The following is a 144179-nucleotide window of genomic DNA, read 5'->3' on the forward strand; positions in this document are numbered from 1 at the left end:
ATTATCCTATATCACTAGTGATAAAAAGAAAGGAATAAAAAGAAATTAAAAAGACAAAAGTAAAACATCATTTTCATCAGGTTCACATAATAGCCCACCCTGACCCCACACACGATAAAACATTTGGAGATTATGGGTCATCCTAAAATAGGCATGTTCAATTCGAAGCCTAATTCTCACTGCCACTCTCAACATCTCCTCTGGGTCTGTTGCTCCGCCCCCCTGCATTTTATTTCTCCTGGAAAGCCAAGTAGCCAGTTTACTCTGACCTATCAGGAAGTTTAATAGACACAGCTTTTCTTTCCTTGAAGCAAGAGAGAGAGAGAGAGAGAGAGAGAGAAAGAAAGGGAGAGAGAGAGAGAGATTATGTTTAGCTATCTAAACCACAGAGCGTGATGGGATGTGTTTGTGGCTGTGTACTGTAATCAGCATCAGGGCGACCTTGAAAAAACACAGAAGCCACAACACACTGTAAATGGTGAGATGATGATGAGCTGGAGAGGATAAGTTGTATGGTGAAGGAATAAGACAGAGAGAGAGAGAGAGCTGTGGTATCTGGCAGAAAGAAGTTAGCAGTAGATTCTTTAGGTCCTGTAAACTGAGAGATGGCCCCAGCTTGTTTTTCCAGCACATCACACAGATACATAAATAAATCGGAATCTGGGTAATATAGACAGAGAAAACTCATTAAAACAGGTCGGTCAAATTAATGCTTTAATTAATCACAGAAAAGATTAAAAAACGCTGATTATTCACCTTCCTTGGTGCACTTTGACCTGATGCTACAGTTCCAGTGACTGTAATGTTAAGTAGGTTGACTAAGCGGCTCATAACTGAAGACCAGAGTAATGTACAAATATTATACACATATCATATCAAACAGCAGAACTTACCATATCTAACCAGCACAGTTACATCATTCTCAGCTCAAACCTCAGCCATTAATTTATCTCATAAAACAGTTAGCATACAGGCTAATCCTCACTGCTGAGTTCACCTATTAACTAGCATTGAGTCGCTAGCTTCTGGTGTTCTGAGGTAAATAAAGACTCAAGTGAACTATAGACATAATCCACATATCGTCTCATATCATATTACAGTCAACAGTGATCATTTTGTTAAGAAAATTATGACGAAAAACATTAGTGAAAAAAAAAACATGACAAAAATCACTAAACAAAAATACTTAAAAAGACTTAAAAACGAAAGCTATGACGTGATTTATTACACATATATAAATTTATTAGAAGTAAAAATTAAACAAAAAAGCTGGTTGTGCAGCTTCTTAGGTTGTGTCATTTCAGACACTTGGCTCTACTTGTCTCACTGTCTTTAAAGCTCAATTAGTTTTAAAACATTGTATGGTAACTTTGTTACATTTTGTTTTATTTGTTGCAGTAAACATTAGCAATACATAATATCAAAATAATAACACAAATCTAAAATAGTAAAATGAAACAAATATGTACTCTATACTCTATATGAAACTAGACTGAACTAGACTAAAGTAAATATAATGAGACTAAAACTATTATAAATTATAATATATTATCCATACAGATTCCTGTAAAAAAGTAGCCACTATGCTCTCCTCTAATAGCAGGTGCTCATCACAGAAATCTCTGCATTGCTGTATAATTAACACTAAACTACACTCATCTGCCTTAAGCTGGGGTTATGTGGGTGTTGTGGTGTTCACATTACACAAGCCAATAAATACACCACACGCAATCTTTCACCTGAACTGCTTCAATCTGCATCAATGTTATCTAATGCAAATAAATGTGAGAAGAGTCCAGGAGCAGAGAAACCTGCAGTGTTTTGTTTCTAAACATAGCAAATAGTATTCTAGCCAACACCATAAAATGGACGCATCAGTACCAGCTATGGACAAGTTTCAGAGGTTAAAGTCTTCAGTCTGGTTTTTAATACATTTGTTTTCATTTTAGAGTGACAGGGAAAAAAAATCAATTAGTTATTGAATACTAAGCTTAAGTAAAGTAAAGCTTTTAAGATATGCACACCATTTAATTCTTCCTGTTAAAATAGAGTAAGATGTTAAGATGGACTATTTTAGTTAATTACCATTAAAAATGTATTTATATTGCACAGAACACAAACCAACAGCACCAGATATCTTGATTTCCATTTGCAGTTGTAACAAGTCCTCACTCATCACAGCCATCTTACACACTAAGGCCTTTAACACTTAACAGAATTTCTCATTGTAGCAGGCTAAAGAATGTTTTATTTGTGCCATAAATAACTATAGTATAGCTTTTTACAATGTATAAATATAAAAAAATAAATAAGGGGGAAGAAAGGACAGTGTATAACAATAATGATAAACATCTAAATTTTAAACACACGCACTCATAAATGACACATTTTATATGCTTTTTATTTTACTATTGTAAAGTATTTTATGCATTTATAGTACGTATGACACCGTTTTTATAGCGTTTTCTTTTTATAAAAAACTCTGCCTGTTCGAATGTCATGATAATGCTAGAAATATGTTGCATAAAGGAAAGGATTTTGGTTTTTAGTTTTAGTGTTGATATGGGTCGGAAGGGCATTACTGTGGTCCTTCCAGTGTGGGCTAGCTTAGTGGATAACAACACTGCTCTTTCCTATGCAGGCTAGAGTTCAATTCCCTAGCTGGAGAAGCACACTTTCCCACCTGTATAGCTGATAGCATGTTCCTGTTTTTAATGCTAATTTGGTTCATTTGATTTGCTGGTGCTTTATATTTATTAATTTAGCAAGGTGCATTTTTTCACTAATTCATATAATAGGACCGTTACATTGTCTGAAGAACAAAATACAGTTCTGATTGTGACCTAACGTTTGCCTCGTCGATATATTTTTTTTAATCCTTGATTGTGAGTTTTTTCGAGTGCATTCCTTGAAGAGAGAATGTGGAGGTTGGTTTGGTGAGTGGAGGCTAACAATCAAACACTAGATTTGGGAGGAATTGGAAGGAAAGTGTGGGAAGTTCTGCAGAAAAAGAGAGAGAGAGAGTCTAGAGCTTAACTCTGCTAAAAACATTATGCACCAAACCAGATAAAGTCTCACTGTAATTATGCAGTCTGGTCCCGTACGGGCATCCAACACACCGCCTGTGCTGCCTGCACTTCTATAGCGCTGTGTAACACACACACACTGCGGCTGAGTGGGTTTGTTTGTGGTGTCTGACCGTGACGGTAGATGCCAGAGGTGAACCCACAGCTGCTTGCTGCTCTCGATGAACCCTCTTCCGCCTCCCAGCCTCGGTTTTGTCCCTGTTTATCTACTGGCTTTCAGAAACTGGTTTTACCTGATTATTTCAAGGGCTCATATCTGAAGTCCACATACATTACAGTGTTTGCGTGGGTTTTTGGACTAATTCAAACCCTTTTACTTTACCATGTTTGGAATTAAAGTGGCAGTCCGTACTAAAAGCAAAAGCATTTCTGAGTGGAGAAGGGATAAAATATTGTGTTCAATGGTACCAATGTGCTGAAACGACCATCCCTGCTAAACCTAATATATTCATTCTAAAAACTGGGGTGTCGGGTCGCTTTTCGTGGGAGTTCTTCTGGCCACGTCACACGTCTTTACGTACTTACGTCACATGTACAGCCTCTGAAATAGGATCTGGCTCAGTTTTACTAAACATGAGCAGCTGGTGAAACAATGGAGACTTCAGAAGAGGAAACTCTGAGCTCAAGAGCTCATTCACCCATAGTAAAACAAACAAAACAAAAAAACAATGAATGAAGTTTCTGACTGAGCGCTCTCTCTCTCTCTCTCTCTCTCTCTCTCTCTCTCTCTGAACATTATCTGGAATCGGATTTATCCTCTATGAAAGGAGACCGCATCACACTCGCCCAGTTTTAAATTATTTTTTCGCATGCTCAGAGCAATTACCCATTCTCACCAGAGAGGGCCCTAAATCGCAACATTTATGGACATCAGCTCTAAAGGAACCATTCTTCTGATAGTGGAGATGTAAATGAGCTTATCTTTGATTGGTTGTCCTGTGTTGTGCCTCAAAAAAGAACCAATCAGCTTGCTGTTTATGCGGCAAGTCAAGAAGGGTCAGTGCTAGTGGAGAAACCGACTAGTAAGAATATAGGAGATCTGTGCAAGCGCTGCAGCCATGACAAACTAACTAAAATTAATCTTATATACAACATAAGCAGTTTTTTTTATTCTAAGGGATAAACTAAGATTAGACAATAAAAAAGAGCTTTAAGTGGGTCCTTATCAAAACTTTATGACGGTAAGATGGGTATCGATTGAAAGTGCCCTGAGCACAACCAACAGATAATATGGGCAACAGATAACAACAGGGTGTCATCTTCTAGCCTCATCCCATAGAAAGAGCTGTATTTTCTTAAGTGAAAAAGAAGTGCTGCTTTGCCAGTGAAAACTTTAAATATCTTGACTCTGCAATACGGTTGCCACCTATCCGGGTTTCCATGGATTGTCCTGTTTTTTAATTTAATTATTACCTATCTTTTCTGTATGTAAGTTAATTTTATTCTATTTAGATTTTATCTGTATGCCTCTTTTTCATGCTGAGGTGCACCATGGTTTCTCACTGGTACTGTGGGATCATTTAACTTTACTACCCCATCATCCCTGGCTCCTTTAGGCAGAACTAGATAACCGATAACTGTGTCTCTGTTACAGCAGTTCTTTCCAATCTTTCTTCAGTCTGTAAAGTAAATAGCTATAAAGTAGGTATAAATGTGGTAAATATGATGTCACCCCTCCTTTACTTTCCTATATCGCTGAGAATAATGAATGTCAGTACTACACACTTTTAAGAAGTAAGGCATATGTTGCTCATGGTATTGAAACCGAAGGACAGTTCATTCTCTATCAATGAGATAATCATATCCCCTACAAATTACATTACGGAACCTCCTGTAGTAAAGCCACTCTGGCCCCCATAGTGTTTGTGTGGTGAGTCTAATTGCCCTCATTAGGCTGTAGCAGCTGTGGTCCTGTAGGCCTCAAAAGTCACGCTGTTCTCCCAGACGCCCTGAGGACAGTTTTTACACTTTTACTGTGCAGTTCCTCATGTGGCTGTGTAGTGTAGCAGAAAACCAGAAGTTTAACGCTTATAGACTTTATGGAAGTGCTAATTTAAGCCGTCTTTTGCTGTAGTTGTAGTAAAGCTGACCACACATCTGTGTAGACATTTGTGCACACATTTCCCTCAGTCTAAGGCACTTAATTAGCTTACTTGTTAGCACAAAAATACATGAGCTTACCAAGATTTATTGTGAGAAAATGACAATACCTGATACACAGGTCTGCTAAGCTGCTACGATTGGGCCTTGTGTAAGATGCTTACCTATTCTGCGTCAGAAGTCAGATGCTGTTGAATCACTGAAAGAGCTGGGTTATACAAAAAGAGAACAGTTACTTTGCGTAATTTATTACAATAGGAACAAATAAAACAAAACATTTGTCCAATACTTGTTAGCTGTGTTAATTTTGTCTTCAGCCTTTTCAGGGCATTTCAAGGCCAAATACCATAGGCTAAGCCTGAGTTTTATTAAATCCAGTTTAAATCTAGTTCTGATTTTGATCTAAATGCTCAGCTCACATCTCCACCGAGTGCTGCATGTGCCAACACCACGGTTGCTGCATATAATATAGGAATCAGTCCGTGCCACTTTTGCTAACCTTTCGGTTGCAGAGAATAAACCACATTCAGCCCAATTCCACATGGCTGATGCCAGATCTTAGTTGATGCTGCCATACATGTTGCCAAACTCGGGCTGATTCTCTATGCTACTCTTCATGTGCTTGGTCATCAAACATGCCTTGGGTGATCTTGCTTGGTGGTAACAGTTTAAAACTGTGTAAATGTGATTTTTCACCAAACTATTCTTTACACACCAATGCAGTAGAAATCCCTGGCTAAAATGCACTTAAACAAACTTAGACCAATGTTCTCAGAAGAGCCAGATAAAACATTGGACAAAAGGCCTTAATTTCTACACTGATTTCCTTTGCTCTGAAACCAGGACATTTTTACAACTGCTTATTTGACCAAACCTGTGCTTATGGGTCAAATAAAGTTTTCTAGACAGCTGTATCTGGCTCAAAGGCCTTATGTAGAGGCCTTGTATCTATGTTCACTGACATTTACTGGCATCTCAATTTTTGTGTACTTGAGTACCCTTGAAGACCGCACACAATTTGAACTGTGTGAACTGGGTCAGGTTTTTTTTTTTATTTATTCTTTATGAGCTCAATTAAACAACACTAAAACCTTTTATTCTCCTGAACATGGTAACAGAAAGAGTTACAGGAAATCGTAACAGGAATAAAGGAATTTGTAAGGCCCTGGTTTGTAGAATTTGCTTTTTCCAAACAACAAACAACACTCGAATGATCAGGAACTAATTACTTAAGCAAAATGGCACTATGCTTGATGGTAGCTTGATTATGGGAAATGTTAGATCACACCAGGTTCTGGTGGAGACCGTGTGATTGTTCATACTCCACACTCGTTAGTCACCGGTGTTTTGCACTGTGGTAAATGGCTGACTGACAGACAAATGGCCGTTCGCATGAAAAAATAAGAATAACTCATCGCTCAAATTTGAAAATTATAGCATTGACTGGGCAGCACTGGATACAATACAGAGCTGTCACAGTCCTGCCAAGACACAGTGTGGTGATGTTTTCTCCAAACTGTCCGGCTCATCGGGACAAACTCCGCGAAGGGCCGTTGCAGCAGACACCGAAATTACACACAGAGTGGCCAAAACCAATCTAGCCTAACAAGAATAACACACAGAAAGACTCACCAGGAAACAACAGGTCAAACACACAGATACACAGTGTATACATATACATATATATAGTATCCAATATAAACAAAGTTTCCTTTATATTTCTGTGAATATTTTATCATATTTTTTCATGGAACAACACTATAGAAATGAAACATAGATATAACTGAGTAGTCAGTTTTCAGCTTTTATAACAGTATAGATTTACTGTCTTCTGAAAATAATTAAACAAACAGCTATGAATGTCTAAACCGCTGGCAACAAAAGTGAAAATTACCATATTGGGGCCAATATTTTTTGTGATCACCATTATTATAGCATTTTTGTTAACCCTCTTGGGTACGGATTTCCTTAGATTTCCTAGTTTTCATGTACTTACTTAATGAATCAATACTTTGTTTATATAAGTACAATTAACTCCCCAATTCACAAACCCAGACATCATGTCCACATGGGACCTATATGGGTAGCCCATCTGTGTCCCAGAAGGTTTTGTCCACAGGTTCCATGTTAGCCCCACATATGGATGACAGTGATTGGCCCCCTCAGGGACAGTTATGGGACCAGGAGTGGTGAAGCATTGGCCCCATCTGGGTTGTACATGAAATGGGGCCTATTTTAGATTAAGGTGGTCTGGAATGCCTTGGCATGGACTTCTCTCTTGTTGAGATCCTAAAGTGGAGTCTTTAAAGGAAGGCCTTTAGTATGAGACTGAGGCCTAGTGCAGATGCGGGAGTGAGGCCTGAACACGTTCAAGATGGTGCACATTTTTTAATCCCTCTCCTAGCACATTGGAAACTATTGCACATTTTTGCGACCTACCCTGTTGAACATTCTATCTATAAGCTGTAACTGGCCACAAGGTTATAGTTTCGAATTTTAATTATATTGGAACTTGGTTAAAATTGCCACCTATTTGTGAATGAATTTGTCTGTGTATCTGTCTGTGTATTAGGGCTGCACGATATTGGAAAAATTTGACTAAACGCTGCTACTCCACCGCGACCTCCCCGCGGCGCACGCCGGCCCGGCGAGCGACTAAACGCCGCTACTCCACCGCGACCTCCCTGCGGCGCACGCCGGTCTGGCCAGTGACTGAAGCGCGACTACTCCACTGCGACCTTCCCGCGGCGCACGGCGTCCCGGCGAGCGACTAAACGCCACTACTCCACCGCTACCTCCCTGCGGTGCACGTCGGCCCAGCGAGCGACTAAACGCCGCTACTCCACCGCTACCTCCCCGCGGCGCACGCCGGCCCGGCGAGCGACTAAACGCCGCTACTCCATCGCGACCTCCCTGCGGCGAACGCCGTCCCGGCGAGCGACTAAACGCCGCTACTCCATCGCGACCTCCCTGCGGCGAACGCCGTCCCGGCGAGCGACTAAACGCCACTACTCCACCGCTACCTCCCCGCGGTGCACGCTGGCCTGGCGAGCGACTGAAGCACAGCTACTCCACTGCGACCTCAGCGCGGCGCCGGCGAGTGACTGAAAGAACGTGACGGACCGTGAGGATGAATTTCCCACAACACCGCCCGCTGTAAAACTGCTCGAGTGGAAACAGCGTTTTTAAATAAAGTAACAAACACGAAAACGAAAGGCAGTCTATCTGTAATTTCATTTCGTTTTAGTTTTATAAACACACAGTGCAATCCCAGTTAGTTACCATTTATTTTTCTTTTAATTACCGTTTGAATTAGTTTCAGACGGTCTGCCTGCAATTACATCACGTGTTAAGCCATGTGGAGGCCATGCGTTGCCTCGTGTTTACGTCCGCTACCCCAAAGCGGTTGAGGATGAGTGAGTGAGTTTAACTTTATTTAATTTTCCTCCAATTGAGTTAGGATTAATTAGCGTTTAATTTCGTTTTTAAAATGATCAACTCAGAAATAAATTAGGAAAAGGACATCCAGCACTAGATACAGATTCAGTTTTATACCATATCAGTGCAGAACAAATTACACTGTACTTCACATACATAACATCAGAAAGTGAACACAGCTGTCTAAAATACAATTATTTTAGTGTGTGTGAGTGAGAGAGAGAGATTTATCAGTTCATCCTGCCGCTTGGAATGTTCTGGTGTATGAGCTACTCACATGTAAGGTACTCACAGTTATTGCTCTTATGCTGCTTCTCAGATGGATTTATAGCTGTGTGCTGAGTTTATTTCACATACTGTATCACCTGTTTCACTATCTTTATCTCCCTCGCGCTGATATTCTAATCCCATACAGAATTCTGTAGCTTTCTCAATGTTTTCTGTCTTATTTTGCGGCTAGCGTGAGCACTGTAAACAAGAAGTGATGTCACAAACCGCGAGGTGCCGCCCGCTGCAAAACTGCTGGAGTGGAAACAGTGCTTATATATAAATTAACAAACACGAAAACGAAGGGTATTCTATCTGTAATTTCAATTTGTTTTAGTTAGTTTTATAAACTCTCAATATAGGTCCAGTTAGTTACATCTTTTTTTTCTTTTAATAACCGTTTCTATTAGTTTCAGTTAACGATTTTTTTTTTTTACTTAGTTGTCGTTATTTCTAAGTTTTCGTTAATGACCTTGGCTGGCCGACTATAAAGTCTGTGCTTTGGTTCTTTGAGAATCATCAGGTAAGAAGGGTAAATCCTCCTTTCACTCCCTCCCATTCACTCACATTGGCCTCATTCACCTTACTTCCACATTGGGTAACAGAAACACATAGTCATTAGTCCAGGGACCCAGATATATGTATGTCCTTTTGACTGGTGCTGAATTTTCCTGAAGATTTAATGTGCATGTGTATGTGTGTGTGTATTGTAGCGTGTGTTCCCTATACCCACATAAAGCATATCTGTTGGCATGCATGAGCCACTGGCCATGTGCCGTACAGGCCCCAGTAATTAACTCCTGCCATAAATAATCATATCAGTCAAAACAGTCCAGCTCCTGCCCATATATATATCTGTCCTCTCGACATATGGCCACCAAAAATACAAACAAACATGCAAAAATCCTCTAACAAGCATCGCAGTTCGCTGTAAAGTCTGCTGGTTCTGAGAGCGGTTTGAGAGTGAGCAGGACAGACCTCTAATTAAACAAACTCACATTATGAGTTCTGGCTCTCCAGCATGGGTGGATGTCAGTGTTCATGGCTTGTGTAGGAGGGTGACTGCTTCATATGAACAAGGAGTCAAATCAATGGGGGGAACCAGCAGGATCTAATCATATGTTACAGACGACGTGTCCTTCAGTAAGGAATTCCAATGTGACCCACATTCTGTTTACAGGATTTTTATACTGGGCACAGTCTGGTATGTCCAGTTCAAACCCATATATGGTAAATGGATCCTTGTTTCCTAGTTCTGACCATGCATATGAACACAATTGAACTGCATTGGTTGATTCCAAACCTTATACAACCTGTCTGGATCTAATGCACATCTGGTGTTGACCATGCGCTGCTGGTCAAAAGCTTGGTTATATGCGGGCATTAATATCAGGACAGGTGAAGAGGGATGCACCTCCACAATTTGAAAAAAAGTTATCAGGTGATATCACTTAAAATGTTTATTATTGGGTAATAAGCTTTGATCAGGTGGCATGCAGTGATTACAAATTGGAAAGCACAGTTTCCAAGGTTTGCACAGTTCCCTTAAAACCACACCTCTGACTTTGATTCCTACTGAAGAGTTAACAGTGAAGTTCGCACCGCTGGACCTCTGACTGCTATGTCTACTATTGGTCAGAAGAAGAATGATTGGTCAGAATGGTGTCGTGCTGGTACAACTGGATCAGACACAGTGCTGCTGGAGTTTTTAAACATCTCAGTGTCGCTGTTAGACTGAGTACCATATTTTTCACCACATTATTTTCTGGGCTATTTTCATAAATAAGGCACACTGGATTATAAGGCGCATTTTAAGCGAACCTAATAAGGAACAGGGGTGTCGCCATGTTTTCCTTTCAACTCAGCAGGTCTAGCTGCTGGGTGGTGGGGAGGTAGATAGCTAAGTTAAGTGAAGGTAAGCTAAGTAAATGCTGCTGACAGGTACCCTGAGTGTTACGGTAAGCCAGGGTGATATTAGAAATCGGTTCGTCCCACGTAGCTTGTTTTAACACAGTAAACACCCAGGCTACAGTCCGATATACTCATATCTGAATGGCGAAAGATCTAGCGCGGTTAGTGGCTAATGCTAATACTGCTCCAGCAGTGCTAGCTGGGGTTAGCAGCAGTCTAACCTCAGAGTCGCTGCTAGACATCTGTGTCGCTGCTAGACTGAGAATAGTCCACCAACAACAGCGTCCTTTGGGCAGCTTCCTGTAACCACTGATGAAGGACCAGAGGATGACCAACACAAACTGTGCAGCAACAGATTTAGAGCTTCTGTCTCTGACTTTACATCCACAAGGTGGAGCAACTTTAGGTAGGAGTGTGTAATAGAGTGAAAAACAGTGAGTGACAGAGTGTTTAAAAACTCCAGCAGCACTGCTGTGTCTAATTCAATCATACCAACACAACACACAATCCTAACACACCACCATCATGCCAGTGTCACTGCAGTGCTGAGAATGACCCACCACCCAAATAATAGATGCTCTGTGGTGGTCTCTCCTGTGGGGTCCTGACCATCCGAGAACAGGGTAAAAGGAGGATAATTAAGTATACAGAAAAACAGAAGAAATAAAGTCTGTAATTATAGAACTGAAAAGTGCTCCTATATGCTCAGTGGAGCTGAAAAAATTATAATGGGTGTTGAAACAATATGTCATAATTAGATAGGAACAATACTACATTTGTTCACGTTGCTTTTATGAGTACGAGCAGTGAAATTACAAAAACCAAACATGTCATGAACGTGTCCCTGAATGCTGTGAGGAATAGCCTCAACATGAGCTCTACTTCCTGTATAACTGTGTCACCGTATATAGTGCCGTAGTGAAACATTCTGTAATAATGTTATGCTGATGGTGCATGAGGACATTCCTACAACATTTATGAGGACATTAGAAGAGATGTCCTTTATATAATATCTGCGGGACCCTACAGAATTGCATCCTGAGAACATCCTGTGGTCATCTTTTTGTTAGCTAGGACAGTCCTGATACTGAAATCACTCAGAGTGACTGTGTGCTATTTTCAGGCAAGATCAAATTATTTTTTTCCCTTGCTGATATTTGATCCAGCATTTTCTGCCCACTCTAAGCACAACACCACCAGTTTCTGGTCTCATTAGCAGCACCAGCAGCACACAGCTAATTTGAAGGTGTTAAATGTTACTGTTAGTGTTAAATTAACAATATTTGTGTTAGAATTTCAAATTTGCTGTGTAGCATCATTTTAATAAGGCACAATTCCAAATGGTTTTTGAGACTTTTTTTTGTTAGAATGAAGGTAATGAAAAAGGTAAATTGGAAGAATGTTTATAAATGTGAGCAGCCAATGTGTGTATTAATAAATTATTGATTAGGCCATATTAGAATGTAATTAATTTAGGGTTTAAATCAGGTCAAACAACAATGTGCGGATTGATGATGCTTCCATGATGGTCATATTCTGGAGCTATTGCTGCACAGAAGTTCTACCAGAAGCCTTCAGCATACTTAAGAAAAGTTTTAATTTTAAAACATGACAAAATCTAATCAGTGCCTGAAAACAGGAAAGCAGGTGTGAGTAGAGCTTCTTTAAAAGCAGATGGAAGCTTGTGATTGGTCAAGGTAAGATCGGTAGCATTAGAGTCTCCTGGTAGAACTTTCTACACTCTAATAAAATATTTATAATAAGATCTTTTGCAAACAATTAAATAAAATCTTTTTGACTGAAATGCTGCAGAATTAATTTATAATTTATTTATAATAACTATAAATAATAATAATAACACTGCTGGGGAGAGAACAAAATACTCTGAACTGAGAGTCTAATCAACAATTTTTACATCATTGATAAAATATGATGAAACGCTCATGAACAGTTTGTAGCAGTTTGCTCAAAAATGTGCAAAAACTTGATTTTTCAGATTGTTATGGCTACTGCGCCTGCACAGGTCTCCACCTCAGAGGGCTTTCCCACTGGCAGACCGACTCTACTTTTATTTTTGTCAGCACAAGCAATAAACTTTACTTTTTGTAGAAAGGTGGTATGTTATCCATAAACATGATTATCATTATGAGAAATCCCAATCATATAGCAGTCTGGTCTCCTAATAATAAGGTGCCTGGTATTTGTCCATTGTTGCGCTAATGCAAAGTTATTGCGTTCACAAGAATAGAACCATGCATCCCAAAAAGTTTTTTTTATTTGGCTGAACTTACAATTTGATAAATTTAACTAATTTATTTTTTTCATTTTGATATATAATATATTTTAGAGTTTATTGAACCACATAATTCTTAAGGATCACTGTTTATGCTTTTTATTGGTAAAAGCAGATGTGTAAAAAGGGTACTTTTTAAAACTATGTTTCCCCCCTACAGATAAATCGACCATTTAATTACTAAAAACATTCTCAGTACTGCCAGACAGCCACCTCATAATTGCATGTGGTTTAGACTGGATTATATAAAGTTTAGGTGCACGTATGACTGATTTAGAATGTAGTGTTTGGATCGAATATGTGCACAGATGTATGTCTGAGAGAGTGTGTGTGTGTGTGTGTGTGTGAGTGTGTTTGAGTGCACGTGGGTGTATGTGTGTTTTGGAATGCACATCGAGGGCTTGGTGTCATTCGATTCCCGAACCAATCGGAACTTCGACAACAGTTTGTGTGGAGGAGTAGTGAAGTGTATAAAAGTGCTCGGGTAAAAGGAGGGAAAACAACAAGAGCAAGAAGAGAAGAAGAAGAAGAAGAAGAAGAACAGAACCAAACTCAAACCATCGAAGAAAAGATGAAGACCTTCACTCTCCTCGTCCTCTTTGGTGTGCTGGCTGCCTGCATGTCCATGGGAGGTAAGATAAAAAATAAGCTTATGAATAGCTCAAAAACTACAAAGATAAAACGGAGTGCTTCTGTGTTCATCAATCTGATGTATATCTTATTTATCTGAATTTTAATGACTTTTTTCCTGTGTGTGTGTTTGTGTGTATAGTGCTCCCAGACGTGGTTGTTGATCCTGAAGCTGATGCTGCAGCTGCACCTGCTGATCCTGTCGATGCTGACCCCTCAGTTTCCGACTCCTCCTCTGCCTCAGACTCTTCTTCTGCCTCAGACTCTTCCTCTGCCTCAGATTCCTCTTCAGCATCCGATTCCACCTCAGATTCTGCCTCAGATTCTGCATCTGATTCAGCCTCTGATTCCTCCTCTTCTGAGTCCAACTCTGCCAGTGAGGAAGGTGAGACCCTAAAACTGCTTCATTAGTTTATAAGCCCGTCCAGTGCTGCTCTGTCCATCCCACCATGAGTAGACAGAAGTACGGTGATGGAGCAGAGTATGAGGACCCCTGATGTAGATGTAGAACAAGTTTTGAATTTGTGTAACTGAATTGTGTGTTGAATTGCAGCCACACCTGGACCAGAGCATGTGGTGGTGAAGAGATCTGTAGCTGCATCCATGCTGAGGAGACACAGGAGAGCCGGCACACCTGCTGCTGCTCTCACTCCTGTCCAGCTGGAAAGGTACAACTGATCTACTCATCGTCTTCTATTGATTCAGACTGTTCTGGATTCTATTCTTTTTTATTCAAACTATAATAGTCATAATCTTCCTCTACTCCTCTATTCGCTTTTTTCTTAATTGTTCTATTCTATCCATTTTATATATTAATAAGTACATCCCTCTGTCACTGTACCTAATTCTACTCCATTAATTTCAGGTATACTTCCTATACTTCCTGCGCCACTGTATCTGACGCTATTCTATTGAATTCATTACAATAATATTCGTTCCAAGACCTTTCACAATAAGATTTCTTGTAGCTGTTAAATCATCCCAAAAATTAAGCCTATTGCAATAAACTGTACTATTGCCATTTTAATACCATTAAATGCCACTGACATTATGATAATAGACTAGCATAACAAAACAATTCTACTCTTTTAAAGACAACAACATTTAAATTAATCATAGTTTGGACAACTGGAAAAACTTTTTTCCTCACCTACTGCAGTTAACATTGTATGTGTGGAGTCTCAGGAATTGAAGCAGTGGTCACTGCATGACAGGCTAATATGCTGTTCACTGTTATATATGTGAACAAACATACAAATAAACAAAATAGACGATATCGCAATTATCAAGTATTATTGAGGTGATGTCCATTCATTATACGATGAGTCAAAAATGTGAATAACATGACAGGCCTATCCATCCCTCTATTTAGACATTGTTTTGGACTCTATTCTCTATTCTATTTTATTCTATTCTATTCATAAATATTCTAAGCTATTCTGTGACACTGCACTTGAGTCTCTATTGTATTTTACTAATTACAGTAGTATTCTCTGCTTCTGTGACACTGGACTTTGTCTCTTTATTCTATTCTATTCTTTTCTATTCTAGTATTACAATCATTGTAATCCCTCTATTCGTGTTTTTTCTGGATTATTTTCTATTCTATTCCACTCGTTTTAGTAATGTGCTCTTCCTTTTTTCCCCTCTAAGACTGCACTTTATTCTTTATTCTATTCAATTCTATTCATAAATATTCTCAGCTATTCTGTGACACTGCACTTGAGTCTCTATTGTATTTTATTCATTACAGTAGTATTCTCTGCTTCTGTGACACTGCACTTTGTCTTTTTATTCTATTCTATTGTATTCTATTCTATTCTACATTACATTACATTTGGCAGACGCTTTTGTCCAAAGCGACTTACAAAAGTCAAGTACAAAAGTAATAGGAATTAAGATAAACCATTTTAGATAGGGCTTAAAGGAGGTCGAAGGGAAATAAAAGGATAGAGAAGTGAAGGAGGGGAAGAAGGAAATGAGGTTAGAAGTAGTTAGTGTGTTAGAGGTGTTAAGAGAGTAAGTGCTCTTTGAAGAGTTCTGTCTTCAGGAGTCTCTTAAAACAGAACTCTTCAAAGATTATTCTAGCATAATCATTGTAATCCCTCTATTCATACTTTTTTTCTGGATTATTTTCTATTCTATTCCATTCATTTTAGTAATGTGATCTCCCTTTTTTTCTCCTCTAATACTGAACTTTATTCTTTATTCTATTCTATTAATTACAGTTCTATTTTCTCTTGGATTTTTGTAGGAGTATAAGGGATGTATAGATAGGATGTGCAGGTTTTAAAGTAACATTTTGTCTTTCTGTCTCTAATCCAGTCTGAGAGAGGTGTGTGAAGCGAACGTGGCCTGTGATGAAATGGCTGACACAAACGGCATTGTGGCGGCCTACACCACCTACTACGGCCCCGTCCCATTCTAAACCTCAGAGGGAAGCTGCTTCTACCTGGACTCAAATGTAATCCTCATGTACAGGCAATAAATAAGCTTTATACCATTTGAACGGGTTCCACCACTACCCTGCTTTGCATAGAGGGGAAACAGGGAGCTGACCGGGATCTGCTGTGGTGAGAGGCAGTGCCAAGTTTTGCTGCAGTTGTGTGTTTTCACTGAAACCACTACTGAGCCCTGCTTTCTCGTTTTGCGGCGGCAGCCACCATTACAACGACAACTCATTTGTGTAGTAGTCTAAGAATAGTCCTGTAAGGTGTACGTAGCCTGTGGTTTGATCAATCTAACCGACAACTGTATTATAGAACAACACCTGTATGATGTCCACCAATGTAATATAAGCTTGTAAGCTTAGGGATACAGAGCTTTATTTGCACAGATTAACTGAGTATTAGTAGGCAAGCCATACACGTATACAAAGCTTTTTTTGTAATATTATAAATTATTTCTTTTTTGCCGTGTTTAGGTTGTGTTTTTATGAAAGAAGACTGTTATCTTTCTTCACAAAGGTGCTACACCTCCCTATTTTACCACTGTAAAGTAGGGGAGTTACATCATAAACTGTATTTTAATGCAGATAGACTGCCTTAAACTGGCTAGTTGGTGGCCCATGACTGTGCCATTGTCTCGTTGTCAATAGTACATTTTATCATGCGCACATAGTACTTGAACAGTGATGCGATGACAGAAAAGGCTTGTTTAGTGTGTTTTAATAAAGATGTTTTAAATAATTATGTGATTGTGTTCATTTATTATGCAAAGGATAAAAAACATCCACCCACAATCCTGTCCATTTTTAGACATTGAATTAGGACTTAATCATCACTCACCATTACTTTATGTTTGCAGTTACATACACCAGCGCTAATAAACATTAAAACAACTGACAGATGAAGTGAGTAACATTAATGATCTGGTTACAATGGTTCCTATCACAGGGAATAAAACATGTAGTGTAGATGTAGATTGCTAAATAACATTGGGCAGATGTTATAATGATTACAGGGAGATCTGACTAGCTCACTGAAAGTACTTCTGGGTAGTGTACCTCTTGGTGAGAGATTGTTGACTGCCAGACATGGCTCTATGAGGCATTCTAAGACTTTTTGCCCAGTTAAGAGACTTTAAGACAGAATGCATCACTTCACTGAGAGAAACAGAATGGTCATTTCAACGATTAATTTGTATGTCATCCACCGTCACCTTCATTTTCAGTGGTGACCTGAATAAAAAATCTTGACTATTTTGCACTGAGCACTACAATCCTGCCATGTCTGAGTAACAACTCATTGACACAACTGCTGGTGTGATGATCTGGAATGCCATCTTAAACAACAATCACGCACACCCTAAATTGTGATACAAGGGACAGACAATTAACAGCTAAGCGATATATATATATATATATATATATATATATATATATATATATATATATATATATATGCAGGACATTAAGCAAGCACACGTGTTGCTACTCATGGCAGGGCCTTCAACTGGCAATTTTAAGCAGGACAATGCTTGTCCACACACAACAAGGGTTTCCCAGGACTGTCTTTGCTAGACTATAATATGTTCTTGACCTGCCTTGTTACCAAATATTTGGCCAATCAAAGATTTGTGGGACGAGCTGCCAACAAATGTGAGCACATGTGCTTTAGAATGGCATATATCATTATTACATTCACACACATAAAGTGTCATTTGATTCCACAAACTTACTCATTGTAAGTGAGTTGTACTAGGGAGAGTAAATAGTTCTTGCCTGAGAAAACAGGCTAGCATATGAATCTGAGAGACTTTGATGTTTCAGGAAAATCTCCTAAACATCAGGCAGATTTATCAGCATAAGGGATAAGCCTTCTTGGTCCTTGCTCTTTTTGACCCTTTAAGTCTTAAATAAAATGCCAGGTTTGGTAATTAGCTTATTAGCTGAATCAGGTGCATTGGGAGCAAATACTAAAATTTTCAGGGTGTGCCGTCCTCCAGGACCAGGCTTGGGAACCACTGCTCTAAAGGGCACAGTAAAAACAAAGAAGCAGCAACAACACAACACAATGAAGCAACATTAACAAATAACATAAATGACAGGAAGTTGGCTACAGTCCAATTTCAAAATACTGGAGAGAGTTACCTGCCTCCTCCTCAGATGCACAGATAACTGTGTTCTGACCTTCATAACTGAAGACCAAAGTAATGTACATACAGACATCAGATAAAAAGAGCAGAACTTACCAAATCCAGCCAGCACAGTAACATCATTCTACTAACACCCTCCAATCCTTACCGCTGAGTTCGGCTGTGAGCTAGCACTGAGCCACTTGCTGCATTCCGTAGTTCTGAGGTCAATAAATGAAGATTCAAGATTCACAGATCACATCAAACCACAGAACTTACTTATCTATCCAGCACAGTGCTGTTCATCTGATATCAAACATCAGCCATTAATTCAACTCAGAAAACATTTAGCATCACCAGTTAGCTGTTAGCCACTATGGCCAGTCTGCCATTTTGTTAATAATAAAAGCCCCTAGGGCAGATAATATAAATTAAAGATGCATAATAACATTCTATTAATGTTTTGAATCAAATAATAATCGACACAACTTTATTTTATTTTGAGTATTTTATATTATTTAAACTTAAATAAACATTTGATCAAATTACGGTCAAATATTTAAATTTTGTTAATATTTGCATCTTATTTATAAGCTTTTTAAACAGTCCTAGTATATGGTATTATTACAGAGCAACACATTTTAGCACATTTTAGAGTATAAATAAATAAATCCATAAATAAATGCTCACAAATAATTGTACAGATAAATAAATACATTAATAAATATATTTTGTCATGAACAGGTATACATTTAAAATTGCATCAGGAATCTATTTCCATATTTCCATGCATGAACCTTTATTTAGGTTTTTGCATTTCTACATTTATTTATTTATCTAGAAACAGTTGATTCTGTCTGATTCACCAGTTGACCAATCCTGTTTTAGAGCGAGAATAGGACAACCTACCTAATAACATACAAATGCAAAAATACAAAAACACATAAATGAATAAATGTGGAAATAAATGTAGAAATATATAAATAATTAAATGCAGAAATACATAAATAAAAAAATGTATTTAAACAATTTATACAATTACTTATGCATGTATTTTTTTCTATTCATTAATATGTGCACTTATTTATTTATACTTAAATAAATAATGTTATTTATTTAATTTATTTATGCTTAAAATAACCTCTGGCATGTGTGACTGTCTCCTATAACTAGTTTTAGATGTATAAAGGTGTGTCTATAAAAACTGGTCTAGTGTTGTAGGAGATATATAGACTGATGTTCATTACAAGAAGTTTTTAAGTCTATGCCAGTTATTCATTCATTTGCTCCTCAGCTAAAATTCAACTGAACTGATACTCTGTTGATGAATGTGATAAAAATGCTATTAATTAATCACAGCACATAATTAATTAGATCATTTTGTATCGCCTGACACCACTATTAAAAAAATCTAAAATGTGAGACTAATAAAATCCAAAAGACAGAAAAAACTGAATCTGCCAAAAAAAATTAAGCAGATTTCATAGGGCCCTAGAAAGATGAGAAATGCTGCTGTCTCAGGCAGGATTCTAAGACAAGAAGACACCATGTTATGCCTGAATCATAGTTTAGATATCTATATTTTTATTTTATTTGAAAATGCTGATGGTTAATGACAAGAGAGCTAAATATCTGTCAGTGAGCTGTCTATACAGTAACAATCACTACACTGCCTTCTGATGATCAGGTCAGCTGATCAGTTCAGTTTTATGTTGGTGTAGTTAAATGTACACTGAGTCTCAAAATCTATCTACATTTAATTTAAGCACATTAAACTGTGTAAATGTAACTACCCCTGCTGCCTCTGCTGCTCTGTGTGCTGAAACTGCCCTACTTCCTACACTTGCCCCTTCACGTGACCGAGCGTTCAGAGTTCAGTCCTCGTGAACACGCGTTTTAACCGGCGGACAGACTCTCTCTGAGTTTTAGAGACTCATGAATAAGCAGCTTTTCTACACTTTCTGAAGAAACATGGATTTCCTTATCGGGAGCCCTTTCTCCTCTCCGGTCGGCCAGCGGATCCGTGAGTGTCTCAAACCCTTTATCTAACGTTACCTGTCAGTTCAGAAACGAGCAGAATTCAGCTCAAATTCAGCTACAGTCTGTACCAGGCTTCCTCCACACTAGAGAGACAGTGCTGTAGTTCACTGATTTACGATTAACCTGAAAACAGACGACCAACTTCACCAGGAAAACTTCCGTTTTATAGTGTTTAAACCATTTCATTCTAAAAGCTGAACTTTAAAACCTTAATAGAAAACACGAAGTTTCTGTGCGTGTATTAATAATAATGTTATTTATATTAATATTATTATTTTCCAGTCTTTAGTAATAGTAGGGAATGGGCGTGTCCAACTTCAACTGTAGGTTAAATATAAGGAACTGAGCAAAAAAACACAAAAATAACACGTCTCCTGTTTTCTGTAATTGTTATTTTGTGCTGTAACATTGTTCATATGGTTAACCTAACTACAGTCTGATAACCCTGTTAAATTCAAAGCCTGCCTGTTTATCTTTATGGTGATTTATTTCAGATAGTACTGAGGGTAGGATTTGGCAGGCAGACATGACCCAGCCTTTTCCTTATAACCCTGATTCTAAAGGTTATCTTACATCATTGTCACACAACAAACGCATATGTACAAAATGGCAGCTTTACAGCAGGATGAAAAAAGTTTCATAACTTTTTTATTTGAAGTATAATAAGTAGAATATAAGTAGAACATATAACGTTACAGCTCTGGAAAAAAAATAAGAGACCACTTAATAATAATAAGTTTCTTTGATTGTACCAAATTAAAAACCTCTGAAATATAATCAAGAAGAAGATAGATGATCACAGCCATCAAACCAAGCTGAACTGCTTGATTTTTTGCACCAGGATTTGCATAAAGTTATCCAAAAGCAGTGTGTAAGACTTGTGGAGAACATGCCAAGATTAGAAACCAGAGTTACTCCGCCAAATATTGATTTCTGAACTCTTCAAAATTAAGAATATGAACTTGTTTTCTTTGCATTATTTGAGGTCTGAAAGCTCTGAAAGATCTTTTTTGTTATTTTATTTCTCATTTTCTGCAAATAAATGCTCTAAATGACAGTATTTTAATTTGGAATTTAGGAGCAATTTTGTCCATAGTTTATAAAATAATACAACAATGTTTAATTTTACTCAAACATATACCTATAAATGATGTTATGTAATAACAAAAGTTTGGGAGAAGGACCACGCCCTAACGCCTACGTTCTAACTCCACCCCGTATCAATCAACCGTCCTATAAATACCTCCCCTAACTAACTATCTCTCGTGACGAAAGTTCGCAACCCACCTCCTCCCCAACAACCCCCTTTTTCTACTCTTCCACTTCTCATTAAATAAAAAAGGGGGGGATATAACTGCACGCTTCTTCAAGCACGCAGTTCAGAACTCCAGCCCAAATTTCCCTGAGTTCCCTCCCCTTTTTCCTTCTTTCTCTACTTCTTTAGGCGTGGTCCGCACTTAGCAAAATAGCAAAATTAGAGAAACTTATTCAGAAACTGAAGTTTTTTTTAAAGCTATATATATTATTGGTGTCAATCATAGAAAAGAATAGTCACAATATTATTTTGTAATTAATCATGATTAATCACACTTTCTTCATTAAGAGCTTTTAATAATGGGTATTTATATGTGAATAAAATAATCAGTTTTTATATTTTATTGCGGCCAATCCTTAAAAAAAACCCATTGTATTACGGTAATCAGAACAATATTCTGTGACTAAATCATGGATAACAATCCTGATTACAGTTTTTTTAATGCTCGTGCTTTACTTCATTTTTGGAAAAGGGCAAAAATAATGGTGTAGTGTGATGTGCACCTGGAGTAGACTAAATCATCCTTATTTCTTTTACTGTATTGTAATATCTCAGGGCAGAGTATTAAAATGTGCTGAATTACTGAGTTTAACTGAGAGTTTTAATGGAGAAAATATTAATAAACACTAGTGTAGCTCCATATTCCACATTCAACAGCTGAAACATAGGAAACGCAGCATTTGCTTTGTGTGTGTTTGTGTGCACGACCACGCGAGTGTGTGAGAAAGAAACTCAGCAGCAAGTGTTGGTGTGTTATATCGCTAAATAAAAATGCTAATGCTGCACCAGGTTTATCAGTTTTATCACGTGATTATTTTGCATTGAAAAAAATTACATTAACGTTTCTAGACTAACTGCATGCGTTAACACGTTAATGTTGACAGGCCTAATACAAGTCTCCTAAAATAATTTTGTTGACCTAAAATAATAAATATATTTTGAAACATTTCTATTGGCCCATTCATCATTCAATTCTGACACAAAGTTGAGAAACAACTGCCAGGTTTCTTTCTTTAAAAAACGTGAAAAACAGTCAAACTTAAGGACAGTTTTTGCAGGAGAGTTAAAATAAGCATTGCTTTTACACTGATATATACTGTTATCAGTATCCAGGAGAGCTGTACCAATTTTTAGGAAGAAGAGTAAACAAACACAAATGCAGAAGTACAGTATTGCTGATATGCAAATAAGGTCACTGGTTTTGTATGTGTTCTAAACTTTTCAGAATTTCATGATGAATGGACCAACAGAAATGCTTCAGAATGAGTTTCATGATATATAGAATGATGATATATAGAAACTCAGGAGATATGATAAACTTATTGTTGTAATTTTCAGATAACATTATTTTAAAATCTATATACACTACTGGTCAAACATTTTAGAACACTGATATTTTCCCTTTATTTGCCATTTAAGCTTTTCACGGCCAGCCAAAAACTGAAAAGGATAATAAAATCCAGTGTACAAAATGTTGCAATTAACTGCCTGGGCCAATAACACATTAGCATATTTAAAAAGAAACATTGTTAGAAAAAAAATCAGCTAGCAATTCATTGATTAACAGCTTACAGCTGGTAAGTAGCAATGGAAATATAAACTTTTAAAATTAATTAAAAAATGTAAATTTACAAAATCTTTGTATGTAGTAAAGCAGTATTGGAACAGATCATGTTACTGCAGCATTTACACATTTACACACATCACATTCACACTTTCCTCATGATAACTAGAAAAAAAAACACAGAAACACAGAACTCTGTAACTATTTAAAGTATTAGCCTAAAAGTCTTTTCTTTAGAGAAATTACAGATGAAGCCAGAGAGCAGTGAATACTGTTTTCTACACCCTTAAATGTACTGCAATTTAGCCAAATAAACTGCACCAATTATGCTCTCTGTTCACTGTATTTAAATGTACAATTAAGTCAGTTTTCTTTAAGCAAAAAATATGTTTTTAATGCGTTATGGGTCGTTATCAATACATTACAATATACATATACGTTACAATAAAATGATGCTTGCATATTATTATTATTATTATTTTCAATTATAACAGTTAATAACAATTTTTGTTTGGCGTACTTCCTTCCATAACTCCAGGAAAAGTGTGCAAAAGAAATATCCCACCCCGTGTGATCCTAACCAAGCAGAGCTCACATGAGTTCCACCCTGCTGAGACCTCCTTTCTGTGGGGCCTTTTAATTCCCTAATTCCCTCCTTCATGCTCGCCCCCTCTCACTCTCTCTCTCTCTCTCTCTCTCTCTCTCTCTCTCATTCTCCCTTCTTCATGTGACAGTCAGCTGCCTCTGCACACACACACACACTCTGAGAAACTCCAGGCATTTGTGATATTAATGTGAACATTACAGTAAAGGAGAACAAGAGAGAGAGAGAGAGAGAGAGATGGGAGAAAAAAAGAAAGAAAGAAAGCAAGGGACTAAGGGCAATAAATTCCTCTGTAAAAATAACAGTAATAACCTAATGCTTTTTGAAATTTAATATAATTGATGTAATGCCACTTCTTTACCTGTTTACACAATAACAATATAAACTAGGCTTTATCTAAAATTGACCTTTGTCGATGTGACTATCTCAGTATGCAAAACAGACAATAAAAAACCCATGTTCCCATGTTAGGGCATTATCAGGATTTAACACAGTTTAAAAAAAGTTATTCCTTTTTTTATAATTCATCCTTGATTACTAAGTATGATGTCTTGATGATGATAATGTTTTTTTTATTTCCTACTGAGCACACCCACATCTATTTACAGTACCAGTCAAAAGGTTGGACATACCTTAAATTGAATATTTTTTCATTTTTTAAATTGTATGCATTGTAGATTAAGGACTTTAAAAGTATCCTCAAGTGCAGTTGCAAAGACCATCAAAAACATTATGCTAAAACTGGCTCTCATCAGGACTGTTCCAGGAAAGGAAGACCAAGAGTTTCCTCTGTTGCACAGGATAAGTTCATCAGAGTTACCAGCTCCCCAGATGGGAAGCACCTAAATGTTTTACAAAGTATTTTGGTTTGTTTTACACTTAAGTTATCACACGATTCCTTGATCGTCTTAATGACTTTAGTATTAATTTACAATGTAGGAGAAAAATAAAAACATTGAATGAGAAGGTGTGTCCAAACTTTTAACTGGTAGTGTATATTCACTGATACTGAAATAGAGTGTTTTTAAACATATATACACGTTTTCAGTCATTTTAAAAGCACTATAGTAGAATATTAATTCTGAAAAAGAATGGCTTGATTAATTCTAAAAATGTTTGTGAACTTATTAGCTACGTAATTAGCTAGAGTAAATGGTGTTTTAAAAAATCTGTTGTGCCGTTGTAAATAAATAAAATAAATTTGAAATACTGGTCAAATAATTTGTTGGTAAAAAAAAAAAACTATTAACAGCTTGAGTTTAATTTGTAGTGATGTATGGTAAAAATAAGACTTATATGATTATTATTATTATTCTTTTTTTATTAGAGTTAGTCTTGATAGTGAGTCGTGTGCTTAACAAGACACTCACATGGTAAGACTAGCATGTTACAGAGTTGAAAACCGAAATATAATATAAAAACCAGTACACTTCAAAATTACAGTAACTTTTTAAAATGTTTGATTTGTGGACCACTTTGGGCTGAAGTGTTTTGTGTTTTGAGTGAACGTTGATCATAAATTTGATCTTTTATATAAAAGATAATTGACTGGTTAAGTTAATGGATTATGTTTTTTTGTCTGTTTTCTACAGAAAGAGCCACAAGTGCTGCTCTACAGGCTGAGGATTGGGCCATTAACATGGAAATCTGTGACATAATCAACGAGACAGATGAAGGGTTTGTCTGATACATATTTTAGTCCTTCCAATGAATAACCCTATATCAACCATTTCTCCTGTATGGGAAGAGGTCAGTTATTTAAAATGGTTTAAATATATTAATGAATACATAAAAGTTAAATAAAGCATATTTTAGATATTATATATACTATTAAAAAGAGAGATAGAAAAGCTTTTTCCCAAAGTTTCCCAAAGCTGTTTCCATATAGATGTGTTGGAAGGGCCCAAGTATTTTTCCAGTGCAGGATTAATATGGCTTCTGAAGAGTGCAGCCTCTGAGTTAGTTTATTAGCTATGATTTCATGATAAAGCATGGTTTCAGTTTCATTGCAGTAGTAGAAATTAAGTCAGCTGTGCTTAACTGGGGATTTCACATTAATTCAAGGGACTTTTGAGGTTTCAGGTCTAGACAGTTGTCTAGAATTGCGATTACTAGAAATTTGCCAAACTATATCTATTATTGTCAACTATTATCTTGTGTTTACAGACCTAAAGATGCAATAAGAGCCATAAAAAAGAAGATTGTGGGAAATAAGAACTTCAGAGAAGTCATGCTGGCACTGACTGTAAGATGTCACCTTTTTCTTTTGTCTGATTCTCCCAGTTACTTTGTTTGTGTCTATTTTTTTATATAGGGTGCATTCAAATATCCATACTGTACAGTATTTTTTCTCTCATTTGTTTGTGGTTTTGCTTGACACCTGCGCAGATGTGACAGTGTTATCAGGTGACACAGGCCACGTGTGATGTATTTTTTCATTTTCTCTTCGTGATTCCAGGTGCTTGAGACCTGTGTGAAGAACTGTGGTCATCGATTTCACATTTATGTCTGCAGCAGGGAGTTTGTAGAGGGAGTGCTGGTGCGGACCATTCTCCCCAAAAACAATCCCCCCATGATCTTACACGACAGAGTATTAAGCCTTATTCAGGTTTGTTTTGAGTTTCAGCAAAGAAAAGCTTTGAATACAAAGGAGCCTTGTTCTTAAAGTAGGGCTGCTTACGGGCATTTTCGGCTTTAACTCTGGCTCCTTTGGAATAAGCCTTAACTACTGAACCATTTATCTTTCTTCTTCACCTGCTGCTGCTGCTGTAGCAGGTAAAAGACATTGTTTACCAATACCAATACACTTATGCCATCAGACTGGTATATTCAAACTCTTCTAACATTCTGATTAATTTTTGGCTTAATAAGAATAGAAGAAACACACAAATTTCAGCAAAAATATATACTGGAATTTAATGTCTGGCATTACATTTTGATTTGAGAGCAGAGCTTCTGATTTGCTCTTAGGCTACTTAAGGGTTTGATCATGTAGAGAAAATAGTGGGCAGGAATGTCACAGTGCTAATTTAGCACCTCATGGTGCTAGCCTGTCTGGCACTCAGTCACCTACTTCCACTCCCACTCCCCACCCATCCAGTCTAGATCACCCACCAAGCCCCACCCAGCAAACCAGCTTCCATTAATCTCACAATAAACCCCACCCACTGACTCATTCACCCACCCAAAACCTACCCAACAAATCCCCTATGCAGTCCCTTATCCAAACCCCTACATGATCCCTTACCAACTTTGCAAACCCACCCAATGGCCTACCCAGTACCCATCTACCCTCAACCCTCTATACACTTCCCCCTTCCACCCAATCCCACCCACCCAAACTCTTACATGATCCCATTTACACACCCACCCAATGTCCTACCCAATTCTCTAAATATTTTACCTACCCTACACCCTACCCAAACCCCTACGCCCTACTCAAAACCCCTACTCCCTACTCAAAACCCCTACTCCCCACCCAAAACCCCTACTCCTCACCCAAAACCCCTACTCCCCACCCAAAACCCCTACGCCCTACCCAAACCCCTACGCCCTACCCAAACCCCTACTTCCTACCCAAACCCCTGTGCCCTACTCAAACCCCCTACGCCCTACTCAAAACCCCTACTCCCCACCCCAAACCCCTACGCCCTACCCAAACCCCTACGCCCTACCCAAACCCCTACGCCCTACCCAAACCCCTACACTCTCCCCAAACCCCTATGCCCCACTCAAACCCCTATGCCCCACTCAAACCCTTACATGATTCCTCTTACCCTATGGCCTACACAAACTCCTACATGATCCCCTACCCACATGATCCTACCGACTGTACCCACTCACCTCCGATCCCCTACACGGTTTACCCTCCCTGATCTGATCAAATATCCATTTTATCCACCTAACCAATCTCCTATTCACAAGATTGTCCAATCAGTCCCAATTTATTCCCCAACACAGTTCCCCCACTCACATGATCTCCCAACCAATTCCCCACTCACCCAGTCCCCCACCCATTTAAACACCCATCCCTTGTTCATGTTCATATGCCTAAAAAAAGACAATATATTGTTTTTTAATGGTGGTGAACAGGCCAGAAGACTGAAGAGCTAAATGCCTGAATCTTGTTTAACTGTTTGGTTCTCAGATGCTGTGTTTGCTTTTGTTCACAGTCTTGGGCTGATGCCTTCCGGAACGCTCCATCGCTGTCTGGAGTGGTGAGCGTGTATGACGACCTGAAACGGAGGGGCCTGGAGTTTCCCATGACCGATCTAGATGCCCTTTCACCCATACACACCCCTAGCAGGGTAAATCCCCAACACAACTGTGTACATTTCCTCTGAACTTTATCTTCCTACAGAGGCATGATTCTACAGTACATGCTTTTCTACACCAAAATACATCGCTTGCCAGCTTGATCAGACCTGCCTGACCAGCTTAGTTTATTTCTAGCTTTTTTCAGGGTTCATTTTGCTCAGAGAGAGAAAGATAGAGGAGAAAGAGAGTGAGAGAGATAACAGCCTACGCCTAACTGCATACAAAGATTATTTCATTTTGTAAATGTAAATATTGCCAGCAGATGGAATTTGACAACAGGACTGCATCTCCATAGCTACAGTAAACAAATCCCCTCAAGAGCAGGTCACATCTTCCGTGCCTGGTTTATTATGTTTCTTGCTGCTGCAACATTCAGCTGTTTGTTCAGAGCTCTTTTATTTTATACAGCCTTCCAGTTTATTTATATTCAGTTCACACTTTTGTAGATGTTCTGCCCACTTGCAGCAATAGTTTGATAATCAGTTTAGATAGGTTCTGTATTCTGGAGTTTGATTCCTTCCCTGTGTGCACACCACAAGTGATACAATTGCTTGGCATTGCTCGTGCAGCAGGCAATGAGATACTGGCTGGAAAGTCCTCCGCCAGCATAAAGAATGGCTGCATGTTGGACTGAATTGCATTGTCAAACAAGTCACGGTTTTAAAGGAACAGCAACCTTTATAATCTAATAGAGCATTTCAAAGAGTATTCACTAACCATTCACAAACATTTTATAATATTTACAAATACAAATCAGCTATTAAACTGGTACATGTTGATTTACTTCGATCCTGCTGATGTTTATGCTCTCTCTCTCTCTCTCTCTCTCTCTCTCTCACTCTCTCTTTCTCTCTTTCTCTCCTTGTGCAAAACAAACCCCGGAAAAGGCTAGAAATAGACTAAGCTGGTCAGGCAGGTTTGATAAAGCTGGCAAGCAATGTATTCTGGTGTATTAAAAAGCATGTCCTATAAAAATGCTGAATTAAATTATTAGTACTATTATTATTGCACTTTGGATACAGTCTTGCTGACTGTTGGTTTGCTTTTACAACTGGCAAAAATGCTGTTACGTCCATTTAGTAAAAGTAACACATCTTCAGTAGGTGCCAAAGTGAGTGGAGGGGTTTTATAGGAACGTGGGAAGCTGTTTTCTGTGGCTCTTCACAGTTAATCTTAAACGCTTCACTGAATTTGTTTCTGGCTCTTATTGAAACTGTGCTTTATTCTATGTTCATATAAAGAGTATGTCACTTTGATCAAGGTAAATGATTCACAGATGCTACAAGCCTGTTTAACAATATTTTGCCTAAATAAATACAAGCTATTTTTCCTTTCACAAAGAGCTTATGAAAATAATCTCTGCATTTATTGACAGGTTTACATCACCACAACAGCTCAAGAAACCCACACTATCGTTTTCTGAAACATTGCGTTTATTCTTGAGTATTAATAGATGGTGTTGCTGTCCTCTTGCAACAATTTGAAAGCAAGATGCAAATGTAACTCTGTTTTAGTTAAAGCCATAGGAACACAAATACTAAGACAATAAAACAAAACATCTAAGGACAAGCTAGACCACATGGACTTACAAACACTTAAGTCTTACAAACTAACAAAATAAAGATAATAAACTACAACAAACCAGTAACACGGAGAGAACAACAAAGCACAACTGTGGATCAATAACACCACAGAGAACAAAAGAAAACATGGGACATATATGTAAAAAATACTGTTTTTTTTCGCACTATAGGCATACTTAAAATCCTTTAATTTTCCCAAAAATCATTATAATTTAATGTACCTTATGTATGAATTCTACTGGTCAGGTTGTAAGGGGCAGAAAAGCCACTCCATTGAAGTACAGCGCTACACAGGAGTTTGAGTTTAGTTCTCCAGCAGTATTTGCATTAGACACTAACTGCGCTAAGCGGTAGCTCTTTCACCGTCCAGAGGTAAGTATTATCGGCTGTTAGCCTGCTGCTAACCCTGACTAGCACTGCTAGCAGCATTAGCATTACTGGGAGCGGTTAGCTGCTAATGCTAATGCTCCAGCTTTAGTGGAAATCTGTAAATCTAGGCTTCATTTAAATAAACGGAAGCGCATAACTCACCCAAATGAACAATTTTTAGGATAGATATGTGTATATTATCATCCACTGCTCGTTGTCTGACTCATCTTAAATATTATAATTGTTTAAAGAATTACAGTTTTGTTTACTTAACTCAGCTTAGCTTTACAGGTGTCACCACCCAGCATCGAAACCTGCTGAATTAGAAATAAAACATGGAGACAGCCCTGTGCCTTACTAGAGTTGCATAAAACGTGCCTTACGTATGAAAAAAGACCAGAAAAGAGACGTTTATTGATAGTGTGTCATATATATAGTATAGGACACAAGCCATCAAAGTGACAGGTTGACCTTTATTTGACCCCGCCCCCTCCCGCCCCCCCCCTCCCCCCCCCCCCCCCCCAAACACCTGTTCAATAAATCAATCAAAGATAATGATTAATAGTGTTTATGTGTAATAGAATATTTTCCCGCTCTTTTTGAAAATGTATGGCTGATAGTTTCCCATCCTCCCAGCTGTTCAGGCCCCCCATATTCAGATAATCAATCAATCAAGAATAATGATTAATATTGTTTATGTGTAAGAGAATATTTTCCCGCTCTTTTTGAAAATGTATGGCTGATAGTTTCCCATCCTCCCAGCTGTTCAGGCCCACCATATCCTGACAATCAATCAATCAAGAATAATAATTAATAGTGTTTATGTGTAAGAGGATATTTTCCCGCTCTTTTTGAAAATGTATTGCTGATAGTTTCCCATCCTCCCAGCTGTTCAGGCCCACCATATCCTGACAATTAATCAATCAAGAATAATGATTAATAGTGTTTATGTGTAATAGAATATTTTCCCGCTCTTTTTGAAAATGTATGGCTGATAGTTTCCCATCCTCCCAGCTGTTCAGACCCCCATATTCTGATAATCAATCAATCAAGAATAATGATTAATATTGTTTATGTGTAAGAGAATATTTTCCTGCTCTTTTGGAAAATGTATGGCTGATAGTTTCCCATCCTCCCAGCTGTTCAGGCCCACCATATCCAGATAATCAATCAATCAAGAATAATGATTATTAGTGTGTAAAAGAGAATATTTTCCTGCATGAGAATACTTTTACCCACAGCCAAACCTGTTCGGAGGCCCCTCTCTCACACACACACACACACACACACACACACACACACATACAGGCACGTACACGCGCACAGACATACACACACACACACAGTCACGGTCCTGCTCACACACCCGCCAGCCCCCCTTAACCAAACATTCAGTCTCTTGACTTCACACACACACACACACACACACACAGTGAGACATGTTCAGACACAAAATTATTTTATTTATCCGAGCAACCAATAAGGAATAATTACGTGTAGATACGTGTACATACGTAATATAACCACGCCCTTTATTCAATAAAAGCAGAGAGGTTACGGTACTCTACCAAACATTCAACAGGCGGTGGTGTTTCTAACGTTACACGGGTAAGAGTTTATAAGATATTGTTTAATTCAATTTATATATTTTATAAAACTATATCATTAAATAATTATTGTTTTATTTGATTTATTCCTTAGCAAAAGATCGCAAAACATGGATGCTCTTACAAACGCACCAAGAAAGGAAATCGCAGGGTCTGAAAAGAATCATGTATGGCCGCTATCAGACGGTCGATTCTTTGGATTTCGTTTCCACGATGATATGAAATGCGTCACTCTGTGTATCGGTCCAACAGTAAGATTTGAGGATGCGACCGTTTTGATAACTCTTAATGGAGAGGAATGGCATAGCTTCTCAAGACATTGTTCAGTTTTTAACACCTATCTCATTTACAGAAATTGTTACTGTAAACCGGATTACCATGAGAAATTTAATTTAACATGGACACCCTATATACAAACCGGAACAATGTTGCGTTCATTCAATCTATATCCGTATTTAAATGCCAAATCGTACAATGCCAGACTTACAATTGTTCACGAAGTTACAAGTTTATTAAAACAAAACAATTTTTTTGAACAGGAATGTAAAATTGAATTACAAAATGATGACTTCAACGCAATGCAGACGTACTTTGCAATAATAGACCGTATGTTCATTGAGAGCATCGTTGAAAAACATTAAATCTGATACAGAATTTCTGAGCTTCTGAATGCGTTATCATCAGTAAAAACTGAATAGTTTAGAGTGCAGTGTATCTTAGTGTTTGAGTCTGTGTCAGCGGCAAGATTTGTACCACGGCCTGCTGTATTGTGTTTCTGATCTTCCAGGACAGCTGCGTGACCAATTAGTGATTTCTTACTCAAGACTCGCATGTGCCTGTCAATGTATATAAACACGGAGTTTTCTTCATACGGTCACAAACATTTTCAGAGCTCAAGAATCTCTTTCGTTGGAAGATAATGGAGTCTGGTAAGTTTGCTTTTGGTCTGGATTGAATATAAATATTTTTATTATTATTCATACTGATGTTAATATAGTATGGTTATTTAGAATGTTGTAGAACGTAATTAGAATGTCAAATATAATACAATGTTTTTAAACCAAATTATATTATAGTAATGTTTCGTTCTATTCTTTTAAAATAGGTAACATTCAGAAATGTTTTTAATGTGAGTAATTTTTATCATGATGAATTTTTAGAAATAATGTGATAAGTTATGTTTTATACTATTGGTGTAATTTATACTATTGGTGTAATACTGAAAATGATGCTTTTTTTAAAAAAAATATTAATAAATTATTTTATTTAATTATTATTATTATTATTATTATTATTATTTTTATTTATTTATTTATTTATTTTTTGTAGAGTTATGTAATAATTCAACGTTCAGCAACTATCAATGCAACGAAACACCAGGGGTCAATTATATCCAAAAACCTCCAACTCCATACGGTGAGAAAAATATATAGTTTTCTAATTATTGTACACACATTCACACACACATTTTATTTTCTATATTCTCTGTTCTAAGTATGTAATGATTTAATTATTTTAGAACTGACTGCTGAAACAAGAAGCAGAAGTCCCATTTACATCACTGATACTCCGCCCAACAGCTCCACAATTCCAGGTAAGTGAAACATTTTTATCAATATTTAAGTAATACAAAATATATATGTTATTATCTATCATTTATTAAACCTGTGTATTTTCTGTTTGTTTGAACAGGGTGTGATTCTCCTGCGTATGCCAATAACGGTAATCAATCTCCATACAGTGAGCAGAAGATTTTAATTTTTTTCTAAATATTGTACACATACACACACACACCCCTCCCCTACTCAGTCGCCAGCATGATCTGCTCACACACACACATACACACACACACCCCTCCCCTACTCAGTCGCCAGCATGATCTGCTCACACACATACACACACACACCCCTCCCCTACTCAGTCGCCAGCATGATCTGCTCACACACACACATACACACACACACCCCTCCCCTACTCAGTCGCCAGCATGATCTGCTCACACACACACACATACACACACACACCCCTCCCCTACTCAGTCGCCAGCATGATCTGCTCACACACACACACACATACACACACCCCTCCCCTACTCAGTCGCCAGCATGATCTGCTCACACACACACATACACACACCCCTCCCCTACTCAGTCGCCAGCATGATCTGCTCGCACACACACACACACACACACACACACACAGTATTTTAATCAATAATATTATTTATTTTTAGATGTAATCCTGAACTCTCCATCCTACTCCCCAACAATCCCTAGTAAGAAACTTTTTGTCTCATTATTATATTTTGTATATATTGTGTGCGTATATAATATAGCAAATTATCTTATTCAATGTTTCAATGAATAGATCGTGAATCTGATCAACAATCCCCTGCGAAAGGTTATCAGTACAGCCATAATGACACGCTTTCCGGTAAATATGTCTTATAATTAAACTTGCACATACGTGTATGTGAAAACACATTAGTGATGAAACGTAATATATTGTTATCTATGTGTGTTTTAGATTCCGATGTTAACGCCAATGATGATCTGAGGGACGATCTACGCGATCTACGCCACCTTCACAAGTCTGTGTCTTTGACGTTCAAGAAACTCATGCGCGTGAAAACACACGGGTCAAGAGTTCAAAGTAAGCATGTTCATGCATTGTGTAAGAAACGTGTGAGCCTTTATATGAATCAATGTACTACCCTACTCAATAAACACCATGTCTAGGAAAAGGTGTGATAATTGTTTTAATATTGAAGCCAAGAGGTGTAAAATCAGACAGGAATCTGAATATGCCCCCAGCACATCCGATCATTTAACTTGTGAATGTGTATCAGATACAGAACTTACACTCAACTTACAGCATGACCATTTCCATCAGTTAAACCAAAGTTTAGATAGACTACGGAATGAATGTAATCCTTCTGTAATAGAAGCTGTTAATCGGCTTAACGAAAGTTTAGCTTTAACGCCCGATCGCAATAATGTTACGGAACAGTCTGTAACAACGCCTCAAAATGTAACGCAAGAATCAAACATAGATTTGTTTCACAATCTAAACCAAAGTTTAGATAGACTTCGGAATGAATGTAATCCTTCTCTATTAGACGCTGTTAATCGGCTTAACGAAAGTTTAGCTTTAACGCCCGATCGCAATAATGTTACGGAACAGTCTGTAACAACGGCTCAAAATGTAACGCAAGAGCCGATGGTTGATTTGTTTCACAATCTAAACCAAAGTTTAGATAGACTTCGGAATGAAGCGGATAATGAAAATCAACATTCACACACTTTGTCATCTGGGCCTAATCAAGCTTTCAGTGTAACAGTTCACAATAACGAGAATGTACAGGATCAGATAGGATATGGTGTAGAAGGTGAAATACCGCAGGATATACATGTAAACAGGATAGACAGATTCAACACCACAGAAATTAGACGGCCTCTAAACTTTTCCTCATTGGGAAACGTTGAATCTTTCGATGAATTTTACAACTATGTGATGGAAGTTTTTAACCAAACCGTCGAGGTAGCAAATGGTTATATTGGTCCGAAGGATTCAGTATATGTGGAAATTCAAGGAGATTCGCTCAACGTTTCAGCGAGCGTTGAAGTAATCGACGGAGTCATAAACCCTAATGATATTGTAACAATGATTGAACAAAGCATGCAGAGCAAATTTGAAATTCTTTCCGACGAAACTCTACAAATTGTGATTCGAATTGTACACCCGCCGCGCGGAGGCGCGCGCGTTAAGTTCTCACAAATGTTCAATTCAGAAATTGTTCGGAACAAATTGAAACATCTGTTTGATTTTCAAAATAAAGACAACCTCTGTTTCGCCCTATGTGTTTCCAAACTACTGAATCCAGACCTAAACGATTACCAAGTAGAGCACATTGCAAAACGGTTACAAGCCGATGTAGGGATGTCTGAAAATGACGCCGTTAGCTTTGCCGACATTTCATTGTTTGAAAAGTTACTCGATTGTAAAATCGTAGTGATGTACAGGGATGCTGTCAAAAAAGGGTACTCGTTTTTCCAAAACAGTACGATACCTCACGAAAAAACATTGTTCCTATTCCTGCATGAAAACCATTACTACGGTGTTAAAAACCTTAAGGCTGTGCTGGGTACCGGGTACGTTTGTTCTCACTGCTACGCGGGGTATAACGATGAGAATCATCATAAATGCGAGTACAGATGCAACGTTTGTCAGGATAACGATTGTCCCAAGCTTCCTAAAAATACGGTGCAATGTCAAGACTGTTTGAGGTTATGTAGAACACCGTATTGTTACGAAAAGCACAAGGTCAAAGACGACTCTGGTAAAAATTTGTGTGAAACTAGATTCTACTGTGCACAGTGTAACACCGTGCAGCACGGTAGAAAAGGGACCAGCAAACACAGTTGTCGCGCAAACCTATGCCGTCAATGCGGTGCTAAAGTAAACCCTGAATTTGAACACGAATGTTTTATAACGCCTCTAGAAAAGGAAAAGAACAACAAAAAGTACATTTTTTACGATTTTGAAACCAATCAAGAGTCAGGAAATCACATCGCAAATTTTATATGTTGCAGTACTTTTAAGGGTAAAGTTTGGACGGCTGAAGGACCCGATTGTGTTTCAGCGTTTTTTAAACGCTACCGTAGAAAGAAATACAAAGGCTACACGTTCTTGGCGCACAACGCTAGAAGTTACGATTCGTACATTTTATTGAATCATTTGGTCCGAGAGGGGATCAACCCCGACATCATAGCGCAAGGTGGTAAAATATTGTGCTTTGAAGATGTCGAGTTCAGACAGAGATTCATAGACAGTCTCTCTTTTCTCCCTATGAAGCTGAGCGCGATTCCCAAGGCTATGGGATTCAAGAATGAAAAAAAGGGTTATTTTCCTCATTTCTGGAACACTCTTGAAAACCAGAATTACATCGGCCCATACCCGGCAGCCAAATATTACGGTGTAGACACCATGATGGATAAAGAGAGACAAGAGTTTTTTGAATGGTACAATACTCTGTCTGGCAAGGTGTTTGACCTCAGAAAAGAGTTGGCCGATTATTGCGTGAATGACGTTCACATTCTCAGAAAGGGGTGTTTAGCATTCAGGGAGCAGATAATGAGCGGTACGGGTGTAGATCCTTTCAAATGCATCACCATAGCCAGCGTCTGTTTGAAAATCTTTAGAACACATTTTCTGACGGACAATACCTTGGCTATACCACCGCATGATGATTATATCAGCAGACAGAAGTCGTTCTCAAACTCTGCTATTCAATGGCTCGAGTACCTCTCAGACAGAGGGAAAATTCCGATTCGACACGCTCTCAACGAAGGTGAAGTTCAAATGGGTCAATATTTTTTAGACGGTTATTTTACCGACGGCCACACGCAAAATGCTTTCGAGTTCTTAGGATGCTTTTTTCACGGTTGTGATAAATGTTTCCCTGCAAACGCGCGTCACCCTCTAAGTAAAATTGGACAAACCTTCGAAGATGTTAAACAACACTCTTTGCAAAAAATTAAGAATTTGCAAAACATCTACAATATGCACGTTACAACAATCTGGGAACACGCGTGGAACGAAATGAAAAGGACAGATCAGGACGTAATAGCGTTTCTCAAACGTTTTGACTTTCCCGAGCGTTTGAAACCGAGACAAGCTCTTTTTGGCGGCCGTACAAACGCGTTACATTTACATTACGTAGCTCAACCCGGAGAGAGAATCGATTATTACGATTTTACATCGTTATACCCCTACGTAAACAAGACAAAAAACTACCCCGTAGGTCACCCAACCATCATTTTCCGCGATTTTGAACCGTTGGAAAATTATTTCGGCCTCTTCAGAATAAAAATTTTACCCCCTAGGGGTCTTTGGGCCCCTGTTCTCCCTTATAGGGTGAAAAACAAGCTTTTGTTCCCTCTGTGTAGGGTGTGTGCCGAGTTACAACAGCAGCAATGTTGTAAACATGCTGACGAGGAGAGGGCTCTTACGGGTAGTTGGTGTAGCGTGGAGGTTATGAAGGCTCTCGAAAAAGGCTACAGAGTGTTGAAAGTTTTCGAAATCTGGCACTTTCCTAAACAGACGCATGATTTGTTTGCCGGATACATCAACAGGTTTCTCAAGACAAAACAGGAGAGCTCAGGTTACCCGTCTTGGGTAAAGGACGAATCTGATCAAAAAGAATACGTTAAAAGGTACAAGGAAAACGAAGGCATAGAACTCGATCCGTCTCGCATAGAGGTTAACCAGGCCAAGAGATCTGTGGCAAAGTTGGCGTTGAATTCTTTGTGGGGTAAAATGTGTCAGAGGTCTGATAGGATTAATACTTGTCTAATCAGCGATCCCAACCAATTTCTAGAGTTCATGTTCTCGGACACGTACGACGTAAGTCACTTTTCTTTTCCGAACCCTCAGATGGCGCTGGTTCAGTGGCGTTACGCAGACACCAGATTCATCAAACCGAGTAAAGCTAACGTGTTTATCGGCATATTCACTACCGCTTACGCTAGACTCGAGCTGTACAAGCTGATAGATGGTCTGCAACAAAGATGTCTCTATACGGATACAGACTCTGTCATTTTCAAAAGTAAAGATGGCGATTGGATGCCCCCCCTAGGCGATTACTTAGGCGAGTTAACGAGTGAATTGGATCACGGAGATCATATTGTGGAATTTGTCAGCTCTGGACCAAAGTCCTACGGTTATCGAACTCGTTATGGGAAGACTGTAATGAAGGTAAAGGGTATAACGTTAAACTATACCAACGCCAAAATTGTGAATCTGAGCTCTTTGATAGATCTGGTTGACAAAAGTGTGAAAAGCCCCGACTGTACCGACGAAATTATGACGTCCAACAATCAAATCGTCAGAGATAAAAGAGGTTTTCACTTGAAAAACAAATCACAAACTAAACGTTTCCGAGTAGTGTACGATAAACGCGTTCTATTACCGGATAGCGCCACAATTCCTTACGGATATTAAACATTTACTTTGCTGAAAAAATAATGGCCGTACCTAACTCGTTCGATGCTAGACTTCAACTTCCTTTTTCTTGTATAGTTTGTGGACCCAGCAATAGCGGAAAATCTTTTTTCATCAAAATGTTACTTGAAAATTGTACGGACTCAATGTCTAAAATTCCGGACCGGATTGTATGGTGTTACACTTGCTGGCAACCCCTCTACGACGAGTTGATGGACAAACTAAACATTTATTTTGTTCAAGGTATACCCGAATCATTGTGCGACGATGAACTTTTCCCTCCGCACAAAACAAACTTGTTGGTGATTGATGATTTGATGGAGTCCGCTAGCAAGAGTGAGGAAGTAGAAAAGGCTTTTACAAAATATACCCACCATAGAAACCTCAGCGTGATCTATTTGGTTCAAAATTTGTTTTTTCAAGGGAGAAGTAGCAGAACTATAAATTTAAATACCAATTACATGGTGCTTTTTAAAAATCCTAGAGATAAGCTACAGATCAACGTGTTGGCGCGTCAGATGTACCCCCGTAACAGCAAGTACTTTTTAGAATGCTTTCAAGACGCTACCTCTAGACCCTATGGGTATTTATTAGTAGACTTGAAAGCTTCAACGCCAGAAGATCTTAGACTCAGATCGGGTTTGTTTTTACAGGAGGTTCCTGCGGTGTACGTACCGAAGAAAAAGGTTTTCGCATAATGTCCGATCGGTTAAAGAGAAATTATCAGGTTTTGAAATCGCTACATCAGGCATCGCCTCGAGAAAGGAAACTTATACTGCGTCAAGCTCCCACAGACCTCGTACTAGCCATTTGTGAAATAGCATTAAATCTACTGAGAGGACGCATTCCTTTAACGGCTCAACAGTACGCTCGACTGAAAAGACAGAAAAAAGCGATTAAACTTTTTGCCGATAAAAGAAAATCTGTAAAGGTTAAAAGAAATACTATTAATCAATCCGGAGGTTTTCTTCTACCTTTGCTAAGCGTCGCGGTACCCTTCATCAGCAGCTTAATAGCGGCCCGTCAGAAATAGCATGGAAAACGCTGTGAAAATGTATCTGGTACCTCAGCAGCAACTTGATAAGATTAATTCTGTGTCGAGCGGAAAACCTAATGTTAGACAGACGGTGGAAAATGATCTGGATGCTACCATGAGACATATTCTGAATAGGTCTGATTTGATGCCTTACGAAAAGGCCAAACTTTATGCCTCGGTCTTGCAAAGATTCCTAAACATCGTCAAACAAGGAGATGAGGAAACGGTTCAATTAACTCTGTCCCTGCCCGTAGACTCTAACAATAAAACAATACCGGAGACCGATGTGGATCGCGGTGCGTCCGAAGACGTAATTGTCAAAGAAGTAATCGGAAACATTCCGGCAAGAAACAGAAAAAATGCTTCTTTCATCATGGAAAAAATATCCAAATCTAGCGACGTAGCTTCCTGGAATGATAAAGGTGAATTCATTTTCAAAGGAAGGACGATCAGGGGTTCACACGTATTGGATTTGATTAAAAACCTCACGGCCCCTCAAAAAGTGTCGGATGATCGCAGACCTTTGGGGTGGATCGAGATGTTAAAAACTGTAGCCGGATTGAATATTCCCTTTTCAACTATACCTAACGTCGGCGTTCGACGTAAGATAACGGACATTAAAAGAGGCGATCCTTTGTACTCACCAAGCTCAACTTCTAAGAGCGATGACTCTGACTCTAGCATTGACACTCTTGAGCCTGTTTTCAAGTCTCCTCGTTTTACCTCAACACCTTGGATAAGTTTTTAATCGTGCATGTCTTTAAAAATGTTATAAATGATGATGATGATACAATGTAAATATTTGTTATTCTTTATTTCATTAAATGTATATACTTTAACATGATTTACATCTACAGAGTCGTTATTTCACACTACACTCTAGTTTATGCACTGAACACATTTCACAAATTGTTTTTTATTCACTCTGGGATATATATTTTTTACAAAAGCTTTAACCATATCATCGTTTCTTTTCAAATCATCCGTATACATAGACATAATTTGATTAAAAGAATAGCCTCTAGCTCTGTGACACAAAAAGAATACGCAGTGTTGCCCGCAGTAAGTCGAGTCACTCCTTTGAACTTGTTTTGAGTTGTGTTTTATTTCACAACAGTTCTTTTTAAAAAAAGAATGAATAGAATCATGAAAGAGTTCAGAGTTTGGCGGATTTCCGTACGAATCAAAAAATTCTCCCGAGGCGTCATCGTTGAGACATATGGCCAACCAGTGTTCTCCGGGCATGTAGCTGGGGTGAGTGTTTACGATGAAAAATGCCGGAGCGCGTTCCACCTTATTCTCGGGTAGTTCATCGCAAGGAAACACACCGTAGAATATCTTTTTCGCAGGAGGATAACTTTTCATCAGCACGGAAAGTTCTCTGGTGTCCATAATTACTGATAATCGATGAGGACGTTTCGTCGATTATTGATTTCCAGCATAGAGTCGAAGCTGGCGTATACAATTAGATTTACCGTTCTCGGTAGAGGGTTTCTGAATCTGAGTTCCAACCTCATATTTCCCGACTTTATCAAAGATAGATGTTGTCCGCAATCATCCGGGCTCAGGTTAAAAGCTAAAAGGGTGTATCCTTGAGAATAATCCTGGCGGTTTATAGCCAAAGCTTGATCCTTTAGATTTTTCCCCGAAGCTAAAACCAACGAATGAAATTCGCGGACGGCATTACCGCTTTGAAAATTAGGTTGAAACGGTTTTGCAGGGTGCTGAACACCGTCGACGTACAAAGCAATAAACTCTGCATCATTATGTTTAAAGTTAAAAGGATTTTTATCATATGCACCGATAAAAGCGTCATTATCAATCATACCAATTATAACCGTTTTAGGGAGAGGTCCGAGGAATAAATTCTCTTGGGTGCATACGCGACTCCCCACAGGTAGGCTAAAAGTCTTCATACACACTCTTTCAAGCGGGTATTTAGCCGTAGCGTTAAGTAAAGCCTGCGCGTGCCCCATCTTGACAGCCGGGGAAACGGAGACTTTTTTTACGTACAGAGAAGCCGTTAGTATTTTAAGTGTGTAATCCCTGGCTCCTTCTTTCATCATGCAAAATTCGTCCTTACTTCGAATCATCTTAATTTTCAAGTCAACTCCGTTCAGTAAAAGTTTTTCTTGAAAAAATATATCGGAGTGGATATGACCTATTAAGTCAAAGATTCTACTTTCTTGGCTGTAAGAAGACCTGATTTTGAAGCCGTTGTTACGTCCTTGAGGATCGGTCGCGTCCATGTGGCCGTACGAGTCTTTGTAAAATAATCCTGCGGTGAATTGTGTATCCAAGGTATGTTTGCTATAGTTAAGAAGCAATTCCATTATTGCCCTGTAGGGGTAGGTATTACTCGACTGGCTGATGAGTCGATCTCCCAGCATGACGTCTACTTGTGAAAAAAGAGACGCTATAGGATAGTTTATTACACCCACCTTTGAATCGTTAGCCAAGTCTGTACCGTCAGAATTTGTGATTTTACATCTCAGGTGTAAAAAAGTGTTGTTCAGATCTAGGTAGTCTTCACCATTTCCTGCCACGTAAAACTCCAAGGGTCCGTCATCGGTCAGAGCCGAAAGAGGAGGGATTTCGACGTAAGTATACTTTTCGACGCTAGTCTGCGTGTACGGCACTGTAAATAAATCTAATTCGGACTTGGTACATTCGGTTGAAAGTCTGTGAAGTAAAGCCATGGTTTTAGAAAATGTTCACCTTTCTTCGTTTATCCGAGACTGAGGGAGAGCGCTTGTTGCTCCTCCGTTTGTGTTTTTTCAATATGATCTTTTTCACAGACGTCTTGCGTTTTTTATTCCCAATCGTTTTACGCATTCCCGGAGGTCTCCTAAAGTTCTTGTAGGCAAATGCCGCGAGACCGTCACCCTCTTGTTTTTGTGATTTAGATTTTACGACGTTGCTTACCACGTCGCTTACGATACTTTTTGCAGCGGTTTTTAAATGAGGTTTAGCAATCGTTATTCCTCTTTTTAAAATTGGTACCGCCATTCTAAAGAGTGATTTGAAGATCCCTCCTAAGCCCGAGCCGTACATCACCGGGGAGCCATAGTACCCCGGAAGACCGTTGCCTGCTTGATGCTTATAATAGTCCACATAGATCTGAGGGTCTACGTACCTTTCACCAATCATTGTTCAAACACGAAAGGAATGCTTTGCGGGTCTAAAATGAAGTTTAGCAACAAATTTTCCGTAGAGAAAACGAATATGTTTGTTCTGATCGGATTTTACCTCTATAACTAAATCGTTGATAAGACTCTTGCTCACAGGTACGTAATGCGGCTTGTCATAAGTTATTGTGACAATTTCATTGTTTTTCCCGCTTATATGTACGCATCTCAGTAGCGGTACAAAACTATCGCCGACCCTTTGATGATGAATAATGTCTGTATAAACAAACATGGTGTAAAATCCTGCATGAATATCGGCCAGATAGGGCGCTTCAGGGTTACTCTGAGTGAGGTCCGTAGCGTCATCCATACCTATCATATAGCCTAATCTCCCGTTGGAAACGCTCAACGAATACGGTTTTTTGGTTTCCATGCGGATTTTGTTGGTCTGAGCATTATAAACAATAGTTAGGTCTAAAGCTAATTTTTCTAAAGTCGCATTCATTTCACGAACCACTTGTTCTATGTCACCGTAATACCCTTCACTCATATGACAGCTATACAATTCATGATTTATTCCATCGTCGTAGCGGACAAAAAAGACGGTTTCGCGATCCTTCAAAGAGTACCACGTGTGGGGGTATTGCACTTCAGCGAGAGCCACCTCCCAATCGCCCGCCAACTCTATGGGCTTTGCAAATTTAGTTGTGTAACACGAAATCTTATTGTTGGGATACACGTGATTGGAAGAGTTGCTGGGGAGAGTCACAAAGAAACCGTTCTCTTCCATGATGCGCTGTTTATGATAATCGGTCATTACAAACGAATCTACTTATTCTTTGACTATGTTCACAATGTCTTTGGCCGGGATCCACGAGTTGAATTTATCCGGCCACCCCACCCATTTCACTAAACACATTTTTTTCCTATTTTGCATCCTTTCTTGTATTATTTTTTCTATTTTAAAGGATTTGTCTTTTCCGACTATAATTTTTTGCAGTTCCGGTTCGTAAAACGTACCCGTTATTTCTTCACCGTCGGCATCGTGTAGTTTATATACCGGAGGATCTCTCGGAATCCTTTCGGAAATTGTAAAATATTCATCCGTATAGTTTTGTTCATACCCCTTTTCAAAATGTGCTTTTAGTCGCGAAATCCTGACAACGTCACCGATCTTAAACTTGAAGCGTAGTTTTTTAACTCTCGAAGGAAACAGTCCGTACAAGGTTTTAAAAACTTTGAAGGAGTTTGTTTCATCAACCTCGACAGGTTTCATTTTGATGCTGCTGTGGTAGTTATGATTGTACGAGTGAACCAATTCCTGAACCACATCGATGTACTTTCTCGTATTAACCGCTGTAAAGTATTTCCACATTTTATTCCTCAAGGTCCTATTAAACCTTTCACAAACAGATGCTTTCTGACCCGTACCCGTAGCAAAGTGAACGATGTTGTGCTTTTTCATTAATCCTTGAAAATTTTTGTTGAAAAATTCTTTTCCTTGATCCGTTTGCAATTTTTTAGGAACACGCCCTTCCTTAAGAATAGAATTAAAAGCGTCGGTCACCTCAACGCCCGTCTTGTTTCGCAATACGCGTACCCAAGCGTATTTAGATAAAATATCTATACACGTTAACATAAATTTCATATCTTTGTTATCCTTTGACAAGTTTGACATATCCACTAAATCGGCTTGCCATTGTTCATCCATGTTTTTCACAAACACTCTGTTTGTTTTAAATTTTCCTAAAACAGGTTTGTGAAGAGTATACGCGTCCTGCGCAGACAGCCAGTTTTTAACATCTTTAATATTCGCTCTCGATCCTTTTTTCTCAAAAATTGCCCTTTGTAAACTCTCAACCCCTCCGTAAGACCCAGGGTTGGAGGGGTCATAATAAATCTTTTTCAACAAGCCCTCAGTCATTGTGCTAGGTCTCACCAATAATGGACAGAGAATAAGAATGTAATCAGCTTTTATTACTACAAACTCAAAAGCCTCGTTAAATGATACACATTTACATTATTTTGTTTTTCATTAAAAAAAGATATCAAACAGTTTACAGTTTTTTCAACATGAACATGTTTCTTAACTATCATTTTCAAAACACATGCGTCGGTTATATAGGTATGAATACACATTAAAAACTTAAACTTTAAGCAGAGTAGAGCCGTTATCCGAACTTTTATTCGGCTATGGGTGAAAGCTTGGATGGAAGAGACGATGTTACCCATGTGAGCGCCGTTTCGGATGATTCCAGAGAACTGTGGAAATCCCAGTACTCAACAATGTCCTCGATCACCGTATCGTTGTAGATAGACGCAGTTTTATGCTTAATGTCTCTCAGAGCCGTCTTGAAGTCAGGTTCGTCTCGCAGTTGGCACACTGTAGTTTCAGCCGCTGCTTGGATTTTTTCCAGAGACGGTACATGTGAGATACCGCACAACTTTAGAGCTCTGGCCAAGGTGTATTTCAACCAAGGTCTAAACAACTTTGTCAAAAGTCTTTTAGCGTTGATGTGCAGATAGAAGTCTTCAGGATCATACAGACACGAATGTTGTCGCTGACTCGGGTGATCGGTGGCGCATCCGTTGCAATGCTCTCTCAGATCCTTTTCAATGATTTTGTCCAGCAGATCCCCGGTGACAGCGCGGATGATGGAGAGCATGGTCGTTCCGATACATCCGTCGATTTCATCCGATGTACCCGGTTTGGTTGATCCTGGGGTAAGACCCTCCATGACCGGAGAGTACGAGTACAGGTTTAAGAGTTCTTGAGTCATTTCAACAGCGGATTACCCCCGACACAGCAGCGTGTATAGAACAAGTATGACTCGTAGATAGAGACGGTCTTAATTTATTAGTTAGATAGTATGGTAGGCGTTGCTTACGTTTGGACTCCGCCCCAGGCTCTTTCACATACATTTCACATACTCTTTCATGAAACCCCATATGGTCTAGCGGTAAGGATTCCTGGCTTTCATCCGGGCGGCCCGGGTTCGACTCCCGGTATGGGAATAGTATTTTTATGTATTTATTTTTAAATTACTAATTAAATAACTCTTAAACACTAACAAAGTTTCTACATAACATCATTATTTTGCTTGATGATGCACGACATGCATGGTGTCGGCTATGTTTGAAATCTTGCGATCTTCCGCTGTGACATACACAATGGTGATTTCACGTTTAGGATACTCTGCGAAAGGATTGTCGGTGAGAGAATCAAAATAATCATTCAGTCTCATCTTAAGTTTCTCCAGTCTCTTAATGTTATACACATCCTTAATCAATTGCTTGACGATTATGCAACATTCTCTCATGTTCTCTTTCCAATCATTCCACTTTAGCTTTATGAAGGAGTTGGCGGTTCGACTCTGATCACTGTTTGATGGCTCAAAGCGTACTTCTTCCATAGACATGATAGTAACGACTGAACCGTCAATCCTGGAGATTTTTAGTCCGTAACAGAGTTCTGATGACTCGCACGGGGCTATTGAAATATAGCAAGTCTCAGACTCTGTATGCGATACGGTTCTAGAGTTCATAACTCCTACCAATCCTTCACAGTGTTTTGTGAAACACTCCCAATCTCCTATTTGAAAAGTGATTCGACATGTCGCATCTTCAAACATCTCTGTTGGTCCGGTAAACAGAGTAACATGGTACACATCTTTGTGGAGACAGAATCCAAAGAATCGACCGTCTGATAGCGGCCAAGCACGCATTTTTTCAGACTCTGCGATTTCCGATCTGGGTATAAAAGAAAAACGCTTTCTTGGTGCGTTCGTAAGAGCATCCATGTTTTGCGATCTTTTGCTAAGGAATAAATCAAATAAAACAATAATTATTTAATGATATAGTTTTATAAAATATATAAATTGAATTAAACAATATCTTATAAACTCTTACCCGTGTAACGTTAGAAACACCACCGCCTGTTGAATGTTTGGTAGAGTACCGTAACCTCTCTGCTTTTATTGAATAAAGGGCGTGGTTATATTACGTATGTACACGTATCTACACGTAATTATTCCTTATTGGTTGCTCGGATAAATAAAATAATTTTGTGTCTGAACATGTCTCACTGTGTGTGTGTGTGTGTGTGTGTGTGTGAAGTCAAGAGACTGAATGTTTGGTTAAGGGGGGCTGGCGGGTGTGTGAGCAGGACCGTGACTGTGTGTGTGTGTGTATGTCTGTGCGCGTGTACGTGCCTGTATGTGTGTGTGTGTGTGTGTGTGTGTGAGAGAGGGGCCTCCGAACAGGTTTGGCTGTGGGTAAAAGTATTCTCATGCAGGAAAATATTCTCTTTTACACACTAATAATCATTATTCTTGATTGATTGATTATCTGGATATGGGGGGTCTGAACAGGTGGGAGGATGGGAAACTATCAGCCATACATTTTCCAAAAGAGCAGGAAAATATTCTCTTACACATAAACAATATTAATCATTATTCTTGATTGATTGATTATCAGAATATGGGGGTCTGAACAGCTGGGAGGATGGGAAACTATCAGCCATACATTTTCAAAAAGAGCGGGAAAATATTCTATTACACATAAACACTATTAATCATTATTCTTGATTGATTAATTGTCAGGATATGGTGGGCCTGAACAGCTGGGAGGATGGGAAACTATCAGCAATACATTTTCAAAAAGAGCGGGAAAATATCCTCTTACACATAAACACTATTAATTATTATTCTTGATTGATTGATTGTCAGGATATGGTGGGCCTGAACAGCTGGGAGGATGGGAAACTATCAGCCATACATTTTCAAAAAGAGCGGGAAAATATTCTCTTACACATAAACAATATTAATCATTATTCTTGATTGATTGATTATCTGAATATGGGGGGCCTGAACAGCTGGGAGGATGGGAAACTATCAGCCATACATTTTCAAAAAGAGCGGGAAAATATTCTATTACACATAAACACTATTAATCATTATCTTTGATTGATTTATTGAACAGGTGTTTGGGGGGGGGGGGGGGGGGGAAATAAAGGTCAACCTGTCACTTTGATGGCTTGTGTCCTATACTATATATATTGTGTCTTATAATTCGTTGCGCCTTATAGTGCGAAAAATACGGTACACAAACAAGGAACACCTGTGGAAGATAATAAGAAGGCTAATGACAAGGTGGAGCTAGGGCGGAAATGAGAAAGAAACGCAACAGAGCCATGTGCTACAGAGCACATAGCTAGGAACACGAGCAGACTAGAAAAAAGAAGTAAGAACACAGGACAGTAACTGAAACGACCAAGAAATTAAAAAACATGTTAGCTTGGCTTTCTCAAGTCTTACCAGTGAAAACAGACATGAGGTGATGAATTGCTCAGCAGTATCAACAACACCAAATTCTCTTGATGTAGTTATCATGTTTTACCATTTCCTCAGCTTTGACTAAATCTTTCTCTAGTGGAGCAAACATTTTAAAATCAGAATAATATGAGTAGTAAAACCCACTACTATAAGATCCACTTATAGAAACCAATCATGTAGATCTGTAGGTCATTTTAATTCAAATGTGGAACACCTAGACATTCAAGCACAGCTACTGCATAAACAGCAGTTCCTCAGTTCATAAAGGTGAGTAAGACAGATTTCTCTTCTTTATGGCCTCTCCCAGAGCACCCCAGAAAATGGCACAACTGCCCCGTCTGTTGCAGCACCTGCTCCAGTCTCCAGTACACATGCTGCCATCCCTGCATCTACAAACACTCCACAGCCCCCTGAGACAAATGGAGCACCTGTTCCTATCTCACCTGACCAGGTACTTGGCACATATCAGCCAGCACTATATGGTATAATTGCCTTGTGTTTGCCAGGCCTTCAGGTCCATTGTTTCTTTTGAAAGGATTTATTTTTTACTAGCTTGTGGTTAATTCAGCTCCTTTAGTTCTCTGTGGCTATAGGACTGCATTGTTGTAATATTATGTATGGTGGGGGCTGGGGGGTTAGAAGTAAGTATGGTCCTGTGATGAAATGTTCCTATGTGCGCTTGTTTGTTTTTCTATATGTGCATCTCAGAAACAGAAGCTGAGTGCAGAGTTAGACCTGGTTAAGGGGAATCTGACCGTAATGACAGAGATGCTGAACCAGCTCAAACCAGGAGATAGCTCACCTTCAGATACAGAACTCCTACAGGTACCAGACCTCTGTTTTATCAACCTCTTACCTGTTACTCAGTGGCTTGCTATGGCTATGCTAACATCCAAACAGCCTGCTCTTCTGCGCGCCGGCTCTGTCTGCCCGGGTTTAGTGAACAGAGCGATCGCTCGCTGGCTCTGTTGGGTTACCGCCTAGAGCAACCAGCTTTCTGAGCCAACAGCACCAGTCGCTCTAAGCACTGAAGCCGGGCGGACAGAGCCGGCGAGCAGATTGTTTTAATGTTAGCCTAGCCAGTTAGCTAACCCTCCTGCCGTCCTTCTGTCCCCGCCCACCTCCGGCTCGTGGAGGTAGGCGGTCCGTCACAAACCCTGGAGATTGCAGCCAATAACGTTTACTGAGGGACGTGACCCTGGCCCCGCCCCAAACCTGTCAAAACCACCCCTTTCAAAGCACAAACAGCTGCTGCAGGTAATTCACACAGCGCGCTAGGAAAAAAAGCAACCGAGATGAGAAAAATGAAGCTCCAGAGCAACATTTTCTTCAGCACGCACACAATTTCCTTTCACAATTTTTGCTCGCTAGTTATTTTACACACGCAAAATGTTAAAACATGCTGGTTAATTTTTTTCACCTGATATTTTTGCGCCCCCGACTTTTGACATTAATGTGACGCCATATTTACAGCCTCTATTCTTTCCTCTCTTCTTTACTCGCTCACCTCCTTATTCACCCCGTCATCACTAACTCATTCAGTCTCAATAACCTCATACATTCAGTGACAAACTTACTTATTTACAGCCTCTATTAAGCTTTCTGTTCTTCACTTACTCACCCCTTTATTCACCCCTTCATCACTAACTTGTTTAGTCACAAACTCATGCATTTATTCATAAACTCACTCATTTACAGCCTCTTTTCATCCTTTTGTTTACTCACTCTCACCCTCTTATTCACCCCTTTATCATTAATTCATTCACTCACAACATTACTCTGTCCATACTTAAACTTACCCACTTGCTCACTAACTCTTTTTTTTGCTAATTTACATGCTGAATTACTTGCTTTTTTATCACTTCACCAACCCCCTCACTTACTAACTCAACCAATCACACTTGCTTTCCTCACCCTTGTATCACTCACAGCACAGTCACTCTCTTTTTTGCTCTGTATGATGATGAATCATCAGATCTCAGAAACAATATCAAATTAATTATAACACTTTTTTTACTCTCTTTTCTCGTTCTGTCTGTGTGTGATGGAGAGCAGCAGTTGTACTCAGTGTGTAAAAGCATGCAGCAGAGGGTGGTGGAGCTGATCCCCAGGCTGAGTGATGAAGAGCTGATTGGAGAGCTGCTGGTTCTCAACGATGATCTGAACAATGCTTTCATCCGCTATGAGAGGTATTACATTATAATTCCAACAATGATACTTTATGCAGAGTCTTTCAAAGAGAGACTCCTCAATACTTAAAAAGGATTTAAAAAAGGAAAGCCTTTAAAACAGCTTTATACACCATGTGTCTTTCCACACTCCTCCAGTAGCTGGATTACAGAAATAGTCTGCTGGGTTATGTTATGTAATAAGGAGATTGCTGTAGTGCACTGGCATGTGTGTTGGATGGGTAATGTAAAGTGCACATTTTGTTTTTATTAAAGCCACATCCACAACATTATTCCATCTCTGTTAGTGTTAGTGTGAGTACTAACCTCTAATGATGTTGTACATGTGTAATTACAGAGGTTATGGAGTAATGTGTGTGTGCTGTTTCTTTTGTCCTGGTTAAAGTCTACTCTGTGCGGGTTAAGAGAGGTGTATCAACACTAACTCCCTTCTAAAAGGAAACACATGATGTATAATTACCACATGTGTAATGTCGACAGCAATCCAATTTCCAAACACTGCCCCACCTACTCCTCCCCGAACGCAAGTTTCACATGGGTTGCCAGATTGATAGACAGTAACAATGTAGCTAATCAGTAAATATATGTGGTGTCACTCGATTCAAAAATTTAATCCGATTAGTCACACAAAATTCTCAAAAAAACTGTGATTAATCACATTTGTTTTTCTTCAGATGCAAATTTTTATAGTGGATATTTAAATGTAAAAAAAAAATGTAAGAAATGTAAAATGCAATTATATGTATATTAGTGAGGTCAATTAAAATATTAGAATAAACTTGTATGTTGTGAGGTTTTCTGAATGCTAATTTAATTTGCTGAGTATAAAAATCTCATGGATGAGGCAAGAAAGCGCAGGTCTCTGTGTGTGTGGCGCATGTCTGTGAGAGAGAGAGAGAAAGAGGCAGAGAAAGAGAGGCAGAGAGAGATAGAGAGAGAGATCTCTAACCGGGTCGGAGGTGGAAGTTACTGCTGACAACGCCAGACAACAGATCAGTTGGGCGGGAGCGGGGCAAATTATGGCGGAAGTAGGGATCAAACTTGGTGCCTTAATTAACTTGCGTTAAAAAAATAGTAAAGAGTTACTGATTCCAAATTAACATTGTGCGTTAGCGTTTTAACGTTTACAGCCCTAGTAAATATAAAAGTTTCAGTGTCCACACTGCTGGTCTGTACTGCACTAGTGGTGGTCATAAATTACCTGGCCATTTTTAGCAACCTTACTGAAGCTCAGTGATTACCTATTCAGCAGAAAAATAGCCAGCTATTTGCATCACACTGTTTGCGTGCTATTGTCTATACTGCACAGATCAAATACGAAAATACTGTCTAAAGCTCTGCTGACCAGCTGTTGGTGCTTAAACTCAGCATGTTTCCTTAATATCTGATGATGAATCCTGATCATGTTATGAGATACTAAATATATTATATAATATAATTTTTAATGTTCCTTTAAGGTTCCTTTGTTTTCTTTTCTTTTTATGCTTTGACAGGTTTGAGAGACTCAGCGTTGCACAAAGAACACCAGCAGAACAAGTATATTCATATTTTATCATTATAACCAACCTTAATTGCTTATTAAATCATGCTAAACAACATTGTTCCAGTCATTATTGAGATTTATGACTAACATCAGCTACATTCTGTGTTTAGGTCCAGAACACTGGAAACCTAATAGACCTCAACCCTGTCACACCACCAGCCAATCAGACTTTAGTTCCACCTGTCAGTCAACCAGTGCCCCAGCCTTCATCACATACCTTGAGCTCTGCAGGTGAGTAGTTACTTTAATGTTTGTGTTGCTCTATGTCACTTGGCGTTTCCTGTTTTTTTGTTTAGTTCCTTCTGCTTTCTGAATGACTGAATTGAACATATCTGTGGTACCTGTGTTTAAAAAATATTGCATATAAATACATATAGCTGGTAAGCTTCATTAATTAATGTATATGCACATAATGTTGTTTTTTTTTTTTTATATGCGTTTAGTTCACCTGGTATATCCTGTACAGAGAGTAAGAGAGATGCAACTAAATCTAAAGGACTGCTAACATCTGACTATAGGCAGTATATGATGTAATCATATCACAAATACACATATTTGCTTGTTAAGTTATTTAGAGACATATAATATGTTTTCTTTTTTTGTAACTTTATTGGTTTTTGACTCTTAAAACTTTATGAATATGAACTTTTTCTTTGTATTATTTGAGGTCTGAAAGCTCTGCATCTTTTTGGATATTTCAGCCATTTCTCATTTTCTAAAAATAAAAGCTCTAAATGACAATATATTTTATTTGGAATTTTGGAGACATGCTCATATTCATATTCATATTCATTTTACTCAAATATATACCTATAAATAGCAAAATCAGAAAAACTGATTCAGAAACTGGAGTGGTTTTTCCAGAGCTGTATATCATACAGTATCTTTGAATGCTTCTGAATAAATTAAAAATAATTTTCCTGGTGTCCTTTGCTTTGTAGAGATCTACAAAAGCCCAGATTAAATGATCTTTTGTTACACTGATCTCTTTTAATTCTTTGTTATAATAATCTTTAATTTGTAGGTATCTATAAAAGTCTTGCTCATTTATTTTAAATTCTTTAGTCAGAAGCATGTTTGATGTAAATTCCCCTTAAGTGTACATTTGTTTTGTCACCTTGGTGCAGGACAGAGTATAGTCAGGAGGTCTGTGTTCCATGGGTCTCAAAGGGTGGTGGGTCAAGCTGAGCTGTACTGGAAGCTCAAAGAACTCTTGTTAGAAATCTGGCTTCGACCATTACCATCAAATATAAATGGACTGGTCCTCCAATTTGTAATTAAATTAATTAATTAAATTAATTAATTAAATATGATGCAGGCAGTAAAGCCAGTAAAGAGAACACAGTAAAGGAGTTACATGCCTAAATTTGGATTGTTTGAACTGTTTTTAATTTTCAATCTCTTTCTTTCTTTCAGCTACAGAAGATGAGGAATTTGATATGTTTGCTCAGACGAGAGGTAGTTCACTGGCCGAACAGAGAAAGAGGTATCGCAGACTTACAGCTAAACAGACTGCATTCAGTACATTTAATCCATGTAAATGTTCCAGTCTCACTCTTGTGATGGTTATTTTAGTGTTTTCTCTGCTTAAACATGGTGCTAGGTCAACTGTGATCAATTTTTAGATAAAATTATTATAACTAATAAATATTATTTATCATAACTCATTGATGCCTTTTATAGCTGAATGATGCTTAATATGACAGTTGCGGAACTTCTGTTAGGCACTACCTCTTAATAAACACAATATATCTATAGTAACAGTCAAAAGTTTGGACACACTTTACATTTTTTTATTATTTAAAAATGTTCTGCATCATAGATTAATATTAGTCATCCTATGAACCTTCACCAACTATGAAGGAAATCTTATGTAATTATTTAGTAAACAAAAAGTGTCGAACAAACAAGAATATGTTTTAGATTTTAGATTCTTCAAAGTAGCGCATCTTGCTTAGATCACAGCTTTGTCCATCTTGGCTGGATTTTCTCTGTCAGTTTTATGAGGTAGAGTCACCTTGAATAGCTTTCAGCTGCACTGAACTTGTCAAGAGTTAATTACCTGAATTTCTTGTCCTCTTAATGTGTTTAAGAGCATCAGTTGTAAAGTTGTGAAGAAGTAGAATTGGTATACAGTGAATAGACATATTTCAGTAATGTTCTAATCTAAATTATGAGAAGAACGACTCAACTAAGTAAAGAAAAAAAAATATTTTTAAGAAATGAAAGTCATTCAATCTGAACAATTAAGGAACTTTAAAAGTATCCTCAAGTGCAGTCGGAAAGACTGAAATCACAAGTTAACAGCACCCCAGATAAGAGTCTGGATGACTTGTGTGAAATACAATGTAAAAATACATGAATAAAAACATTAAATGTGAAGGTGTGTCCCAACTTTGGACTGGTACTGTATTTACCACAAATAAATGTTATATGTATAGTTTTTATTAATGTGGCTGTACATCTAATGTACTGAAACAGCACTTAAAATGTGGCTTTTGTAATTTTAATATCTGTTAAGTTTCAGCATAGGAAGTAAAATATCTTAAAATGATGAGATTTGACTTAGCCTATGCTGTGTTATGTGGTGTTTGCAGTGTTAGATATGAAGATCCTGGTGCAGTAGAGGGCCTGGCAGGGGCTCTGGACACTCGGCTGCAGGTCACCGGAGGGGTCAGTATTATAATTTCTAACCCAATAACCATTAACCCATTAACTTATTAACTGACACTGTAGATTAAAATATGGTATTTATGTACAGAATTCCATACAAAATATCTGCTTTTATACTTTAAAATACAGCTCTGGAAAAATTAAGAGACCACTTCAGTTTCTGAATCAGTTTGTCTGATTTTTTGTTATTTATAGGTTTATGTTTGAGTAAAATGAACATTGTTGTTTTATTCTATAAACATTTTATACTATGGACAAGATTTCTCCTAAATTCCAAATAAAAATATTGTCATTTAGAGCATTTATTTACAGAAAATGAGAAATGGGTGAAATAACAAAAAGGATGCAGAGCCTTCAGACATCAAATAATGCACAGAAAACATATTCATATAAGTTTTAAGAGATCAGAAATCAATATTTGGTGGTTTTTAGTCACAGTTTTCATGCATCTTGGCATGTTCTCTTCCACCATGTTCTCTTGATGGCTTGTGATCATCCATCTTTCTTATTATTACATTCCAGAGGTTTTGACTTTGATAAAATCAAAGAAACTCATCGTTTTTAAGTGGTCTCTTATTTTTTCCACAGCTGTATTTATTAGCTAGAACATTAGCTGGACATTTTACGGCCTTTCAATTTTAAATATCTCCTATTTAACTGCATTCATTTAGGGTTAGTGGGTTTGGAGTGCTCTTTTGATTATTCCAGTGCTTCTGTGTTGTATGTACTTACCAATTACACACCCTAGTGTTACTCTAACATACTAACTATCTATGTGTGTTCGTGTGTCTGTGTAAAGGCTGTAGATGGTGAATACTAACATACTAACTCCTGTCTGTTGTGTCTGTCTGTGCATGACTGTGAAGAATGTAGCAGCTGACTGGACTCTTCAGTCTCAGTGGATTTACAGTGATATGTACAGTAAAGAGCTGGTGGGTTCCTACACTGATGAGACCAAAATCAATACTGCAAAATCTATTCTCTGCAATCTACACTTGAAAATACATAATACACAGTACTGATCTATATGCCTTACTAAGTAATTTACAAGCCATACACTATATTCTATGTCTACAATGAGTAATTTGCCCTTCATACCCCTAAATCACGTGCTCCATAATGCATGATCTGTATTCCACAATTTACACTCCATATGTACTTAACACACTATAATCTACACTCTGTAATGCATGCTGTGTAAAAGGTATACTCTATAGTCCATAATCTGTTTTTTAATCCACAATACATAATCCATACCATGTAGTATGTTTTTTTTTCCATCCTCAACATACATTATATACACTACAATCCACTCTTCATAGTCCACACCTGCCGATCATAAAATACAAGCCAAATTTACAATCTTTATAATCCATACTATGATTTACTGCACAATCCATATATACATACAGTACCAGTCAAAAGTTTGGACACACTTTTTTATTAATGTAAAGCCTTCTGCATTGTACCTGAATACTAAAGTCTAATTCTAATTTAATATACAAAGAAAAATATGGAATTATTAAGTCAACAAAAAACTTAAACAAATCAGAATATGTTTTATATTTTAGATTCTTGTTAAGATTGCTTAGCTTTGCATATCTAGGCTGGGATTTCTCAGTCAGCTTCATAAGGCAGAATCACCTGGAATGGCTTTCAGTAAACAGCTCTGCTGAACTTGTATTTCTTGCCCTCTTAATGTGTTTAAGAACCTCTGTTTTGTTGTGAAGAGGTATACAGTAAATAGCCCTATTTAAGTAATGCTCAACTAAGTAAAGAAAAAAATACTTAAAGAAATGATGGTCAGTCAATCCGAAACGTTTAAGAACTTTAAAAGCATCCTCAAGTGCAGTCGCGAAGACCATCAAAAACGTTATGATGAAACTGGCTCTCATCAGGACAGATAAGAGCACCTAATGCTTCACAGAGTATTTTGGTTTGTTTTACATTTATTTAACACCAAACAAGTTTAATACACGATTCTTTATGTTCCTTCATGTTTTTCTGGATGACTTCAGTAAAATGTACAATTCATGTGCAGTGTATGGTGGGGGGGTTAAATGAGAAGATGTGTTCAAACGTTTGACTGGAACTGCATATACAGCTCTGGAAAAAAAAAAAAAAGACCGCTTAAAAATGATGAGTTTCTTTGATTTTACCAAATTGAATATAACTAAGAGGAAGATGGATGATCACGAGCCATCAAACCAAGCTGAACTGCTTAAATGTTTGCACCAGGAGAGGCATAAAGTTATCCAAAAGCAGTGTGTAAAACTGGTTGAGGAGAACAAGCCAAGATGCATAAAAAATGTGATTAAAAACCAGGGTTATTCCACCAAATATTGATTTCTGAACTTTTAAAACTTTAAGAATATGAACTTCTTTGCATTATTTGATTCCTAAAAGCTTGGCACCATGTTATTTTAGCTATTTCTCATTTTCTGCAAATAAATGCTCTAAATGACAATATTTTTATTTGGAATTTGGGAGAAATGTTGTGTGTAGATTATAAAATAAAACATCAATGCTCATTTTACTCAAACATAAACCTATAAATTGCAAAATCAAATAGACTGATTCAAAAACTGAAGTGTACTCTTCATTTTTTCCAGGGCTGTATATGTAATTTGGAAAACATACATTGTACATACTATTTATATAATTTTTGTTATTAGATTAAAAAAAAAACTATGAACAGTGGCAGTAAGGAGTAATACTGTGGGAGTTTGTTTGCCTTGTACATTCCTGACTGACCCTAGAATCTGTGAATCATTTGCTGAGGTTTAATAATTGACCTGTTGAAACTGAACTGAAGACTGAGTTACTCCCATACTAGATAAAATATGCTCAGTGGAATTTTCTTTGATCTGGAATTTAGCTTTGCTTTTCGTGTGGCTCAATACAAACTCCTCACAATTTCTAGCTGTGGTCTCTATGTAGTTGATCAACTGCTCTGATAGCTCTGCTTAAACACCAAACCGTAGATGGATAATGCCCTGCCCTGTGGGCATCTAAAATGTTAAATAATAAATATGTGCTATATGTGTCCTATACGTGTAATGTCATGTAAATAAATGTCTGTAGAGAATGCACACGGACTGTATAACACACAACTAATGTATGAGTGCCTCCAGGCTTCTGTGGTTGTGGGTTGATGAATGTTTTCACACCGGGCCCTCAGTGATTTGCATTGAATGTGAAATGCATAGCCTTTTGATATGCTCGACAGATAGCATGAGGTTTAAGCGCAAGGTTGCATTGCTGCACTGTTCCTGCTCATGATTTCACCATAGAACCAAAAGCACAGACAGCACATTGTTCCTGTCATAACAAAACATTATCAGCAAAACACAGTTTTATCTTAAAATAGCAGATCTCTACATAGAAGCATGTAGATGCTTCACTGACTGTAATCTTATCCATGTAAAATATTCTGTATATTGCTACGCTGTGTCTGTTGTTTATTATAATAATTATTTATTAATCATTATTAAGCTAAAATGTTCAGGAGATCATGATACTGTTTAAAGTCATATTGCTTAGCACTACTGTGTGGTATTATATACAGTGTTATGTATTCTGTTGGGTCGTAAATTTCATAACAGACATTTTATTATGTTTGTTCATGTTCTCTGAGCTGTTTTGTTGTGTTGTGTCTCTCAGGTGGCGGCACCGCGGACTGCTGCCATGACTGAAATTGAGAAGTGGTTGTCTGAAGAGACGGTAAAACTGCTGTTTAATCTGTTTCTGAACTGAGTCTGTTTATCTGCTGCTTATTTCAGAGATTTGAGCAGAATGTGAGGCTGAAGTGATGCACTTGCTCCATCTAGTGGCTGGTAGAATCAGTGCAGTCTAAGTAAACAGCTTAAACACAGTGTGACTGTGGTAATGGGTTTTTATTGTTCTAGCTAATGTAAAATGTGTGTTTTGCAGCATGATTTTGAGGACGGTGATGGCGTGACTAGTGAAGGTGAGAATGCTCTCACCTTCTCTGTTTCTGTCTCTGTTTCTCCCTCAGTCTATCTTCTTTTCTCTGTTGTTGCCTTCCTTTGTTGACACTCTTACTTGTATTTTGTTGTCTCTCCGCTGTTATCCTGGTTTTTTTTTTTCTGCCACAAAATCTTTTTTTTTTTCTCGTTCTGTTTTTTCTTATCTCTTTACCCTTGTCTGTCTGGCCTTCTGTGTCATTTTCTCTCTAATTAGTACAGATGCCATCTCAAAATATTAGAATATCATTGAAAAGTTACTTTATTGCAGTAATGTAGATCAAATGTGAAATTCATATATTATATAGATGTATTACTCAGAGTGATCCATTTTAAACATTTATTTCTATTGTTATGGTTTATAGCCAATAAAAAACCTAAAGTGACTATCTCAGAAATTTAGAATATTATATAAGACCAACTGGTACTTTTGACAGTGTGGGCAGTGTCCCAAGTCCTTCTGAAAAAAGGAAATTTTTATCCACATTCTGGTCCCTTCATTTCCAAATGCCAAAAGTACTAATTGGTCTTATATAATATTCTAATTTTCAGAGACAGTGATTTTTGGGTTTTCACTGGCTATAAGCCATAATCATCAACAATAAAATAAATAAATGCCTAAAATAGATCACTCTGTTTGTTTTACATCTATATAATATATGACTTTCACATTTCGAACTGAATTACTGAAATAAAGTAACTTTTCAATGATATTCAAATTTTTTTAAATGCACCTGTATCAATTGTTGCTAGCTACCTCTGTCTATCTCCCCCTCTCCACCTCAATTTACATCTCTCTCTTTGTGTCCCCTCTGTCTCCTCCCACTTCCAGTCTCTCTCTCTCTCTCTCTCTCTCTCTCTCTTCATCTCATATCTCTAAATATCTAACCTTTCCTCTTTTCACATCACACATACACAAACTCTTTCTTTCCGTCTCTGTGTTTGTTACAGAGTTTGATAAGTTTCTAGCAGACAGAGCTAAAGCGGTGGATCATCTCCCCTCAGTCCAGAAAAACTCCTCCACTGCACCAAACCCCCGACCACCGTCCCAGTCGACCCAGAAACAGGAGAGCGCTCAGGACCAGCTATTCTCCCTCTAACACTCTCAGATTAATAAAAAAAGAGGAGCGTCACAGGTAGTGTAGACACACACACACACACTGCTAAAATGCACACTTTTAAAAAGCCTGTGTTTGTCCTACAATCAATTATACATAAAATAATCATTCAAAAAGATATAATCAATAAAAGCTTTCTGTTATGGTGCCTTAGGTAGATGTATCTGCAAATACATTTATTAACCTTGACTTTAACACTAGCTGCTTAAAATGTCTCATTTGTGCAGCAAAAACAGAGTAAGGGTGTACCATATTGTATCGTACGCAATAATATTGCCAACATTTTTGAATATCGTGAATGATATTATACCCTGAAATATCGTGCCATACCACCCACCCCTAATTATTACATCAAGTAATAGTTTTTTGCTGTTTTTAGCAAAAGAAAAATTCACACTGTGCTCATTTCCTATTATATATCTACTAGATTATATCTGTCCAGTATCATTATTTTACTTTAATCCTGGATATATGGAGATATATGGAATGCATTATTAGTATCATGACATTCAGGATCATTGACTTCTGCTACAAATCTGATAAAATTCCTGAATTTTTTTATACCTCAATTTGGGGTGTGCCATATCATATCGTATACAATAATATTCAGTGTTATCATATCGCCAAGAGTATCGTTATTACGAAAATACCATGAAATATAGTGATATTATTTTAAGGCCATATTGCCCAGCCCTAATCTAAAGGCATGGTCTCCACAAGATCTCTGAAGGTGTTCTGTGGTGTCTGGCTCCAAAACTTTGGCAGCAGATCCTTTCATTTCTTTTTCGGCTAGACTAGACTAGGATTTTCTTTTCAGTATGGTATTTAGTATTTTGCATCGATGGCAAAAACAGATAAGATTACAAAGCCTTGCATTTAAAACCTTCAGTAAAGACAGAAAGCCAATAGGTAACAACGACCATACTCTTGCTACATGGAGGCTTTTTCAGTATTCATTTATTAACAGAGCAAATTAATTCAAACTACAGTATAGAGCTATAAGAGTAATGTGCGATTTGCTATAAACAATATTACAGTATTTAAAAAAAAAATGAAATTTATTGCCTACATACAAAAATGTTAATTAACCTCACTCATACAACTCTTGTTGATGTTTGAATGTTTCAGAAGCGCAGACTGTCCTGCCAACTGTCCAACACAAACTGTTCTGCCAGTTGTAGCAGCTCCTCACGGCCCTGAGATGTGGAAAATGTGCAGATCTCAATTGTTAAAAACCTCAAATCAAAGGAAAAACTTTAACTGATGGGAGTCAGTGTATAAAAATATATATATTTCAAGTCATTGTGGAATGTTTCTGTGCAGTTTTGACACAGTGTATAAAACAAATACCAGAAAACTGCAAGGTTTTTGCATGACAGATGAAAGATTCATAATGTGTAATTATGTTTTGAACATGCGTAATTGTAATATATGCAAGATTATTGTTGTTTTTGTGTCAAGCTTTTGAGATATGTGTGCGTGTGTGTGTGTGTGTAAGTCAACGGCAACAAAATGTGTACATAAAGTATATAGAATACTGTCTCTGTTGAACAAAAAAAATGTGTATCTCCAAATTAGCAACTTTACAGGAGATGAAAAAATGCTAATGCTGAAGAGTTTTTTGTCTGTCTATCACTGCAAAGAAACTTCCAGATTCACATTATGTCAAAAAGTAAGAAAATGTAAAAATGGAGATACAAGGTTTTTGCTTGACCACAACGATAAGTACTACTAGAATTGCTAGTAGTATACATAATACTGCTAGAGCTATGACTGATTGTTATTCAGCTGATTGTAAATAAAAAAAAATGCTGGTTGCCTCAAACACCCAAAAAAATTGTCTTTTTTCCATAAACAACAGGACAAGGGGACAAAGGTCTTATTCCATCATTATTTCATTCATTTTAAACAGCCCTTGGGGTGCGGGCACGAAAATTACTTGGAAGAGGGTTTTAGAATGCTTTGCCACTCAGTTTGACTTAAAGGGCACATATTATACATCTTTTTAAACAAGTAAGAATTGGTATATGGGATATACAAAACATGTTTATAAAGTTCTTTGCACAAAATCACTCTCACAAAGAGATTTCACCATCTCTTTTCCTGCAAGTTTTAGTCCCTTTCAGAATGGGCTGTTTAAGGGCTCCATCACTTTTATGCAAATAAGCTGTTGCTGGCCATGCCATGCATATGCTGTGCATTTGCTTCACATTATTATTAGCTTGTGCTAAATGACAAACCATGAAGCGGCTAGTTCAACAAGCTTTACTGCGATAGAAAAACAAAATTCATTATTTTAAAGTACTTAGGTCTCCCTCATCTGCTGACTTGCAGACAGTAGGTACAGATCCCTCCTTCAGATGAAGTCTCAATGCAGACTCCTTATAGTAATATCACAATAAGAGATACATCCAAACGGCTCATGGAAGCATATGATTCCTGAAATCAAATTCTTTCAGCTGATTCACAGAAAACGGATGGATGGTTTTTTTTTTTGTGCTTGGAGTTTTTATAGTGGCCGGAGACCCAAGTGAAAATACAAAAGCACACAAAAAGTGAAGCAGATCGTATGCAATGTCTTTGGTCAGCTACAGTAAATAATCTCATAAAACCATATCAGAGCATTTCACGCCACCCACAAGTCACATGCTTACTATACATCAGAACAATTGAAAAAAATGTAGTTCCATTTTCTCATTTAACCTGTTCACCTCCAATAGGGGAAGAGTATCAGCGGATGATAAAGTGCACAAGGCCAGCCCTGTTTAAACTGTGTTTTTGATTCTCAGCAGCTTGGAGAAATGATTACTCTATCACTGTTCAGTAGTTTGGGTCAAGATGACACTGACCTTTTTGCTCAGCTGACGTTGAAATCACTCCAGGATGGCTGCCTCTAAAAAGGACGAGGTGACTGCAAAACAACTGGAGAGAGAGAGAGAGAGAGAGAGAGAGAGAGAGAGAGAGAGAGAGAGAGAGAGAGAGAGAGAGAGAGAGAGAGAGAGAGAGAGAGAGAGAGAGAGAGAGAGAGAGAGAGAGAGAGAGAGAGAGAGAGAGAGAGAGAGAGAGAGAGAGAGAGAGAGAGAGAGAGAGAGAGAGAGAGAGAGAGAGAGAGAAAAAGAATCTGCAGATAAAATATAAAAAAATCCAGGAGCTGCAGAATGACAGGATTGATACTTTATTAGGTTTCAAGGCCAACTACATTGTTTCTGAGCCACACTCCTCCTTATCTGTGCAAATAACAAAATGTTTTTTTTTCCTTTGACTATTTTTGCAAACATTCAGTTTTATATTAAAACAGATTTTTTGCACTGTAAAAGCACCCTGAATTACTGACCATACTAAACCCTCTAATGTGGCTGAATTAAAACAATTCTGCAAAAAAGAGTGGACCAAAATTCCTCCCTAGAGATGTGAAAGACTCATTTGCCAGTTATCGCAAAATCTTGATTGCAGTTGTTGCAGCCAAGGGTGGCTATTCTTTTTCTGGTGTTAAAATGTGTTTGTTAATCTGAAAAAAAGAAATAACAAAAACAAAAGAAATCTGCAGGGGCAAATCGTTTTTCACAGCACTGTATTTTGGGCATTTCTGGTAGCTGTTTTACGTCGTCTGCATGTGCTGATTAGCTCTAAGATCTTTCCTTCTTTCAACTTTTCATCCAAAGGTTTCATCTTAACTTCCCAGTACTGTTTAATAAAAAAGGGCAGTCTTTAAAGGAGTCATGCTTTTGAGGCCATAAGCTAAAGTTGTTTTACACTCAGCAAGAGTCAATTCTCTATCAGCAGAAAAACCTTTGGATGAAAAGTACTGAGTTATCTTTTGCTCATAGATGTGTCTTCACTTTGCCACTAAAGCATTTAAATCTTATTAATTAAATGTAAACTTAGATGATGCTTTCATAGTTAAGATGTTTAAAGAGCAAGATTCTGAATGTTTCAACAATATTAAAGCGAAAAGTTTTTCTTGGGGAGAATCCCAGTTATCAGCGCTAATCTTTTAGCTGTAACAAACTAAACATCTCTCAGTTCAGAGAAGATCACAGTTACCAATGCTAATCTACTGCAGTAAAATACATCTCTTCTTTTGTTTCAGAGAGAATAAGCTTTACTGAATCATTGGTCTTATATAACAAGAATTTCTCTTAATTTCTCAGTGTGCCATCCAGGACACAGCACCAAGTTGTTAGAAATTTGACCTTCAGGAATCAGGAGTAGGGTTGCCACCTTTCAGAAATGAAAATATGGATGTCCACCACGGCTCTTCTGGTCCATGATCACCATGGTCTGACTTCTGTTTCATTATGTGCTGGTGTTTTTAGTAAAGGGGTGATCAAGAAAGTAATTAGTCATACTTAAAGCTTGAAATGCTTTATTGCCTTATATTGCCTACTTATACTGTTTGTGTGGGGTGCTGAGTGGTCCAGCGGTCTAAAGCGTTCACAATTCGTGTACTAGTCTTCACCCTCCTTGTGGTGTGGCATCACCTGTGATGGGGGATATATAGCTAAGCAGCAAATAAATACAGTGGTTAGACAATGAAACTGAAACACCTGGTTTTAGACCACAATAATTTATTGTCTCGACGGACAGTTCTGGTGGAAACAGGAGAGTTGAGGTGCACATTGAATTCTGCCGTGATTTGGGCAGCCGTGGTTTTATGTTTTTTGGATACAATCCGGGTTAGCACCCGAACATCCCTTTCAAACAGCTTCCTCTTACAGGGTCCACAGTTAATCCTGTTGGATGTGGTCGGTTCTTCTTGGTGGTATGCTGACATTACCCTGGATATTGTGACTCTTGATACATTACAAAGACTTGCTGTCGTGGTGACAGATGCGCCAGCAAGACGTGCACCAACAATCTGTCCTCTTTTAAACTCTGGTATGTCACCCATAATGTTGTGTGCGTTGCAATACTTTGAGCAATACTGTGCTCTTAACCTGCTAATTGAACCTTCACACTCTGCTCTTACTGGTGCAATGTGCAATTAATGAAGATTGGCTGCCAGGCTGCTCCAATTTAGACATGAAACCTCCCACACTAAAATGACAGGTGTTTCTGTTTCATTGTCCAACCCTTGTAGATGGGACAATTGGCCAAGCTACATTGGGAGAAAATTAGGAGAACAAATACCTTTTTGTGTAAAGTGTGCAACACTAAACTGAAATAAACTAAATAAATTGAGATTTAATTTTAATGTAACGTTTAAATGGATAACTGTATGGACTTCCTTTAAACCCTGGGTACATTTTTACTTAAAGAAGGAAAAAAACTGAACAAAAAATCCACTGTTCCCTCAAAAATGTAAACGTTTAGAAGCAAATTTAACAGAAAACTCTACAAACATTGGTGTATGTATATAAAAAAATTCTCTCATAAAATTATTTTTTTTATGATTTGTTTGTCCATGTAATATATTTCATATTGGCTAATACTACTGTACAATAAATGATCATTCATTCGAATTTAACAAGTCAACATCCCTAACAATCAATCAAACCACAATAGACTACTAAAATAAGCTCTGTTCAGGCACTGTCTATGTTCAGGCAAAAGCACAACCAGATATTAAATCAGTAGTAACATAATGTCCTATACTGTATCAGACTCAAGAGCTGATAGAGGTATGAGGAACTGCGACACTGTAATTGAAGGCAGTAACTGAATTAATATAATCACACCGTTTTGTTTTGATTTCTTTTCATGGTTTATTTTCTTTAAAAAATGTCATGTCATAAAAGAATGCCTCAGGGCTATCAAAAAATATACAGATATTAAACAGTTGCATCATTTTACATTGCACGCAAATTGAAATTGCACACATTTTTTACACAATTCTTCTAATGTACACGAAAAGACCTTCTCTTTTACACATACGCACTCACACTCTCACACACTGCCATATATCCAGTACAGAATACTGGATGGGTATTACAGTAACAACACAGTAACAATTGCGTGTTTCTCACTGCCCAGTTAATGTCCCGAGCTCCTCGTTAAGACAGGGCTGGCTTTAGATCAGAAAACACACACACACACACACACATACTTGCTTTGACTTTAAAACACATACAGAGAGTCTGTATACAACAGAACTAGAACATTTCCACAGTAATAAGCGGCAGTGGTTTCAAACTCTGAAAAATACTGGAGACCCAGTGCTCTGCACTGCATGTTCATGTTTTCCAGCTCCGACACGTCCACTTTACCTCACTAATCTGGTTAATGACTAAATTTAGTTGTCTCATGTGTGTTTGGAGCAGAAAAAACAAACAAACAAACAAACAAAAACACAATACAAAATGTGCTGGACTGTGGGTCTCAAAGACCACCGACATAAACGTCTGCAAATTCTTCTTTAAAGTGCATCAGAAAACTGCATATGGCTGAAAGTGCTCATTTATACACACATTTTTCCAGATTATGAAGTCTGTCAGCATGTATCTGTACAGCTTATCTACAATAACCGTTAACACTCTATACAGTAAAATACAAGTGGCTCAGCCACAGATGGAGTCTGTTTAAAATGCATAGACGCCCATGCCGACCGCCAGGGCGACACACACTCCGAGAAGCATCCTGAGGAGCTGAGAGCTGGAGGCCAGAGTGGACGGCATCACTAAAGTCTGGGCTGATTTGGCTTCTGAAGAAAAAGAAAAAAAGAAAGAGAGAGAGAGAGAGAGAAGTTTAAATATGCATTCTTCTAATATTTTGCAGTGAAATTCAGTATTCAAGTTAATGAGTCCTACAGTTATAAAAAAACATTAATGTGCCATTATTGTTATTATATACTTGTACAGTACAGTGCATATTTTCTCTTCACACTTTTACGCAAAAAATGTCTTAGAGACATGATACCGCTGTTTAAAGTAAGTGGTAGAATTTTTTTTTCCGTTAAAATCACACAAAGGGGAACTCTTACACAATTATATACAAACAAACTCAGGATTAATTTAGTCTTTATGTAACGTTTCCTTTTCGCAATTAACTGGTAACTGCTTGGCAACATTACATCATAGCTCTACTGTGTAAATCAAATACAGCTCTTGAAAAAATTAAGAGGCCACTTCAGTTTCTGAATCAGTTTCTCTGATTTAGCTATTTATAGGTTTATGTTTTTTATGAGTAAAATGAACATTGTTTTTTTATGCTATAAATTACAGACAACATTTCTCCCAAATTCCAAATAAAAAATATTGTCATTTAGAGCATTTATTTGCAGAAAATGAAAAATGGTTGAAATAACAAAAAAGATGCAGAACTTTTAGGCCTCAAATAATGCAAAGAATATTTATGAAGTTTTTAGAGTTCAAAAATCAATATTTGGTGGAATAACCCTGTTTTTTAATCACAGTTTTCATGCATCTCGGCATGTTCTACTCCATCAGTCTCCACTCCTGGTGCAAAAAATCTAAGCAGTTCAGCTGGGTTTGATGGCTTGTGATCTTTCTCTTGGTTATATTTCAGAGGTTTTCAATTTGGTTTTTGTATATTTCATGAAAACTGAAACACAATATCAAGTTTTCATTATCCTGGGATGCAGATGATAAACTCTATCACCCATATTGATTTGGTTTGGTTTAATTAAAAAGATACAGTGTTTTTACTGTATCTAATTCACTTCTGTGTAATGAGGTCTATGTAAACAAACACATTGAGGATTCATTCCATTTTCCACCACACTCCTCCACTTCACATGAAGCTGGTGGTGAAGGGAGGGTGAAGGCCTAGCATATGCTCACTCTGCATCACATGAAACATATTAAATGGAAGTAGGAGAAAGTGAGGCCAATTGTGTTCTCTTGGACTTCAAACTATCTGTGGCATTACCAAGGACAGAACCCACCACCTCCTGATGAATGCCGAATCAGTCAAAAAAAATGAAATGAATACGCCTGAACAACCCTAAAATTATTTTTTTTTTTAATCAATAGATTGAATAATGATTTGCACATCATCAGGTAGGTCTGAGATTTTAAAAGTGCAGTGAGCTTGTGCTTGTGCTTACCTGGAATCTTTTGGCTGGGGGTTTTGTGCCTCTGTCTGAGCTCATTATTCTCAGAGATATTGAGCAAGTTCTGTAAATCATCAAACACCTGAAAAACACAAAGCAAAATGAATTTACTTCACTGAATCATTCTTACTGCAGTTACTGAGTCATTTATAGTAGGTGTTAAATTACACAGTACCAACTGAATATCTTAATAATAATTAATTGTATTTACTGAATTATTCAGCCTATTTATAGAATCATTCATAGTAGATGCGAAATCATTCATTCTATATTCTAAATAAACCAACAATATGAGCCTCGTTTTCAGTTCAAATGTATAGTAGTTTGGCAAATTAAACAGTGTTCTGACCTCAATGTTGAGCTCGAAAGCTCGGGTTGCCTCCTGCAGCACTTCCTCTCTCTGCTCTTTGGTCAGCTCAATGCTGTTCATCCTGCCCCTGTACAGCTGTTTAAACAGATTTGGGCTGCTGACGCCGGGGAACGAGAAAAACGCCAAGCCCTCTCCGGTCTTTAGCCCCAAGGACTTCTGGGTAATGCGCCCCAACACCTGGCCACCTGACAAGTCTCCTAGGTAACGTGTGTACGCATGAGCCACCAGGTACTCGGGATGCTTGCGGCCAATCTGAGAAGGGAGACAACAACAAGAAGAACCAGTGTTTAATATCAATTTAGAACTTTACTGTTTACTTTTACACTATTGAAGAGGTTTCTAGTAAAACTGTTAACGCAAATTCTAAAATTACAAATATTGTGGTATGTTTGATTCAGTTGATTCAGGTGATATCTGATTCACTGAAGCTTAAAATCTGAAATAATTGGTTCAGTTACTCCTCCATCCTAAATCTAACACACTCTATTAAACTGATCAAGCTCTCATTGAGCAAGTAATTAGATAATGCAAAAAATCATGATTTTTTATGTTTTTTAAAGGTTTTCAATTTGGTAAAATCACAGAAACTCATCATTTTTAAGTGCTCTCTTATTTTTTGTTCCAGAGCTGTATTTTTCTCTTTTTCACTCTAAACAGTATAATTCCGATATATAGAAAAACACAAAAAAAACAGCTAATGGCACGTAAAACAGATGTACCTACAAACTTCTGAGAAATATATTTACGTAATGCTCCTTGTAATAATTGTTAGACAATAAGAGATGCTAGGGACCTTGCATTTTTAAACACTGTAAAAAACATACCATTATTGAAACATTTTATATTGCAATTTAGATACTGAATTATTGTCCAGCCTCTATTAAGTCCAGCTCTCCAGGAGGCTCTCCAGGAGCAGAGCTGGTGACCCCATTTCTAGACACACTTGCCCTCACACTCATCTTGGCTCATTAAATAATTATAAAGCACTTGTGTTGATTAGGTCTAGGCCGATGGCTGACCTTAAACAAGTGACAGAGTGACCATATCATTGGAGAGAGCTGTATCAAGTGTGAATGCAATGCAATGAGTCCACAAAGACTTAAGAGAATCACTGGTTTATACTAGTAGCTCTAAATCTAAATCTGATTGGCCACATTTTTGTTGATCCCCAGCAGATTTCATAACAACTTGGCAGCTGGGATAGAACAAAGCTGGATGAGTGTGCTATAAAAGCCTCTTGGCTATAAAAATTGTAAGGGTTTATGGGTTCTTCAATTTGAAGCTGTGGAGGAACTTTACGGAGGATCTACTTGAGATTCTACTTTTACCATAAAATGAACTAATTTTAAAAGCTTTTATATCATACCTCTCTCAGTCTCTGAGCGTATCTCAATGTAGCAGCTGGAACCACAAGCTGCTCCTTCCAATTCTGCCCATAGAAATGTTCCAGATCCTTCTTGAGGGACTCCAGCCTTGCCAGTTCCTGGGGGAAGTAAATTGGAGCAACAGCTTCATGGGAACAGTTCCTATCCAGTTCTTCTTCCAGAGCCTCATAGACTTTGTACAAAGAACACAGCAGGAGCTGAGGAAACATAAAGATACAAGAGAGAAACGGGTTAGTACATCTTATCTCAAAAGGTCAACACAAGCAAAGCTAAGCTTAAGTACTAGCCATTTAAAAACACCAGTCTGAGTTTAAAAGCTGTTTAAAATAAGTATGATAAGTGTGTTAATAAGTTCCAGGCTGACGGCTGACCTTGTACTGTTGCAGGGAGACCTGTCCCCTCTGGTAGGCCAACATCAGCTGTGTGTTCTCAGCCCGGACGTGGCTTTCTTTCGTCGCGGCTTTTATCTGCTCAGACAGATCACTGTAAAGAGACAGAGAGATACAGTGATCATACTGATTCATTCAGCAGTTATTAACTGTATTACACTTATTTCCTTCTAAGACACATTATTACTTAAATTGACAACTGTCTGACAATACAAACACATATTTAGCTGACTACACTCTCATTATTATTAATAGGTATTGTGAGGTAAGTGCACATTTAAAACTTACCAGTCTGTGGTCTGGGTCTTCTCAGTCTGTGTGATTTTCTTATCTGCTTCCATTTCTGGGGACACACAAAATGATCAACTTAGATCAGCTGAAACTAGTATTAATGACTTATTATACAGATATACAGTTATAAACATCTAAAAAATGTACCAAATAGCTACCACCAACAATCACATTTTTGCCATCAAAATGTAATGACATGAAAAAACATAAAGAACAGAAGCATTAGTGAGTTAAAGATCATCCCAAATTCCCACAAGTAATGGATGAAGCTTTATCCTAATTCCAGAGAACACAGTTCTTCCACTGCTTCACAACTCAATGCTAGTCCTTAACTACAGGGACTAGACAAGCTCTGTATGTGTGTGCATGTGCACATTTGTGTCAGCAATGGGTGAAACTTAAGTGGGATGAAAGAAGCTGAATGTATTTATCAGAAAGTGTGGTAACTAATATTAAGACATGTAGGGTCGATTTTCCCTACTGGGATTAATAATTAAGTTTCATTTCAACTGTCCCATATTGTGATATGCTATAAGGTGCTGTACCAATTAAATACTTTTTCCCCTTTTGTTCAGTGTTCACATCTATTTATACAATTAATATACACATCATGTAGGTTTTGATCCTTAAGCTTTAAAAATAGATCTTTCTATTTAAACATCTCAATTATTCTCAGTTCTTTAAAATGTTCCCTGTGGAACTTTTTAGGAGCAGTAGTTTTTGTAGAGAATTATTCCAAACTTTTTAATGACACATTTTGTAAGAGGCTAAGTCATGGAATCACTGGTTCAATCGGTAAATATACACAAGATAATAAGTGCAAAATTAAATAATTCTACTTACTCAGATTCTGTGATGATTGTGATCAGTGGTCGTAGAGTGGCTTCTCAGTTTCAGTATTGCTCTCAGAGCTCAGATCCTCTTGAGTTTGGAGTACTGAGAGCACTTCAGCCTTTTATACTCCTTCTCTCTCCCCCCTCTCTGCCTGCTCAGCTGAGAGAAACAGGATGTTGCATTGAAGCCAGAACAAAGAGAGGGGGAGGGACCTCCACTAAACATGACACTGCAGAGCCTGAGAACAGAGCCAGGGAATATGCAGAAAGACAGAGGGGGAGGGATTAGAACTAACCATGACACAGAAATTTTACCAGCCTCAGAACAGAGAAAAGCAGAAAGGCGAATAGAGAGGAGGAGGAGTTAAATCCTAACCATGACACAGTGCATTCTCCAGTCTGTGGCAATGTGATCATATGACCACACTGTACAGCAGTCAGCGAGATGAAGACTCAATAAAGTGCAGATATAAACATTATAATACATCTATCAGCCATTACATTACAATCAGTAAAACTAACCAATGATGGGAAGTGAATTATATAGATTTTTATCAGTCAGAACATCTCCAAAACATCAGTCATGTCTTGTTGTGAGGTATTCATTTGTACTATACAGTGGTCGGTCCCTAACAGAAGTTCGCCAAGGTAGCACAAATCTAATGGTGAACCAGCAAAAGTGTCACTGTTACTGATGCTAATGGATGTCCAACTGCAAATCTTACATGATTAAAAAGGATCTGCTGTTACTGTATTGTAAGCTCTTGGTGAGCTCTTCCCACTCAAACATCTACAAAATCTATCCAAAAGCGCTTCTTCTGTGAAGTGATGCCGCTGAAGAGATAAATTTATAAAATTCAATAACCTAGATAAATTGAATTTGAATTTTAAAGAACCACCCCACAAAAGAAAATGTTTTATACCAATTCTAGAGCTTTTCCCTAAACCGTATGTTCAAACAGTCTATCAACAGAACCTCTAAGTTACATTATGTAGAACTATTCGGTTCTCGAAGCTCTACAAATACTCCTTAAACATTAATACAAAAAAAAGCTTTTTGATAGACTTGCTTTTTGGGAGTGGTAAAACAAAAGAACCACTTTTAGCTCCCTAAAAAAATAAAAGAACCCCCACACCTTAATATAAAAGGCTAAACCAAATATACCAAAAGAATCCAGACTCTGTCCAAATAACCTCCATGTCGACACGCTAGTCGCTAACAGGCTAACAGCTAACCGCTGACAGGCTAACCACTAACAAAATAAATGCTAACAGGTTAACCGCTAAAAAGCTAACCGCTAACAAGCTTCTAACAGACTAACTGCTAATAAGCTAAGCGCTAACGGGCTAACCGCTAAAAAGCTAGCCGCCAACAAGCTAATTTCTGACAGGCTAACCGCTAACAAGCTAACCGCAAACAAGCTAACCGCTAAAGGGGTTACCGCTAACAGGCTAACTGCTAAAAAGCTAACCGCTAAACCACCATCTGTGCGACCATGTTCCAACTAAATGAGCCTGAAATCACATATCTAAGATAAAGCTTCAACCCTGCAAACACAGTCGCGTGAGGCTGTGTTCACAGTACTGTATTTTATCCTCACCAGCTTTCAGATAGTAACTCAAATTCAGTTAGCACCCCACCATGTAGTCTTCTATGAATGAATGAGCTAGTGTGTCCTGTATTACCCCCTGCCCATTGCTATTTGTATATGAACAGTGTATTATCATGCCTCGCTACATTAAAACCAATATATATTACAAATATAGCTCACTGAATGGTGTGGTTGTCTGAAAGTGAGGTGTGTTCAGGTATATTTCTGGCATGTTGCTATCTTGACAGTGGGAAACAAAGGTGCACCGCTGACTGAATAAAACCCTGATAAAAAACATTCAACAGTCAGACGTATTCATTCTAATGTTAAGAATTTACAATAAAAAGATACAGAATAACATTGCTGTTCCTGTAAATGAGCAGCTCATGCACCTTCACGTCATCAAAGGGCAGGTAAATTTTCTCTGCTGAGAAACACAGGAAAGTGTAGTGCAGAAGCGCTGCACTGTTAAAATACCAATCCGCCAAGTCAGAGCGCACCTGCCTCTTAAAGGAAAGTGACGCACTAATTGGTTTATTTCACATTACGCCCGAAACACCCATGATTAATTGAGAGAATTAGTACATGCTTTTTGCACGCTTTGGGCTACGCAAGGCAGATTTTTTGCGATCTTACAGAATGAAAGACACACTGATGCCATAAATCAAGTGCACTTGGTGGCTCGCCTGTACACCACTAAAATAGGGCCCAGAGTCGTCAAGTTCATAAAATACTGCGCCCTTATTTGAAGAAATATATAGCAACTTGAAGACATCACTAGCAGTGCAGCGAATGGAAATCAACACTGGCTAAACTCAGCTGCTCACTAATATTGACCCACAGTGGGGAAAAGTACACATGTTGACTATAAAACAGATATGCTGGACATTGTGGTGTTTACTGCTGCAGAATGTTTAACCTATGAACCAGCAGCTGACCGAATGGCAGGCAATGTCCATTTGGCAGGCCGGTTTGGTCAGAAACAGCTCCTGCTGTGATCTCTCTCCAGTCAACATTTTTACCCCATGCCCTTATGCAAACCAGCACATTCAGGCCATGTTTAACTTCAGTTTAATTACTCACTGTGTTAGTTATTTAATGTCCCGAAGAGGTCTGAATCATTTATCTTAGATTTTTACACATCTTAGATTTTTAGACACATATTCACACAAAATAACACCAGCTAGGCCTGTCATACTAACTACAATATAAGAGCTCTGGACAAAATTAAAAGACTACTTCAGTTTCAAAATCAGTTTCTCTGATTTTGTTATCTATAATTATGTTTAAGTAAAATGAACGCTGCTGATTAATTCTATAAACTACGGACAACATTTCTCCCAAATTGTATATAAAAATATTGTCATTTAGAGCATTTATTTGCAGAAAATGAGAAATAGCTAAAATAACAACAAAAGATGCAGAGCTTTCAGACCTCAAATAATGCAAAGAAAACAAGTTTTAAGAGTTCAGAAATCAATATTTGGTGGAATAAACCTGGTTTATCACAGTATCACATATTCTACTCCACCAGTCTTACACACTGCTTTTAGATACCTTTATGCCACTCCTGGTGCACAAATTTAAGCAGTTCAGCTTGGTTTCATTGCTTGTGATCATCCATCTTCCTCTTGATTATATTCCAGAGGTTTTTAATTTGGTAAAATAAAAAACTTAATTTTTAAGTGGTCTCATATTTTTTTCAGAGCTTTATACCATTATTCTACTATACCATTATACCACTGTATTTTTGTGAGCATTAAATGCTACTTTTAATGTTAATATAATAGCATATTAATGTAATTACACCCTTTAAAATGATAATAAACCTTTTTTCTTTCTAAGCCACAGTCCACTCTCTGATAACGTAATTATCGTGACAGGTCCAACACCAGTATCATTTTATTAAACTCATATGTTTAAACTCGTAGTTACAAGAATTTAACATGATAGCAAGAAATTGCATATTCTGCCTTTCCTTTACAGTTTCAACTTTTTTCATAATTTCCATTGTTTTTAACTTGTTTTTTCTTTGCTTTTAACACAAGACAAGTTCCATAAGATTATAATTAGAATTTTGGACCTTCTACTTGTAATTCCAAGTAAATAAAAGGTTTGATCTTTTATTTGAGGTTTATTTCGAAATCAAAGCTTTACTTATAAGAATATATAAAGTAAAACTCCTACTTGTAGTTGCATTAAAGTTTGAATCTCTATTTGTATTTTTACTGAAGTTGAAACTCCTAGTTGCATTAAAGTTAGAACTTCCACATACAACAAAGTTTTAACTTTTCACTTATAGTAATATCAAAGTTAAATGTTTGCTCGTAAGTATATTAAACAGATTAATTTCTATGTCTAGTCATTTCAAATATGTAATTTCTGCTTGTAGTTATATCAAGGCTGGAACAAGTGTGTGTAGTATTTCTAAAGTTGAAACACCTACTTGTAGTTGAAACTTTCACATGAAATAATGTTATAGTTTATATATCTACTTTTATAAAAGGTGGAAAAATACATTTTTATAATTCTACTTTTAGTTGGATTAAAGTTGGTAAGACTTCTGTCATAAGTTTTTTTTTTATTTTTAACTGTTTTTAATTGGAACTCCCACCTTTACTAGTAGTTTTTTTGCAGCAAAACTTTTAGGTTTTTATATTCCTACAGTACTGCAGTTACGTGTGTATGCTGAGAACTGTGTACATAATTTTTACATGAATATCTGCACAGTTTTAGAATTTGTATTGATGTGGTCTCTGTGTGGTGTTTAGCACTGCAGATGTGGCCTACATACAGCCAGAAAAAAAGCGAGTATAGCCTTGCAATAATCGCCCTGTTTCCTTACATAATGCCTGTAGAGTGTGAGTCACAGACTGCTCCTTGAGAACACTGAGCCGTGATTTGCCTTTCAGTCAGAGTGTTAAGATAAGACTGTGTCTTTAAATCTGAACCGTGACTCAGCAGAACACCCTCCAGCAGCAGCTGGGCAACATGGAAACCATTAGTCTGCATTCTGTAGGGTAGAGGGAGGGTGAGAGAGTGGAGCAGCTAACCATGAGTAAGCGGAACATGGTCTGTAAACATGAGCAAGGAGGTTTCAGATAGCAGACCTGCTCTCAAGCTATGCTGTAGTACACTATAGGTGAAAAAGGTAAAGCCTTTATATATCAGTATATCAGTAAAACCAGCAGTCCATACAGGCCTGTGTTGTCCCAGAGTCTTGAGGGTAGGAATGACTGATTTAACACGAAAAAGATTAATCTAAAGACCAATTATGGTTAGTAACTCAAGTATATTAAATCAGTTTGGATTGAGGCAATGTGAACACATTTGCCTGATGCTGTGCAGATAAGATTAGACACTCTTGGCCTTAGGGTGTATAGAAAATCAAAACAGAGCTACACCCGGCCTAGATTTTGAACCGTCTGCTTAATCAGCCAGCATTCACTGTGTTGACCCACTGAACACACACAGACAAAAACCTTTGTGTAGTTACACACACACATACACACCGTGTCAACCACAGGTTACAGTTTAAATAGAAATGGTCTCATAAGTCCAAAGAAAAATGAATGAAAAGGCTTATTTAGATTCAGGATAAGCTAAAAAAGCTCATTCTTAAACTTGCATCAATGTATATATTTAGTTTTTTACCCCTTTATGATAAGTAAGTAATGAGATTTTTACTATAATATAAAGTTTACTTACTAACAAAAAGATCATAGGTTATAAATATTGTATAGTGGGTTAGGCTTGCTATTGAGTTTTTACTCTGCGTTTTAGTCTGGCTAAAAAGCTATAAAATAGCTATTGTTTCCATAAAGTAAGCTCGAAATGCTCTACAATTTTTGGCTGTTAAAATATTATCTTTTTTTTTTGTCTTTTTTAATCCATATTTTCAAAAAATTTGTATCAGGATGTTTCTGGTTGGTTTTACTGCTTGACTGTATGATAAAATATCTTAAACCACTGATAATTTTTAAATAGCCATAACAACTGTCATAATGTATTTTGTGTTTCCTGAAGAAATTGGATAATTTAGTTTTAGGAACTTAGTTAGGAAGATCCAGCAGTCCAGTGAACACAGTTCTGGATTATATACTATTATATATTCAGTGTATTGTTTTAATTTAGAGGTGATCATTTGAAACAAAAAATAATCTCATACAGTTGTTTCTGATATTAGGGAAATTTCATAAAAACCTTTCATGAAGCCTGTCTCTCTCAAAAACAAATTACATGCATAAAAAAAAAAAAAAAAAAAAAAAATATATATATATATATATATATATATATATATATATATATATATATATATATATATATATATGTGTGTGTGTGTGTGTGTGTGTGTGTGTGTATGTGTGTGTGTGTGTGTGTAAATGATGAGTTTCTTTGATTTTAGCAAATTGAAAACCTCTGGAATATAATCAAGAGGAAGATGGATGATCACAAGCCATCAAATCAAGCTGAACCATATACAGTCTATGAGCTGAACTGATTAGCAGTGTGTAAGACTGGTGGAGGAGAACATGCTAAGATGCATGAAACTCTTGCCCACCCTTAGTGTAGGGAATGTTGAGCCTGCAGAGTGTCCAGTTCTATATCAGCAGTGCTTTTCTGTTCAGCTCTGTTTTGTTCTGTGTGTCTCAGTGCACTGCTGATTATCCCTCTTTTTTGTTAAGTGTAATACTTAGACTGTATTATTCGGTTTATTATAATGCGGGTTGAGATTCTCTCCCCAGCCGCCGGGGGCGCTGCTGCTGCGGCTGTTCTCTCCACTGTAGCACTCATCCACCGATCAACATGGCGGCGAAGTTAGCTTGAAGTTTCCTTATGGTAGCTAACGGTAACTCTGCTCTGCTCTGATCCCGGACTGCGATTAAACCGGGGTTTCTGAGGGTGTAGTTTAACACCGCGGAAAGGGGCCGAGGCTGGAGTCAGAGAGCGAGCTATGAAAAGATTTCAGAGTCGCGAGTTAGCATGGTGAAGCTAGCTAAGCTAAGCTAACTAGAGCTAAAGTGCTAACTACAGTCAGCCGGCTGTACTGAGCCAGTGTTAACTAACGCTAGCTAACGCTATTTAGCTTAGCGAGTTAATTATTTCACTAACTGTAGAAACTAACCTGTAGCTCTGTATCTGTGCGCTGTGAGAGTAGTCTGCATATGTTCTTTGTTAGTAAGCGGGGGAATAATAAGGAGTTTGTTGTCTGGTTAGCCAGCGGTAAGGTAACTAACATATCTATCAGTCTGACTGTATATAAACAATGCTTTCCCGCCTGCGTTTGAAGCCCCTGGTTTAGATACAGGGAGTGTCCTCCTGCTAAAGCCCCAGAGAAACTCTCCATGTCGGGGTGTTTTGATAGTTACAGACAGTTATGATTGAGTGACACGTAAACAAGCAACTATTCATTATAATGAACCGGGCTCCTCAAAGTTAGGTGCCCTTTTTGCTGCCTTTTTAACTAAGTAGTCTGTTTATGTGGAAGGTATGCACTCAGTAATAGTTGCTCACATTTATTCATTTTCAGTGAGTTAAGTTATAACTTGGAAATCATGTTAAGTCAGCTTATAAAGTACAGTGAGTTCATTTATTGTTTTATGGGAAATCTGTCAAACACATAAGTAATCTAGGTTGTTTTGTATAGACATTTGTTTTAAAACTTAACATAATAAGGAGGAGATGCTGAAATGTTGGAAATGAAATCCAGTTCTCTTCTAACTTTGGCTTGTGTTTCAGATGGAGGGTGAGGTGAGCCTGGTGGCAGGTCGCAGTCAGAGGGAGAAAAGGAGATCTTATAAAGACCTCCTTCGAGAACAAGAAATCATTGATGCAGAAGTTCGGAAGTCTGCAAAGAAACGTCTAAAGGTGAGGAGGCCAGAGACTCATGCAAGTTTCCCAGGCATCCAGTAAAATATTGGCATTCACAAACTATTTTTCTAGTCATTATATACTATAACTTGTGTATATACACAGTTGTAAATTCTAACTTTTACAAAACACTTTATATTCATTTGATTTATACATATTATACCTCAGTGTATATATAGATATACATACAAGACATTGTAATTTGATATGCTTACATATCTCAAACTCTTTTGGGTAAAGGTCAGTATTTTCAGTTCCTCTGCTGTATCTAGTTTATCTAATTACACCCTCATGAACTCTTTGACATTCTCACCAAAAAAAGCTTTTTTTCTATATTATTTGTTTGTTTATTTGATTGGGTAACATATGTATAAAAAAAGTTGTTTTTTTATTTTGAGACTTTTTTGTAAGATTTTGAGGTTTTTGAGTTTGAGATAACACTTTGTATAAGAACACAACCACAATTGTGGTTAATGCGCATGTTATAAAAGCTACATAATTTCATCTACCAAAACCTTGTAGGTATAATATGCTGAAATAATCCTCACAAATTTCACTAAAAACAACATGTGTGAAGTGATTTACAGATGCAAACTAAAAAGGCATACCATTAAAACACGTATACTATTGTTTTTTTTATCTTCGAAAAAATTCAGTCACTCAAATCTGAAAGTTAAAAGTTCTACCTGAAAGTTAAAAGTTGGAGAGAATGTTAACGAGTTAAAGTCATTTAAGTGAGATGCTAGTTGAACTGAACAAACCCATATAATGTCTGGAGTAAGGGTGTGCCTTTTTGTATCGTACACAATAATATTGCCAGAATTTTTTGACACGAAAAAAAAAAACTCCATACCATCTATTTTGTATTTGTTTTTGCAACTAATTGTATTTACTTTTAATTGTTTGTTTATAAGCATGCACTAAATATGCTGCACTTTAGTTTTGTGGTATGTTGTTGCAGTATTTTTTTATTTTCTACACTATTATTATTTTATTCAAAATCAGGGTCTTGGTAAGTTACTGTTGAGGAAATTGTTTTGTTTCTACTAAATTTATGAAATGCTTACATTTATGCTAAATAAAACTTTAATATTTGTTTTGTTGCAGTCCTATATTTTTGTCATTTCACTAAGAATACCTTGCAAAATAACCGTGAAATATTGTGTTATTATTTAGGGTCCATGTCGTCCAACCTTAGTCTTGAGTCCAAAGGCAAGCCAGAAACCAAAATATACTTTTCTCTTTATTTGTGTCTTTATGTTTCATTTTTATACTTCCCAAGGATGCAGAGGGGCACTTAGCAAGCACCGACTCTCACAAGAAGAAAAAGAAGAAACATGATGAAGAGGATCATCACGGCAAAGGTAGGAACCAGTATGTGTGCCGACCAGACAGAATGAGAATTACAAGATAAAAATGTGCTAACTAAATCACTCGTATTAATTATGTTTGTTTCCCTTTCTCACCTTCACTCCATTCCAAAGATCACGGTTCTGGGTCGCACCACAAAAAGAAGAAGAAACCATCGGAGAGCCATGGTGCCTCCATGTCCTCCTCCAACTCCTCACACACTGCAATGACTGCCATGGGCCTTCTCCAAGCCATCACCTCTCCCACAGCTGTGGGCTCCGAGCCCAGCCCCTCTTTCCCCAAGAAGCCCTTGTACCCCTCTCAACACCACTTGGCAAAGGAAAAAAAGAGAGACAGCCTGGGGATCTCCAAGCCCACCAAGAAAACCCCACCACCACATCAGCAACAGCAGAGGCAACCGCAGCAGCCGCAGCGGCAACCTCCACAGCAGCAACGGCAACTGCAGCCGCAGCGGCAACCTTCACAGCAGCAACGACAACTGCAGCCGCAGCGGCAACCTCCGCAACGGCAATCTCCGCAGCAGCAACGGCAACCACAGCAGCAGCAGCACATTGTGCGTGAGGCGCTGCCTGTGGTTGGAGAAGAAGTGGAGCTGGAAGGTGAGGAGCTTTAACATGTTTGTGCACACCTTTATCCAAAGAATTTGTCATTGTTTGGCTGTGCTCATCTGTTACTTCACCAAACCACAGGTCATTATGGGGGATCCTATGAGTTTATGGACGATGACAGCTCTTCTTCAGCAGATGACACAGATAATGGACAGCTGGTCATCGACGACTCATTAGCTTCACATAACAAGAAGAGCAAAAAGAGTAAGAAAAGCAAGAAGAAGAAGGACAAAGATAGGGAGCGGAGACATAGCAGCAAAGGAACAAAGAAAAGTACCAGTAAGTCTGAGTCTCATTTAGAAAAAAACTTTGTTGATGTCTAGTCTTTGCTCTGAAATGTTTATTTTGCTGTTTTATTTTTTCCTCTCAACCACCTATCCTGCACACCTTAGGCAACGGCAGTTCAGAGGGTGCATTACACCCTGCAGCACGACCAGGATCTCACAGTGACAAGAAGAGGAAGAAAGAAGAGAAGGCCAGATTAAAGGCTGAGAAGGTAAACTAAATTTATTGTTAAGGGAATATTAGGTACCATGACTCTTTAAGTGACATTTATTTGGCAGGTTGCCAAATGTATGGCCCATACTGCTTTACTGCTAATTAGGGGTGCAATTAACAGGGTATCTCATGATATGAGATCATGATACGTTGCCCACAATAACAATATCGCAATACTGTGATTATGCAAATGTCTATATATATTACAAGACAATTCTATATGATACTTCAAATAAGCAAATACCAGGAATTTTGTAGTTATCGGTATCAGTTTCACAGAATTTGGCAACAAATATTTTTCACCACAGGTTTACCTTATTCATTTAATAACTGTGGAGCAATGAAGCAGTAACTTTAGTACGCCTAATTGAAGGATATGGCTTTAGAGTGGGAGTTTAGAGTGTTTATGTTTCAATAAAAGTATATTTTAAAAAACGGTATTTGATGTCACATATTGTTAAATACGATACGGTCGAAACTAAAAAATCTATTAAAATTTTGTTCCACCCCTACTTTTAATAATGTTGAATATGATAAATGACAGTTTTAATTGTTTTCATATATGAAATGTCATAAATTGTAATGTATGTGTTTGTATGAATGCTGGAACTGTTTACTTCTAATTAATGTCCAATTACAATACCAAACCAAACAGTCCAGTACATTTAGTTCATGTGACAAAATATAGTGATAAATATGGTATATTGTCTAAATGTATGTATGAATATATATTTTTTTATCACATCCCCCACCCCTAGTAGTAGTATTGCCCGCCACTGTTGGAAGTCTAGATTTGCTATTCTTTATTATTTTAACCAGTAACAGTTTACATCGTTTTTAGTGTAGTTACATAATAATAACAACAACTCCTGAAATGTTCTTGCAGTTTAAGGAGTTAAATGTTAAAGGATTGCATTAAATGCGGCTAGTTATCTAAACTCTATCATGCGCTTAATTAGTGTTTTTGTGTGTGTGTTTCTCTCTCTCTTTTCCTTTTCTCTCCCTCCTATTTCTACTCTCATACCCACAGTCCAAGAAGAAGGTTCTCACTGCATATCAGATCTTCTATAAGGAGTACAGATTGAGCATCCTAGAGGAGCAGCCGGGTCTCGGTCAGTACTTTCAGGTTCACAGTAGGGCTAAAACGATGTCTCTGTGTCTTTAAAAATGTTCAGATAAGAGACGAGACAACAGCAGTACTCCCTTTAGATCAACTAACTATACATTTAAACATATTCTCAGAGTTTAAATCCACCTTTATTGCTTCTGCTGTCTCTGGAGCGACAGATAAAGCAGCGAGCGAGAAGCTGTGCATTGCTAACAGCTTTGCTGATCGACCTGGTAAAGGGGGGGTCTGATCATGTGACTGGCCAATGTATTGGTTTACAAAGCTGAATGTCTCCTATAATATACTGTGTAATTTTTAGGTACGTCAAAATATCAAAATGTACTGCAAGAAAAATGTACAGGAAGAAAAAATTGAGGACGTGACAAAACAATTTCACAATAATACAGGTTAATTTGTGCTTCTAAAATGTTATCACATTATTATGGAACTTTTAAATATAGATGTTGCCTTCTATTAAGAGTGCAGGGTGTGGAATTTATTTTTTTTTATTTGGAAACATTTGATTGTAACTGCTGACATTTAGCACAGTAGCTGTGGTTTATATTTTTGCCTTTAAAGGTCACTGACTGATCTGATTTGTTCTGAAAAGCTTAAAAAATACAGTCAACAAACACTGAACTTGTAACTGTAGCGATTCAGGAAATATCTCCACTACATTTAAATGCTACTGTGTTGAAGACCTTTGTGTTTTTTTATCTTATTAAATGTACTGTGTTTCTGTTTGTCACAGAGTTTGGTGATTTGAGTAAGAAGTTGGCAGATGCCTGGAACCAGCTCCCCGAGGGAGACAAACAGGTATTACATTAGGCTGTTTGTTGACAAGAACTAGGCGATACTATGCATGTCATGATACCTACCAGGGCTAAAATTCAATATATAGTGATATATTGTGATATAGTTAGTAAGGCAATATATTACATCAAAACTTACAAAACTGTCATGACATACAACAAACACACCACTAGGTAATTATGGTCTAAAACCTTATCCGGACAGGATTTGATTTTCAGGGGGTCCTGGGGTAATTTTCTCTTTCATGGGGGTCCTCTGCGATTTTATTCTTGTCCGAAACAAATATGTATGTGTTTTTCTCAGAAGTCCTCTAAGACAATTACAGTTGTATTTCTCTGTACTCCGTGGTCCTCCAGTAATTTTATTCCTGCACATCTCGTTTCATCTTCTTTTATTTAATAAAATAGCTGTTTGTCCACTGTGACACACCGTAATTACACTCTGGGCGCACATTTTTTTAAAGTGCAGTCCGGATGCAAGAGTTTTATCACTGAGTAGAAGTGTGATATTTTTTTCACAGATGTCTCCCTGAGAAAATAATCCCATCCAGATAGGGCTTAAGTAAAGAAAAGCTTACTTTCTATACAGTCACAACTTATGATCTGAAGGCAGAGAGCAATATTGCCATCTAGTTGTTAGGGAGTGTTTAATCACAACACAACACAAAATGAACCACTAAACACATTTACATGTAAACTATTAACTAACTAGCAATACTGTGATACAGACTTGAACATCATTGTTTCACCATGCAGTTGTCTTTACTGAGCATTAAAAATGTGAGTTTTCTTTTTATTTTTTGTGTTAATGAACATCTTATCTTTGTCGTTCTCAGGTATGGAGGGAACGTGCGGAATACCTTCAGCACAAGCGAATGAAATCTGAGTCCAGTGCAAACAAACACAGCAAACACAGCCAGCCTAAACCTGCCAAAGACACCAGCAAAAATAAAGGTTAGTAGCCCATCACTTCACTCAATTCAGTCAGTGTAATTATGACATGTAATATGTCCTTGATTAGTCAGACACTAACCCTGCCTCACCTCACGTCTTGCAGGTGTTTCATCTTTCCCAGGTGTGGCTTCCCCTACAACAGGAGCAGCTTCAAGTGTGCCAAAAAGGGTGGAACCACAGGTTTCTCCGGCACAGAATGGCACAGGTCTGGTCCCTATAACCGAAGTCCCGCCCTCCCCGCTCAGAGACCCAGATGTGGACCCCATTGATGCTGCAGCCCATTTACAGCTGCTGGGGGAATCACTTTCTCTGATTGGCCGAAGGCTGCAGGAGACAGAGGTATGTATGGTAGACTTCCACCCCAAAAGGTTCTGCTTTTTCCTACTGATCTTTCTCCTCTCCTCCGTGACCCTGAAACTATTTTTGTGATGCCATCTTGCTGCTTGTTCAAATACGGCCTCCGGTGGTGGATACAGCCAGTATCCAACCCAGATACTGGGTTTAATCTCTATGGACTTCCAGAGACCACACAAACAATTTTTATTAGAGATGGACTGATCACTATTCGCTGGTCATCCTACAGCTTGATCGGCCATTCACTGTAACAGATTCGTCCTAATAACGACCACTTCTAAGCAAACGTGTTTGTTTTTTTAAACTTGGTGCTGTTTTTATTATATATTATATTTATAATATATTCAACTTAAGAAAAAAAGTGCATTTATGCATATTCTTTAAATTGGTGGTTCGCATTAGGGGTGAACCGAAAGCAAGTGTTGTGATTGGCTCAGCTCATCAGTAGTCACTAAATAATTTCTCCAATTATGACTCCAATTACTGGAGCAGTAGGAAGGGACCGAGGGGAGGAGGAGTAGCAGCCCATGTCTTTAGAAACAGCCCATTGTTAGAGACTGGGAACCTTACCTAGTGAGGTATTTTGCTCACTGGGTGTTCTGTGATTTTATGTTTAATGTTTTACCTGATTCTCTGTCCTGCGATCACATTTCTGTGAAGCTGCTTTGTGATATTAGTTGCAAAAAGTGCTATACAAATACATTTTAATTGATTTAATTTTATATTTTGTGTACCAAACATTGCCTTTGTGTTTATTTAGGGTATGGTGACTGTATCAGGCTCACTCTCCGTGCTTTTGGACTCAGTGCTTTGTGCTCTTGGTCCTCTGGCATGTCTTACTGCTCAGGTGCCAGAACTCAACGGCTGCCCTCCTCATGTACTGGTAAAATTACTAGTGAATTTATCACTCTCTTATAGTAGTGGCCTTAAGGCCTTATTGACTCGTTACCCAATGTATGATTATAACCTCCATCATTTTTGCTGATCTTAATATTGCCCATTCAGTGTAAAGAGCCAATTAGTGTGAATGAGCAGGTATGTTGACTTTGTTTTTATTTTAAACATGATATTTTCATAAAATATTTCATAAATAATCAATTAAGGCAGCTGCTCTGAAAAAGTTAGATGTAAATGCATTAATATGCTTCTGTATTATCGATATAGCAGTGGTATGAAATACCTATTATTTATCACAATTATTTCTGGGGCAATAGATCCCTTAAAACAAAAAAAAAACTGTGATCCAGTACAATAATTTAAGCAGCCAAATGCAATCATTAAAGGGGGTGTCCACAAACATTTGTATTTTCTGCTAGAAACTTTTGCAATTCCAGTTGTAAGAGGTTTTATGTTAATGCACTACTATTAAAGGCACACTATGCAACCCTTGGTTGGTTTTCTTGTGAAGCTCCCCCTACAGGCCAGGAGTGAATGTTGTGACAGACCAAAAGATGCACTGCTGTTTCTATGGTTCCTCTCCCCAGCCATCCGTGATTATTTTAAGCACAACAGACCAGTGAATCCAAAGTACACTTATGCCTAAAATACAACCAGAGAAAAATCATCTAAGTAGCACAGTATTAAAGACAGACAAGGCTAGATCTGGTAATGGTTTCTCATTTATTCACCTTATGGTAAAGCACACTTCAAACCAAATCTGCGCCAAATAATGAACTATTTAGTAAAGTGAATACACATACCTGAACTGAACTTCACTTACGAAGCAAGTTTGTTACATAGGAAGCGATGGAAAGGCCTAGTCAGCGAGAGAGCTAGCTAACTAATCAAACTATCTAAGCGAGCATGCCTACTATTGCCTCTCGGCTGAGAGCGTGTCTGTAGCACAAGACTGACTCTTTCAAATCCCAGAGGCTTGTGAGTCTGTGGCAGCAGGCTGAGGGCTTCTAAACTTACAAGCGTGTTTTTCCCCTACAGACCAAAGGGCAACTGAGAGAACCTTCATTTACCCTGTAATGATTCATTTAATAATCTAAAACAGTATGAAACTTTAATTAACTGAACAATGTTGCATTGTGTGCCTTTAAGAAAATTACTTTGTTCACTTACTCTTGTATTTTCTGCTGTAATCTGTATAATATTAATAAGAAGCTCACAGAAGCTTAACAAAATAGTTATATTATGTAACCAAATTGTGCATGTAGTTTTGAGCTGAATAACTGTGCCTTTCTGTTTTCTCTTCCAATTTTTTTCAGTCAAACACTCTGGACAATATAGCATATGTCATGCCTGGACTCTGATTGCCACTGGACCGACTCTCACTCACTGATACACTTACACAAACTCTCTCACTCTCTCTCTCTCTCTCTCTCTTTCTCTTTCTCTCTGTCTCTCTCTATCTCTGTCTCTTTCTAGCTCTTTTTTTGTGTCTCTTTCTCTGTCTCTAATCGTCACTCTGTGGATAAGGACCTTAGCTGGTAGCTCCTCACCCTTGGGTCACTGTGGGCCTAAACATTACTCCTGTTTTCCAACAAGGAAAAGAACTTGAAATGCACATTTTTGCACTGGACAAACCACAGGAACAAGTCTACTTTTAACCTGCTTCTTAATCTGTTGTTCCATTTTTATCCTCTCTACTATTGGGTTTGTTATTTTTTTGTTGGTGTGTGTTTTGTTGTTCTTTCAATTAAAAGTATTTTAGTGATCCTTTTAGCTTCTGTGCACGTGGTCTGATTTTAAAGTAGGATCGGGGCAGTTTTTGAGAATTGCTCCAGATCTGGTTACCAACCAGTTTAAAAAGAACCAATTATTGGCATCTCACAGTCAATCCATTGGTGTTTGTTAATTTAGAAATGCATTGACCCTATTTTTATTATAGCTGAGCTTTTACAATGAACAGAGAAAAATATATCAAATATCATATTATTTAATCATCTTTAGCTAAGGCTTACTAAAATTAACAAATATTAACAGGAAAAAATAAAAGATAAGATTATACAAAGCTAAGATTCATTTAGTAAGAGAAAGAATAGAACAAGTAAAAAAATTAATGAGCCACAATGAAACAAATAAAACAAGTGTAAGGGAATAAAATGGGTAAAAATCTGAACATTTAAGACAAAATTACACTTGCTTAAAATGAAATTAACTATGTAATACTAACAATATTAATATTTTTCATCACAAATGTTCAGTGAATAATAAAATATTAAGATTATATGCACCTCCAAATACTCCAAAAAAGCTACTTTTTTTTAGTGTACCTCCTAGTGAAAGATTGTTCACTGCTATTTCTTCCAAATTCCAAATAAAAATATTGTCATTTAGAGCGTTTATTTACAGAAAATGATAAATGGCTAAAATAACAAAAAAGAAGCAGAGCTTTCAGACCTCAAATAATGCAAAAAAACAATTTCATATTCATGAAGTTTTAAGAGTTCAGAAATCAATATTTGGTGGAATAACCCTGGTTTTTAATCACAGTTTCCATGCATCTTTTCATGTTCTTCTCCACCGGTCTTACACACTGCTTTTGGATAACTCTATGCCACTCCTGGTGCAAGTTTAAGCAAGCAGTTCAGCTTGGTTTGATTGCTTGTGATAATCCATCTTCCTCTTATTATATTCCAGAGGTTTTAAATTTGGTAAAATTAATTTGGTAAAATGCATACAGCAGTTCAGGTTTATTTTAATGTGAACATCTTTTTTGTAAGAGACCCTAAACAGGACCAGACGTCAATTACATATATCAATCTTCTTGACCCTGTCAAAAAAAAGTGCTGTTCATTTTTAAGCTGGTTATTTTACAGTACAATCCAACTGTTTTTGCTTTAGAAACCAACACATTATAAGTTAACCTCAAGAAAAAAAGGTAAAATGCCAAAACATGTAGAACGTGTCTGCCTGCTATAACATGAGCCTGCTTGTATGTTCACCACATTTGTGGGTTATGTACGGATGTCGTGCAGGTTTGGTGGGGACGGGTGTGGCTGAAGACGAGAGCAGTGTGATTCACATGTACGGATGGCAGTCTCACCTCCACCCTAAAAACCAGAATGTGTGGAAGGTGATGAACAATAGTAGCTGTGAAATGGCTTCAAGTGTGTGTGTGTTTTTGTAGGCAAGAATTTGAATGTGGGTGGGGTTAATCTTGGTTACTATGAGTGAGAGACACTGAGAGATAACAGAAAGAGAGAGAGAGAGAGAGGAGGGCTGGTGTTAGACAGGTAGACAGGGTTAAACCAGCCGGTACTGCTGCCAAGGTAACACACAGTCAGCCCTGTCAAACAAGACGGAGAGAAAGGAATTGGAGACGCTGAAGCAGCATGGATTTATCAGCAGGTCAGGGTAAGTAAAGCTTAATTTACTTGAAATACTTTATATTTCAGCAAAATAATTGTAAAATATTAATACAGCTCTGGGAGAAAAATAAGAGACCACTTAAAAATGATCAGTTTCTTTGATTTTACCAAATTGAAAACCTCTGGAATAGAATCAAGAGGAAGATGATCACAAGCCATTAAACCAAGCTGAACTGCTTGAATTTTAGCAACAGGAATTGCATGAAGTTATCCAAAAGCAGTGAGTAAGACTGGTAGAGGAGAACATGCCAAGGAAACTGTCATTAAAAACCAGGGTTATTCCACTAAATATTGATTACTGAACTCTTCTCTACTTTATGAATATAAACTTGTTTTTTTTTGCATCATTTGAGATTTGAAAGCTCTGCATCTTTTTTATTATTGCAGCAATTTTTCATTTTCAGCATGCTCTAAATGAATATATTTTTATTTGGAATTTGGGAGAAATTCTGTCCGTAGTTTATAGAATAAAACAACAATATTCATTTTACTTAAACATATACCTATACATGGCCAAATCAGAGGAACTGATTCAGGAATGGAAGTCTCTTAATTTTTTCTAGAGCTGTATTAGTGCTGTTAATCATTTGAATTAAAATTATTTGTATTTATCACAACTATAGTTTGTGATTAATCATAAAACAGGAATAAAATAAAAAAAAATGCACCTTTTAATTTAGAATATTTTAATGTGCTGAACTAATGCTGTATTTAAATCACTAAATAGAATCACTTATTCATCACTAGTCTCTATAAAAGGAGTGAATTATGGTAGGAAGCTCAGGCCAAACTTGATTGGTTAAATGAATAATTTGCACAAATAAGCATGTGTTTCCAGATTAATCACGTCAATTATTGTTGACAGCACCCCCCTATATTTTATTGCTTCCATAAACAGAATCATGATCAATATAATTAGTATTTTTGACAAACAGTTATCAATAATAAAAAAAACTCTTAAATTAAAGTGAAATATATTTTTTACACAGAAGTGTCATTTAAATTAAAATATCTAATGTAAAATAAGTGATTGCATAAATATCCACCCCTTCAGTATTTAGCATTTAGTTGAACCACCTTAGGCCACTGTGTTAATAAATGTCAATCAGGCTTATACATGTGGACATGGCAATCTTACTTCATTCCTCAAAAACTGCTTAAAACTGCTCAAGCTGCTTCAGATCTCTTGGGTGTGAATATCTTGGAATTTTCACGCCCAGCCACACATTCTCTATTGGACTGAGGTCTGCACTTTGACTCCAGAACATGTGGCATTCACTGTATGCTTTTATTTGGGAAAATAAATTTCCTAAATTGTAGTTCTGAATCAGATTGTTCTTCATGATTCTTCTGTATTTTGCTGCATTCATCGTACCCTGAATCGAGAAGCATCCCAACAGCATAATGCTGCCACCACCATGCTTCACAGTTGATCTAGGCTGAAGGCATAAAAACCTTTTTTCTAGTCTCATCAGACTAATGCCCCCTCTTCCTGTTGGGCCCTGGAGTCTCCCATGTGTTTGGATAAACTGTAGTCCAGATTAACGTCTTTTGCCTCTCTCCCATAAAGCTTTGGCCGGTGAAGAACAAGGCCAACATCTTTTGTATGCAAAGTCTCTCCCATCTCAGCTGCTAAAGGTTGTGACTCTTTTAAAGTAGTCTTTGGGGTCTTGGTGGCATCCATTACTAGTCTTGTTCTTGGACAGTCACTGAGTTTGTGAAGGTGGTCCGCTCGACACAGCGCGGCGAGCGACAAACGGAGTGGAGGTTTATGCAAATGATTGACACAGTGAAGTGATATTCTACACTGATTGGCTAAACAAATTCTTTAGGCCAATCATAGACACGGGGGTCTGAGCTTCCCTCCCTCTGCTCTGTGAACTTCTTCTACCGTACTTCGTTCATTTCCCCAGCAGTGTAAACAGGTCTGAACACAACAGAGCAAATTATAACTGCAGTTTCTGCTCTTCCTGTTGTATATGATGTAGTGTTGCTCAAATACAGGGGCAATTCAGAAAAAATAAAGCTTGGAAAAAAATAGCTCTATGGGTAGCTTGCTAGCATGCTAACCAGACACACCGATACACGCCCACTCGCAACAGTGCAAACAGCCAAATTGAGAGTGTGTGTTTGCTCACTGGTGTGTATGTATGTATTTATGTATGTATTTACTGCACAGATGGGTTAAAGGTGGTGGCACAAGTATGAATAAAGTGAATTATAGTTGTCTAGACTGGACCATTCAAACACAGGAATGTCTTATCATTTGCCCTCAGTTTATCCCCCATTATAAAAATATGAGCCCCAGCTGCCTCTGTTTAATTAGATCAGTCGCTTTTAAAAAGAGGTTAACATTTATGCAATCACTTATTTTACAAACCCCTTTTTATTTAATTGACAGATTTTGACCTTAAAGACTTTTCTTTTGTAAATTATTTTCAAAAGAAATAAGTTAAGAAATTAAGCATTTATATTTATCAGATAAGTCAGTTATTAGACTCATTATTGGCATTACAAAACAATAGGGCATTGTTCTCTTCAGTTGGTAAAATCAATTATTATTTTAATAAATATTTTCATTAATATTAATATTTTTACATCTTTGGTGTAAAGCTTGAAGTTCCAATTCCCAATTCCACCATCTCTCCACATTATTTTCATCATACTTTTTATGATTAATGAAGGCTACTCTGTGTTATCTTGGTCATTTGCTTGGTTTGGTTGTCATGCTTACAATAGCATAGCATAGCTTGGATTTTTGTCTGAATGTCAGTAAGCTGGTCATTTGAGTGGTAAAGAAGCAGAGATGCCTTTATGTGCTGATAAACATCCATTTCAAGTCTTTTTAAGGGTGGAAAAATCGCCTTCAAGCTGACATCTGATAAACCGGTTGTAATCCATCTCGGGTCCGGGTAGATAAGCATCTCCCTTTTTAAATTAATTCCAGTGAAAGCCATGTAGTCGTGATCAGGGTGCATCCAAATGTGTGCTGAATGCTGTTCAACAGGCTGGACGAGGTGTTTAACCTGAAGAAAATGTGTGCCTGCTTGTGCACACGCAAGTGTGTAGGAGTAAGAGTTGGAGAATGCAGGATTTACATGTATAACAATGGCACACCCCCTGATTCAGGGACAGATTCTTAGATATGGACTCCCAGAGCAACCTAAACAAGAACACGCAAAACACCCACAGTGCTGAGGCCTAAAATGTAAGATATACAATGTTAAAATCCATTACACAATGTTAAAAAAATAATGAAATTGTATATGGGCCATTCCTACGAATAGGTGCCATTTGCTTGTTGTAACTCTTTCAAATGAAACTTATTATTATTATATATATATATATTTTTTTCAACTCTGAATCTAATAACATATTTAACTATTCAAAAATAACTGGTCAAACTCAAGCAGTTTTACTTATTTTTTTTACAAGGTTTCTAAAGAAGAGGATGGTTACAAAACTTGTGACATTAAAAAGCATGTTTAAAATAAAGTCCAATAATGTCTTTGATTTTCTATATTTTAAAGAAAGTGTTGACTGCATGTTCAAATAATTGATATTTATGACCAAAAAAAAATTACTGTTAATGGCACTCACTCCTGTTACTGGAACTCATTCCTGTTACTTATTATGTTTTGAGTAACAGGAATTAAAGTAACAGGAATGAGTTTTAGCATAGAATTAGCAAAAACATGAAAAAGCTAAAGGGCTAATAGCATGAGGACATTAAGCACATTCTAGTGTTTTTCCAAAATTTGTATTTTAAAAATAAACAAAAAATATCTGAGAATTTATTAATGTAACAAGACAGAGTAAGATCAAATATACAGAAAAAACAAATGAAGGAATTTAATTAATCATCTTCAGAAGAACCAACTGATGTACAGTAACTTCCTGTTGTAGATGTGACTTGTAGAATGTTTTAGATGTTATAAATGGGATATTGTTTTACGGTAACAGGAATGAGTGAAAACCCAGTGACACAACTAAAATGTGTATTTTAACTTGAATATTATTAAGTTAAATATTATAAATATTTTTAAATTATAGACGGGATTTGGAGTCACACAACAATGCAAAAAATACATCTCTGAAGGATTTTAATAATTATATTTTATGGTAAAGTTTATAGCTAGAGAGTGGGGACAGGTAAATGCTATATTTTCAGTTATTTTTTTATTAATGTTTTTAATTACGTATCTTACTTTTGAAATTAGGTCAATGTACAGGACACTATGCTTAGTAATAAAATTAATTTTAAAGTTATTTTGTGTGCACATTTAAACATTATTGCCTGGGAACATAAATGGCACAGATTTGGCGGAATATAATTGTATACTGAATTGTATACAGTTAACTTTAACATCCCGCTGGATAATTACTGGAGGCATTAGGGTAAAATGCTTCTGAACGATGATTGATTGTAAACAATCCATAACCTTAACAAGCTATTTTAGGTCTGACATCTTTTGAGAAATCAAATCATCAGAGACCTTAAATCTCTTTGGTACCCAAATGACAGTCATACAAGATAAAGGACTTTACAGAGTTGACTGTGTTGAGAGAAGCAGGAATTAAATTACATAATAATCAGTTAGCGTGAGTCGCTCACAGGAAAACGATTTACTGGAATGCAGACTGGAATCTGCATCTGTCTTCATGTCATTCACAAGGTGTTTTCCTTTTAAGTGAAATGAAAGACGTGTGGGTTGGTAAAGCATTTGAGCATTATCAGTTAGAACTTCCTTATTTTTTCAAAATGATTTTAACCTGATTTGTTCTTAAAAGAGCCATGCAGACTTAACTCAGTGTTTAGCATTTAATCTATCTTTTATCAGGTTACATTGGTATGAAAAAGTTTGGGCACCCCTGATCATTTTTAAAATTTTCCTTTATAAATGATTGGTTCTTCAGATCAGCAATTTTAGTTAAATATATCATATAGCAAATGAACACAGTGATATTTGAGAAGTGAAATGAATTTTATAGAATTTACAGAAAGTGTGCAAAAATTCCTTAAACAAAATTAGGCAGATGCATACATTATGGCAACCTTGTTTTTTTATTAATTTAAATACCTTTAGCACTACTATAATTTAATTATTCAGCGCACTTTGCACAAGGAGAGTCTGTATGGGGGAGTAATGCAGAAGAAGCCTTTTCTGAGCACACGCCACAAACAGAGTATGCTAAAGCACATTTGGACAAATCAACTTCATTTTGGAATAAGCTGCTGTGGACTGATTAAATTAAATTAAATTAAATTAAAATGTAGTTTTTTGGAGGGCGGTGTGCATTCTAAGACAAACACTTGCTACCCGCAGTAAATTTTGATGGTGGTTCCATCATGCTGTGGGGCTGTGTGGTCAGTGCAGGTACTGGGAATCTGGTTAAAGTTGAGGGTTGTATGGATACCAGTCAATGTTTAAGAATTAGTGACAAAGTTAAAGTTGTGCCGGGGCTAGATACTTCAACAAGACAACGACCCTAAACACTGCTAAAGCATTCATGCAGAGGAACAAGTACAATGTTCTGTAATGATCATCTCAGTCCCCAGACCTTAATATTATTAAAGATCTGTGGTGTGATTTAAAGCAGGCAGTTCATGCTCAGAAACCATCAAACCTGACTGAACTGGAGATGTTTTGTAAAGAAGAATGTCATCCAGAAGTCAGATTCTCATTGGAAGCTATAGGAAGTGTTTAGAGGCTGTTATTTCTGCAAAAGGAGGATCTACTAAATATTGATGTAATTTTTCTGTTGGGGCGCCCAAATTTATGCACCTGCCTAATTTTTTGTTATTGCACACTTTCTGAATCCTGTAAACTTAATTTCACTTCTCAAACATCACTATTCCGAACAACCAATAATTTATAAAAAACAAATCATAACTTTTCGAATATATTTATATGTTTTGAGATGCAGCTGTATGCTCTGTGTTCTCACTGAACTTTACATGGGTCAGGTATGTAGAAGCATCCATGTTTTAGAGGTTTTAATTGTCTATCCTTTTAATCTTGATGTATATACAGAGTGGTACGGCAGCCCAGCTGACACATCAGAGCTGCGCCTGATCCTGGTGGGCAACATTGGCTGTGGTAAAACCCTGACAGCAGACACTCTCCTGGGCCAGAGCTCCTCAGCAAGCAATCTGAACCAGTCTAGACTCTGTGAAGTGCGGCGAGGTTTATCAGAAGGCCGCCAGCTGACCGTGGTGGAGACCCCCCGCTGGTACTGGAGTGGTCAGAACCTCGAGTCCAGCGTTCAAAGGGAATCCGAGAGGGCCCTCAGCCTAGCTGCTCCAGGCCCACATGCCTTCCTCATCCTGGTGCCCGTGGGCCAGTTTACCGAGATGGAGATGCACATGCCTGCACAGCTGGAGCGGGTGTTTGGGACGGGGGTACTGGACCACACCCTGGTGCTGCTCACATGTGGAGATTACCTGATGGGTCGTGATGAGGAAAAGTACATGAGGCAGGATGAGCCGCAGCTAAAGGCTATGGTGGACAGCTGTGGAGGACGCTGGCATGTCATTAATAATCGCCAGCCTCAGAAGAGACAGCAGGTCGCGTCTCTGCTGGAGAAGGTGAGAGATTAATGCATGCTTCTCAATTTTAAAATTATGTTTATTTTTAAATACTGTTTCTTAAAGTTAAAGGGGCTCTAAAAATGAAAAATGTATGAGAGATAAGTATATGTAAGGTAAAAACCGTGAACCTCAATGTTAGCAGGTATGAAGCAGAAAAACACTCAAATAGACAATTAGACAAATAGAAATAGCAATCAATGACACATTTCTGCAGGTATTTTATGCTAAATATTTATATAATTTATATAAAATTTAAATTACACATTTTAATTATACATTATATATTTTATACTAAACTATAAAATTGCAATTTTAACATATCTATTTCATTTCTGTCACACTATAACTTTACCTCCTATGAAATTCATGATGAGGTACTGTGACATCATTGAGGAAATGACCTCATTGAGGCACATGCCTCTTAAAGGATATGCAAATAAAAACAAGTGTCACTGTTTTTTTATAAAATGACAGTACACAATTGTTTAGAAAAAAAAACAATAATGAGGCAGAATATTTTTATTGTATAATGTGCTAAATGCCATGTGGTGCTACTGTTTTAGCTAACTATGGAATTATGGCTTCTATTAGCTAAAAAAAATCAGCCCAGTCACATTGCTCAGAATGTTGCATACATGAAGAATGCAAACTTCTAATGTAAATGTCTTTTTTTAACTGTTTAACTGTTTTCAACTGTACCAAATTGAAGGTAAACTTACATTAGAAGGAAAACACAGTGTTAATGACTGACTGACTATTTTTTCCCACCAACATACACATCCATAATGTAAACTTAACAGAATCTGTGACATGCTGATTGGTTTATTTCATGTTACGCTTAGAACACACCCATAATTAATTAAGAGAATAAGTACATGCTATTTGGGTGTTTCGAGCTGCGCAAGGCATACTTTCTCCGGCGTCATGATACAAAAGACATATGTGGCCGTCAGGCAACATAATGGAAACTTTTGGGAAATTGTAGTTCAGTTGTAGGTCAGTTTTAGCCCTCTACTTTCTAGTTTCTAGCCCTCTACTTTCTACTTTCTAGAGTTCAATCAAGTGTGCTTGAGCAGGAAAACCACAAACCCTTGCAGGAATCTGGCCCTCCAGGATCAGAGTACCCCACCCAGGTTTAAAAGAATGTCTGTCTGTCTTCCAGGTGGAGCAGCTGGCGCACAACAGGGGTGGCTGTTACCTGCAGAGTGCTCTGCAGAGAGAGGTGGAGGCACGTGTCCGGGAGAAGGAGCGAGAGTTCCAGAGGAGATACAGCTTCCGAGGGGAAAAGAGTGTGGAGAAGACTCAAAGCCCACTGGCCCAGTTGGCACAGAACAAAGCCAGGACTGAGATACTTCAAAGCAGGAGTGGAGAAAATACGGAAGAGAGGGTGACATCTCAGAAGATGAGCAATGGCCTTCATACACAGCCGCCACCAGCACCAATTCAACAGGACACTCGATCTGGACAGAAGAGTTCCAGTTTCAAACTGAGTAAAGGTACTAAAGCTGAGACTGAGACTTGGGTTTGTTTTATAGATTACAAAAGCTGTGATTGGTGGTCACATGGTCAGACAGATTTAGAGTACTTTCATACCTTCTTTGGTCTGACTTTCCGACTTTCTGGACAAAGGTGAAGGTGGTCTTGTTCCAGTCTTGTTCAGCTCAACCATGGTCCAGTTCTTGGCAGTGTGAAAGCACTTTTCTAAATGGCTCAGACTTTCAGGCCAATTGCAGGAGGTTGAGGCAGGCTATCATCACTTTGTTAAACAATAGAAGAAGAAAAAGAACTGGTGTTGTGTCAATATCTGATTCCCCTTCACATGTATTCGTCATACAATTGTACAGATGGAAGCAACTAGGCTTATTTTTCAACATTAAAAAAACATTATTTAAATAGAACGTTATGGTAATTATGGCTTTTAGAAAAATGTGTTTTGGGTAGGAGGGTAGTGCAATACAGGCCCCTGTGGTGTGGCCTAAGCTTTTTTCTTAATGGCATTCTTTCCCCTTTCATTACAAACAAGAGGGAGTGTTATAAGGTGTAATATTGGCACTGCTGTTTATTGAAATGTTAAATGAGTTAAAGAGGACGAGAACATACGATCTGTTTGGTTGTAAAAACTGAGATAAAATGTTAAAGTTAAAATAGTTCCATGGCTGCTCTGTTTGTAGCTGAGCTGTTTGGATTGTAAGCGCTGCATTGTTGCTAGGTTACCTGTATGTGGCGATTTTACTTTTAAACCAGTACTTTTACACTTTTACCTGAGTAAAAAGCTTGAGTTGTTACTTACACTTCTACAGAAGTATTTTATTGAATGTCAATACTCTAGACAGCTTTGATGTTTTCACCCATCACAACTAATATAGCTACTTGAGATCTTGGAGATATACCAGATCCATTCGGGTAAGGTCTAGCATAGTGTTTATTAGCACTGTGCGATATGACGATAAATATTGTGGGGATGATAGAAAAGTGTCTATCGTGCTACTTACTTTCTATCGTTCCTATAGTAATTTCATCAATTATTCATGCAAATATATAATGTATGATAAGATGAAATGTATTGGTGTGGCCACTTTGCATAAACTCGGTTTATATAAGTGATAATAAAGTAATCTTCGCAAAAAAAAGCTTCATAATGTGGTTTTGCGACGTGACGCTGCTTTAAGTTATTTGCGACATGCTTTACGTTATTAACAATGGAGCTGAACAATGGAGAAGCATTGTTCTTTTGAAAAAATTTGCTTCTGCATCTACCTCATCTGTTTTTATTTGCTACATGTATATTGCTGCACTAAAAGGTAGTAATTCTCATTTGTGAAAGTTTAATGTCACTTTGAAATAAAGTTGGAAAAAAGTAAGCAATTATTTTATTTTGTCATATTATTCGAAGAATAACTAAAAACATACTTAAATGTGGTATATCATGATATATATCGTTATCGTGAGATAAAAAATTCCATATCGTCATACATGATTTTTCCCATATCGCCCAGCACTAGTGTTTATGATTTGTGATTTGTCCAGATTCTTTTCTAATCTGCTGCACGGCCAAACAAATCAAGCTGAACATAGTAGTCATTATTAATAATCCACTATTTTCTTTTGCAAATGAGAAGTGATTGGTAGAACTGCTTAGTAGATAACACAACTGCCCTCCATATTACAGTCTGGGAATTTCAAAAAAATGTTGGGCCTTTTGATGCCTTTTAAATATTCTTCAACCACTGCAGACTCTTGAGTGTAATGAGATTAAACTTTACAGTGAAACTATCAATTGTTCTATAAAATGTCGAAATTGCATGATGAATGCACCAATAGGAATATTGGATATATAAAATATAAAATGTATAATGTAAAGGTTAATAAATATTTTTTTTTGCCTCCTGGAGTTATGTTGTATGGGACATTCCAGGATTTTGGTACATTTCAGGGGTGGTCACTTCTGAAAACTTGATTTTCAATTTGATCATTTTTAGTCATATATTTATTAAATACAGGTAATAGAGTGTCAAAAAGTTTGATTCGTCAAGCTCAGGTATCAAAGCAGTTTTTTAGACTTAAGTTGGTATGCAATATATTTGGGAACTTACAGTGAGTAACAGGGTTGCAAATCTAGGCTAAGTTGTGGTTTACCCCAGGAACAGATGCTAACTGTAAAATTTTGCTATGTATACAAGATCAAGCACAAACATGGTTATATAAGTATATAAAGAAAATTTTGATTCTACTCATTATTAGTCTTACAATATGAGTAACAGGGTTGCGTTCACTGAGTGACACACACAACTTGGACAAACATATTTGGAAAAAAAAACTTGAAAATTGTTAGAGCACTTACTCTTAGGCTGTGTCCAGAAACTTTTGCTACTCCTCCTCTCCTACTCTTCCTTTCCTACTCCTCCTCTCCTACCCCGGAAGAAGGTGGAGGAATCGAGGAGAGGAGAGGAGAGGAGGAGGAGGAATGGAGGGAAGGAGCTGTAATTGGGGAAATGGAACAGCTGATCCCTTTTAGATAGGATGTTGACTACCGTTGAACTGAGCCAATCACAACGCTCACTTTCAGCACGTTTCAGAACATTACTATCACACACAGCCAAAAATTCAGATATTCCAATAAAATCCTGTTTACTCCCAGCCGCATTTTAGGCCGCATCTCTGACCAGTGACTCTGGCAGCCCTGTCTGGCCTTATGAGGGATTCAGTTTCCTCATCAGTCCCTAAGTTAAAATAAATAAGTAAATAAATGAATTTATTAAAATTATATATATATATATATATATATATATATATATATATATATATATATATATATATATATATTACAAATAATATATGTTTTTATATGTATAACATGATACATATAGGGTCTTGAATATAGTTTTACTGAGCATACAGTTTATCTAAACTATAAATTATATTACTGCTTTACTGGCTGTTTAATTAGATAAGGAACCTAGTTAATTAATATGTTTATGACGTATATTTGGGCGTTGCCTTCCCCATTTTCGCGTGCTCTGTGGGCGTGGATGCAGTGATGTCATTGGAAAATCCTTAAAAGTCTTCCGGAGTAGGATACACTGATGTAACCTCCGTTGGAAGCCTCCTACAGGTGGATTTTAAGCGGCTTCTTTCATCTCCTACGGTATTCGGACAGGCGGCAAGATGGCGTCACGAAATCAGTTTCCGGGTCACGGAGGAGAGGAGGAGGATCGGTAGGAAAAAGGAGACACTTTTGGGGTTTCTGGACGCAGCCTTAGTCTTGCCATGTGGGCAGAAAATGTCCTTGTGATGTCACTTCCTTTGTGCCAGTAGACAACATTTTTTAACTCTTTCACTGCAGGTAAAATTCCTTATGGTAACAGAGTTGCGCGCATGTTGTGGGACACAACTTAATAGCATAAAAACTGCAACATGCAAAACAATGTAGACCAAAGAAAGAGATGGAAGGAAGTCATTTATTTAGAGCTTATTTTAATTGTTAAATTTGACAAAGGAGTTGGTCACCCAATGTGTGGGACAAGAGAAAACGGCCATTTTTTGAAGTGGTCCAAAGGTATTCAGTCTTTTGAATAATATCTAAGGAGCTTATTTTTCCACCAAATTTTACAGTTTGTCTTATAACAAGTACATTGTTCACAAAAAATAGTGTAGATATTTTGGATATGTACAATTGAAATTTAAGTGGTGGGACAGGAAATGTAACAAAATCCTGGAATGTCTCATACATAAATCAACTGAAACCTGACTGTCCTGAACATTGTTTATTTTTTTTTTTACCACCAGAGGGAGCCATCCTCAGTCAGATGTCACAAGAGACAAACGTCAAAGTAAACCAGAACAACCTGAACTTCATAAACACCAGTAAGCAACCACAAACACTCTGGACACACTGTATTAAGATGCTGAACATGTTATCTAAGTATATATACAGTATATTGTTTACTGTTTTAATACACTATACTCTGCTCTGCCCTCCTGTTTCTAGTCCATCATCGCATCACCTCACCTGGTGACCCCAGCTCCACTTTAATCTCTGCCTCATCACCATCCACCTTCTCATCCAACGGTCACTCCTCTTCTTCAGAGCTGAGACTGGTCCTGCTGGGTCACAGCCGGTCCGGAAAGAGCACTGCTGGGAATGCCATACTGGGTCGTGAGGAGTTTAAAGTGCGAGGGAACGTCACTGAGGCCACCACAAAACAATGTGTTAAAGGAACAGCTGTATTCACCGATAAACAAGTCAGTCAATAATTACTTCACTCAGGGCTTTAGATTAACCTTTTCACAACTGTGCCAGAAATGTCCCAAAGACAATTTGTGTTTTTATTAGTACATTTTCTCTATTTGTGCATTCTTCTACTGCCATAATGTCATCAGTTGTTTGGACTATATATATGACAAGCACTGATAACAGTGTCACAATTATACAATTATACTTAATTTTCAATTTTAAAATGTATGTTTACCCAGTGGAACTATACTTAAAAGTAGGAAAGATATAGAACAAAACAGTAAAGCCAGTATCATATAGCCATTTTTATGCCTACATTTAGCTGCTGCTCTCTCCTGGTTTTAAATGAGTATAGCACACAATCACTCACAGCTGCTCTAAAGTGGGACAACAGGTTGTTAAGTACACATCAATGTCTGGTAAACACTGACGTGATCAACCAGTTTATTTTAAATTTGATTAATATTTATTTATATGTCTTATACATTTTTGCTGCTGGCATGTTAAAGTCTATCGCTTATTTTAAAAGTTTCCCTGATTACCGTTGCCACTTTTAAAGCTCTGGAGTTGACTGACATGAGAAGAATCACAATAACTTGACTTGACTGGTGACTTTTTTCTGCTAATTTTGAGTTTAAATTTCTTGTAAAAATCCTAAGTGAGACTGATTTAAGTTTTTGTTTCCAAAAAAAGCAAATTCATTTTACACTTACAAAGCTAAGCAAGACATACATTCTTATCAGAGAAGAAATAAGAATTATTGCTTTGAAATAGTAGAATTTTACTTGCTTAGATGTTTTTAGCAGTGCATGACAACTATGAGACTACTATGATCAGTGACAGCATTTTAAATCAGTTTGAAGAACAAAATCTGGAATTAATGTTATTTTACTTGGAACAAAAATGCAACTGCAAGTGCAATCACCTTTCAGTTGTGAAACTGAAGTTGTATAAAATCTCTGTGCGATTACTGTATTTTTTACACTAAAAGGTGCACTATCAATGAACTACAATTTTTTGGTCTATTTTCATACATATGTAGCCAGGTGGTGAATTGAGAATACACCTTTAAAATGTGTGTCTGTAACCATCCTAATGAAATAAGAGGTAAAAATCAGGAAATACTGTACTGTGTTCTTAGTTAGGGTTTTTTTTTTAGTGTATTCATTTTTATTTTTACAATTTAATCAGAATAAAATACCCGAAAAACAAATTCTTTTGTCATTTGGTGTGCGTCCTTTCCCCGGTGACACATAAGGTGCATCGGATTGTAAGACGCATTTTATGTGACACTATTAACAAGTAGTAGTCAGAACAGGGGTGTCGCCATGTTTTCCTTCTTAATTCAGCATGTCTTGTCACCTGTAAAGCTAAGCTAAGTGAAGTAAACAAAACTGTAACTCCAAAAAAAAAAAAACACATGTCAAACAAGTCAAATGAGCACTGGATGTAAATCTACACAGATTGCTCTCCTGTCTTCGTCCCATGTAGCTTGTTTTAACACAGTAAATGCGCTGACTACAGTGCGATATACTCGCCTCTGGATGGCCAAAGAGCCAGCGCTTTGTGCGGTTAGCAGCTAATGGCAATATTGCTCCAGCCTCAGTGCTGGAGATCTAAACTGAAACTCTTTTATAATGCTGTGCTTCAGCGGAGTGGCTTTACTGCTCCTTACAACCTGAATGGTAAAATTCATACATATGGCACATCGGATTAAAAGGCGCAATGACAATTTTCGGGAAAATTAAAGTATTCTAAGTGTGACTAAGTGTAATTCGAAAAATATGGTATTTTTATTTATACCTTATAATACCTATTAGTACTGTATGTATTTTAACATGAAAGTAAAATTACTTTTTGTATGAATCTTCTACACTGATCAGTCATTACATTAAAACCAACAAGTGCAAAAAAAATATTATCTGGTTCCAGTGGCACCTGTCAAAGATTAGCAAGTGAACAGTTGATGTTGGTGTGTTGAAAGCAGGGAGGAAACTAGGCAGACTTATGAATCTGAGCCATTGCTGCTTTTTCTGCCAGTTGGTTTGGTGGCACAAGAGGGTTATATAATTATCTCTGTGTTTATTTCTGTTATTTCAGGTCACAGTGGTGGACACTCCAGACTGGTTCTGGTCCTCCTGTTCTCCAGAGGAGCTGCAGGCCAATCTGTCCTCCTGCACAGTCCTGTGCAGCCCAGGCCCTCATGCTTTCCTGCTGTGTGTGCCAGTCACATATCCTGGTCACCACATCCTGCGGGGCCTGAGTGCTGTAGAGGCTGTGTTTGGCCCTGACGCCATCCAGAAAAATACCTTGGTCCTCTTCACTCACTCTGACCTGCTGAGCAAAGTAACGGTGGAGGAATACATTGTGGAAAAGCGTCCTGAAATGCTGGAGCTGGTGGAGAAGTGCGGGGACAGGTACCACGTGCTGGAACGAGGGAAGATGGGAGGAAAAGAGCAAGGTAATGCGATGCAGCTTCTGGAGAAGGTGGAGCAGTTGGTGAAGGAGAGCGGAGGGAGTTGCTACGACCTCCAGCAGAAACAGAGGACAAATCCATTGCTGAAAGAAGGTGGAGAAGATGGAGGACATGCGGATGAGGTAGATCGATCCATCTCGACCACTCTCCATTCGCTCAAGGAGGTAGAGGAGGATGAGGTAGAGGTAAATAAAGGTGTGAAGCCGCAGGAATCCGTGCCCTCGGCCTCAGCCTCGTCCTCTCGGCTTGGCTCTGTGCTCAGTTTTCTTGGAGGGAAGGTGGCAGCTGGTGCCAAACGTGTACCAAAGCTGACAGCAGGAGGAGCTCTGCTAGGAGGAGCAATGGGACTGTTTTTTGGAGGACCAGCGGGAGGCGCTGTAGGCGCTGCGGCAGGATCAGTAGCCGCAGAGGTTGGGAGGAGAAAATACAGCAAAAGCAAAATGGAATGATGATTAGTTGATTAATCACTATTCGCTATTCATACTGGAAATTTAGAAGCATTATATGAATCATTGATACAGGGAACATGATTGATCTATCTATGCTCCGCCCACTAACAATGCTGTCTAATCCCCCTCCAACCTGAATAGAATGTGTCAATTTAGTATGTGTTACTACTGACAAATTATATTTATTTATTTTGTGTATATAAATAAATAAACAGGGTGTAATTGTTATTTTTTATTATTCATGTACACTACTATTTGGCCCAGTTTGCTTTTTTATTTTCTCATCTTATCAATAACTTTATTTCTGCACTTCACCTGTTCAGACCTCTAATTCTTCACTTCACTGCTGAAACTGAGACTTAATTCATTATTAAGATAGGCAAAAGCATTGCCATGTGAGTCTGGCTTCATATGTAATTTCTCTAAAGAAGTGACTTATACTTTAAATAGTTACAGAGTTCTCTGTGTTTATATGTCTTTTTCTAATTATGATGAAAGTGTGAATGTGCTGTGTGTAAGTGTGTAAATGCGGCAGTAGAGTGTGCAGTAACACAATCTCTCCCAATACTGCTTTACTACAGATAAAAACTTTGTAAATTGACATTAATTCAAAATCTATTTTCAAAGTTCTGTTTTTTTTTTCATTGCTACTTACCCCAGCTGGCCACCAATGCTAACAGACGGTAATTTCAGGTTGAATGTTGGTCATGATGACAAACATTTTACGTCAGGGTAGCGTCTAATACGCTACCCTGGCTGTGTACGCTACTCCCGGCCTGTGTAGTAAAACCACTCCAGATGATCCAGAACGCAGCAGCACGTCTGGTCTTCAACCAGCCAAGACGGGCACATGTCACCCCGCTGCTCATTGAGCTCCATTGGCTACCAGTTGATGCTCGCATCAAATTCAAAGCTCTTACAATCGCCTACAAGGTGATGACAGAACAGGCTCCTTCCTACCTGCACTCGCTCCTGAAGGCTTACGCTACGTCCCGGCCGCTGCACTCCTCCAGTGAACGTCGCCTCGCTTTGCCAAAAACTCACACAAAGCAATCCAGACTGTTCTCATACAGAGTTCCCCAATGGTGGAACAAACTACCTTCCACTACCAGATCAGGAGAATCTCTCGCTATCTTTAAGAAACTACTGAAGACAGAGCTCTTCAAAGAGCACTTACTCTCCTAACACCTCTAACACACTAACTACTTCTAACCTCATTTCCTTCTTCCTCTCCTTCACTCCTCTATCCTATTATTCCCCTTGACCTCCTTTTATCCCTATCCAAAGTTGTTTTTACCTTTAAACTTATTTTACATTGTACTTGACTATTGTAAGTCGCTTTGGACAAAAGCGTCTGCCAAATGTAATGTAATGTAATGTAATACTGGTATGTGCCTGCAGGGAAGCTGTAAGCTTATAACCACTAAATTGTTTGCTGAAAACAATCTTTCTTTTTTAACAATATGTGTTTTTTCAGTTTTTTTTGCAATATACTTACTTTCAGTACTCTCAATATTAGTGCTGGACGATATGGCCAAAATTTATATCACGATATATTCCTTAAATTTCGGTCGATACGATATAACTTCGATATCGATATAAATACTTTGAAGGCCTCAGAAAACTGCTAAGAAGCCCTGCAATCCCTGCAGCACTGCGAATTTAAATTATTATATAACTGTGTATTTGCACTTTTTGTATGGCTGGCATCAGATACCCTCATTATATGCACATCTATCTATCTATCTATCTATCTATCTATCTATCTATCTATCTATCTATCTATCTATCTATATATATATCTATCTATCTATCTATCTATCTATATATCTGCCTTTGAAACCTCCTTTCACAAAATCTTTAATACTTTAGAAATAAAAGTAGTCAAAATAAATGAATGCTCAATATTATTTGCATATAGCAAAATAATAACATGACATCCCTGTCAAACATAAGCCTATATAACTATTACCAATAAAAATAACTTTAAATTACAACAGAGGCAGAGCTTCTTATTCTTTGTGAACAAATTTAACAGATTAAAACAAAAGTGTTTCAACTAGGATAGAATACAAGAAGCCTTTATATACGTAAAAGCAACAAGATTTTCCCGTCAAATAAACAAACCTACAGGCTTTAACAACTATGAATAACTTTGTTACAACATAAGCTATAAAAGTGCTTCAGTCAGTATAAGGAAAATATTGTATGTAGTGGAGTTGCTTGAAGTGGTGGAACAGATTAGATGTATTAACATTACCGCTGCTGGTCGGCTGCACTCTCCGGCACAATTTGCAGCAAAGTGGCAAGAGAGCGGACCCGCGGCCGGCCTCGAGGACCCTCGGCCGAGCGAGCGGACCCGCGGCCACGAGGATCCGAATTTGGCTATGTGCCTGTGTGGTTACGTCATCACGCACTGACGTAGCCCAGCTACGGGGGCTGAATGTGTTGAGCTCTGCGGCGAGCTGACGCCAGTAAAAAACGCCTGTCCGTGATTCTAATACATATCGATATACCACAAAACTGATATCACCGTTATTGAAACATTTCTTATCGCGATAAATACCGATATCGAATTATTGTCCAGGCCTACTCAATATCAAAACTGGAATCACACTAAAGACTTTTTCACAGTGCTCAATAAAAAAACAACGAAAATACTGTATATATTTGTCTGAATGTCAAATGTCTATTAAATGGAACACAGAACAATATTCAAATTTCTAAAGCTTAATTTAGTCTTTCCAAAGCTTCACCGATTATTTACAAAATTATTTAGGGGCCAGTATGTGACTTTGGTTGGGAGTGAAAAACACTAGTTTTAGAAGCATTTTTGCCTTTATGGTGGAATGAAAAAAATGTAAGTTCTACTTGTACTGGCTCATATATGTCACTAAGATGATCCACAGCTGCATAGAATAGCATAGCTTAGCTCCAGCTTCCCTACTGCATGCTGCAGTAGTCCTCTGACTTCCTCTTGTTGCCTCATGGATCACTTGTCGTGGCAATAACTTTTAGCCTTTATATCCAACTAAAGTACCTGGTGCATTTTGCCTTAAAAGATTTTCTGTATTAGTTAGGATGTATGTAAATATTGAGTGTGTAAATATAATAAAGCAAGGCGTTAAAAGGAACCTGTTTTACAGCTTATATTGGGTTTAGCTTTTGAAAGAAGACAGAACAGTGTTAAAGGCACAATGTAAAGACTCAAATCAAATCCTGTCTTGAGCAATTTATAGAATAATCTTATTAGGTTTACATGGTTCCACTTAGTGTTCTGTAAACATTGGCTAATCTAGCACCAGTTGGGGACATGCAGACAAATGTGGACATCCCCTCTGCCCTTTACCGGTTTCAGACATGGTAAAATAGGCCCAGGTTTGGTTATAACTGTGAACTTCCAGTAAGATCAAGCTGGATTTCATAAAATAAAATTGACAACTTAAAACGAAACTCAGAAGAACACCGTTCCTCATTTTGTCCAGTCTTGTTATGCAATAAGGATGATGAAAAGGCTTGTTTGACTAGACTGGAAACAGGTCCTCCTTGCTATTTCTTTAAAAAAAAAAAACAGAAGCTTTACTACATTTTTAAGCTGAATTGCACTTTAAACTGAATGTTAACACTATTCAAATGAGAGAACATAAGAGGGGGCAGAGTTCGTTCAGATGACCTAAATTTTGGCTGAACTGGGAAATCAGGTTTTGTGAAATATCACACGATTGCTTATTGCATTGGGGTCTCAGTTCTAAATTACATGTCTTCTTTGTAGAAATTTGAAAGTTTAAGTAGTTACCAGGTTGATGAATTAAGCCAAGCTTTAGAAAGAAAATACATAGTTTTTGTAAATCTTTGTAAAGATTCTGAATTAAATGTCTAATGTATTTTTTATGTATTCAATGTACTTTTTTGTAAATAAACACTGACGTAATCCAGACAATGAAGGGACACATAAGGAATAATGAACTAAACCAAAATATCTGTGAAACATTCAGGTGGCTCTTATCTGTGGTGCTTTTAACTTGTGGTTTCTGAGGCTGGTTACTCTGATGAACTTATCCTGTGCAACCAATGTTTTGATCTTCCTTTCCTGGGGCGTTCCTGATGAGAGCCAGTTTTATCATACTGTTTGATGGTCTTTGTGTCTGCACTTGAGGATACTTTCAAAGTACTTGAAATGTTTTGGATTGACTGATCTGCATTTCTTAAAATATTTTTTCCTTTGACTTATCTAAGTAGTTCTTGCCATAATATGGATTAGAACATTGCTAAAACAGGGCTATTCACTGTATACCAAATCTACCTCTTCACAACTGATGCTCTCAAACACATTAAGAGAACAACAAATTCAAGTAATGAACTCTTGACAAGTTCAGCAAAGCTGTTAACTGAAATGGCAAGATGTGCAAATCTGTTATCTTAGCAAGAGGTGCCTACTTTGAAAAAATATAAAATGTATTTTGGTTTGTTTTTTTGTGTACTAATAATTCTATATGTTTACTTTACAGTTTGGATGACTTTAGTATTAATCTACTATGCGGAAAACCACTGAATTTAAGGTGTGTCCATTTAAATTTAAAACTAGATCTTTATTAAACACTTCTTTTAAAAATGAAAAGTTGGGACAAACTAGGACATTTTAAATTTAGGCATTTGAGAAGTCATGGAAAAATTCTGAAGAGATGCAGAAACCCTGAGATGATATTTTTTCCTGATAAATCCTGACTGTAAAGTGAGAAATACTGTGACCTTTTGACCCTGGACGATCTGAAACATTTTGTTTTTGATTAGTTTGACTATGGTGTTTGTAATTTTCCAGTATAGCACGTGTGTGTGTGTGTTTGTGTGTGTGTGTCACTCTTTGTGGTGTGTGACCCTGTCCAGAGGAAGTGCTCCGTGTCATCAGGGATGTCGTAACCGCGGTAACCACAGCAGGAATGATGAAATGTAGCAGGTGGCCTACCACTGTGCCAGCACTGAGGGTGTGGTGCCCACAATCCTTTGCTCTGGAGCACCGAGGGCAACAGCGGCGGGGTTTATCTCTGCCGCACAGACCACTCTACTGCCCCACAAGGGCCTCTCGTATCGGAGCCTAGAGCCAGCGGGGTCCGTGCTGTATGCCCCCCTCAGTGTTAAACACTGAACGGAGTCTACACAAACAGCCCCCCACTGCTTACGTCCCATCTAACCCAGGGGGCAAATGTCTGACCTCACAGTTAATCTCAATAACAGTTCAGTGCGTCCTTAAATCTTAAAATTAACTGGAAATATTTGTACTATGAGAGGAAATAAAAACAGTATTACCCAGCCAACATTATCATGTGAGGAATGTAAGTTAAGTAGGCTGCAGGTGGGCTTGGGCTCTGAGTGGGTTTGTCCATGTGTTGTTGTTAAAGGTTCCCAGTCACAAATGGGCCCAATCATTTACTGGCCCTGCTGTGAGGCCAACATAAAACCCATGGGAAAAATGCATACTGTGTGGAATATTATATTAAGTAGGTATGAATTCTAATATTGGAATCATATGAACCTGAAATTATCATTAGAATTTTTTCGTAAATAACAAATGTTGTTTGCTTTCTAAGTATTTTAAAAAGATGATTAACTTTTGCATGCATCATATTTGTTATTCTTTTATCTTCATATGTAAATTTAGAAAATAATTATGCTTTAGAATGTCAATGCAATTTTTTTTACACAATCCACAACTCTTTTAAAATCCACAACACATAATTTGACCAGGGTGCCTAAACAAGCATACGCATGTACAACATTCAGAATGCTTCTTTTTTACATGCACTTCTAATTTAAAACCTTTCAATAATATTACAAGCAGCATAGTTAACAGTTTGAGTCTTCTAAAAATCACAAACACAGTACCTGCCAAACCTTCTCATTCAATGTTTTAAATTTTAAGGTATCCAGACTATGAAGCATCACATAAGGAATCATATAATAAACTAAAGTAAAAGTATTAAAATACTTAAACAAACAAGAAATTTATGGTATCTGAGGCTTGTAACTCTGATGAACTTTTTTTGTGCAACAGAGGCTACTCTTGGTTTACCCTTTTTGGGACGATCCTGATAAGAGCCAGTTTCAACATAATGTTTATGATGGTCTTTGCGACTACACTTGAGGATACTTTCAAAAGAAATGTTTCGAATTAATTGACATTCATTTCAAGTATTTTCTTTTTTACTTAGTTGAGAAGTTCTTGCCATAATCTGGATTCGAACGTTAATCAAATAGAGCTATTCACTGTATACCAACTCTACCTCTTCACACCTTTAAAACTGATGCTCTCAAACACTTTAAGAGGGCAAGAAATTCAAGTAATTAACTCTTGACATGGAACAGCTGTTAACTGAAAGGCATTTAATTTCTCATAAAGCTGACTGAGAAAATACGAAGATGTGCAAAGCTATCATCTAGGATCCTAGTTTACTAAATAATTCCATATGTTTTTCTTCATGATTTCTCCAAACGTTTTACTGGTACAGTGGGGACTCTTAGATCTTCTAAGCTGCCCACTGTTAAGGTGTTGTGCAAAGCTCTGACTGGGTTTTTAGGATGGGAGGATTTCCATGTACTGTATAAATGGATGCGTATTAGGCTTGCAGACAATAAAGTTAATTCATTTGACATTTTTGGGAGGGTCAAAGTAAAATTCAGTCTATTTGCAAAGGGAAAATTTGGATGATTAGTTTCTAACACTCGAAAACTACCATTAAAACATGACCTCAAAAGACATTGTACTCCCCTGTTGGAACCCACACCGCACTGAGGCTGGCAGAGTTGCCAAATAGAAGCCCGTTCTTCTTGTGGCCTGTGATTCAGACCAGAATTACGAGCTTATGCAAGTTTCCCTTCCTGTTGGGCCGTGCGGGATGTGGGGTGTGTGTATGAGAAAGCGCTTGGTGGTGATTTTTGCTCCTCTACGGTTTTCACAAGTGTGTTCCCATCGCTGATCTGTGTCAGGAAGCCGGCTGGCTGCCGATGAGACAGCACCAACTGAAGGCACTTCCTGGACACCTGATAGAGTTAAGGGGGGGGGGGGGTAGGCTGATGGTCTGGGACAGGAGCACAGACCCCTGATCCTTCTAACACTGCTCTCAGGGATGTCTGACCCCAGCCGTGAACCCCTGTGCCCCCTTCACAGCTGCAATGGGAAAATACACACTCACTCGGCCTCCGAAGCCAGAGAGCGCGTACGTGGTTTTTCCAGCACTGTATGATTCTCACGGTACTGTCATGGATAAAGTATTTCCGGTTACAGGACGCTGTCTAGTGATCCCCCCTCCTCTTCTTTTGAGCTCCGGTTGCTAATGGCTTTGTTATTTGTGTGCTTCGTGTTACATTTGCCAGTTTACTATGATAAATCTTTCAAACAATCATCGAGAGCCCAGAGTGTATCCTCTACACCAAGCACAATAGCAATACACCACTAGAGGTGGGCAATATGATACTTTATCATTACCCTGATTACACATCATAATGACAGAATTACAATACAATGTTTTAGAGCTACAAAACGCACACCCTGCTAAAAAAAATCCAGCTTATGGTCAACCATAAAAAAGCATACCCTTTGCTGTTGGCTTGCTCATTAACCAGCTCTTGATTTGATTATTTTCTAATTGCTTGATAGCACTACTTTAAACAAGCCAAGAGAATTGAGATGTTTCACAGCCATTCCACTATATTAAATAATATAATAAAAATTTAACTCAGATATCTCTGATAACTCAGAGAGCTGTTCTCCATCAATCTATTTAGAATTACCTTTTTTTAAAAACTGTTTTATTGTATTATATAATAGAACAAGGGTATTTATTAGAAATCAGTATGGTCCAGTTGAAGAAAAAAAAAAAAATATATATTATACCACAGTTAGTTCCAACCCTGCAATTTGATTGGCTGAGAGGTGTTTTATGAGTGACAATATTGGCTGGTAATAAACTGTAACCGAAGCTCTCCATGTATTACTCTGACACATACAGGTAACTTAGCAACGATGCAGCGCTTACAAACCAAATGCGATTTCATTAAACACCACTGGGAGGCACTGGATCCCCTAGGCACAGTGCAGAAATGCCATGTCTCCAATAGGCGGCGCAGGCAAATACGCAGTCCCACAAATAAACCCAGCGATTCGAAAATACACATTATTACAAACTTTATCAGCCACTAATTTCAGATTAGGAGTTGTTATTATTAAAATAAAAGCCTAAGTGTATATGTTTTACAGTTAATGTAGGATATTTTAAGCTAAATGTAAGATGGAATTATCAGAAGTAAACAAAACTTTCAATTCTTAAAAAAACATATTCTTTTAGTCAAACGAGCACTGGACTTAATTCTACACAGATTTCTCTCCTAAAAAAACGTTTATTTGGGTGAGTAAAGCGCTTCTGTTTATTTACAGTACACTTAGATTTCCACAATTTTGACTGAAAATTTTGACGATAATACAGAGCTTACAGTGCAGCTAAAGCAGAGCAGCTATAGAACTATTTTAACTTGCGGAGTGTTTATAAGCAAACCGATAGCATTTTCTCGTCGTGTTTAACTCAAAATCTTTCAATAAACTGTGAAATTGGAACTGTGATATAATCGCAGGACTTTGGCCTCGTGCCTTCGACCGCATCACAGCAGTGCCAATATGACGTTATAGCACTCCCTCTCGTGTATTATTGCTTAAATAATAATAAAATGCCTTTCTGGACAGATTTTCTGTACATTCCTCCCCTGTCTCTCTCGTGCTCAGCGTGTCTTTAGTTTCCACCCGTTCTCATTTTTCCGCCAGTTCTCGGGCTCCCTATATTTTTATAAAGGCGTTTTTCCCGGACGCATTCCAATTCACTAGCTGGGGCAGCGGTCTGCACAGATCTGATTGGCTGAGGAGAGCGTTTATTAATCTTACACCACACGTGATTGGTCTGTGAGTTTACTGCACCGCAAAGCACGTAAAGCTTAAAGACAAGAAAAGTTCCGCCGCTTTAAATGAACACAGAATTAAATCCTTATCAGTAGTTAATCGGTTTGGGTCCGAACGGCACAATGTCTGGGTCTGCCTATTAGTGACCCCTGTAGAACATCACATTACAAAAAGTACAAACTTATTGTCAGTTATATAATAACTGTATTTATAAAATAAACAAAAAATGAATCTATAAATAAATAAATAAACAAAAATAAATAAATTAACCTAATTGGAGACACCATTTCCAGCCCCACTGGTGGAGGTCGTGTTGCCCAGCTAACAATGCTAATAAGCTAGCTAGCAGTGTGAGATTTAAGCATTCGTCTCCTGCTTCTAAACATTTCGCACCTAAAAAATAGTCCTTTAGTTTTTATCATTATTATTTTCAGTTTTATCATCATAATATACATTTTTCCTTCAGCATATGGTGTTCCAGAAATTTCCAGAATGTGTGAAAACGTGAAGTGGGTGAAGTTGTTAGTTACCAGTATTAGCCCTGTTCCTTCTGGTCTTGTAAGTAAATCTTTATAATGTGGTGGGTGAACTGTGTGAGTGACAGATATAGCACATATCATTTTTATTACATAGGGAGCTAAAAATAAACTTAAGCTTTAGGTAACTCACCATCAGCAATGTAGTAATATCTGTCAGCTAAGCTAACGATGATAGCTAAGAATCTAACTTGCTAACAGGGGTCTAGTGACCTATAATCTCATGGGACCTCCTTATAAAGAAGAATAGTATCATATAGCCTATATTCTTAATCATAGTAATTCATAATAACAATTTAGAGGTTCATACGTTTATTATTAAGTAGGTAAAAAAAAAACTTTAAAGCAAGAATTTGTTAAGTATTTTGTCCAGTGAAAAACAAGTATCTCCAAAACAACACCTTCTTAGCTTTCGATGGAAGTCAATGTAGAAAGAGGGTTTCTTAGGTCATCTTGGAGAATTTCTATTGGTCCATTTATCAACAAATTCTGACAGAATTGACAGAAATGCATTATTGTTGCTTTTTAAATGCTATTTTTTTACTTGAAACTAACTCAACTTTAACAATGTAGGTCAATATACAGTATTTTATTCAATGTCATTTTGTAGCAATTATATCTGTCCATTCATTATTAAAGTTAGTAAAAAGTGAAAAATGGCAATATGATTTTTTACAATGTTTTTGTGTGACAGTCAAATATTAGTTTATTCCCACAAAGCTTTGATTTGAATAGTTTGATAGAGTTGGACAAGATTCACATATTAGATTAGTTTCTGCATGTCTGCATCCAATTGGGAGTTAATTTATTTAAAACATAAATGTCAGATTTGTAAACAGAGGGTAGATTTTTTGTAAGGCTACAAACCCTGTGCTTAACTATAATAAAGTCTGCTGTTGCTCTGTTTTCAGGAAGTTTCCAGGTACCACTGCTTTGAGGAAAATAACCCATTTGTTTATAGTAAGAGGATGTTGAGTGAGGAACGATAAACCCAGGATTTATATTTATTCCTGCTGTCTACGATACAGTGTGTCACAACATCCTCAAAATATGAAGCTTGCTCTTTTTTACTGATGGTGCAAACCCAAATGGGGAACTAAACAATAGCAAAGCTTCACTGAGTGTGAAACTGGAACATCGGACCCAAATGATACAAAATAAAAGATGATTCTTCTAGATCACATTAAGTCAGGGGCAGAAGGAAGATGTTTAATGTGGGTACAGTAAAAATTTCAAAACCAAATTTCAAAATAAAATCTGTCGTAAATAAAAAATTGCAATAGCCACAAATATAAACAAACACACACACACACACCTCACTCTCACTTGATGTAGATCTTAAACAAACTGCTTTTCTCTTTGTCAGTTTGTGATTTCCGTGTATTCCAGTGTTTGTATGTTATGTCAGACTATATGTCTAAGTATATATCCAGTATCCAGACATTTATTCAGAATAAGGCGGATTAAAAAGAAATTTGTTCTTCTACTCATCTGAAAAGGCTTTAATAAAGATGTGGAGACAGGAACATTTCTCTGAGGATTTGATTATATTCAGACAAGGTACCAATGTTTGCTGATCACAAATGCTACTTCACATCATGGTTGTGGTGATCTTAAGCTTCTCCAAAGCTAGTTTAGCAATGGATATGATAAAAACACCAGCATTTTTCATAAACTGCATTTGCTGCATCTGTAGCATATCGTCACTACCAGAAATCGAATATATTTAATTTCCATTTTTGCAGTTTTTCATATTTTTGTACCTAATTTGAATCTTGCAGTCATTCTTTATGTTGTGTCAGAATTTCAGGATGAACAAAACAATATATTTGCTTCACAATGCTTTTTACATTCACTTCCATTAAAAAAAAAAAAAAATTCTATTCATAACAGATGCCGTTTTTTTGATAGTGCCTATAGACAATACATTGAACAAGTGTTTGTGCAAATAACGTCAATGACTCAAAACACACTTAAAATAAACCTATTGGAGATGGTAATACGTCATCAGTAAACGATTATATGCAAAATGTTTCTTGTAAATTGTTGTGTGCGTGGTAATTTGTAAATTGAGCTGTAAATCTATATCATTGATTTTTTTCAAAGGAGGTCCATCTATTGCAGAGGGAGCAATTAGTGGTAATAGCATTGTATTGTGGGTGAAACTGTGCTTGTGCTTGGATACAAGTAAATCTTACGTCTTATAAGGAGAGTAGATGTTTTATTGGTTTCTGTAGACTCTTTATAACTTATATCAGTGCCATCTTAGACTATGTGTTGTTGGATTGAAAAAGGGGGTTGTGGTAAATGTAGCTAAATGATTATGTAGCTAAATAGTTTACGATTAAGATCATTTTTTAGGCATCTTACAGCAGGACAGCAAAATGTAGCCTCTGCATTTAACCCACCCATGGCACCCATCCACAGCTACAGGGGACAATTGGGGATTGTGAATTCTGACAGAGTAAAAACACTGTTATTTCATTGCCAGTCCAGGGGATTGAACCAGCAACCTTCTGGTGTCAAGTTTATATTTTGAAACTTTAGGCCAATGATTCAAATAAAATGCACTTTTGGATTCCTCCATAATTACCTCAATAAATACCTAAAGTTTTTTTGGAAGTTTTGTAACAGAATTCACTTTATATAAACTGTACGGACAAAAGTATTGGGACACAAACAAATTACACCTGCAGTAGTTTTTTTTTATGATATTCCAATCTAAATTCATATGCATTAATATTGAGTCATGGAACACTTTTCTGTAGTCTCCATGTCTCCTAAGATCCTCAACCCTTTTTAATAATACCACTCAGAGCTGATTGGGGACTATCCAGAGTGGCATTTCTTTACAGTACGATTATTGTTCAGCAAGCTCTTTAAAAACACCCATTATTTCACTTACGTCTGTGAATGCAGTCTGCATAGCTAGGTGCTTGATTTTAACCACCTTAATTCAATCATTAGCATATTCTCGATGTCCCAATACTTTTGTCCATTTACTGTATACTATATTTACACCTAGCTAACTTACTGTACAACTTTGTACTAACAAAGCTACTCCAAAAAAAAAAAAAAAAAAAACACAACAGATGTACAAGTCTCTAATACACAATAAAAAAATACATAGAATTTCTGGATGTTTTTACACCATGAAAAAGTACACTATTGCAGATAAATAAAATAGATAAAAATTTACCGTACTGAAATTTGCTGTTCTGCTAATACGTCTTTTACATTTGAAGCCTCTTTTAATGCAGATTATTATATATGTTTATGTTAGTTATAGTATTTTTAATCAGAACAACATAGAATTGTATTGAAATGTGTAATACAATTCCCCTTTACTGTAACCATTAACCTCTACTACGCTATGTTTTCTTTTCATGGGTGGCATACATGGACGGACAATTTGAAACCTTATTTATCCACCTTATTTTGCATTTGTTTACTTTGTGGTAGAACTTCAGGTGTGGCCGCTGATCCATTGATTTACATGAAGATGACAGCCATAGTTTTCACAAACGTACAGAATAAGTAGTATAAAATTCTCAGTTAGTTACAGGCTTTTTTTACAGTAATTTAGCTTGAACTGCAGTGTTTTAACTTACACCCACAAACATCTACCAAAGAGGATCTGCGTCTGTGGTTGAATGAGCTAAATTTAAAACATCCACCCAAACATCCACACATCTGCTCTTACAATTGCTCTTTACCAGATTTTCGCACTATAAGGCACACTTATAATCCTTTAATTTTCCCAAAAATCGTCAGTGTGCCTCTTAATCTGGTGCGTCTTATGTTTGAATTTCATTAGTCAGGTTGTAAGGTGCAGTAAAGCCACGCCGCTGAAGTACAGCATTATACAGGAATTTTCATTTAGATCTCCAGCACCAGGGCTGGAGTAGCATCAGCATTAACCGCTAATCGCTATTTCCGCGTTCAGAGGTGAGTATTATTGGTCTGTAGCCTGCTTCTAACCCCGGCTAGCACTGCTGGAGTAGCATAAGCATTATCTGCTAACCATGCTCGCTATTTCCCCGTTCAGAGGTGAGTATTTTTGGTCTGTAGCCTGCTCCTAACCCTGGCTAGCACTGCTGGAATGGTTAGCTGCTAATGCTAATGCTCCAGCCTTAGTGCTGAAGAAATTCAGAAATCTAAGCTTACTGTAAATAAGCAAAAGCGCTTTACTCACCCAAATAAACAGGAGAGAAATCTGTGTAGATTAACATCCAGCGCTCATTTAACTTTAAAAGAAAGTCTCATTTGTATAACAGTTTTGTTTACTTAGCTTAGCTTTACTTAACTTAGCTAGCTACCACCCCCCCACCACCACCCAGCGGCGAGACCTGCTGAATAAGAAGTTCCTTACAGTGTCTATTAAAATGTGCCTTATAATCCAGTGCACCTTACATACAAAAAAAGATGTTCATTGATAGTGCGCCTTATAATATGGTGTGCCTTATAGTGCAAAAAATACGATAAAAAGATATGTAAGAAATTAAAATGCTTCTCATGTTCAAGTAATATATAGTTCATCTGACCGTGAGCTTGAAATGTGGCCTACGCAATATTTTCGTACATGAGCAACTATATTACATAAGGCCCCAGAACTTTATCACCCAGAGAAACATCTCCATTATGAATCTTCGGTGAAGTGGATGTATTGGGTGTACTTGCAGTTAAGCTTACAGCTTTTTCTACAGCCTCACAGCACTGGATACATCTGAGTTTAACTGCGTTTCCCTCTACAGAATGGTAAGAGCAGACGTATTAATGTTTGGATAGATGTTTTAAATTTAGCTCCCTCAACCACAGAGGCAGCTCCACTTTTTTGGAAGACAGTGGATTCAAGTTAACTATATGTGTCACCACAGCATTCCAACATCTTTTTGTGTTGTGCTAGAAAGCTAGTAAGCTTTGCTCTAAATAGTCCTAACTAAGGTTGGGTTAAATAGCCTGATGAAATTTTGGACTAGCATAGCTTTATGTTTGGTGTCAGCTTCAGACTGCATTCACTTTAAGTAGTTCTAACACAAATGTGGAAGAAACAAGATTTTGACAGTGGGCGTGGCAGAATAGAGTGGATACATTGCTTAGATTTGACGGTTTGATACAGATGCAGCAAATTAAGCTAGAAAATGTTGGACTTATCCTTCAGATCAGCTGAACCCAATGATCAAAAATGGTGGCCAGTCTGGACACTTTTGCACAAAAGACATACAGTATATAGTATATATTATAACACAAACACAAGTAATGTCATCGCTGGTATCCACTGGCTGTAACGCTCTGTATCTGCTCCTTCATCTTCTCCATCATCCCTCCACTCATGCCTGTCTTTATCATCCCAGAATTCTGTATGCCAGGGGTCTCCTCACTGTCTGTGTCACCATAGCAACTCGACCCCGGCGACGTGGTCAGGGCAACGACGGAGTCAGTGGAGTCTCTATTGCGGCCAGTGGTAGCCATGGCCGGACGAACCGCGGACAGGCTGATCTGGGATGGAGGGGTGCTGTCTGGACCCAGCACACGAAGATCGTGTCCACAGTCTCTGTCCCTGTTTCCCAGCCCTTTGTCCTTCATCGTCTTGCCCTCCACCTCCTCGAGCCCATCCATCAGGCCATGGGTGGCCTTCTCACTGGCCTGGTCGTTTAGCAGCTTGACCAGAAAGTTGATGTACTTCATGGCCAGCCGCAGGATCTCGTTCTTGCTGAGCTTCTTATCAGGAGGGTGCGTGGGGATGAGCTTGCGTAGCTCTGAGAATGCACCGTTTACATTCTGCTGTCGCCAGCGTTCCCGACTGTTTGTGAAGACGCGGCGTGCTATCTTCTGAGGAGGACCTGAGAAAGAATCATAGAAACGCATCATAAATCAATTCATGAGAAATCCCATGAGATTTCATGGGAAATATTTTTTTGTTTATTTGGCACTTGGCTTGGCGGCACTCATTTCTTTCAGGCTAGGACTTTGGAGTTTTAGAATTAACTGTAGACCTCTATTTAACTCTACCTCATGCTACATAAGCTCTACATACATGCCAATAATATTAACTTCACATAGGACTAATGGGACAGGATAAGGTTTACATGGGGAGGTGGGGTAATGTAGTTTTTTTTAGTTTATCAGTAATTTTAGTCCTGTCTGAATGCACCATGTCAGTGAGCTGTGATTTGTGGAGATCCTGGTGCTTCTAACTTTCTGCAAATTCAGCCTTAAAAACAGGTTATACTAGTCCTGTGTGATTCGACACATTGGTAAATGTTTCGTCAAATATATTCTGGAATTTTTGTTTTTTTCTCAAGTATAGAGGCTCTTAAGGAGGCATTTTGATTCACTGTGCCACTGTACCACAAACCTCAACACTCAAATCCAGAAGACGCAATTCTGAAAAAGAACTCCTCAGAGTTGCAAAGCTTCTGCAGCTTTAGATGAGTCATTGTGTAGCTTAGAGCCTGCATATGTGTTATGAACAAAAAGGATCGTTATTGGTATGTAAAACTAATATCATTCACATAGGGCTCAAGTTTGTTAAAAAAATAATCCTTTTTCCTTGGACTAATCAGAAGGATACCCCTCTGGTCCCTTTCAATTGACTTTCTATTTCTTTGACTGCAAGTCTTAGTATGTATGTAGTATGTAGTTGTTAGCATTAGTGTGTGATCTGAATAAGACTGAGTAAATGCTGAGTTAGTTTTAACATCTTTTTTATGGAAACCAGTCCATTGTCTATTAAGTGCCAGCACATAAACACAAGACACATTTCCAGAAGACGAAGGGTTAAAACTTACACTCAGTCAGTTCTAATTCAAAATGTGACGATGGCCTTCTCTTAATGCGGTTGTTGCTGAATATCCCATATCCACCAGAGTGGCCGAGGAAAGAGCTGCAAGAGAAAGAGGACACACAGCTTAATTGAGGCAATAATTACAACCTCAACCCCCCCCCCCCCAAATTCTGTTTAAATACGAAATTCTGCTCCTATAAAGGCCAAAGTAGCTAGGTACGTGTAGCAAATGACTGAATTTAACCAATGTTTCTGAGGGAAAGAAATCCATAAAAAGCAATTATCCAGGATTTGATGAGTAGTTGTGCTTTGATTGAACAGATGTGCCCAGTCAAGACCTGTCTTCATTACACCTGCTCAGAGAATGATCAAGAGAGTCAAAATAGATCTTTACTCATTGTGAAAGCAGCACTGCACAACAGGTTGCATCTGTTGAATCAGACCCCTTTCCCATCTATTTCTGTATCTTTTCCCCCAAGCCTAAACATGAACAACAATTCACATGGAACTTGGACCATTCTTATTCTCATTTGGATTGAATTTGCAATTTCAATGTGCTTTTCAAGAGTGATTTGCATAGATTATTTCATGTATGCATCTACAACAAAACACTGTTTGTATATGGTATATTGTATGTTTATTTGTGTTGATGTTAGTAAAAGATGAACTTATCTAATAAAGCATAATGCAAGCTAAAGATAAGTGCTCACTGCTCACTGGATTGGCAGGAAGGCAAATCAAAGACCCTGTTCACACCTGCTCACTTCATGCATCTTGAGAATCAGAACTATACCTGTAGTTGTAAATGTAAAATGTAGCTGTAAATGCACCCAAATTCATTTTAAATAGATCACTCAACCCACTTCAAGAGGTGGTGTGAGACACATTTAAGCCACATGTTAAAGTCTATCCAGTACATCCTCCCAATACATCTAAAACACCAGTAATAAATGCATAAACCAAATGATCAGATTCTATCCCACACAGCCATGGCTTTCAGTTCGTTAATTGGACCAGGTGTTAATGAAATTTAAAATAAGATAACATTGCGGTTCCCTTAAATGACCTGCTTGCACACGATACGAGGAATTTTGGTATCGATCTGATACCAAGTAAATGCAGGGCCAGTACTGCCGATATCGATATCGATACCGATACTTTTTTATATTTAAGCTTCATAGATCCAAAGGATCCAAAAGACCTAGGATAGAATTTCACCAAACATTGTAGTGACAACAAAATACTTTATTATCACAATTAACACAACACCATCAAATTTTGTTTAGAAACAATAGAACAGTAACAAAACAAATTTGCCTTAACATGAGCAAAATGTATATTTTTTGAGGTAGAAAAGGAGAAACCGCAAAAATAAAATAAAAATTCTCCCCTCACTAGACATCTTTTCTAGTTCATTCTTTCTTTGTTCAAATAGATTTGTTTTTAGAAAAAACAATAAAAAATAAGTGATTTTCTTTCTTTCAGTGCAATTCTGTTTTTTCATTAAGAAACAGAGTGTAAAAATATATTTTAAAAATGCTGTTGGACACAGCGCAGTGCTACTCCTACAGACAGAGAGTAGACTTTGATGAATCTGAGTGCAGGAGAGAGAAAAAGCTTGAGTATCGATCTTTTTACACGAGTATTGCTTAATATCAATACCAGCGTTTATTATCAATATTTGGATGGATCCGCTTACCTCTAATGCAGGACAGTTTCCTCTGCTGAGAAGCAAAGAAGCACTGCACCATTAAAATACCAATCTGACAAAGTCAAAGCACACCTGACTCTTAAAGGGAATAGCAAGTGACATGCTCATTCTTTTATTTCACGTTACGCCTATGACAAATTAAGTAGTCCATGCCTTTTGCTTGTTTTGAGCCACGCAAGGTGTTTTTTTTTGTATCCTCCCAATACCAAAAACAAACTAACATGCCCTAAATCAAATTGCATGGTGCGGGGTTGCAGGCTCACCTATAGGTTGCTAAAATATGGCCTACTAGTTTCTAATGCAGGGTAGTAATCATAAACACCTCAAAATATGAAAATTTACTACGTAAAGTTTTGCAATGGCCTTCACAGTGCCCTGGCCTTTACAAAATATGAAATCGGTTGATAGACTTTGAAAGATCGATTCTCACTGAACTACAAGCCTTTAATATAATGTTTAATATATAATTTGAATGTTATCGTTAGAGCTTTAACTTAGAGAGAAGTGCTGAATGCAGCATGGCAGCTTGGCACTGCTGGTGTACAGGGAACGGAAGACTGACGGAAGGGGTTGAGCAACAAGTCATGGGTTACTGGTGTGGGAAGCAGGTGCTGGTTCTTTTCCATGTTTCCTTAAAGCAGAATAAACACAAAGGCTGTAACTGTAAGACTGTTGAGTTTTGGCTGAATTTAAATTATACAGACATGTCTTTAGTCAGTGATGTAATGTGTAAACCCTCAGGAAGATTTAGCACACTCTGTTATACTAAATATGACCTTCAGTTTTTTTTCTAAACAAGCCAGGAACATCTAAAACAAGCCTGGTGCTTTTTTGCAAATAAATCCTCTGATTTGTTGAACTCAAAAAAGCACTCGCTTTTAAGGTCTATGTTACCTCCTGGCCACTAAGCTCCTCCAATGAACGCTCCTTACTTTTGCCAAACATTCACACAAAGCAATCCAGACTTCTCTCATACAGAGTTCCCCAATGGTAGAACAAACTACCTACCACTACCAGAGCAGGAGCACCTCTTGCTACAATTAAGAAACTCCTAAAGACTGAGCTCTTCAAAGTGCATTACTCTCCTTAAATCTTGACAAACAAGCTACTTCTAACCTCACTTCCTGCTCCCCTCCTCATTCATTCCTCCTTACTTTCTCTATTGTAATATTAACCTTTTGGCCAAAATGTTTTAGCCTTGGGATTTTATGTCCTCTGTTGCTTATGTTCTACATAATTAGTAAGTTACTTTAGAACTAAGTCCATTAAATGCAGCATGATAATGATCTTAAACACGCCCAGATATCCAAAGTTTGTTAAAAAAAAACATTCAAAATTGTGCAGATGTTTCTTTAAAATAGATTCTAAACAGTCAAATTAAAGGTCTCATTCCATTATTTTTCATTCATTTTAAAATGTCTATTTTTTGGTGAAAAAAGTGCTCTGGTGTTTCTATTTAGCCCTGCTTTAGATCACTGAATACGTGGTCTCTAAATTAATGTCAGAGCTTTTCCTAATTGACTCGTATTTCTGAGGATTTTCTTTCACTAACTACTGTAGACAAGGGAGGCTGAAGAACAGATTCATATGCAGCATGCATATACAACTCAGGGAGACCTATAGTATTATACAAAGAACAATAAAAACTGGATTTTAGCAGAAGGAGAACTTTAAGAATGTCTAAAGATATTCAGTTTATACTCAGCATACTGTGATGACAATGAAGCAATATAAACATATTGCCCAGATGTAACATTACTGGCAATGAGTGGTTCAGTTACTGGCTGGTACTATCTTTTGGATATGTTTATTTAAAAAAAAAATCCCTAGTTTGCAGATTTTTCTTACAACTGTGGTCATCTGCAAAACCAGTTCTCCTTTTCTGTTCAGCTTATTCGCAGAAAAAAATAACCCAATTATTAAAGAGAAATTCCTTGGTGCATCTTTGTCTGTTCATTTTCCAGAAAGAACTGAAAACTTTAGCTTTCTCGTTAATGAGCAATTTTGTAATGGAGGGAAATTAAAGCGGGCAGAAGCGGACAGGGAGCAGAGAAAAAGAAAGAGTGGACAGCTATGGAGTTTCTACCCCCTTCCACAATTAGTATAAGAAATCCACTACGTTATTCATTTTTTTTAATTATCTGAAGAAACTGTACACTAAAGCACACTGAAATTTTTAATTATACTCGCATCTGCAGATAATTTCTCGCATTGGACAGATTTTAATAGATTTGACTATTCACACTGCATTTGTCCGATCCAGACTGATTCACAATTAAATCCCAGAGAATCATTTTGTCAATTTCAGGACTCTTATTGGTGTAGCAAGGAATGTCATACTGTATTTATCTTGATATGGATGAATAATAAGAGAGTTCATAAGAGTTCAACACTGTCTTTCCCTCTTCAAAAGAAAATGCAGCAGAACCAAATCAAAGCTGCAAAATCGATCAATTCCAAAACTCAGAACTTTTATGTCACAGTCTTAACTTAATAAGACTTACACCACCAATATTTTCAGAAATCTGGCCCACTAGCAAAAAGCCTTAGTCAGAGTTGGTAAAAAAAATATGGTGTTGTTGATACTGGAAAGCAGCTCATCACCTCCAGACTCTGCTAGTTATGCTAAGCAGCCCAGTCCTCATGACTACAACTTTTTTCTGTGCCTATGTCTGTAAACTTGGCATGTGGTGAAGCAAATGCCAGGGAAAGCAAACTGAGGTTTGCGCTAGACTCAAAGCTTACACTTGCCAAACTGGAGCTACCCATACATTACCAGAGAAAGTTTAATTTTCTATTGGAAATGCCATTTTTACCCCAAACAAAGCCATATACTTACTAATTCATACATTAAACATCAACTAAAATACTCAATAAATCCATTATATGGAGTTTAGCTTTATAATGAGAGAAGTGTTTCCAAAAATGATTGAATCAACCAACATGAAGCCATTTCCAAAATCCTACTAATGATCTAGGTTAGCATATGAGTTGGTTTAATTGAAATTGTTTCTTACCTGTTGAGTAGTGGGTGCCCAGGCAAGTACTGGTGTTGCAGCAGAGTTCCAGGCGGTGGCACGGTGGTTGTGGGACTCGTCCCTGAAAGAGATGCTAGCTGGGCTAGTCGTAGCTCTCCGGGCCCATGGGGCAGGTTTGGGATAGGGTGCAGGGCAGTGAGCTGTGGGGTGGGCATAGGGATGGGAGGCATGGGGGGTTTGCTGTGAGCCAGACTGATGACCGGGATGTTGGGTGGTAGAGGAGCAGGGGCTGAAGTGGAGGGAGAAGACAGAACAATGGTGGTGGTGGTGGTGGTGTTGGTGGTGATGATGGTAGTGGTTGGGGAGGTTGTGTGCTTGGACCCCGGTAGCAGGGGGGGTGTAGTAGGTTTGTCCTGGTTATTGATTGGCTCAGCAGATTTAGATGCAGGCTCTGAAGTGTCTTCAGTCACGGCGGGACTGCTGGGGATCGTGCGTGCACCACTATCCACGTGGTTAGCCTCATTAGCCGCAGGGCTGCTAGCACATGGAGAAACATCCTGAGGAGGGGTTAAGCGCTCAGTCACTGAGGGTGCGGGCGAAGGGGACGGGGAGACAGGGGGGCCCAACTTCTCCATCATTGTCCTCCCCTAACCCTGTGCCCTGTATCTCTCTCTCTCCACCTGGTGCTGGATCTATGCCCCTGATTGTGTCTAGGGTTCTGATGCAGCAGTTAGAGCAGTACCTCTGGTCCAGGTGTGCTTTTGGATGCTCTTTGCTAAAAGCTAAAGTTCACCACACAGCTCAGAAGACCTTTTTGATTTCTTCATTTGGAGTTAAGAGTACGTGTTGATCCCATCACTCCAGGGTTTTTCCATTTGTCTAGTGCTCTGATGCCAGATCAGGTGTCCCAGTAAGCCTGTTTATGACGGTATGACAGGAAGCTTATCGGAACTGACTAGAGATCAGGGTCTGTCAGTCTTTATCCAGATGCTGTGCTGCATTTCAATTCCCTTAGATAAGAGTTCAGAAGATCCAGGCTGGTCTAACCAACTGCTGCAAAAGCATGACATGAGAAAAAAGGAAAATTAAGTGAGAATATATTTTATTATATATTATATACATTATTATACCATATTCTGAACATGATCATAAGGAATATTTATATACTGTGCAAAAGTCATTAACAGCCATTAAAAAACATGTAAAACCAATTAAAGGAGAAATCCAGTGTGAAATGGATTTGGGTTAAAGTGAAACATTATAATGAGTACAAACTAGGGGTGTGCCATATCGTATCGTACGCAATAAAAAAATCGTGACCGATATTTTACCCTGAAATATCATGACATTTTACCCACCCCTAATTATCACATTAAGGTGCTACTTTTTTGACGTTACGTATACGTTTTGACCCAGAATAAAAATTCACACTGTTCTCATTTCCTATTATATATCTACTAGAGACAGATTATATCAGTCCAGTATAATTTATTTTACTTTAATCCTGAATATATGGAGATATTTGGAGTACATTACTAGTATCATGACACTCTGGATTATTGACTTCTGTTACAAATCTGATCATTTTTTTAAATATCTCAGTTAGCCATATCATATGCATGCAATAATAAAATTCTAAATATATGTTCTATTTTAGTGTTTTGCCATATCGCCAAAAGTATCGTTATCGTGAAAATATCATGAAATATCGTGATATTATTTTAGAGCCATATCGCCCACCCCTAGTACAAACATTTGACGAATAGCCCACCTTCACTATTCACCCCCAGCATTCCAAAATACAGCATTTTTAGCCAATGCTCCGAACAGGTTACAATGCTAACAATAGGAGCATAGCGTGGTCATGCAAAAGAAATAATTATTTTTACACCATTAACAAGCTCAAAATAGCTTCACACTTCATTGGTAGAAATGTGGAAATAATTTTGCTGTCTGTTCCCCTATCCTACGTTTCAGTTTGTGCTCTATCTGTGCACATTTAAAGTTATCAGTACCTTGTTTTAAATGTCAGGGCTCTCAGAGCTCTACTAATAAAGTGTGGAGCTACTTTGAGCTTTGAGTTAATGGTGTAAAAATATTGATTATATACAGTGACAACACTATGCTCCTATCTCTAGCATTGTAAGTCTGTTGGGAGCATTGGCTAAAAGTGCTGCATTGTGGAATGCTGGGAGTGAATGGAGGTGGATAATTCGACAAAAAAAGAGACTCGTTATTAGTGCTGGGCAATATGAGAAAAATCATATATCATGATATGGAATTTGTTTATATCACGATAACAATATATATCATGATATAACACATTTAGGTATGTTTTCAGTTATTCTTCGAATAATATGACAAAATAATATCATTGCTTACTTTTTTCCAACTTTATTTCAAAGTGACATTAAACCAAACTTTCACAAATGAGAATTACTACCTTTTAGTGCAGCAATATATATGTGTCAAATAAAAACAGATGAGGTAGATGCAGAAGCAAATTTTTTATTTGTCCGTCAAATAGCGTAAAGCAGCATCATGTCGCAAAACCACATTATAAAGCTTGTTTTGCGAAGATTACTTTATCATCATTTATATAAACCGTTTATGCAAAGTGACCACACCAATACATTTCATCTTATCATACTTTATATATTTGCACAAATAATTGATGAAATTACTGTAGAAACGATAGGAACAATAGAAGGTAAGTAGCACGATAGACACTTTTCTATCGTCCCCACGATATTTATCGTCATATCGCACAGCACTACTCGTTATCATGTTTCACTACAAGCCAAGTCTATTTCAAACCGGATTTCTCCTTTAATTCAGACTTTTGTCATGTATGTAAACACACTTTATAAATGATAGATTGCATAACTACACAATCACTAATTAGAAATATTTGGGATCAGATTTGGTAACAGCTTACACAGTGCATATATAAATGATCTACATTAAAAAACAATTGATTAAAAGATTATTATTCTCAATGTTTGACTTTTTTACCATTGAAAAAACATTCAACCAGGTTTAGGAGTAGCAACGGCTTAAGAGTGCTGCATCCTAACTTGGGTCAATGTTTTAATTACTCGTTTTAGGAATGTTGCCCTTCCAAAAAAATTACATGTTAGTATTTGTCTTGCTGGGAATGTGAATGTTCTTATACCATTACAATGCAAACCATTATTGTGTCACATGTTTCAGAACATTCCTGGAACATTATTTCTGTAACTTTACAGGCTAAATTTCCTGGAACCTTCCTAAAAACATTGCTAAACATTCTTATAACGTTCTTATAACTCTTGGCTGGGAATATCCACATCTGATAAACAGCCACTGTTGGGTCTTTATGCAAGGCTTCTCTGATTCTTCTCTGTTGCAGAAGTGAAGAGGACAATTTGGTTGCACCTTACCAGCATAATGATAAAAAATACCCAAACCATCATTTTTTTTTAACATAACGTGAATCCAAATGCTTTTCTTTATATTCGGTTAAATATTTATGAATAATGAACAAAAGGAAACAGCCAAAATAGGCTAGGAATTATATCATGTGGCAGTGACTTCTACTGAAATACAAAGTTAAAATTTGGAGATACATGTTTTTTTTGTGTGACAGTGACAATATTTTGTCCAGTTGTAGCCCTTCATAATGTTGCACATTATTATAATAATGGAATTGTACTGTATGAATAACAACTTTGTTATAACATCAGCCACACATTTTAGAATACTTAACAGCTTAGTACTTTCTTTGTTATTTATTAATTTATCTTTGCTATTTCCTAAGTAATTGCAGCTTTTTATAGTAAGTGCAATTACTTTTTAAGTAGCACGATATTCCTTAAGTCCTTTACACAATACTGTCTTGTGTTCAGTTAGTGTTGTTAAATTTTTAATGGCTTCATGTATGTTTTTGATACCTTTTCATATCATTTGCTCAAATAATCTATTCAGAGTATAAAGGTATCAGCTGCAGACAACCACACAGAAGGACTGAAGAAAAAATTGCAATTACTGTACATGTTGGCTGATTATTATCATTTAAAATACAAAACCTACGTTATATTAGTGCTGCATTGATTAGCTGTTAGACAACAGAAACGTCTCCATTAAAATAATACATAGTTAGATATTTACTTATGTCACCAACGAAAACTAAAACAATGCAAAGCTGATGACATCTGTTTCTGAGAATATAAATATGTGAGCACTGTTGACGGATAAATTCGCTCGGCCTTGAGTGATTCATGACTTGCTTTTGCAATCCAGATCCTTCCCCTTTCCCCCTCGGCTGTCCTCTTTCCATTCACTGAGCTAGTTTCCCCTTTCTGCTGATGGTTATAAATATTCCTTATCATCGTGGTTTTCTTAGTTATGGCTAAAACGGTAAAGGTGTATTTAAGGAACTTTACTGAGACGCCTTTACTCTCTATTCTGGGGCTTAAATGTTTTTGTTTTGCTAATTCATTCATTTACTATCACCAAAATTATTAACTTTTTATTAGTAAACAAGAATACATTGCGTCAGCATGCTTGAATTGAAGATAATGTAGGTACACGACTTTATGAACAAATGGGCCTCCATTGTTACTGAACAATAATTACTAAATTTAGCCTGGGCTACATTTGGACGTCTAATTCTTCATGTTTGGTTTAGAATTGTTTTAGAATGCAGCTAAATGACTGCACAGGAATTGTCATTACAAAACAGACGATGTTTTGATGTTTATAGGCAAGCTTTTGAAAAAATAATGGGGTAGTTTCCCTGAAAATGATTATGCTTAGTTTTAGACTATACTGCATTTGAAAAGAAGATTTTCTACTTAAAGAAAAATACAGTCTACTACTAAGTATAATTCCTTTCTAGGGAACTACTTTAGCATTAGTGAGTGTAGTGTTTAGTTTTTAGTGCACAGCCTAGAATTACCAAGCACAAACAAAAACGAATGGGTTCAATAATATTGTGTAATATATTTTGCAGTCATTTTATTTTATTTTATTTTATTTCTTTTTTTTATTTAAACCTTTATTTTACCAGGCAAATCATTAAGAACAACTTCTTATTTACATTGGCAGCCTGGCTTCATGTTTATTAACACACACTCACACAGAAAGAGTGTATGGCTCAGTGAAACACAAGAAACACGTTCTGTAAAGAATATTTGCTTCCTGTTAGTCCTGTATTTATAATGCATTATGAATGTTTTAATGATGTTTTAATGATGACTTTCATAGGCCTTTCACAAGTACTTGTGGTGACATACATATCACCAATTATAAAGAACTAGTATTTGACATTATAAAGATAAGTTTTATAATGTCTTATAATATTTGATCATAAGAGCAACTATTGTTGTTATATGTCTTGTTTGTAAATCTATTAGATGTGACTTTCTCAATTCACTTAAAGCCAGTAAAAAGCACTTTAAGCATTCATTCTTAGTATAGTAAAACTGACATTATTTCCAATGGAATGAGATATAACACATTTAAGTTTGAAGCCAGCAAAAGCCTTTTCTTTAAAAGATAAATAAAAACTCACTTCTTTAAAGCCAGTAATTACCTTGTATAATGCTTTATAGCATGTTAAATACTTAATACAAGTTAAATTTGTAAACTTAAACAGCTCTATATTGTAATTATACGTTGTAAAACAAAGTACCAAACCTTGTCTTATGAACTGATATTTTAAGATTTTATTATGTAACTTCTCTTTATGAACTCACACACACTTACTTTATAACATGGTATATATGTCTATGTGTAAGTTATCATTAGTTACTATGCAAGCTTATGAAAGTCATACAAAGATATTATGTATGCAATATAATGGGTTATGAATACAGAATTTATGGGAAATGTTACCAAATCTTTCAAATATTAGAAAAGCATGTTTGTGAATGAGATGTGGCTGCTTAAGTTTTTCATACACTTATTTTCACACATTTTTTACACTCACAAATCTCTCTTTTTTATGGTTTTAGTTTAGCATCTTTTATTAACAGTCAGTGTGCGCATAAATGTAACTAAAGTTATGTAATTTGTGTGTTGCAATTAAATGTTCTATTTTTAGTATTAATTAAAAATTAGTTTTAAACAATTGAAAAAGACCAGGAAATGTGTGCATTTAGTCAACACAGTGATATTGTTGTAATTATTATAATATACTTACTACATGTTGTCCCTGTTCCTCAAAAACATCCAAAACATCTTAAAAATTCCCCAAAACCAAAAATATTTTTTTAGCTTTCAATAGAAGTCAGTGTAAAAATATTTAATTGCAAGTCATTCTGTGATGTTTTATCTTGGTCCATTCATCATGACATTTTGAAACAATGTTAGGAATACCACTCAGATTGATATGTCAAAAAGTGAACAGCGACAAAAATAGAAAAATAAAGTTTTTTATCAGGACAATGATGATACGATTTATAATGTACATTATATGTTGTAATTTTAGCCATTCTATCCTCTAGTTATACAGGAAACTTAATGCCAAACTAAAAATAAAAGCATTTAGTAGCTTTAAAATCTGGGAATGTCCAGCCGTCCAGCTCCCATAACTGCAGACTGATGAATGTCAAAAAAGTCCACTTCCTTAATAGCCTCATTGATAGCTTCCTTAAGGTACTTACCATGTTTGTGGTCAGAACGCCGATCACACCCTCACACACGCTCGCTGAGGTCTCCACCGCTGATGTGTGTGTGTGTAAGTGTGTGTGTGTCCTCGACCACCCGTCTTCTGTGTCACAAACACAGCCCCCTATTCCTTCACGCCTTCCATTAGCTCTTTACTAACTTACTTTCCCTCTCTCTCTCTCTCTCTCACTTTCTCACTCTGTCACTTTTCCTATGTCCACTTTCCTTTGCGTCACTGCTGTCTTCCATCCACTCCCGTCAAGTACTTCAGACGGTTTGCTGAACAGAACAGAAAAGATGAACTGACCGCCCCTAAAACCATCTAGCGGTCAACCAGTGTGGTCAACCAACCAGTGTATAAACACCAGTAAGACATGTCCAGTATTTTAATAGTGAACCACTGTAATGGTGAAGTCAGTGTAAATGAACATAATGCGTTTTGCTTCCATCCTTCCCTCTTCTCCCTTTTTTTCTCTTTTTCTTTTCCCACCCTATGTCTTTCGCTCTCTTGCTCTCGCGCTCTTTCACACTTTCCCTTATGTCCTCTTCCCTGTTATAGACATGGTGCTCCAGTGGGCTGCCATTTGGATGGGGATGTATTGGACTGTAGGGAGAGGAAAAGAGAGAGAGAGAGACAGGGAGCGAGAGAGGGTGTGAGAAAGTGAAAGACAGAGTAAGAGGGTAAGCGGTAGAGAGAGAAGTAAAAAGAAAGAGAGGGGTTTGAGAGAGAGAGCCTGAGAGAAAGAGCAGGAGAGAGATAGGTGGAAAGGGAGAGAGAGCAAGAAAAAGAGATGGAGAGTTTAAGAGAGAGAGAGAGGAAGTAGAGAGAGAGCAAGTAGAGAGAGCAAGTACAGAAAGAGAGAGAGAGAGAGAGAGCAAGTAGAGAGAGAGAGAGGGACAGTTTTCCGCTCTCTGCTGGACAGGAGGATGTACTCACACAATATGGTGAGTGCTGATAAGAGACTCAAAAACCGCCTGCGGACCTTAGATAAGGAAACATGCCCCCCAATACACACACACACACACACACACACACACACAAACACACACACTCTGGTCAGTCCTAGACTCTAAAGGTTCTTGGATCACAGCTAGAAGGAAGCTGACTTTACATCACAATTGAATAACACCAAAGGCGGCTGTATGTGCGCACACACACACACACACACACACACACACACTTGATGAGCTCCAGTTCATTAAACAGGCCAGTAGGTGTTTATATGACTAACACTGTTCATTCATTAATAATTAAATGATTTAAGTTTTTGCTTGGATTGTTGGGAAATTCCCATCATTTTCCCGACAAGACTCCTTAAAAAAAACAAAGAGGGGATTTTCTTCCACCATTGCGGCATGAATTGTGTTTACTCCTCACAGAAGGATTTTCACCAGTTTTTATAACAATTTCTGTAAGGATTTGATGTTATTATTTAGATCAGTTTCGGATGTTGGGTAATTAGTTATACCAGTTTAACTATTCTTAAAGGTATTGGATGGAGCTTCATCACTCCAGAGAATAAAGTTCTGCTGCTCCACACAATGATGCCACGGGGCTTTATCACTGGTGGAATCAGCTCTCCCTGGTGCTGCCATGGTTGATAAAGCATCAATAAATTGTCCTCTAGACTGGCAAAAAAGAGACAAAGTGCCCATTTGAATGCACATCTTCCTTTTCTTGCAATTAAATATAATGATGTACCTTCAAATTCAAGTCATTTTGCCAAGACATAATGGGCCCTATCTACACCCTGCATGAGGTACGTCGCAAAGCTCATTGCTATTTTACACCCCACAAACAAGCTATTTTCATGCCTTGCGCCTGTGCCATTAACATAGCGAAAGAGTTTACGAATATAGCTATGCGCTCAATTTGTGTAAATCCCCGCTAGAATGGCAAGTGACACACTGATTGGTTTAATTCATGCTATGCCCAAGACACAGCCATGATTAATTAAGAGAATTTGTACATGCCTTAAAGTGGGTACACACTGCATGCGGTAGATGCGCCGCAGTATGCTGAACCACATTGGATTCATTTGTTTCTTGAGTGGAAGAGCACCTAGGCGCTGTGGAAAACGGTGAGTATCCACGCCCATAACCACGCCTTTATTGTGCTACCACTTACTTGGTGGGCTTTTGGGACTTGGGACAATCGTAGCTCAAGTACTCTTCATCATCTTCATACTGGGCTACATAAATTGTATAAACCAATGGATGTCAGAATGGCATATGTTTATACTTCTCATTTAACCACAATCCAATTCACTCTATTCGGATGGAGAGATTTATGAAATAGGAATAACAAGGCTATTTTTAAAATGTAAGGAGTAGAAAGTACAGCTAATGTGTAAAAATTTATGAACTAGAAGTAAAAATTTACTCCAGTGAAGTATAAATAACCAACATTTATACTTAAGTAAGGTAACAAAGTACAGGGGTTGGACAATGAAACTGAAACTCCTGTCATTTTAGTGTGGGAGGTTTCATGGCTAAATTGGAGCAGCCTGGTGGGCAATCTTTATTAATTGCACACTGCACCAGTATGAAGGGTAAATTAGCAGGATAAGAGCACAGTTTTGCTTAAAATATTGCAATGCTCACAACATTATGGGTGACATACCAGAGTTCAAAAGAGGACAAATTGTTGGTGCACGTCTTGCTGGCGCATCAGCAAGTCTTTGTGATGTATCAAGAGCCACGGTATCCAGGGTAATGTCAGCATACCACCAAGAAGGACCAACCATATCCAACAGGATTAACTGTGGACGCTGTAAGAGGAAGCTGTCTGAAAGGGATGTTCGGGTGCTAACCCGGATTGTATCCAAAAAACATTAAACCACGGCTGATCAAACCACGGCAGAATTCAATGTGCACCTCAACTCTCCTGTTCCACCAGAACTGTCTGTTGGGGCAATAAATAATTGTGATCTAAAACCAGGTGTTTCTATTTTAATTGTCCAACCCAAAGTGAAACCAAAACTAACCGCACCATATGTATATAATGTAACAAACAGATGAATCATGGTTCAGACTGTGATCTGGACTTTCAAGTATGAAAGTGTTTTTATTGACTAAATTAAGACAATACTGGTGTTTGACCAACTTGAACAAGATACTGATCCAGCAGAACACACACTAACACACCACCACCATGCCAGTGTCCCTGTAGTGCTGAGAATGACCCACCACTGACATAATACATGCTCTATTGAAAGACAGGAGGATAAGAAAGTATGCAGAGAAACAGAAGACCTACAGTCTGTGGTTATAGAACTGCTAATCAGATTAACAATGAGTGTAGAAATATAGAAATCATTCATTATATATATATATATATATATATATATATATATATATACAGTGCCCTCCATAATTATTGGCACCCCTGGTTAAGATGTGTTCTTTAGCTTCTCATAAATTGAGTTTTGTTCAAAATAATATAGGACCACGATGGAAAAAAGAGTAAAATACAACCTTTAACTCAAGTGAATTTATTCAGTAGGAAAAAAATCCCACATTAAGAAATAATTATTTAACATCAAATCATGTGTGCCACAATTATTAGCACCCCTGATGTTAATACTTTGTACAACCCCCTTTTGCCAACAAAACAGCACCTAATCTTCTCCTGTAATGTTTCACAAGATGGGAGAATACAGAAAGAGGCATCTTTGACCATTCCTCTTTGCACATTCTCTCTAAATCATCCAACGACCTGGGTCCTCTCCTCTGCACTCTCCTCTTCAGCTCACCCCACAGGTTTTCAATGGGGTTGAGGTCTGGGGACTGAGATGGCCATGGGAGGAGCTTGATTCTGTGTGCGGTGAACCATTTCTGTGTAGATTTGGCCACATGTTTAGGGTCATTATCTTGCTGAAAGACCCAGTGACGACCCATCTTCAGCTTTCGGGCAGAGGCCACCAGATTTTTTTTTAAAATGTCCTGGTATTTTAGAGCATTCATGATGCCATGCACCCTAACAAGGTTCCCAGGGCCTTTAGAAGAGAAACAGGCCCATAGCATCACTGATCCCCCGCCGTATTTCACAGTGGGCATGAGGTGCTTTTCTGCATACTCAGCTCTTGTGTTACGCCAGACCCACTTAGAGCATTTGTTGCCAAAAAGTTCTATCTTTGTTTCATCTGACCAAAGCACACGGTCCCAGTTGAAGTCCCAGTACCGCTTAGCAAACTCCAAACGTTTGCGTTTATGATTGTGAGTGAGAAATGGTTTCTTCCGTGCATGCCTCCCAAACAGCTTGTTGGCATGTAGATAGCGCCTGATGGTTGTTTTGGAGACTTTGTGACCCCAAGAAGCTACCATTTGTTGCAATTCTGTAACAGTGAGCTTTGGAGAACTTATTTTATTTTAATATTTATATTTTTATATTTTTTATTTTAATTTATTTTTCTTATCATCCTCCTCACTGTGCGTGGTGGCAAAATAAACTTGCGTCCTCGTCCAGGCTTGTTTACCACTGTTCCAGTTGTTTTAAACTTCTTAATAATTCCTCTGACAGTAGATATGAACAGGTGTAGGCGAGTAGCGATTTTCTTGTAGCCATTGCCTGACTTGTGAAGGTCAACACACATCTGCCTCACTTGAATGGTATGTTCCTTTGTCTTTCCCATGTTGAAGATAAATGGCCTCTGTGTCACGTCATATTTATACCCCAGGGAAACAGGAAGTTGTGAATTACTAATTAAATGTTCCTACATACTCTGATCAACTTCGTAAACTACTGTAGAAGTGACAGAGATACTTTTATTAAATTTATTTCCTAAGAATTGTTAGGGGTGCCAATAATTGTGGAACAGGTGATTTTATGAAGAATAATTATTTCTTAGTCAGGGATTTTATTTCCCCCTTAAAATTTACTTGAGTTAAAGGTTGGACTTTACTTTTTTTTCCCATCGTGGTCCTATATTATTTTGAACAAAACTCAATTTATGAGAAGCTAAAGAACACATCTTAACCAGGGGTGCCAATAATTATGGAGGGCACTGTATATATATATATCTCCTATTACTAGAGGTTCTTACACGGTTCGTCTTTGTATTTGTGTCTGTAACACCTGTGGTTCCAGCTGAGTGCCTGCCGAGCAGCATCACTGTGCCGTAGCATCTCTGCAGATTTGCCTATGTGTTAAATTAAGACTATGAGAATGACTTGATGCTCAATCCCATTGAGAGAAGCTGCGTTTCTTCATTTCTAAATATACCTCTTCTCAAAGCGTAGAATAGACTCTCTAACGCCCAGTTAAACCAGCAGCCTGCCCACAGGGTTTCAATAGACCTCAGTAGATTTACACGCCAGTGGTCGTCCATCCCTGAGGGACTGTGCAGCAACACCTGGAGGAAGCTGATTCTAATTATAAGGTAAATTGAAGCAGATACTCAGACCAGACCAGACATACAGTAGATATTTTACACTGGCAGCTGTGTTTTAAACAATACGCATTTTGCATTTTTAAATGGATTAAATCCTAATATTGTTTAATTCTAATACTATTAGCACTCAATGATGTGTCTTTTTAAATATAATTTAATGTGGATGATATGCAACATATTGTTAAAGCATAAAAAGGCTTGAATTTCAACAGATTGTGTCAGAAGTTTAGACCATATGTTACCTAGCTAATTTCAGTTAATTTTGTCTAAAAGGCTGTACTAACCTATTGACATAATTTAGTCACAATATACACTATAATCGCTTTTAAGTTGTTTAAAACAAAAAAGTTGTTTTATAAAATATATTTTTTAACAACTTATCTATATCAGTGTGGAGGTTTGACAGGACAACATTAGCTCGCTAGCTAAGGCTAGCTTAGCAAGCTAAATTTACATCAAAACAAATCGGACCTGTCATCAGCAGCCAGAGTCTGAGAGAGCACAATTGGTCTTTTTCTCTCTGGGTGGGAAGATGACACTTTTTGCTTGTTGTATTTCTCAGATCAAAAATGCATTTTAGCGGACGACACCTTTAATGCTCATCTTTGAAGAAATTATGTCCAAATTGTATCCAAACTCTGATACGACTGATACATTTCCCAGTGTTATATCTCTGATAGGCTGCACACGTTCTGTGTGGCTGTCCTGTGACATCAGTTCAGTGCACTGTAGCATTACATTTTAAACAGCAAAATTTGTATTATGACTCGTATTATTAAACGATACTGTAATTCAGAAGATCCAGTGATGTTTGCCATTCAAAACCAGCTACCAGCAAAAAGGCTAGTCCCAGACATCTGCTGCACTCTTGTCCAGATCCAGTTTGGTCATAACCCTTTCCTACGCTTTTATAGTTGAATTAGAGGATCTTATAGAACACAAACGACTCCAAATAGTCACAAAGAAAAGAGGCCAAACACGCCACCCTGTTGACATTTCAATTTAAGTCTTTGTGTGAAGACCCAAACTGTGTATTTCAGAGGTAATAACAGCAGCGGAGAGTTTCCGCTGTTAGCAGAGGGAGGAAGAAATCAGAGCCGCTATTGGAATCCTGAAGAGTCTCATTGTATAGCCTTTTCCAAACACACCACCACCATCACAGAGAAGCACTGAGACTGACCCCCACTGCACGCTGTGTGTGTGTGTGTGTGTGTGTGTGTGTGTGTGTGTTGACACTGGTTACTTTGTGCGTACAGGTGTACAGCTTTACACCTCCATATAATGTCTATTCAATGCAATGTATTTCAAACTTTATTAGATTTTTTAAAAACATAAAGACCACATTTAATATGAAATACAACAATATATTTTATCTTACACCAACAAGGTGTAACATAAAAGGATTAAACACATAAACAGAAAGTCCTGAACTTTTTCTCTGTCTTCCAAACACACACACACACACAGAAAAAGGTCTCCATGGACACGTTTCCTGTGAGCGATGTAAACACTATTGTGCAAGTTGTGTGATAGGGATCGCACGGGCTAATTGTTTAGAGCAATAAGAGCAGTCCATTCTGTGGAGAAAGTGACAAACAGTGCAGCATGCCAGGAGGTCAGAGAAGTGTGTGTGCATGTGGGTAGGTATATTTATTTTTCCCTATCCTTTTAGTGACAAATCTTGAGGAACATCTCAGGAGACACAAAATAATATAGAGAATTCACATAAAAACACATTTTGGACAATATTAGCATAGCATTTTATTTAACCTTGCTGAAAAACCCAACTGGTGAGCCATTTTTAAATATATTTGAGCACTTACTTTCAGTCATCTTAACTCAGTTTTTTATTTTAGTTTATTATAGTGGTCATGTGGAACGTGTTAAATAAACTAGAAACTGTGAGTTATATCTCATACATTTTCCCTTTGGCTTCTGCAAAACCATTTATTTGCATAGTGAGTGTGTTTCATCCTTCCTTTCACTCATTATCAGCGTTTAGTTGCCAACCACCCCAAGGCTACCTTCTGTTTTGTATTCTGTTATGTTTTGTGCACGGGTTGGCAGCCAGCCTCTGTGTTGAAGGCTATAAGAACAAGCTACCATTTGCTGCATAGATGAGTTTCACTTATGTGTAAAAACATATTGTCATACTCAACATTTCACTCACAAACCGAACTTAAATAGTTGAGTTGAGTTAAACTAAATTGGTGGAAGAAGAAAATATAAACATTTATTATTTACACTTAAATTGTTAAGTGTAAAAAAACATGTAACTAAATAGTCAAATTAACTTGCAGTTAGGAGTCCAAAGCCAAATCTGACACAAAGTTATAAGCAGCGGTAACTATAAATCCAATTTACTTTAACTTAAACCTTTAAGGTAGCTTTTAAACATTTTGAGTTTTAGTTTTTGAGTTGAAGCTGGTGGGTAGATGGTGCTCTTTCTCCTCATCCAATACTCATCTCACAGCACAAGGTGTCTGTGAGCTGATGTATTGGAACCCAGTCGCTGCACTTTCCTCCGAATGCACTGGCTTCTCGGCAGTGCTGCATCGGCAGCAGTTTGAAATGAGGCGGTGGCTGGCTTTGGAGAAAGCATGCGCTAGACTTCACACTCCTTGTGTTGGGGCATCACCGGTGATGGGGATAATTAGCTGACTAATAGCTGAATGAGTAGGACAATTGGCCTAGTTAAATTGGGAAGAAAAAATTAAGGAAAAATATAAATATTTTTTTACAGAACGTGCTGGCTGACTAGCATGGTCTTGCTGGTTTAGCTGGTCTACTAGCATGGTCTGGCTTAGTCATCTGGTTGTCCAGATGGATCATCATCATTGTAGACCAGCTAAACCATCAAACTCTAACCAAAACATACTCAATCCTGTCATCCAGGAGTTACAGAATGGATGCTAAACAAAATGCTAACCACACCAATAGCATAAAACCTTTGCACACAATTCTCAACTATCCTTCAGAGATAGCAGCTAGGATTGGCAGTAAAGCAAGACCAAATGTGGACCAATTAAGGTAGTGGTCCCAATCCTGTTCCTGGAGTACCCCCTGTCCTGCACATTTTAGTGTTTACCTTGCTCCCAACACACCTGGCTTAACTAATCACCTAATTAACAGCTCTTCCTGAGTTGAAGGTTGTATGTCAGAGCAGGAAACTCTTGCTGTGTGCAGGCCATATGGCTCTCCAGGGCCAGGAATGGAAACCCCTGACATGTAAGTCTCTATATAGACACATAGTGTACGCTGATCTACCTAAATACATGATACATAGTTGGACAGATACATAAGGCTTGTTGTATTTCTAGGCATGACCTCAGTAAATCAATCACCTGTTGTTATAAATGTTTGCCATATCCCAAAATGAAGAGAATTACCTGAAATATGGTCTGTTTAGAGGGCTATAAAAATGCTCAGCAGACCCAGAACCACATGTTCAAATAAAAGAAAAATACTCCTAGATAAAATACAGCAGCAAACAATCGCTGAATAAAAGAATTGGGTAAACAGAAGTGTTTACTTGACACCATCTGTTACAGCGATGTCATCCAATTTTTCTAGCAGGAAAAAGGTGACAGTTAAAGCATCCTCCAGATAAAAAATAAATAAAAAATAAAAAAATAAATAAATGAAGCATCCTCCAGATAAACTTGCAAGGTCAGTGCTAATTACATAACACTAAATACTTTTGAAAAAATGTACAGCTCTGGAAAAAATGAAGGGACCACAGTTTCTAACTCAGTTTCTCTGATTTTAATATGTGTAGGTGTATGTTTGAGTAAAATTAACATTGTTGTTTTATTCTATAAACTACAGACAACATTTCTCCCCAATTTTAAATAAAAATATTAGCATTTAGAGCATTTAGAAATAACAAAAAAGATGCAGAGCTTTTAATATAATAATGCAAATATAATAATAATAATAATAATAATAATAATAATAATAATAATAATAATAATAATAATAATAATAATAATAATATAATGCAAAGAAGACAAGGTCATATTCATAAAGTTTTAAGAGTTCCGAAATCAATATTTGCAGGAGCTGCTTTACATCCTTTTAGCTCAGTGGTTCTAAAACTACTCCTTAGGACCAACTAGACGTTTCACATTTTGCTTTACCCTTAAGTTTTTCAAAGAGGCTGGAGTGAGCATCTGGAGGACACTGATGAGTAGTCTGCTCTAGCAGACGCTTGGCACTGGAAACAGTGACGTTAGGATTGATTTCTTGATTAACTTGTGCAAGGATTTATCTGGGCTGGGTTTCCTGGAAGCATCTTATCACAAAAATAACTCATAAATTGGTAGGGGGCTAATTAGGATAATAATAACACTATGATATATGTGAAAAACTGGACCCAGATGATTCCAGAAGTTCAGGTGAATCAGCTTGACTCTCAGAACCAACGTAAGCCCTCTATTGCACCTGAGTTAGAGAAGAATGAGGCACCCTAAAAGTCTAATGCCCGTACAGTAGCAGCTTTATTCAAATTCTACAGAATTACGTACTAGTCTTCATAAGGAAAATATACAAATGAATAAAACCATGTATCTGTTGCAAGCGCTGAGTACCCAGGATGCACCTGGAGGAGTGGAGAGCGGATGCGAGGGACAGCTGTTTCCTGTCCACACTTCCTGTTCAGGCCTGGGGGGTGCGGTTTAGTGGAGGGGGGGCCGGGGGGGCGTTGGCGAGGCCAGCGGCCATTTCCAAACAGGATATCTCTGCCACAGTCACAGGTGCGAGCTTACAAACGCTCCTAATAATTCACAAGTTATTTCTTAATATGCAGCGTAGGGGGGCTTCACATTTCCGATTGCGAGCGAGGGGCAGCGGTGGGGAAGAGAGCGAAGGAAGACTTCTCTTATCTTATACCCGAAGGCTCCATTGTGTTTTGCAGAAGGGTTCAATCCAGCGAAAGTAGCAGGTCATTTTCAAAGTCATCTTTGGATGAGCTTTGTTTGAAATGCACATAAATTTCACCCCAGTTGTCCATCCGTCCCGACGGTTCCTCCACAGGGGTTGCCTTTGATGAGGTTGACCTTGGGCAAATTGGATGCCCTTGTGCTGTCCAGGACATTTGGCAGTTGGTTTCTAAAATACTGTACAAGTATAATATTCTACATTACTAAAGCAGAACTCCAGTTTAAAATTTACTTTGGGTGTAGTAAAACATGATAAAGAGTGCTAACCTTTGTTGAATAGTCCATCTCCACTCTCCCACAGCTTTCGGAGATCCAGCAATTTTGTGCTTTTTTCTCAGCATTCTTTACAATGTGTGCTTCGGGCCATCCACTTGCCCCTGCAGACAAATCCCTTTTTACACCGTTAAGCAAATCTCCGGGCATGTCATGATCAGTACAGTGATGGCGGCACCCTGAGATTATCTTACACTACAGGTTGTAAACAGTGTTTAATAAGCTTCTTGTGCATTTTTAAAGGTATTAATGGCTTGTTTTAAATGTCAGGGCTCTCCAGATTCTACCAATGAAGTTTGGAGCTCATTTGAGCCTGGATAACAGTGTAAAAAGCGATTTATCTGGGCAAAATATGCCCCGAAGGAGCAATTGTATAGAGTGCTGGGCAAAAATCACAAAATAACTGGTTCTCTGAAAGCTGTGGGAAAATGGAGGTGGGCTATTCAACAAAGGTTAGTACTCATTATCATGTTTTACTACACCAAAAATCCATTTTTCAACTGGAGTTCTCCATTAAGGGCCCTTGGGCAAGACTCCTAAATCTACGGTTTCTGTAATGAGCTTTCAGAAAAGAAAAAGGTGACTGCATACAACACACTATAAGATGATGGAGCAGCAACTTTTTGGTAAATTGAATTATTAAGACCATCAAGTAAGCTTTGTAAGAGGTCTAATTATATGGTCTAATTATATTTTTATATTTTAAAATTTATTTCAAATAATTACTTGTTTAGAAAATATAAAAAAAAGTTGTATTATTTTGAGAAGAGAGTCTCAGTAGGTTCCGTTTTGAGCTACTACTACTAATTTTCAGCTAAAAATACCAGTACCTTAAATGACGTTTTATAGTGTAACTTTTGCTGTGCTAATATAGAGAAAAGAGAGGGCTTGTTCAGACTAAGTTGGTGAAGAGTGTAAATGACCAGATATTGCCCAAAATTAGTTTGAAGAACTTAAACGTTTATATTTTTTGCAAACTGGAGTCAACCAGCACAGATACGATGGGAAATCGGGTTAAAATAGAACCAAAGGTTGTGTAGTTTAAATCCAGCTTTACAGGAGCTTACCTTTAATTTGGGCTAAGTGATTACAGACAGGTTACAAATTACAGACAGGTGCTACTCATGAAGGAAACACTACCCTTACTTTGTAGACAGCTCTCGCTGTCCTCTAGAGACAGAGAGAAAGATGCTCCCTAAAGACTGGAAGGGTCAGTGAGAGAGACTTGTGAGTGTTTCCAAGGAGGGATTAAAAGTAAGAACTTCAGCTATTTAGTGTTTTTTTTTTTTTTTTTGGTGCTAAATGGGTTAATGTGTAAATGTGTTAACACTAGTTGGTGACTTGCATTTGTGGCTTATGTTTTTAAAACATAAAAGAAACCAACATAAAAAAACAACTTAGTATAATCAGTATATTTCAGAAATACATGAATTTTATATTTTTTTCTGTTGTAGAATTAAAATATTAAGCTGGAAATTTTACAATGATGCTGCTCACAGTATTTTGCCTGATTTTGATTTGGCGTATTGAGAAGTAGTTTTAAAGTGCAGGGACTGTTAATATATTATTTAATTCAGGTTATAATTGTGACCTCAAGATGTTTGGTATGTTATGCATCTGAAATAAAAAAATTAAGTCAATGTCAGTTAGAGAGAGAGGGCGAGAGAGAGAGGGAGAGTTATTGTTCTTAAGACTGTTAAAAGGTTCTTTACACTTTCTAATACATCTCAAACCAAATATGGCTTGTTATGGAACCAAAAGTGGATCTTCTAAGGCCTCGAGCAAGAAATTTAAAAGGTAGCACCTTTATTTCTGAGATTGAAGCTTCTCAGAAACCTATCACTTAAGGTCTGAAGGCTTTTACAAAGCTAAACCAAATCTGAATTATGTATGTGTGTTTTCTTTTTTGGGTTTCTCTTGATTATCACACTTGTTGAATCTCGGTTAGTTTGTTTAGTTGTAATTCTGTGCTGTTTCCTAGGGCTTTTTGTGTAATTCTGTTTGGGTTGTTGCTATTCATCTTGTGAATTCCGGCAGTGTTTTAGTCACTCTGTGCTGATTCATTTTTAGCTCTGATATTTTTGGACTGCTTTGTTTTTATTTTTATTTTTTTATTACAGGCTATTCAGATATTGTATTTGGACTTCATGCCAGCTGAAAAGGTTCATATGGAACAAGGAGGGTTCTCATAACCTTTATACAACTGTGCCTCAGATTTCTCCAGATACAGCAGCACACAAATGGT

At 37.6% G+C, this 144179-nt stretch overlaps 7 protein-coding genes, 1 long non-coding RNA gene and 1 other non-coding gene across 20 annotated transcripts; 7 read left to right on the forward strand and 2 right to left on the reverse strand.

The window, feature by feature from the left end:
* Positions 1 to 13587: 13587 nt before the first annotated feature.
* On the forward strand, positions 13588 to 16913 carry bglapl (bone gamma-carboxyglutamate (gla) protein, like). Its single transcript, XM_007231324.4, has 4 exons — positions 13588 to 13727; positions 13868 to 14110; positions 14279 to 14393; positions 16051 to 16913. The coding sequence occupies exons 1-4, from the start codon at positions 13667 to 13669 to the stop codon at positions 16151 to 16153; spliced, it is 522 nt and encodes a 173-aa protein (XP_007231386.3). The 5' UTR covers positions 13588 to 13666; the 3' UTR covers positions 16154 to 16913.
* Positions 16914 to 20161: 3248 nt separating this feature from the next.
* On the forward strand, positions 20162 to 61554 carry LOC103023513 (target of Myb protein 1-like). 2 transcript variants are annotated; one of them, XM_007231325.4, is made up of 17 exons: positions 20162 to 20323; positions 25416 to 25500; positions 25990 to 26068; positions 26282 to 26431; positions 27996 to 28130; positions 48506 to 48649; positions 48907 to 49023; positions 50254 to 50387; positions 51881 to 51923; positions 52041 to 52161; positions 53347 to 53416; positions 54528 to 54603; positions 55470 to 55535; positions 58267 to 58326; positions 58537 to 58573; positions 59541 to 59725; positions 60836 to 61554. In XM_007231325.4, the coding sequence occupies exons 1-16, from the start codon at positions 20272 to 20274 to the stop codon at positions 59687 to 59689; spliced, it is 1518 nt and encodes a 505-aa protein (XP_007231387.3). In that variant the 5' UTR covers positions 20162 to 20271; the 3' UTR covers positions 59690 to 59725; positions 60836 to 61554. The 2 variants fall into 2 exon arrangements, with proteins under 2 accessions (XP_007231387.3, XP_049335271.1); XM_049479314.1 differs by lacking the exon at positions 55470 to 55535 and having other exon boundaries at positions 60836 to 61553.
* Positions 31265 to 40581, forward strand: LOC125802170 (uncharacterized). Of its 6 annotated transcripts, XM_049479311.1 has the most exons (8): positions 31265 to 32628; positions 32805 to 32828; positions 33029 to 33115; positions 33219 to 33293; positions 33392 to 33439; positions 33933 to 33974; positions 34067 to 34132; positions 34226 to 40581. In XM_049479311.1, the coding sequence occupies exon 8, from the start codon at positions 34430 to 34432 to the stop codon at positions 38699 to 38701; it is 4272 nt and encodes a 1423-aa protein (XP_049335268.1). In that variant the 5' UTR covers positions 31265 to 32628; positions 32805 to 32828; positions 33029 to 33115; positions 33219 to 33293; positions 33392 to 33439; positions 33933 to 33974; positions 34067 to 34132; positions 34226 to 34429; the 3' UTR covers positions 38702 to 40581. The 6 variants fall into 6 exon arrangements, with proteins under 6 accessions (XP_049335268.1, XP_049335265.1, XP_049335267.1 ...); XM_049479308.1 differs by having other exon boundaries at positions 31265 to 32828; XM_049479310.1 differs by having other exon boundaries at positions 31265 to 31700; positions 31794 to 33115.
* trnae-uuc (transfer RNA glutamic acid (anticodon UUC)) lies at positions 45809 to 45880 on the forward strand. The gene has a single exon. It is a non-coding gene; the product is annotated as a tRNA-Glu (tRNA).
* Positions 61555 to 65387: 3833 nt separating the features above from the next.
* Positions 65388 to 71148, reverse strand: LOC103022889 (heme oxygenase). The gene is made up of 7 exons (XM_007231323.3): positions 70997 to 71148; positions 70151 to 70205; positions 69845 to 69956; positions 69455 to 69670; positions 68068 to 68340; positions 67713 to 67800; positions 65388 to 66347 (listed from the first exon to the last, which is right to left on the reverse strand). Exons 2-7 carry the CDS (start codon positions 70201 to 70203, stop codon positions 66226 to 66228), a joined length of 864 nt encoding a protein of 287 aa, XP_007231385.3. The 5' UTR covers positions 70204 to 70205; positions 70997 to 71148; the 3' UTR covers positions 65388 to 66225.
* Positions 71149 to 77305: 6157 nt separating this feature from the next.
* On the forward strand, positions 77306 to 86824 carry LOC103021744 (HMG box-containing protein 4). 5 transcript variants are annotated; one of them, XM_007231321.4, is made up of 12 exons: positions 77306 to 77427; positions 78318 to 78446; positions 79732 to 79813; positions 79934 to 80419; positions 80510 to 80707; positions 80821 to 80924; positions 81957 to 82038; positions 82786 to 82850; positions 83683 to 83800; positions 83904 to 84139; positions 84915 to 85037; positions 86368 to 86824. In XM_007231321.4, exons 2-12 carry the CDS (start codon positions 78318 to 78320, stop codon positions 86410 to 86412), a joined length of 1668 nt encoding a protein of 555 aa, XP_007231383.3. In that variant the 5' UTR covers positions 77306 to 77427; the 3' UTR covers positions 86413 to 86824. The 5 variants fall into 5 exon arrangements, with proteins under 5 accessions (XP_007231383.3, XP_007231382.3, XP_049335390.1 ...); XM_007231320.4 differs by having other exon boundaries at positions 77319 to 77417; XM_049479433.1 differs by lacking the exon at positions 77306 to 77427 and adding an exon at positions 77447 to 77806 and having other exon boundaries at positions 84915 to 85031.
* A 1478-nt stretch (positions 86825 to 88302) lies between these two features.
* LOC103021430 (uncharacterized) lies at positions 88303 to 103975 on the forward strand. The gene is made up of 6 exons (XM_007231317.4): positions 88303 to 88459; positions 94509 to 95062; positions 96228 to 96561; positions 100352 to 100429; positions 100554 to 100807; positions 102900 to 103975. Exons 1-6 carry the CDS (start codon positions 88438 to 88440, stop codon positions 103722 to 103724), a joined length of 2067 nt encoding a protein of 688 aa, XP_007231379.3. The 5' UTR covers positions 88303 to 88437; the 3' UTR covers positions 103725 to 103975.
* Positions 103976 to 112745: 8770 nt separating this feature from the next.
* Positions 112746 to 114431, forward strand: LOC125802237 (uncharacterized). Its single transcript, XR_007439272.1, has 2 exons — positions 112746 to 113137; positions 113185 to 114431. It is a non-coding gene; the product is annotated as an uncharacterized LOC125802237 (long non-coding RNA).
* On the reverse strand, positions 114390 to 132145 carry lyl1 (LYL1 basic helix-loop-helix family member). 2 transcript variants are annotated; one of them, XM_022675517.2, is made up of 4 exons: positions 131325 to 132145; positions 124717 to 125730; positions 119993 to 120087; positions 114390 to 119044 (listed from the first exon to the last, which is right to left on the reverse strand). In XM_022675517.2, exons 2-4 carry the CDS (start codon positions 125313 to 125315, stop codon positions 118464 to 118466), a joined length of 1275 nt encoding a protein of 424 aa, XP_022531238.2. In that variant the 5' UTR covers positions 125316 to 125730; positions 131325 to 132145; the 3' UTR covers positions 114390 to 118463. The 2 variants fall into 2 exon arrangements, with proteins under 2 accessions (XP_022531238.2, XP_049335563.1); XM_049479606.1 differs by lacking the exon at positions 131325 to 132145 and adding an exon at positions 130862 to 131299.
* Between the last annotated feature and the right edge of the window lie 12034 nt (positions 132146 to 144179).

This window comes from Astyanax mexicanus, chromosome 5 (assembly GCF_023375975.1).
Source record: "Astyanax mexicanus isolate ESR-SI-001 chromosome 5, AstMex3_surface, whole genome shotgun sequence".
Classification (NCBI taxonomy): Eukaryota; Metazoa; Chordata; class Actinopteri; order Characiformes; family Acestrorhamphidae; genus Astyanax; species Astyanax mexicanus.

What these genes read in the sequence shown, in the direction of transcription:
- bglapl (XM_007231324.4), top strand. Translation starts at nt 13,667, where the DNA reads ATGAAGACCTTCACTCTCCTCGTCCTCTTTGGTGTGCTGGCTGCCTGC. An exon ending in TGCCTGCATGTCCATGGGAG is followed by an intron (nt 13,728 to 13,867) that starts GTAAGATAAAAA and finishes TTGTGTGTATAG; the next exon opens with TGCTCCCAGACGTGGTTGTT. An exon ending in ACTCCTGTCCAGCTGGAAAG is followed by an intron (nt 14,394 to 16,050) that starts GTACAACTGATC and finishes TCTCTAATCCAG; the next exon opens with TCTGAGAGAGGTGTGTGAAG.
- LOC103023513 (XM_007231325.4), top strand. Translation starts at nt 20,272, where the DNA reads ATGGATTTCCTTATCGGGAGCCCTTTCTCCTCTCCGGTCGGCCAGCGG. An exon ending in CAGATACAGAACTCCTACAG is followed by an intron (nt 49,024 to 50,253) that starts GTACCAGACCTC and finishes GATGGAGAGCAG; the next exon opens with CAGTTGTACTCAGTGTGTAA. An exon ending in AGTGGTTGTCTGAAGAGACG is followed by an intron (nt 58,327 to 58,536) that starts GTAAAACTGCTG and finishes TGTGTTTTGCAG; the next exon opens with CATGATTTTGAGGACGGTGA.
- LOC125802170 (XM_049479307.1), top strand. Translation starts at nt 34,430, where the DNA reads ATGTCTAGGAAAAGGTGTGATAATTGTTTTAATATTGAAGCCAAGAGG.
- LOC103022889 (XM_007231323.3), bottom strand. Translation starts at nt 70,203, where the DNA reads ATGGAAGCAGATAAGAAAATCACACAGACTGAGAAGACCCAGACCACA. An exon ending in ACGCTCAGAGACTGAGAGAG is followed by an intron (nt 68,341 to 69,454) that starts GTATGATATAAA and finishes CTCCCTTCTCAG; the next exon opens with ATTGGCCGCAAGCATCCCGA. An exon ending in CTTTCGAGCTCAACATTGAG is followed by an intron (nt 67,801 to 68,067) that starts GTCAGAACACTG and finishes TGTGTTTTTCAG; the next exon opens with GTGTTTGATGATTTACAGAA.
- LOC103021744 (XM_007231319.4), top strand. Translation starts at nt 77,744, where the DNA reads ATGTTCTTTGTTAGTAAGCGGGGGAATAATAAGGAGTTTGTTGTCTGG. An exon ending in CCAGATTAAAGGCTGAGAAG is followed by an intron (nt 80,925 to 81,956) that starts GTAAACTAAATT and finishes TCATACCCACAG; the next exon opens with TCCAAGAAGAAGGTTCTCAC. An exon ending in GAAGGCTGCAGGAGACAGAG is followed by an intron (nt 84,140 to 84,914) that starts GTATGTATGGTA and finishes GTGTTTATTTAG; the next exon opens with GGTATGGTGACTGTATCAGG.
- LOC103021430 (XM_007231317.4), top strand. Translation starts at nt 88,438, where the DNA reads ATGGATTTATCAGCAGGTCAGG. An exon ending in GGATTTATCAGCAGGTCAGG is followed by an intron (nt 88,460 to 94,508) that starts GTAAGTAAAGCT and finishes ATGTATATACAG; the next exon opens with AGTGGTACGGCAGCCCAGCT. An exon ending in CAGTTTCAAACTGAGTAAAG is followed by an intron (nt 96,562 to 100,351) that starts GTACTAAAGCTG and finishes TTTTACCACCAG; the next exon opens with AGGGAGCCATCCTCAGTCAG.
- lyl1 (XM_022675517.2), bottom strand. Translation starts at nt 125,315, where the DNA reads ATGATGGAGAAGTTGGGCCCCCCTGTCTCCCCGTCCCCTTCGCCCGCA. An exon ending in GGGCACCCACTACTCAACAG is followed by an intron (nt 120,088 to 124,716) that starts GTAAGAAACAAT and finishes TTTCTCTTGCAG; the next exon opens with CTCTTTCCTCGGCCACTCTG. An exon ending in TGAATTAGAACTGACTGAGT is followed by an intron (nt 119,045 to 119,992) that starts GTAAGTTTTAAC and finishes ATTCTTTCTCAG; the next exon opens with GTCCTCCTCAGAAGATAGCA.